We start from the raw sequence: 122500 nt of genomic DNA, 5'->3' as shown, positions 1-122500 counted from the left end.
GGATTGGCTGGCTAGCTAGCTAGCTCAGCAGCACTCATTCTCAGAAAAGCCACAAACTGTCACACAGGAAACTGAACGGAGGCCGCAAAAGAAAATATTGAACAGCCTTTAAAATGCCGTGCACCAATTTCAGAACACGGTCAGGTGAAATCCGGATGTGGACTTAACTTGCGCAAACTACAGCAACACTTCTTTTTGCAAAGTGACCAACTTGGAGCAAAAACAAATGTGCGATAATGCGAGTGCTTGACAGAACTTGACAGAAGGCAAACTGGTCTACGATTTTATTCAAGAATTCGATTTTCGGGGAAAACGCAGGGGGATTCTCACATCCATTCGCCGTAAAACGTACCAAACATAGTGTTCCAACTTGTCTTAAAATGCAGAGGGTTGTTTACTGCGAATGACCACATAATAAACTATTAGGCTATTCACTGCATCCCATACGCAGGGTTGCAATAAAGCCGTATCTCCATAGGCTTTATTGCATGCACATCTTCACAAACTGCTTTTCACGAACGTTGATAAGCGTTATGTCACTACAAACAGTTCAACAAATTAAAACGGAAGCGATACAACACGAAAATGCGCTGTAAGACTCTTCTGTCACGAGCGTGCGTCAAACCTCCCACAGTCCTCAAGTATAATTAACCAGAGAAATTGAAAATATACTGACAGGGAATGGAATACTGTCATTCTGTTCGCAATGGTTTGTAAAATAATATTAGTGAATGTACTTATAAATGTCGCACAGCAAAGTCTCCATTTAGTACTTCAATGCAACCTGACAGACTACAAAATACAACATCTTTGAGTTCATGTTCAAATACCTGAAATAGACTACATGAAAAATTAACGTGCCAATTTCTAACTTCTATACAGCGTGAAAGGTATCAACAGTCAAAATCGTTCTGTCGTATAAAAAAGTACACGCGTAGGCCTACATTAAGACATTATACAAAAACACAAAAAATCAAGCATCTATCAAAGTTCATATGCACACAGAACAACATAGGCTACTTACTTCACTCAGTTAACACTGCCTGTCATTCCGTCACGGTAGCCGACTAACCACGCCGAAAATTTAATTAAAGAAAAAAAAAACACACAATCTGGAAAAAAAATTATAAAGAAAAAAAAACCAAAACAACAACCGCCAGTATTACCGCACAGACTCTATAAATCCCATTATGTCGACGCTACATTGTTCGGAAGCAGCTGAAATTAAAGCCGAACAGTGAAAAGCTGCCTCTTGTGGAAATGGGCGGTGCCTGTCACGCCGCACACATGGCTGTTTCCAGTGAATGGGTCTTTTTTTTAAAGGCGGAGTCAAGTTACTTAATATTAAATTATCTTTCACGCAAGTGTTTGGGCTAAATGCGTCTGAAATGAGTGTTAATTTTTTTTTTTTTTTTTTAAATCCCGTCCCACAATCCCGCTTCGCCGCCAGCGCCACGCCTCTCGCGCCCGCAGCTGGAGCGAGCAGATGGGAATTGGGAGAGATCGCCTGCCACCGTTTCAAATGGATACTGTTGGAAGAGGTAACAATGCCGATAACGCGAATGACACTTTCAGTGGCCGGGGATTAAGTGCGCCGCATGTCGTTTTGTACTCGCTAACAGCCAAGCTTGCCAGTGTCGGTGCAGAGTGCAGTCACTCTCAAACGTCAGCTTATCCACGAAATCAGATTCCAGGCTAGCATTTTATAATTCAGCTGTAAGAGACATTCTTTATAAAAATTTCAGGGAATTGCTGTAAAAGAAAGAAAACAAATAGGCAGCATTTGACCACTTTATGTTAATAATACTTTGATAAAAAGGATTTGAGGTGAACATAGCCAAAATATTTTTCATTTGACACAGTTCCTTGCTCGTTTACAAAAGCGGGTAAAAGCTAGTGAGCTGCTGGGGCCTGGTTGTTTGCAGTTGAAAATGATGACAGCCCATTGTGTGTAGCTGTAGCTGTAGCCTTAGCTGTAGCGGGAGTGGGGAGTGGGGAGTGGGGACAGAGACGGGCCCTCAGACAGGCATGCTGATGAACAGGCACCCAGGGAGGGAGCGCTGAGCTCAGCTGGGTCCTGTTTGTCCAGTGCAGCGTACACAGCCCACCCCCCCACCCCCCACCCCCCATCAAGGCCCTCATAAAATATTAAAGCATCACACAAAGGGCCTGAAACAGAGGGATGAGGGGAGGGAAGGAGAGGGATAGACTGCCTGGGATGAGTGGGAGAGAGGGTGGATGAGGGAGAGAAGGTAAAGGAGAGAGAGAGAGAGAGGGAGGGGGAGTGAGAATGAGAGGGAGAGAGCAAGAGAGGGATATCGAGATGGACGGAGAGAAAGCGAGGGAGAGAAAATGAGAGGAGTGAGAGGAGGGAATGAAAGAGAGAGAGGGAGAGAGCAAGAGAGAGATAGAGAGGGGGAGGGAGAGAAAGAGAGGGAGCGAGAATGAGAGAGGTGGGGGAGAGGGAGAATAGAGAGGAGAGGAGAGGAGGGAGGGAGGGAGAGGGAGTGAGAATGAGAGGGAGAGGGAGATAGCAAGAGAGACACAGAGAGGGGGTAAAGTGAGAGAGGGAGAGAAATGGAAAGAGAGAAACCAAAGGAGAGAAAGAGACAGACACAAGAACTCGTGAGGACCCAAAGAAGAACGAATTTGGTCACAGTGAGACAGGAGAGGTGGAGGCGGAGATGCACTTCCTCCTTAACTGCACAGTAACTGCACAGTGGCAATATGAAAGGCATATTTCCATAAATGCTATAATTACAAAGAGCTCATATATCAACAAAGGATGAAAAATGTGCAATCCTATTAGAAGGACCAATAGCCCCAACTGCAGAAGAATATATATTTAGCCCTGAGGGACACTGAGTGACCATGCACTCCTAACACACACACAGGGATTATTTTTTCATACTTGTGTCGAATTACCATTAACATTGTCATCGTTATTATGTTGTTTATGTTTTGAGAATCTTCATTATCATTATTATTTTACCATACACATGTACTTTAATTGATTTCTGCACGCTTTGGCATATACATATGTATTTCCTGCCAATAAAGAAACGTGATATGAATTTGAATTTCCGGGGGGGGGGGGGGGGGGGAAGCAGTGAATTTAGCAAGGAGGGGGAGGGAAGGGGGGGAGGATTCGCAAGCAGCAATTAAACGGGAATTTCTGTTTGAGAGAGAAATGTAAAGCTAGGCAAAGGAAGAAATGGGGAAATCAACAAACTGTGATGTGACAGTGAGGAACTGAGAGAGAGAGAGAGAGAGAGAGAACGAATAAGAGAGAGAGAGAGAGAGAGTAAGAGAGAGTACACAGACAATTTGATGGGGGTAGAGGGGGGAGGAAGTGCAGTAGAATGTAAACAAAAAAACAAAAAGGAGATACAGGTTTGGCAGGACACTCACACAATAGATATTATGGCCTTGAAAATTCTCACACCAATTTCACGCAGTAAATGCTGCAACACACACCACACACACACCACACACACACCCACACACACACACACACACAGAGGAGCTCAGCAGCCAGTCAGAAGCACACTTACAGTGCCGCTGCTCCCCGAGTTCTGTAAGTGACTGTTAGCGTCTGCGGCTGCGGCGGCTGCAGTGTGTCAGACGGCAGGAGAAGCTCTCGTGGAACAATGTGGGTTTGTGTGTGAAGAGGCATCTCTCTCTCCCTCTCGCTCCCTCTCTCTCTCTCGCTCCTGTCCAAACACACACACGCACGCACGCACGCACGCACACACACTCATACACACACACACACACACGCATGCACACACATACACTCATACACACACACGCACACACACAGGCACCTTCACGCACGCACACACACACTCACACACACACACTCACACACACACTCACACACACATACGCACGCACGCACACACATACACTCATACACACACACGCACGCACGCACGCACACACACTCATACACACACACTGGCACCCAGTACACACGCTCATTTTGCGTAGCTGAAAGCTATGCGCTCACGGCGCACACCCAACACACCACGCACGCACGCCTTAACGCTAGCCTCTCCCCCACGCACGCAGCACACACACACACACACACACACACACACATCCTTGCATGTATTCTCACGCCCCGAGCAGAACTGTGGGGAATCGCGGTAGCCTGTTGCTGTGTGAAAGCTGGCGGCAGAAGCGGTCAAAGAGTGTTTGCTCATCCTGAAGCAGGAGCAGCCCGTGTGCACAACCAGATCACTGCTCTTCTGCCAAACGGCTGGGCAGCTCCACAGCAACAACAACAAAAAAACCCACAGCAGCAGCCATCTAAAGGTACTATACTCTGCAGCAATGCATTCAAATCGATCCGCTATAGTCCCTGCTTGGCCCAAGGTTTGTGCCGCCTCCTCTCCCAGTTAAAATTAATTTAACATTGGATTATAGCCCAGTGGAGATATTTTTGCATTTCATTTTAGTGTCACAATTAAGGCATAGCTAGCCTTATACCAAATTAAAAGTTTCCAACAGATGGATTTGTGTTCTGGCACAAATAGGCAGTTATTCTGTAAAAACTAGCGCCATGCTGAAGTTTGTAAGCAATATGCCATCAGGGGACGAAGTTCCTCATGTTTTCCACCAGGGTCATCAAAGCCAAAGCCATTTTATACCTGCCACTGATAACCTTGAAATCACATGAATATGGAAAGATGACACTGTATACGGCCAAAATATATTCCATAAAAATACATTCTTTTGAGTACAAATATGGTTTTTAATGCACTGAAAAACAAAATTATATAGAAGTGTAGAGGTTCAGAGAATTCTCTCAGTGAGCAAGTAATGTAAAATAAATAACTGATAGTGACCAGTTTGCACACAATCATAATCTAACAGCATTTTTAATGTTCATGTTATATCATCAACTATGAACAGAATTTCAACTTCAAATTGTGTCTGTTCTTCTTGGATTACATCACAAGACTACAAACTTAAAAATATGGCAGGAATGTGCCCAGGCCATTGACGACTCTAACGGTCAAAAAGCTTTTAACTGAGGAGAAACTGCGCGGGACGTCAGTGGTGTGGTACAGGAAGCCTGCGGCTCTCTAAACGGTGTCGCCACGGTTTCCTAAGACCACGCTGCAACCGAATCACATACTGAGGATGAAATTCCAGCTCAAAACGCGAAGCGTTTTACCTTGCATGTTTACCTTATTTTATTTATTTTATGTACTGTTATTTCTCAAATATACCTGTAATCGCTGTGTAGAACAGACTAAACGGAAGTTGTGCTGATTCCTTGTGAACCTGAAAACGTCATGTACTGACTGAATTCGTCTAAGCAGTTCTTTGCAAAGCTAGCTGGCATCTCTTCCTTCGTGTTCTACACAACGTATTTTAAAACCCGACACCGCGAGGTGGACTCTCAGTAAGCAGACTGTGGACGAAGGCTGAAAAAGGGTATAGCAATTTGTTCAAATTACAGCTTAGTATTAACTAATAATGACCATTGTTGTTCTGAATTACAGTCTGTCATTAAATGGTCTCTTAATGAGAGAGCTAGCTGGTTATATGTGAAAGTCTTGGGCTTTTTAAATTTTTATTATTATGAAAATGGGCAAATGCTTTCCTTATCCAGACGTAACGCCCTAAAACACACTTCTTTTGTTCATCTGTACTGACGATGTTGCTCCTGCCTGCTCATTTACCACCCCCCTGCCCCCCCCCCCGCCCCCCCCACCCCCACCCTCCATTCCCCCGTCACCTGTCATCTCTTCTCCCTTCATCATTTCACACCCTTCGCTCTCTCTCTCTCTCTCACACCGTTTCTGTCTCTCACTCTCCCTCTCTTTCTCACTTGCTTGCTCTCTCTCTCTCGCTCTCTCCCAGCTTAGCAACACTTAAGTACAAAATTTAGCAAAAGGAGAAAAAAGAAAGCCAACAGAACAGTGAAGAGATTCTGTGCAACTGCAGTGTTGCCGCGGACATCTCCAGGAAGGAGCCATTCTGAGAATGAAAAGCACGCAGTCCCGCTCACAGCCGAAGCAGGAACTTAAAAAGATTTGGGATATTTCGCTCAGAGAGGAACAGAAAAGCGCATTATGGTCAGACGGCCAGAGCAGAACTTCTCGCTCCACAGCGAAACTGTGATGCACAGTCAGAAATGGAAATTAGGTTCAAGTTCCCATTCAAGGACTGGAAAGAGAGGGCACTTCCTTACACAAAGGACAGTGTGTGTGTGTGTGTGTGTGTGAGAGAGAGAGAGTGTGTGTGTGTCCATGGTTCCTCATGCTTTAGAATGCTGGATATCTGCAAATCAACATCTCATAAAATGCAGACATGTGCTCTCGGGGGGGGAAAGCAGGTTGTGTACATGTACAAGCATATAAGGCCCCAATATGTAGAGTGTGCGTTCTCCGCGTACTCTTCTGCACTTCATAAAGACGCTTGTGTGTGTGTGTGTATTTGCACGTATACGTGTATCTGATCATGCGTATGCTGTACCGCATGGTGTGTGCATGCACGCATGCCCGTCTGAATGGTGTCTGTGGAGTTGGAGTGTGTGTGTGTATGTACAGTGAGCTCCATAATGTTCGCGACAAAGATATTTTTGTCGATTTAGCTCTGTACTCCACAGTTTGATTTGTAATAAAACGATTCCCACGTGGATAAACTGCACCTTCTACAGCCCTTTTCACACACGGCCCCCCTGCCCTGGGCGTGTCGAAGTGTCCTTGAGCAAGACACCTAACCCCTAACTGCTCTGGCGAATGAGAGGCATCAATTGTAAAGAGCTTTGGATAAAAGCGCTGTATAAATGCAGTCCATTTACCATTATGTCAGGGACATATTAACGTTCTGTAAATGAAAGTAGTCATGTTTATTCGCAGTCCTTTTCACGCAATGACTGCTTGAAGTCTGTGGCCCACAGACATCACCAGACACTGATTATCTTCTCTAGCGATGCTCTGCCCGGCCTGTACTGCAGCCATCTTCGCCTCCTGCTTGTTTTTGGGAGCTAGTTGCCTCACGTTTTCTCTTCAGCACATGAAACGCATGCTCAGTTGGATTCAGAATGTGTGAATAACTTGGCCGGTCAAGAATTTTTGGCTACCTTGTTGATTTTGATAGCAGTACGTTTGGGATCGTTGTCTTGCTGTAGGATGAAGCGCCGTCAAATGAGTTTGGAGGCATTTCGTTGAACTCGAGAAAGTGACACGCTTCCGTACGCTTCAGAATCCACTGCTGCGATCAGCAGCTGCATCGTCAATAAGGACAGGTGAGCCAGTGCCTGTGGCAGCCATGCGTGCCCCAAGCCGTAACACTACCTCCACCGCGTTTCACAGATGAGGGCTCTTTGGAACTTGGCCAGTTCTTTTTGGCCTCCGCACTTTGCTTTCGCCATCACTCTGATACAAGTGAATCTTGGTCTTATCTGTGCACAAGACCTTCCGGAACACCGCAGGCTGTTTTAGGTACTTGTTAGCAAACCTGGCACTTTTTGTGATTTGCACCTTGCAGTGTAGCTTTTTTAGTTCTGTTTGTGAATTCTTCTACAGACACTAGGCACTGACAGATCCATGCCTCTGTGTGTGTGTGTGTGTGTGTGTGTGTGCGTGCATGCGTGTGTGTGTGTGTGTGTGTGTGTGTGTGTGCCTGTGTGCGTGAGTGCGGTGTGTGTGTGTGTGTGTGTGTGCCGGTGTGCGTGTGTGTGTGTGCGTGCGTGCGTGCGTGCATGAGTGTGTGTGTGTGTGTATGCGTTCGTGCGTGCGTGCGTGTGCGTGCATGAGTGTGCATGTGTGTGTGTGTGTATGTATGCGTGTGTGCGTGCGTGTATGTATGCGTGTGTGTATGTGTGTGTGCGTGCGTGTATGTATGCGTGTGTGTGTGTGCGTGCATGCGTGTGTGTGTCTGCGTGTGTGTGTATGTATGCGTGTGTGTGTGTGTGCGTGAGTGCGGTGTGTATGTATGCGTGTGTGTGTGCGTGCGTGTGTATGCATGCGTGTGTCCTTGTCCGTGCCCCAGCGTGGCAGTGCCAAGCGAGGCCACGTTCACAAAGCGGGCTGCAGACTCCGCGCCGCATTCTTCCAGCGCTGAGACCGCCGCTTTTCCACCGGCCTCGCCCCTGCGTAAGTAGCCCTGTCCCGTCCGTACGTCATGCACGGGTCCATCAAAATATCAAAGCCGGCCCGGATAGAGATGGCCTCTGTGTGCTAACGGAAGCAGCGCGCCCCCCCCCCCCGCCGCGCTTCAGACGTCCCTCATTGTGTCATCAATGGTGCCACTGTAGGGCCGTGCGACCTTTGACCCCTCGCTGCAGCGGTTTCCCCTTCGTTTTTAAAAAAAAATTTTTTTACACACACCGAGAGCCAAATATGTGGCCGTCAGAAACATCAGCACGGAACGATAATTTCCGAGCGCAAGTTTGAACGCCGATTTGACTCGGTTCGGTTTTTTCCTTTGTCGAACCACCACCCAAGGCTTTTCATAGACGTAATGAATCTGCTTCTGCACACAGCGGGAGGACAACGCGAGGTGCTTTACCCTTAAACAGCGCTCACAATCAGCCTCTCTCACATCTCCATGTCACGTTTGCCTACATTGCCTGGTTTTTTTATTCCCCCCCTCATCTACTCAAACCCCAAACTTTTATCCTGGCAAGCCGTTTCCCTTGCCGTTCCATTTCAAGTTTTGAAACTGCAGAAGGAGCACTTTCATAATGCATTCAATTACAGCGCGTTACCTTCCTTTGTACCCCGCAGTCAGGCCCTGCCACCGTGCCTCTTCAAACACGCTCCTTCTGAGAGGAGGTCGCATTAGCAAACCGCATTAATGCTGCTCTCCGGCGTTTCCAACCCCGAGAGCTGGCGACACATTTTTTCATGCGCTGAACTTGAGCTCTCCGAGCGCCCCCCCACCCCACCCGTCCCCTCCCCTCACTCCCCCCCCACTCCCCTGCCCACACACACGATCTATAGCACTTAGCGCTTCACCGCTTAATTTATATCTTTCAAAGAGAGACAACACAGTAGTGTGAGCTATTTTTTCCCCCGCTGGGATAATAACAGCCGCTACACTCCCGTAAGTAGCAGCGCGCGCGGCTCGGCTACGTAGCCCAACCGCTATCAACCGCTATCCTGGACACGAGGCATCTCGAGTCTCACACACACACGCACTGGGATCATCACACACACACACACACACACACACACTGGGATCGTGTACCACACACACACACGCACTGGGATCGAGTCTCACACACACAGGCACTGGGATCATCACACACACACACACACACTGGGATCATCACACACACACACACACACACACACACTGGGATCGTGTATCACACACACACACACACGCACTGGGATCGAGTCTCACACACACACACACACACACTGGGATCGAGTCACACACACACACACTGGGATTGAGTCTCACACACAGACACACAGGGATCATCTCACACACACGCACTGGGATCGAGTCTCACACACACACACACACGCACTGGGATCGTGTCACACACACACACGCACTGGGATTGTGTCACACACACACACTCCCATTCCAACCTCACAACCTCACGCACATTCCCAGACAAAACCTCAAGACACAACTGCTCAGCATGGAAGTTGCTTGCATTTTACACCCCCGCCCCCCCGGCAGTGTAGTAAAATGGGTAAGGAACTGGTCTGGTAACCTAAAGGTCACAGGTTCGATTCCCGGGTAGGACACTGCCGTTGTACCCTTGAGCAAGGTGCTTAACCTGCATTGCTACAGTATATATCCAGTGTGAATGCTCTGGATAAGACCGTCTGCTAAATGCCAGTAATGTAATGTAACATCCATCTCCACCTCCCCCAGATGGCAGCACTCAATGGCACTTTTGCTGACCTTGGGCTGATTGAGAGATTTACTCACTTCTCCAATTCCACTAAATAACTCCACAGGCAATTTCCCAAAACGAAGCCCGACAATACAATACCTAATATTACCAGTTCTAAACACAATAATTATTTTACAGCGTTTAGATTTTGGTGCCATTTTTTGATTTTGAGAACACGTCCTCACACAAGCAGCCGAGATCATACTTTTTTGTTTTTAAAGCTCATTTACTGGTCTTGTTGAGAGACCTTGTTTACTAGCGCCAGTGCGGTTGGCTCCAGTGTAGGCCGTTTCCATTCCAAGTCAATGGTAACAATGCCGGCAAAACAGGAAGTCCAATTTTTTTCCCCCCCACAAGAACATGTAGTCGCAATAGGTGGTTTTTTTTTCTTCGTCTAATGTCTCCCCATGTGCCAATTTGTCACTGCGTCATTTGGAGCTCCCCCCCCCTTTTCTCGGGCTCCCGTTTGTACAACATGGCGGCACAAAAACTACACTTTCCAGGCTTCAAAAACGCCTTCCACCAAGCCCATGGAGAGTCAGTTGGTGACATCACAGTCACTTTGTCCACATTTTTTTTAAATATACATTCTATGGTCCCACAGCCCTCGCAATGTCTGCCAAGTTTCTTTAACATTCAGCCTTCTTCAACAATCACTGGGTTTTACAGAAATCTTTTTTTTATTTTTTTATTTTTTTATGACTGAGGGTGGTGGGGGTGTTGGTTGGGGGGTGGGGGGTTAAAAATTCCGAACCTCAACAATAGGCAGCCTTGGAAATGCCGAAGCTTTGGGGTCCTTAATGATAATAACACCCTGAGAGAGAGAGGAAGAGCATCGGCAGGAAGGGAAAGCCACCGCTCTTCCTCTGACTCTCACAGTCGCTGACAGAGTCGTCTGGTATCCGGGTAGCATGACAGGTTAGACCAGAGTCCGCAGTCAAGGACAGAGCTGGGGGGCGGGGGGGGGGGGGGGGGGGGGGCTGGGGTGGGGGGCAGAGCAGAAAAAAAAGAATAACAGCAGAAATGGTGCCGGATGTGAACGCGGGAACCAGGAGAACCAGGAAAAGATTACAGGGCCTCCCTGTCAAGCACAACAACAGAATGGCTCACCGCGACGAAAAGGAAGAGACTGCAAAATGATAACAAACAGGGGGAGAAAAAATGGGCCCTTGCCAGGAAAGAAAATGGTGATCTGGGAATAAAAAAAAAAAGTAACTTCAGTTATTAAACTGAGCTGATACACGATCAGAGGACAGAACAATAACGTGAAATGATGACTACCTCTCGCAACATATGGCTGAAGGCGCTCATAGCCCCAGCTCAATACTTATCAATCCCGTTCCACTGGAAATGCACCCGTTTAATCTGAGATTTCCTCACATCAGATTGATCAAATAGGAAATTACAACCCACTACGTGGTCCTCAGCAGCTCTCTGTATGAACAATGTGTCACATTTTGTGTCGTTTGTAAAATAAGGGATGATTAAGTGTTTTGAGTCCTACTTGTTCTCTAAATGTTATTTCAACTCGACTGTTTAAAGAGTGTTTTGTTCTGTGAGAAATGATACTCTCGCAATCATTAACAGCTCTCTGGGGAAAGCTTTAAACTTATTTTAGATCATCTTTTTGTTCAGCCCATCATTAAGAAACATAACCTCGTCTAACTTTTGTTCCAATTAATTATAGGCCCATGTGCGCGATACATTTTTTTATTCATTTTTTTTTCATTCTCAGAATTTAATTTTCAGCCTTTCCTGCTGGAAGTCTTATCTCTCGCAGACAGTTTTCAGTCTCAACTGGTGGCCACATATTCTCCACATGTTCACGCTGCCCACCAAGTCCTCCGGGCTTCTGTGCGAGGTTCCAGCGATGTGTGTTCTCCATTTATATGCAGCCTCCTGGCAACGTTATTCATAAGCGTAGCATAGCGTAGCGTAGCCTAGCGTAGCGTAGCATCTCCTTTCACTTTCATGTAGATGAAACACAGCCGCATTTGTCAGTCAAACTTGGTAATATGCAAAATATATATATATATATTTTTTTTTTTAACCTTCCGCATGAACGGAAGCGCTCCACAAGAACACACAAAAACATTTCACAGCTCCGAAAAATCATCTCAGGCTGATAAAAAAAAGTTTGTTAAGCAGGTTGGATACACTTCGCTTTGATCTGGGCGACTTTATCCCAACTGTCACACCTGAGGTGAAGATTGTCGCTGTTATCTTCATTACTAACTTTGGATTTGGGGGGGGGGGGGGGAGAAAAACACATTGAAACAAATTTATCCCAGACGTGCCCCTGTCTACAACTACAAACCCAGAATTGCATCTTAAAAGTGTCATTTAAGGACGCAGAACAGGTCAGAAACGTGTTCATCTCCTCGTGGCTGGATGACTGTGATGCTCTTCATCTACAAAAATGACCTGCCCACCCTAAGCCGCAGTTAGAATAAAAAAAGAACGTTTCACCATATCATTTTATTCTAATTTTAAAAAATTTTACACTGATTTTGAACTTAAATAATTTATTTCTAATTTCTGGAATAACGATCAAATTAATAAACAACTCATTTCAAAACATCAGCTTGCCAGTCTCTAGCAACACATAATTCGAGGGAAACATCCTGGCACTTGGTTCCGCAAAAAAAAATCCAGCCAAAAAAAAAACCCAGAATGCAGTTTGGCATTTGAGAGAGCTGGCTTCAATTCACAATGCATCCATCATTTTTTGTGACGCTGAGCCATAAGGTATTCCTTTCCATATTGTCTGAATATAAAACCTGCAATTACAGTTTCACAAACATCAGTGCGATCAAAGCTCACTTGGGTTTGTCTCACCACCGTAAACCAGAACACCTGCGACAAAAATCTCATACCAGGACCTCCAAAAATGTGCAAATATGTGCCATTTCTAGATCCATTCATCAGTACAAAAAAACGAAACAGATATGAGCTAAGCGATCGATTTATTTGTTTTGTTTTCTAAAAAAAAAAAAAAAAATTAAATAAATAAATAAAAACACGCTTTGCCTCTTTCCGGTTAAACAAGTGAAATGATAGCGTGCGGGTTTGACTCCGCGCCGGCGGTGAAACAGATGCTGCCGCTATCTGACAGCTGTGTGCGAAAAGGCCCCAATTAAACTGCCACCCCTGCCCCTGACACACATTATTACAACCACTATAATCTGCCCCGCAAATCTCCATCAAACAGACACGCAGGAAGAGACAATGAGCGGGGAGCCAGAGAGGCAGAGAGGCAGAGAGAGAAAAGAGGAGATGGAGATGGAGGGGGGGGGGGAGGGAGAGAAAGAGAGATAAAAGGGGAGGTAGCTGGAAGAAAGGAATAAAAATAAATCTCTCTTTCTCTCTCTCTCTCTCTCTCTCTTTCTTTCTCTCTCTCTCACTGTCCGCTTCACCCTCGCGACGATGCCAGTGATTATCTTGGAACAATCCAGGATCTGCCCACCAGGCGGCCCGACTGAGACGTGCCCTCTGCCCTCACGGGGGGGGAGACTCAGTGTAATCCAGCCAAACACACACGCACATACACAATTACGCACGCACGCATGCACACACAACAACGCAAGCACATGCAGCACACACAGAACACGCACACATACACAAGCACGCAACTCTCGCCTGCCTCTGCCCACTCTCACCACTCCACGCATACACACCTACACACACACATGCATTACACACACCAACCACACACCACCACATGCACACCACGCATACCACACACACACACGCAAAACACACCATTACGCACGCACCACACACACACACACGCACACACCGCACACACACACACACGCATACACAACACACACAACACGCACACACACACACACGCACACACACCAACCATACACCAGCGCAACACACACACACATGCACACACACACACACGCATACACGCCGCAACACAACACACACGCATACACACACGCACACGCACACACATACGCAAACACGCACGCATGTACACACACACACAAGCATACACATACACACACACACAGAACACGTACACATACACGCATATACACACACGCACACACAGAACACGCAAACTCGCATGCATGTACACATACACATACACACACGCAGACACACAAACACTCACATGTGCACACACACACACACAGCAAAATGAACCTAGTCTCAAAAACAAAACGCACGCAACTCACGTTCATGCTCGCACACACACACACACACACACCACCACACACCGCACACAACACGTCTGCACAGAACACTGCCCAGAGAGTAACAGTAGAAAAACAGTGACAGCACTGTGCCGTGGGGGGGGGACCCGGGGGAGGGGGGGGGCACTTCTAGAGAGGACAACAGGGCTCTAATCAGCCACTGTGTTGCTCAAAAAGCCTTTTGTCAACACCACAACTTTGCCAACTCCTGTCATGTCAATAGAGCCCACTTGAGCCGGGAGGACAAAACCAAACACAAGCTAAACTGGCACAGCAACCTGCGCCCCTCTGACCCACCTAATGGGATAAAAAGGCACATTTCATTAGTGGCCTCAAACGGACAGCCGGGCTTTTCAGAGTCTGCGTAACAGAGAGGGAGAGAGAAGGATGAATGAAAAGAGAGGACGGTGAGAGAGAGAGGATGATGAATGAAAAGAGCGGAGGATGAGAGAGAGGATGACAGAAAGAGAGAGAGGAGTTTGACTCCATAAAGAGAAGAGTATGACTGAAGAGAGGAGTATTACTGAAGAGAGAGGAGGATGACTGAATAGAGGTACAGGGTGGGACAGAAAGAGAGAGAGAGGGGAGACGAGAACAGTAGGGTGGGACAGAGAGAGAGTATAGAGAGAGAGGAGAGAGGGGGAGGATGATTGTAGAGTACAGTGACAGTGAGAGAGGAATAAGAGAAAGAGGAGAGATATGAAGAGAGAGGGAGAGAGATTGAAGAGGGGAGGGAGAGAGGGAGGAAGAGAGAGGGGAAGAGAGAGGGGGATAACTGGAGAGAGGTACAGGGTGGGACAGTGAGAGAGAATAAAGAGAAAGGAGGAGAAAAGTATGAAGAGAGAGGAGAGGGAGTAGAGGAGAGGAGGCAGAGAGGGAGGAAGAGAGAGAGGGGAAGAGAGAGGGGGATAACTGGAGAGAGGTACAGGGTGGGACAGTGAGAGAGGAGTATAAGAGAGAGAGGGGGAGAGAGAGAAGAGTATGAGAGAGGGGGAGAGAGAGAGAGAGAGAGAGGGGAAGAGAGCGGGGGATGACTGGAGAGAGGTACAGGGTGGGACAGTGAGAGAGAGAGGAGGGCACCAACCAGCAGACAACACGGAAGGAGGATCTCTGTGCGCTTCCTTAATCCGTCTGGCTAACTCACAGCTGCGAGGAAGCTCAGATCTCCTCAGAAAATGGCGGGAAAAGATTGAAAAACACATCGCGGCGCGCGGCTGGAAGGCCTGAGGGCCGTACAGCACGAGGGCCGAGCAGCGGAGGCAAGCACAGCTTCAGCAAAGGGGATTCGGCTCCAAACAAGGCCAATACCTGGAAGTCAAACCGTCACCACGGAGACAAAGAGTCACAGGAGCACTGCCAAGCGGTAAAGGACCTAGATCAGGTGACATGTAGGATGTGGAAAGGATGGTACACAGTGCGCATAATCCCTCAGGGCACCGCCAACAATTTAGCCTGCGTCAACCGGCAGTCATCTAGAGGACAAAAAAAATACATTTTACACAACGAATAGCTGGACGTGCAGTAAGCAAGTTCAACCTGGACATAAGCTGGTTGTCGAAATGTAGTTTCTGAGCAGAGCAACGAATCCACCTTTTGTTGGAAAGTGAACGATTTTTCGCTGAATGAAATGGTCTCGAGGCAGAGTGCCCTTGAGGTGACATTGAGCGTGTTCTGACAGCCCTCTCAGCGCTCACCTCCGTCTGATACCCCGCTATTACGGCGGCCATCTTGAGACCGCTTTCATCCTCGTCGCGGTTCGAGTGGAAAACAGCATCGTCCAAATTCTTAAAAAGCATTCATTCAAGCCTTTTCAACAAGAGTGTTTTTCATGTGTCAACTTTGTGTGAGCCATCGCAGTGGATAGCTCCCCCCCCCCCCCCCCCACACTACCCTCCCGCCTTGCAGCTGACTGCTATCTCAACAACCAGATCGACAAAGAGAAGAATTTTACCCAGGGTCCAGTCAATGACATGGCCTTTTGTCAACGGATGTGCCCAAAATTCACAGAATCTCTCGCTGCCTGTCCAGTCGCCCCCCCCCCGCACCCCCTCCCCCTCTCTCTATCCCACTGTTCGGGCCTTGGTCAAGGGAATATTTTTTTATTGACTGCACCAAGGCCACCATGGGGGGTCCCCACACTTTCTTTGCCCCAGAATGAATTCGGGATCACTGCAGTGAAATCCCCGACCTCAAGTAGTATCACTCCTCCAGAGAGGAGAGGGATTTGTCAGAAAATAACAGAAACTGTCCATTTCGGAACAACAGTGCAAGAGAAAACCGATAACAGAAACAGACAAAAACTGATCTAGAAATCTCACATGACGAGGCACCAAAATCTCATTAAATGTACACCTGCATTTAGTCTTCCCTGAACCTTTTAAAGGGGAATCTAGCGGTTACGGAGAAGAGTGGAGTGTCTGGGAGAGGTGATGTGTCAATAGTTTGCAGGTATTCCGTATGAAAATTCATGGGGAGAACGCATGCATAAAAAGCAGCATTAATTTTTAATGGCGCCGTGAGCACATCTGAGAGGGGAGCCCCTCGTCCTGTCAGGGCTGCAGTCTGACAGGAGAGCGGGGAGGCAAACACAGCAGTTGGTGCGATCAAGGGATCTGCACGCACACACACACACACACACACGTATGCACGCACACACACACCCACATGCACGCACACACACACACACACACACACACTATGCCACATACACACACACACACACACACACACACGCGCGCGCGCGCGCACACACACACGTATGCACACACACACACACACACACACACACACACAGGCGCCTAATCAGCCTGTGCGTTCTTGGGATTCCTCTCGCTGTCCTAATCTCGTGGGATCAGCCTGGGGGTGGGGGGGGGTGCTGTAGGCCTCTCCACTCTCTTCCTCCCCACTCTTCCTCCCAGCACGATCCCTCCTCTCCCTCCCTGGCGATGTGGAGGAGGGCACCACTGGCCCCAGCCACAGATTTCAGAGCCCCCCCCAGGCTATATACCCGCACGTCCATACATCTGTCACAACAACAGCAGCGAGGAGTCACAGGGGGAGTTCAGACTCATGAGAACACCCCCCCCCCACCACACACACACACACACACACCACACACACACACACACACACACCACGACAACACACACACACGCACACACGACACACACACACACACACACACACACACACACACACACCACACACACACACACACACACACACACACACACACCACACACCACACACCACAGCCTCCACACCACCACACCCAGCACGACCACACACACACGCCAGCACAGACAACACCCACCAGCAACACACCACTCACACACACACACCACAACACACACACACACACACACACACACACACACACACACGCACGCACATACGCACGCACACACATACGCACACACACACACACACACACACACACACACACACACACACCCTACGGCAAGTCAACCGCCAGCACGTCATGGGATAACACATGCTGCTGTTACCTTACACAGCGATGTGTGTGCAAAGTGTAGCCTAAACGTTCACCAGAGTGACCTGTGACATAGGACAGCTGTTCAACTTGGAGGAAAGCAGCCAGGCCACTCACACATTCGAAAAACAGAAAAAAAAAAATACAGCACTTACTGTACAGCTGTCGTCCGTCCTAGTTTCTTAGCAGTAAAATAATCACTGTTTTACTATAATTTAAAATATTGTGAATACTGTTTATAAAAACGTACAACGCCACCTGCTAGAGCCAGCCCGGTGAACCGCGTGAACTTCAGCGCTTTCATGGCGAATAATGGGCAGGGGGCCCTCACACACCTTTACAGCACAGGTACGCCCGCAGGGCACTCGGCTTTACCTGCCGCAATAAGAACCCGGACCGCGTTCTACACAGCCGGGTCAGCGGCCCACCTGGCCAACTTCTGTGAATGTGGAGGAACAACTCGGGCTTTCTGGTCTCGCAAAAAAAAAAAAAAAACCCCCAAGCTTTAAGACCTGCCCAGGATCTTCACCATGGCAACACGCCAAGCAAGCCTCGCGCGGCTTGTCCAGATTCACACCGACCAATCAAATCGCGCATTCTGTGAAACAATGACTTCACCTTGTACTGTCAATCAACGTATGGGATAGCAAGAACAGTAGGCAAAGAAAAATTGCAATGTAAAGCAACAGATGACACATTGCTGTATATTTACAGCTGAAATCAGTGGAGGACCACTGTATTTAAAGATAAACTGGTATTGTCTGCAATGGTGCAATTCCTGCCCGTATCTGTTTTGACACTTTACACAAGATTGACGGTCTCCATAAAACTGTCAGTCATATACAAACAGCGCAGTGAAAATGTAAACATTCTCATTGCACAATTTGAGGAATATGTTTGAACAGTAGTCCCAATCTGTTACACAAGTTATTAAATAACTACACACCACGCACCAGTGCATTTTGATCCAGAAGAAACAAATCAAGCCTATTTTCTTCATGAAATGTTCGTGGCTATTGCCATATATACTCACTGATCTTCATAGTTTGGCAGTTTAGTATTTTCTACCATGCAGTGATATGGACTTCATCGCAAAGGCGTTTTATCACAGAATTGAACCATTAGGATCATTGCATATACACACACACACAACCACACATACATTTTATATACTGTATATGTGTGAGTGTGCCTCAGACCTGGGCCAAATACGTATTTGTTTTGGATTCAAATACTTTTCTACACTTTACTGATCTTGTCCGGTGTATTGGAGCCAATGAAGTGCTCTCAAAAAGTGCAAACCCCGCCTTCTGGTCTTATATTGGCAGGCTCAGTTACACCAGGCAAGCTCAATAGAGCAGAGAAAAGTATTTGAATCCAAAGCAAATACGCATTTGACCCAGGTCTGGTGTGTGTGTCAGTGTGTGTGTGTGTAATTGCACAGTAGCCATCAGTTGATATTAAACAATAAACGTGTTTATTTCCGGACTATTAAAGTAAAGTAGCCCTGTGCACAGGAACACACGCCTGTCAGTGGTTTCAGTGCTAAAGCGCTTGAATGGGACCACTGAGTCGGGGGGGGGGGGGGCTCACACTCTCACCACGGCGACACCCACATCTCTCTGCACTCGGGCGACAGCCGACAAAACCGAGGAGCTGCAGCCAATCGGAGCAGAACAAAGGCGGCGGGGAGACACGCCGCCAGCGTGTCAGACGCGGGGCCAGAGAACATCATTAAGCGCTTCGTTATACGCACACCGCACACTTAGTCACGTCAAGCGATGACACACACATAACATGCAAGGGGGTGTGCATTGGGTATAAAGGATAAATACGCCCCCCCCCCACCCTCCATATCGCTAATTAAATGTACAGTCCTGCCCCCAACCATCCCCCCCCCACCCCCCACCGCCATTCTTTCCCTTTAACTCTCTTTCATCCAATCAGTGATCTGCATCTGTGCCTTTACCGGCTCGAGTTCATCCAATCACATTACTCCTAAATGGGCGTTGTCCCATCCCAGCACCTTTTGGTAATTTGTATTTGTCCTAATACCGTAGCTTATTCTTCTGCCTAGTTGGCTCTGCAGAGGTTAGGTCTGAATAGTGTTCACTGTGTGAACTAAACTGTGTTCTTGGCCAGAAATAGCTGTACAAAATAAGTATTGTATCTTACTGAACCTGTGTTTAGTAGTTGTCTATGACCATGAAATGCACTTTTTGTACGTCGCTTTGAATAAAAGCGTCTGCCAAATAAATGTAATGTAATGTAATGTTGTGAAACGCGGCCAGGCAGCCAATCAGAGTCGGGCTACTTCGAGCCAGACGACTCGAACTAATCCTTGCTTTACTTAAACCACCTCCATGAAATAGGCTCCTGGTGTAATTTCCTGTTAGGCAATCCTATTTATTTTTTTTACTCACACACACTTGTCCTTAACTAGCCCGGGTGACATTAGCCTTTTAGCCTAAATGCACATTTAGCCCTCTCTTTCAATTAAATATCAACAAGTTCCCCATAGTTCCATAAGAACTCACAACATTCTTTAGCTCCCAAAAATCGCTGCACCGATTTGTGAATATTTTTGACACAGCAAACAAACAAACTCTTATCCGTTCCAATGTGTTCTCCCTGTTGATGTTGAAACAGGGCCCATCAGTTGCTGTGGATGGTAGGCTACAGTAAGCAACACAGGCACGGTCTCCAGGGAGATATTTCACAAAGCAGGATTATGGAAGTCAGCTGGATAACTGGCGCCGAGTAAAACCCGAAACGGCTCCTTTTACTTCAGTCAATGTTCCACATTTGGCAGGGTTTCCGGGTTTTGCTCAGTTAGCAGTCACTCTGCTAACTCAGTAAATCCTGTTTGGCGAAACAGGGCCCAGACCAGCACTTGGCACCAGAACAAAACTGGTGTGATCCTCTGTGAACACAGCCAGCTCGTGACCATTTTGTCCCAAACAGGCCGTATCAGTCTCTCTGGAGCTCTCCGGAGAAATGCCTGCGAATGCAAGCCCACGATAAGAGCGATTTTATCTCCCTGGTGTGACAAAGCGGTGAAACACGCTGGCTACAATGCAGAAACTCTGCGGCGTAGACGGCTAGGTCACACCAGACTGACCGTACCAAACAACCGCAATCTCTGACTCACCGTGTCGATAACGGTAAACTGTACGCAAGGGAAATGCCACGGGAAACCAAATAAATTCCCAGTCAAAAAAAAATAATTATATATATATATCTTAAGACTGAAAGAGCAAACTTAATATGCGAAAAATCTGAGAGACACAGAGAGAAACGTTCTCTGAGCTGCCTAGTGCGACACAAGATTACACCTAAATTAAACTCACATAATGACCAATTAAGCCCCATTGGAGAAATTCAAATGAATTCCTGAAATAGAGAACAAAAATCATTTAAAACTAATTGACTGAATTTATGCTGCCGTTTAAAATGCAATCACAAAATAGAAACTACTCAGTATGTGAAGCAATCAAAGCCCTACATTACATTACAATACATTACAGGCATTTAGCAGACACTCCTATCCAGAGCGACTTACACAACTTTTTTAAACATATCATTCACATTGCATCAATTTATACAGCTGGATGTACACTGAAGCAACTCAGGTTAAGCACCTTGCTCAAGGGTACAACGGCAGTGTCCTACCCGGGAATTGAACCTGCGACCTTTAGGTGACAAAACCAGTTCCTTACCCATTGTACTACACTGCCACCCCCAAAAACCAGCCAACCTGGTGGCATACTCCAGCCCTGATAGGCCAGGAGAATTTGGGCCCAGATCCACGTAGGCTCACTTCCTGGCCGCTAGTTGGGTGTGCTAGGTCCAGCAGGGGGTTTCCATTTCCATTTAACACGGTAATCCACAAACACAGGAAAAAACTTTAGGCTAAACACCAAAAATGAAACCCGAATTAGGCAGATGGCGGGACAGATTGTGTTACACAAGCTCTGCCTTTAATCGTCCGTCATACTTGCACTGTCAGACAATAACTCCACAGGCCAGCAGATTCTGCTCTTATCCACCCTACAAAAGGACGGGCCCCAGTAAACAACTGACGTGTTTTTTTTTTTTTTGTTTTTTGTTTTTTTAACTGGTTGATTTACACATTTGAAGTAACTGCATCATTTATATGACTGATACAATAATTGTATAACGGCTCAACACGGAATTCCAAAAACACACACGCACGCGCGCGCACACACACACACACACACGCACGCACGCACTCTCACACACGCACGCACGCACTCTCACACTCTCACACACAGTGAACAAATACGTGCACACACACATTTTAGCCGAACACAGCCTGCTGAAATGAGTGGGCCTTCATGTCTCTTTATAACTGAAATCCAGAAACCCAAAAGCCCACTTTTTTTCAAACTGCCTCCTGTCATTCCTCCTCCAAAAATCCACCCCCCCACTTCCCCTCCCCTCCCCTCAACAGAGAGCAAACTGGACAGACCAGTGTGTCCTCTCTCTCTCTCTCGTGTCTTCCTGTGCACATCTCTCTTCCCTCGGACCGTGCAGAGAGGATTTGCATACCCGCGTGCGGGTGCTTTCGCTTGACTCACGGAAAGGAGACACACACACACACACACACACACACACACACACACACACACACACACACACACACACACACACACACACACACACACACACACACACACACACACACACACACACACACACACACACACACACACACACACACACACACACACACACACACACGCATCGCTTAGACAGAAGATCACAATCCGATTGGGCCAAATCTGAATGAACCATCAGTGCTCCACCACTCCAGCCAAATAACACATACAGTGAGCTGGTACAGCAGTCTAAACCTCGTATGACTGCTGTCCCGCTCTTAGGTCAAGATTTTAACAGCCATTATTCTCAGGGATTGCTTTTAAAAACTAGCCAGTCGGTTACTACGGTCACATCTGCAATAGTGTTGTCTAATGCGCATTACGTCCCAGTGAAAATCACTTCTGGAAGAATGGATCACAAGGGAACCTCAACTTAATTTCATTTGTCCGTTTGTTTGTCCACATCTTTATAAGAACCCCAGATACTTAATTTTTTTTTTTTTTTTTTTTAAATCTGTGATTTAAAACAAAAACCCAGAGATCTGCTGCATGTCCTTGCGTTTCCGTGCGTTTCGTGAGTGCGGAGCGGTGGGGATCAACAGACACGGCAAAAACAAAAGAAGCTCTTAGCGTTGCCATGTGGGGCGCACAACAGGCCCAATCCCCGTCTAATCCTAAAGCAGACCGGACTGGTGGCCATTTAAAACCAACATGTTAAAAACGGCCTAACGGTCTACCCCCTGGGGGAGACGGTCTAAAATATCATTAATACAAGGGGCCAACTGGTAAATGCAATTGCCTTGGGAAGTGCCCAGACTGTTTCCGAATGAGGAGGCTAACCATTTGATCAAAGGGTCCAATATGCAAATTACTTCAAAACTTTGAAGTGACTTCATAAGCAGGGGGGATATTAGGCCCAGATTATCCCCTCTAATGGGATGTCCACAAAAAAATCCCAGAATGGGGCTGTTGATCGCTTTTCCTCACCTGGTTCCGTGGCCAAAAACAGAAAACCATACAAAATGGACGCACTTAAACTTGCAGCCTCAGACAGCCCTTCTGAGATAGAAATAGACGGTGCCATCACGGTCTGTTTAGACTGTGCCAGAGGAGTTAGCGACACGACAGCTGCTGCACACCGAAGGTGTGACTGGGACTTGGGGCTCTATTCTGAACACCCCCCCCCCACCCCCCATAGCCCCCCCAACAAAAAATTACAGCAGCTACAGGGAAGTTATACAGCAGTTTAACTGAAGCACGATGCAGTACAAAAGCATTCTACTTCAAGGAACCTGCAGTTAATACGCCAATTTAAAAAAAAACTCCAAAATATTGTATAATACTGCAGCAATACTACACTAAGTACAACCGTTACAAATTATTTTTCTTTGTACGTCGCTTTGGATAAAAGCGTCTGCCAAATGAATGTAATGTAATGTAATGTAACAAATACAGCTGAACTGCGGTTAATTAATTTATTATAAGGGGCCGTGCCGAAAAAAGAGGGGCCATATTTAAAGTTGTTGCAACTGCACGGCAATCCACTGGGTGGGTACCGGGCGAGGAGGGGGGTGCAGATTAGAGATTATTAACACACAGTAATCGGGGTTGTGGAAATCCCATAATCCTGCAGGCACAGCGGGCAGAGGGAGCGGATTATTTACAGACTATGAAGGAGTAACACTGAGAGAAATCAAACTGCCGGCGGAGACAAAAAGGAAAAGGAAAAGGAAAAAGCGACAAACGGCTAAAACCGTTTGCAAATCAGCAAAAAGTGAATCTGCTATTCATGTGAAGGTAGCAATATTATCTTAAATATATTAAAATCATCTATTGAAAAGCAAATCACTGCAGCACACGCACAAAATTGGTGTTAACGAGCCGTGTACATGTAATATCGAGATGTGCTACATTTAAAGCACATAAGCATTAGTGCAAAGCAGCTACTTTCCAGACCAAATGTCAACACCTAAAAAATCAAGTGTCAATAATTATTAATTTTGAAAAACTTAAGAATAAGTTATTGCTCCGTTACAGTGCAACGATATCACGATGAACAACGATAATAATCTTATAGTCATCCTTATTTACATTTTTCAAGATGCCAATATATATTCTTTAATTCACAGCCCTTGAAATCAGACGTGATAAAATCTAGACGTTTTCTTTCGTTTAACTGGCTCAACGACCTGTGCTTGTCTTACACTCACGATAAGCCAAAAAATTGAATATATCCGTCAAATAAAATGTTTTAGAAAAACCCCAGACCCACTGTCTGAATGCGTGCTTATACGTGGCAGAGAGAGCGCATTGTTTTATACATCTGTTCGCTTTACCTAGTTCTGCTATTCCACTCGCTCCTCTATACATCTCTGAGCGGCTGGATTCGAAACGCACATATAGGCTAGGCCCACTACTTATTCACATTTCAATGGTGGAAATTCAGTAATTGGCAGTTGCGGAAAATTCGTTTTTTTTTAATTAAATTTGTATCTTGTCTGAACGTTCGTTTTCATTCACTAATTGGAGAATAACATAACTGATTCGAGGCCTGCGAACTCAACGTCTGCACTTACACATGACAGCGGCAATTCTGTAGGCTACGACCCTGCGTGATCTGGTATGCCGAACCGATTTGCTTCATTCTCCATTTATGTGACAGCGTTGATGGTTCAGCGGCTATTGTTCAAAAAAAGTTGTTTCACTATTCATTATTCTGAACACGTTTTTGTTTCGAAAATAAACTCATCACACAACCACAACGATGGCTGCTGTACGAATATAGGGGAAACAGTCGAAATACAAGAGCCTGCAAGATACTGAATGGACAACATAAAAGAGGCTTTCGAGTTTTTTTCCCCTCCTCTCGATGCGCCCGTCACAGTCAGTTTTAAATCGAGCAAGTGCAAAACAATGTAGTTATAGTGGTCGCCATAGTTCCGAATGGCGTAACTTGTCAGACAGCCAGCCAACGCTAGCTGCAGGTTTGCGCAGATAGGGATGAACACAGAGACGAAAAGTTAGAACGGCATCTCTATTCTCTTATTATCGTTTCTATCCAGTCACATCGACAAGACGATGTCAAAATATGGCACGCACTGTTTTACTGGAGAAATCTGCATATGTCGCTTCGCGGGTGTGATTTCCACCATAAACAACTCGGACAAAAAATGGGTGAATCGGAGCCTGTTAAAACACTTTAAGCAACCGTGCGTGGAAGAATGCGAAGTATTCCGTGTCTAAGTTAGCTAGCCTGCAGACAGCTAGCAGGCAAGTAGATATAAACCTAGCTACCCGTGAACAATGCCGATATTTGCGCTACAAAAAACGCACGAGAAATAAGAAATTAGCTTCTGAGCAAGCCATATACAAAAATGCAGCAACATAAATAGATAGCAAGCGTTAGCCAACTACAAACCTGTTCGAAGACAGCGAGCGTGTTAGCGACATTGACAGTCGGCGTAGGGTTTGCTAGCCCAGCCAACCCAGCCGACTAAAAAATCATGTAGCCGAGACGAAAACTCCACTCACCTTTCCTTATGAGGATCCTGCACCACGGGATTGCGTGCTTACTGTAACACGACCACAAAAATGGCAATTAAGGACAGTCCAACAGTTACATTGAACCCCCAGGTGATCGAAAGAGAAGGGGGACACCCCCGCCCCCCGTGGAGCTAGTAAAATTTGCTAGGATCACAGCTCAAAACTTTCCTTGAATTAAGGTAGAGAAGCACAAGCGTACTGCCGTAGCTAAGCGGAGTCTGATAGAACACAAAAAGTCTCGACTCGGAGTTCCCTTAGGAGCGTTCAAAGGGAGCGGCGGCGAGCCCAGACGCGGATTTGTAGCGGCACCTGTTGGTCAGTGTTCCGTATTCGTCCAGGCTGATTTTAGAAAATTAACATTAGGCTACAGCGTACGGTCTAAAAATACATTTTAATTTGGCATCGGGTAATCATATGTCATCGTTTCTATAACGGTAAATAATGACTCCCAATGGTTCTTTAAATAGACCTCTTTATCACCAACATTATTTCACAAACAAAACTGAGCATCTATATTTACACGCCACATTGGTAGGCTAACTCACCACTTGGGTCGGGCAGTCCGTGCCGCATATAGTAAGTAGTTTGGCTCAACAGCATGACCATGCTTGATGACCTAAAATTATATATAGCCTATCCATCTATATCTATCGCCAAATAAGACCTTTTGTTATGAAGTGTAGAATCGTATAACAAATTGTTTTTTTTTTAAATTATTTTTTATTTATTTAAACAAGGCACTTTTCAATGTTACCTGCGATCTAACCACTAAGTATTTAAAAGGTATTCTACTGCGTAGACATACGTTTGCCCGACGGGGATCCAGAATTTCCAAATCAATTTCCATGATCACTGCGCGTTTTAAAACGCATTCCTGCGCGCTCGGCGCGGAGAACCCGCGGGCCATTGGAATTCTCAGCAGCTTTGATCTTTTCAGCAAGCGTTCCATCCGCGCGCCTGTAATCACAGTAGGGTTTCCAATTTTATATTGATGAAGGGGACTTCATCGCAGATGGGTTGAGTCAGTGACGTTCACATGAAAGGGGCTTTTATAATGAGAGGAATATTTATTCAAGTATCCAGGATGATGTCGAAAGATTTCATTTTCAGATGCATTCAAGCATTGTGCCGAAAGGTACGGCACGCGAGTAGCGAGCACGTACGCATTCAAGGAGTCAGCAAATTTACAAACAGGAACCACCCAAAGACAATAAAACAAAGCTTATATTTAATAAACATTTTAACATTTTTTTATTTTGGTTAATAACATTTTACAAAGTAGAAACTGAAACGATAGCAGTGATTTAAAAGCACTCGTACATTACAATTTGTGAGTAACAACCACTGAATTGCTATGACAAAACGGACCTGGGAGCGGTGTCTTTTGATTACAGAATAACGAAGGAGTGGGCATTGATTGTGACGTGTACACAGCAAACACGTGATAAAGTCGGTGCTTCAGACAAACCCTACTGAAACTTTTCTTTTTTATTCCTGTGTAAACTAGAATCAAATCAGAAGTAGGCTACTAGCTGTGTTTCTAGTTTACAAGGACACTAACAATTGTGCGGATTGAAGTCAGCTGGTGTTCGCCTGTGAAGGCATTATCGTGTAACAGATTAAAAAAGGTAGCTATGACATTAAGGACATATGTCCTGGTGGGAGCAATTCAGGTCGGCAAACATCAAATTCCTTCTAAATCAACGGAACCGTTTTTGAAGTGCAACAACGGTGGTGACAAGAAAACAATCATAATCCAGTGATGAACACATTACAATGAGGACAGACAGCAGACTCCGTTATTTGCCAAGCCCAAGACCCCTCCCCTCCCCTCCCCCCAATCATGTTCATTAATTCGTCGATTGCTTTTAAATGTAAATTCAAGACAGTCCTAATAAAATATAAAATATTCCATAATATTAAACACATTACAAATAAAATTTTATTTTTTCTAGACACATTATATGTGATTCATATAATATCACAGTAAACTGCACTCATTTTTGCAACAGCTCAACTACTGCACCTGGTTTCAGCAAGACATTAAACTCTGTTCAAACTACACTATCTGCTGTGATACAAAACTTCTGTATCTAACAAGTAAAGCACATATTGATCAACCAAGGAAAAAAAAAAAATCATAAAAGAGTTAATCTGATTCAAGAGTCAACATGAAAATCTACAGAAGGGGTGTCCGATCTAATCTGAAGAGGGCCGGTGTGGGTGCAGGTTTTTGTCTTAGCCCAGCACTGAGACACCTGATTCTATTTATCAAGGTCTTGACTGAAGACCATGATTGGTTAATAGGTTGAATTGGGTCTATTAGTGCGGGGCCAAAACAAAAAACCTGCACCCACACACCGGCCCATTTCGGATAAGACTGGCCCCCCCCGGTCTACAGCTACAGACACCCCGATAGCCATTTAAGCTCCTCTCAGCACGGGACTTTACAAGCAGCTGCAGATCTCGTCAGGAGCGCAAGGGACGAAATCTACAAACGCACGCACACACACACACACACACACACACACACACACAGTAATGCAATACAGTACTGTTAGCCACCCACGCCCTTTCTCTGCAAGGCAAACAAGGTGCGTACTAAAAGGTTTCCTGAAATTCCAAAAGAGAATTGTTCCCTCTAAAGGTGGTGAGTAAAGACTTCAAATACCTCTCACGGGTGGGGAGAAGAAAAAGAACTATATATATATATATATATATTCTTCACGGCTGAACGTGGTCGACTGTGGATGGAATTCCGCTATTATCATTAGTGCACAGAGTAAGCGGAGCCCCGAACACTGCTACAAGGCCGTAGTCTACAGAGCAGGGGTGCCCCCTACAGGCCACAGTGGGGAGTGCAGGGGGTAAATGGCTGCTGTGGTCCCAGTGCTGCTCCCGACCTTGTCTCTGCCGGAGCTGGCTCGTACAGGTGAAGGCCCAAGCAGGTCCATTTTACCTTCTCACAGTGCGCCTGCCGTTACCTGCTGCTGTACAGCCGGGCCAGAGCTGAACCTCTATAACGACCGTCTGACCTGCGACCTCCCCCCAGCCCCCCACGCCCCCCCCCCACCTCCACGTGTGCGTTAGTGCTGCTACTCGGCATCTCGGTTAAGATTATCTATCTGCGACATGACCACATCCCCCGCCCTGTTTCTGTTCCTTCAGCTTCCCGGTTCAGTCCGCGAGTACAGCGTCCCGCCTGTCCCCCGTCACTTCCTGTTTGATCTCCGGCTGCTCCGCCCCTTCCTCCTCCTCCTCCTGCTGCTCCTGCGGCCCTTCGCCCTGGCCCCCGCCCTCGCTCCCACCCCCAACCTCGCCGCCACCCTCGCCCTCGCCGGGGCGGGGCAGGGCGCTGTCCTCCCCCAGGATGGAGCACAGCTCGGCCAGGCGCTGTTGCATCTTGGGAATCCCGGACAGCTGTGTCTCGAGCCGCAGCTTCTCGTCCTGCAGGGAGAGCCGCGTGGAGGCGTCCAGCTTCTCGAACCGCCAGCCGCCCTCGCCGTCGAACTGCAGCAGGTGGGTGTGGTACTTCCTGCCGGAGGAAGAGGAGGAGGGGGAGGAGGAAGAGAAGGGGGGAAAAGTGACACCATTTTCCTGCACAACAGCCTGGAACTGCACCAGACAGCCGGTCCACCCCCCTTACTGAATCTGATCTGCTGGGTGCACAGCACCCCCTTCTGGCAGCTGCAGGTTAAAACTCTGAGGATCGTTTTTGTCTTTGGCTGGACCGCTGCAGCACCGCCCTGCTGAAATACTGGTGCATTGTGGGAATTTAACCCTGCTGAAATACTGGTGCATTGTGGGAATTTAACCCTGCTGAAATACTGGTGCACTGTGGGAATTTAACCCTGCTGAAATACTGGCACATCGTGGGAATTTAACCCTGCTGAAATAGTGGTGCATCATGGGAATTTCCCCCTGCTCAGCTCTGCAGGACACCACAGAATCTCCCACACCCCCGGCTCCATCAATCCCCGATCCCACAAAAAACAGCCTGGGCCTTACACCTGTGCACACCTGTACCCCATTTAAAACATCTGCTTTTGGATTTTAGCTGTGCTCGCTGCAAAAGACCGACTGACTGACGCAGTTAAGCACATCACACAGAAATTACACACTGTCACGGGGGAAACCTCGAGTTTCACGCAGTTGCATCAGTCGGCAAAACCTACGACTTTCACTCGACAAATTAAAAGTAGCAGCTTCAGACGTGTGCAGGGGAGCACGTGCGTACCAGAGCGAGGGCCTGTGGGTGATGGAGAGGAGCGCTATCCCAGCATCCTTTGCAGACTGGAATATCTTGCCTTCCACGTCGATGCTCACGGCACTCGTGCATTCATCGAGGAGGGCGTACTTCGGCCTGCGTGGAGAAATCAGCGGCATCAATTCAGCAAATCAGCAAATCAGCAAATTCAGTCAAACCAGAACACCGGCCACACCTACCACCGACTGCACCTACCATCTCCATCCTTTAACCAGTCATAATATTTTCTCTGTTGGTCAGCGTGTGTGTGTGTGTGTGTGACGCTCCTGCAGCACAGCGTGTGTGTGTGACGCTCCTGCAGCACAGCGTGTGTGTGTGACGCTCCTGCAGCACAGCGTGTGTGTGTGTGTGACGCTCCTGCAGCACAGTGTGTGTGTGTGACGCTCCTGCAGCACAGCGTGTGTGTGACGGTCCTGCAGCACACGTAAGGTTCCTGCTCTGGTTCCCGCTCCTGTACACACGGCCTGTCTCTGGTTCCCGCTCCTGTACACACGGCCTGTCTCTGGTTCCCGCTCCTGTACACACGGCCTGTCTCTGGTTCCCGCTCCTGTACACACGGCCTGTCTCTGGTTCCCGCTCCTGTACACACAGCCTGTCTCTGGTTCCCACTCCTGTACACACGGCCTGTCTCTGGTTCCCGCTCCTGTACACACAGCCTGTCTCTGGTTCCCACTCCTGTACACACGGCCTGTCTCTGGTTCCCGCTCCTGTACACACGGCCTGTCTCTGGTTCCCGCTCCTGTACACACGGCCTGTCTCTGGTTCCCGCTCCTGTACACACGGCCTGTCTCTGGTTCCCGCTCCTGTACACACGGCCTGTCTCTGGTTCCCGCTCCTGTACACACGGCCTGTCTCTGGTTCCCGCTCCTGTACACACGGCCTGTCTCTGGTTCCCGCTCCTGTACACACGGCCTGTCTCTGGTTCCCGCTCCTGTACACACGGCCTGTCTCTGGTTCCCGCTCCTGTACACACGGCCTGTCTCTGGTTCCCGCTCCTGTACACACGGCCTGTCTCTGGTTCCCGCTCCTGTACACACGGCCTGTCTCTGGTTCCCGCTCCTGTACACACGGCCTGTCTCTGGTTCCCGCTCCTGTACACACGGCCTGTCTCTGGTTCCTGCTCCTGTACACACGGCCTGTCTCTGGTTCCTGCTCCTGTACACACGGCCTGCTCCTGTACACACGGCCTGTGTTCCTGCTCTGGTTCCCGCTCCTGTACACACGGCCTGTCTCTGGTTCCCGCTCCTGTACACACGGCCTGTCTCTGGTTCCCGCTCCTGTACACACGGCCTGTCTCTGGTTCCCGCTCCTGTACACACGGCCTGTCTCTCACCTGTGGTAGAACATCCTGGCCATGCCCACTCGCTGCTTCTCCCCTCCTGACAGCACGTCCTTCCAGTCGCTCTCCGCATCCCAGCCTGTGTGTGAGACCAGCACAGCTGCTTCAGACTGCGCTCGTCTAACCCTGTCAATCTGCTGCAGAACACATTAACCCGCTACCACAATAACCCACTACTGACTGCCACATTAACCAACTACCACATTAACCGACTACGGACTACCACATTAACCAACTACTGACTGCCACATCAACCAACTACTGACAACCACATTAACTGACTACCACATTAACCGACTACTGACAACCACATTAACTGACTACCACATTAACCGACTACTGACAGCCACATTAACTAACTATTGACAGTCTGACTGCTATTGTCACAAATACCCTGCTTGAAATTTTGGAACATTAAAATGCCTGCAACACTCAGAAGCAAACACAATGGAAGCAAACTATTTAGACTCTAAATGCATGTGCAAAAGTTCCATAAAATGCTAGATATTTTCCCTCTGAAAAGCAGTGGTGAATGAGAGTAAAAAACCTTGTTTCAAATAGTAAAACATTTTTTTACTGATTTGATAATGATGGGAAAGAGATGATCGCTCCCCACCTTTCAGTGCTGAGCTTCTAGCAAGGAAACAAGGAAAATTACACGAGTCACCATGTAAACAGAGTAACTGTGTAAACAGAGAGCTGACTAATGCAGCCAGGTCCCAGCTAAAGGAAACAGCATCACCTTCCTGTCTGAGGATATTCAGGAACGAGGGGGGGGGGAGCGGAGGGGTCTGGGGGTCTGGGGGTATTGGGGAAGGATGTTCAGCCCAAGCTCATTTCCTCATATTTAATAATCTGTCTTCCCACCTGAGCCTCATCTATTCTACAGAGCTCTCACTGCCTCCTGGCCTGTGCTCTCTCACCCAACCCCTGCCCCCGCTGCCCTGCCCTGCTGTATGGCCCCCCCCTCCACTCCTCTCTCCCCACCCCCACCTCCCTCTCTCACCCACCTCCATCCACTCTCCCACCTCCCCTCCTCCTCCTCCCTCCCACCTCCCACTCCCCTCCCTCTCTTCCTCCCCTCTCCTCCTCCCTTCCCTCCTCCCTTCTTTCACCTCCCCCTCCACCTTCTCCACCCTCTCTCACTCCCCCCCCACCTCTCCCTCCTCTCACCTCCCCCTCTCCCCCCCCATCTCCACCCTCCTCCCTCCCCCTCTCCCCACTCCTCCCTCCCTTCACCCCCCTCCCACTCCCCTCTCTCCTCCCCTCCCCACCCTCTCCTCTCTCACCTCCCTCACTCTCCACCTCCCCCCTCCCCTCCCTCCCTCCCCTCTCCTCCTCCAGGATGTAGCGCAGGTTGACGATGTTCAGGATGTCCTCCAGCTGCTGGTCGGTGAAGCCCCGCCCCCTCATCTCCTGCAGGGTGTGTGGGTAGATCACCTGGTCCCGCAGGGTCCCCACAGACATATAGGGCCTGCGTGGCGCACAGCAGAGGACGGCTCAGTGCGTGAGGGCTCTGCTTCCACCACGCGTGTAACGAGAGCAAGCGTGACCGGTCACATGACTGACTCAACGATCAGCTGCTCGTGATAAATGGGTAACTACATTATTAATAATCTTTTCCTTAATATCAAAACATTAACAAAACAGAAAAGTGCACAAACTCTTCCATGCTGGTTTGGCCTTATGTTGGTCTTATGTAGCCCTTACGTAGGCCTTATATAGCCTTATGTAGCCCTTATACAGGCCTTACGTAACCTTATTTAACCCTTATGTAGCCTTATGTAGCCCTTATGCAGACTGTATGTAGCCCTTATGCAGGTATCATTGGTACCTCTGAGGGATGTAGAACATGTTGTGGGGGGCGGGTTTGCGCAGCACGCCGCGGTACGCAGGCCACAGGCCACTCAGGATGCGGAACAGAGAGCTCTTCCCACAGCCGTTCGGCCCGGTGATCAGGAGGTGCATCCCCTCCTCCACCTGCGGGGAGAGAGAAAGGGAGGGAGGGAGGAGGGAGGGAGAGAGGAAGGGGGGAGGGAGAGAGAAAGAAGAGAAACAGCAGCATGTGATGGTCACCTAAAGTTGCCAATAAGTTTTCTGATAGATTAATTAAATGTAAAGCGCTTTGGATAAAAGCGCTATATAAATGCAGTCCATTAACCATTTACCAGTCCAATTAGTAGTTTTCTGTTGTGAGTAGAAATTAATGCAAATATACTGTTTGCTTTGACAGACAAATGAGTGCACAAACACGCACACACACACACACACACACACAAGCATAATAAGAGTTATCCCACCCTAGTTTCACACATGAAAAAAATCATCCGGTTCAACAAACACAACCAAAACGTTTCCCTGAACAAAGAAAGAGCATTCACAAATATGTGTGATTCCGGTACTGTCCATTAGGGGGCAGCAGTTTCCCCCCTCTTCAAAATCCCTGCATTACAACTCAAACTCACCAAAAATAAAGATGAGTTTATACAAATAGTGTCAAATAAAATTTTTTTAAATCTTATTTGTTCATCACCATTTGCCCTCACTTCACAATAACGCTGATCAAAACTAAAGGACATAAGCTTATTACTTATTACACGGCCAGACAGACCGTCCGTCTCCTTCCGTCTTCAGGCACGGATTAAACTGCATTAATTAATCAAGATTTGCCATTATTAATGCGATCCGCACAGCTGTCGGCTCATTTCAAAGCTGCGCGTCTTCCCCTGCACCTCTCACTGCAGGAACGCCGTAGAGGCATTAACCCAATAATGCACAGCGAGACCAGCTGCCCTGCATCTCAGACAAGTGCAGGGCTCTGCGCTAAGCACTTATCCCAAGAAGCACGTGCGCTTCTCAGCTGAAACATTCTGGGGCACACTAATGCATCCCAATTAGTAGACGTGCTCCGAAATTATTTTTCCAGTTTGCACACATCAAATTTTCAGGAGCAAAATGATCCTAAAAATGGGAGCTTCGTAGAGTTTTGGTCAACTAACTGCCCATAGTGAGAGACTGACCCCGAGAGCTCTTTACCCAAGACTGATGAATTTAGCGCATGATGAAGAGTTTAGCATATGATGAAGAGTTTAGCGTATGATGAAGTGTTTCGCGTATGATGAAGAGTTTAGAGTACGATGAAGATTCTAGTGTATGATGAAGATTCTAGCATATGATGAGTTTAGCATATGATGAAGAGTTTAGCACATGATGAAGAGTTTAGCATATGGTGAAGAGTTTAGCGTATGATGAAGAGTTTAGTGTATGATGAAGAGTTTAGCATATGATGAAGTGTTTCGCGTATGATGATGAGTTTAGCGTATGATGAAGAGTTTAGAGTACGATGAAGATTCTAGCGTATGATGAAGAGTTTAGCATATGATGAAGATTCTAGCGTATGATGAAGAGTTTAGCATATGATGAAGATTCTAGCGTATGATGAAGAGTTTAGCGTATGATGAAGATTCTAGCGTATGATGAAGAGTTTAGCGTATAGAGCTGCCACCATCTGCAACACAGATGTACACTTGGACTGCCCCAGAAACTGTTCTGCTACAGTAGATTCCCCAGGGAGTTAACATACTGTACTTTTATGAACCTTTAGAGAGACCTGAATGAATGAACACATCAGCTTCTGCCACGTGTTGGACATTTATCAATAAGGCCCAGAAAGGTGCAGGATTTCTGGGGCACTGTAAGGTCATTACTAAAGTCACAGAAGGCTTAGTCTCGTGCACATATATTCAACAGGGCACAAACACACAATAGGATTGTACGTTCTTATTTTTCATTTCACTGATGCTTTTCTGGGAATGTGTAACAGTTTAGGTCCATTAAACAAATTATTTAGCCAACACCGGTTTTTGTTAAAGGTATGGCTGTGCTGTGCCACACGTCATTCGCTACAATTCACAAGTCAGCTCATGTCTGTCAGTCCATGTGGTAAACATATTACTTCGGCATTCCAAATATTACTTTTGGACGTGACATGAGGCATTAATATTTGCTCATGGCCCTGCTCGTATTCTCCACCGTAATTTCCTTATTTTTCTCCTCCAAATGAAGCCTTCTCTGATAGGCTAGGCTACGCAGCATAGGTAAATGCACTGCACAGGACACAAGAGTTCACCAGCTGAATGAAGGCCTTTACAGTCCTTGTGTTAGCTCCAGGTGTGCAGTTGTGTTTAAACCAGTGTGTCTACGCTGAATGACAGTTATCGTTGGATTTTTAGCATGCGAGGCAAAATCAACTGCCAAAACGACTAAACCACTGAACACAAGCCGGTAAGCAAAGCATGGAATATCGTTTCAGCATGGAGTATCGAAGAATCATTTAAAACCAAATCCAGGCTTTGCGAACGCACATTCAGTTTAAACTGAGCCTGTGAAACAGTGCTCACAAGCCGGTCATTCCACAGGAACGACGTGCCAAATTAAAGCTCCGGCAAGCGTCGGGATCAGTTTACACGTCCGCACGTGTCCCGAGGCCTATCGGTAAGCGTCCCGGTTACTGGGGCAATGGTCAAGGGCAGCTCTGAGTCCGTATCTGCTCTGTAACTCTGCCAACTCACAGAGCGCCACGCATTTCACGGGGCCTAAACAGGCAGCCGCTGCTACTAAGGGTTAACAGTAAAAAAATAAAAATAAAAAACAGCCAAACAAATACTCTCTCTTAACTTCTCTTAACTAAAGTTGCCGAAGTCTCTACCACTCTTTATCCATCTGTGAATATTTTTTCGGATGACTATAGATGCTTTAAAAACAACTGGCATGCAAGCAGACAACCTTAGGAAGAGCTTTAAACAACTATAGTCATCCAAAAAATCCAAAAAGAGTCGTAGAGACTTCGGCAACCTTAGTTTCCCGCGGGCTTAAATGGGCTAACAAGCGATCAATATTTATGAAAGCGGTGCACTGGTATTGGGCAGAATAATACTGGCGAATACTCGGCTCGTCTAGCGGCTATCTGGCGCACTGAGGCCTTCTGAATGACTGGGAGAACTGCAAAGCCCGCCAGGGCCCTGTTCTGGCAGCGCTGAGTGGACCCATTGTTACGGGCTGTGGGAACAAAGCGGTTCCTGACGGTGACACGTCACGTCACATGACACAGGATAAGAAGGCCCTCGGTGGGGTATTAGAACTCTGATCCTTTTTTTTCGCGCGTAAGCCGAACCTCTCACGCGGTTCCTCGGGGGGGGGGGGGGGTTTTCGTACCGCGTGCCGTGCCACTTTAGCGTGCCCCGCTATGCCGCATAATCAGTGCATTGTTTACCGCTGAGGATCATACCGCCATATTCCCTGACCTCGCTTCCCCCCCCCCCCCCCCATTAATCACATGATGTTCTCACAAACAGTCACTTATCAGGAGGGGGGTGGGGGGCTTTCAACACACATTTTTTCTTTTTCATATTTCAGAAGCACACAAATCTCACGACAGTAGTAACATGAACCCCCCCCCCCTCCTGTACAACACAGACAGTACAGCTGTAGGCTGCAAACCAAACAGGCCCGGACAAGTGAGAGTACACGTGCTGTACATGCGCTCAATTCACATCTGCTGTGCAGAGAGAGAGAGCAAACTCCTGCATTCAGCGTGTTTAAAAGGTAGAGTGCCAAAGGTACAATAAAAATGGCTCAACTAGACACAAAAGCAAAAAAACAACTAAGTACATCCATACGTACATTTGAAAAAACTCTAAGGTCTGCAATCGTCATCTTCAAAGGTTGTAGTTTTCTAACCCAACAGAAATAAGCACTCATTCATGATTATATTGAACAGTGCATCATCACGTCTTCCACTGGCCAGTGTTCGTTCAGTCCTGTATTTGCACAGAACATTCTGGAATACTGCACATTCTCTCTCCCTCTCTGCGTGAGGTCACTGTGCTCATCGGGAGCGGAGTGCATGACTGCGGTCAGGACCGTGTTTGCTAACAGGCAGCTATGACAACAGAACCTCACTGAGCAAATAAAGGTTACGAGCGTCCTATTACAAACACAAGCACATTAATGCATCAAATGCGTATCCCAACAAAAACCAATCGGTCCCTTGCATTTGAAAAACAAAAAAATTATTTCAGTATTCAGCTTAATTTACTGAACATTATTTATTAAATACAAACACTCTGAATTATTTGGGGGCAGGTAAAACAGAATCAGTCTAATTAGCTGCTTCTTACAGCATAACGAACTCCCAATAACTTTCATCTCTTTCATCTTTAAGCCCAGCCAGACAGGTTCAATGTATTTAATTCTGCTTACTGAATTACCCTGTAGACTCTAGAGTATTAGGACGTACAGTGCGATGATACTTTCTGAGCTGCGATCGCGTCTCTATCCGTTACCCTCTCAACCCTCTCAGCTTTCTAACCACAGCAACAGAAAATCTGAAAGGAGGGCAAAACTGCCCACTCTCCTTTAAAATAAATATTCTGAGCCAAGGCCTTGGTGAAGTCTTGCTGTAGCTGTGCCCTTCATTAGTCGATACCCAGCATGCTCGGCTGATTTAAAACCGTTCCGGAATGTTCCGAGGGTGCTGAAGTGAGAACACAAAGACAGGCCAGCCAGCACAAAAAGCTCAGTTCTTGTAAATGTTTACACATTTTATTCTCTGGAAAGCGCTGGGGTATTTATGGAGTTGTTCCTGTGGCAGTTGAGGCCACACTCAGCACTCTGACACCCGGCACCGACCCACATGGCTGGGACAGCAAACAGGTAGGACCTTCAGGTAAACTCCCGACACTCCAACAGAAAGGCCCAGCCATGCGATGCCAAAGAGCGGAACCAATGCAGGCTTCTCATTTGCTTTTTTTCCTGACCTGGAACTGCTAGAAATCTGCATCCTAATTTTCTTACGAGGTCTGGCTCTGCCCTTGGGTTGTACAAACTTGTGGTTGGGTTGCCACCCCTGTGTGTAACTACAGCCTGATCACAAAAAATAATTCCTATAAATTTTATTTATTCACTTATTTCATTTGACCCTTCGAAGAGCAGGGTTTTTTGGAATGTGTTTATCAAAATGATAAGTCAGTGTTCTAGAACTCCACTGCTTTCAGATACCAGTAGTGACTGTGACATCAGCATTAGAATGTTCAGTTAGGAACACTCCAATCGTGTATTTGCGACCTCACATTATGAAGGGTTAACAGTGCCAGACACTACTAGAGTGAGGAGAAGCAGCCAATAAGAGCCTGAACACGGGAAAGAGCAGCAGTGGCTGGACAGAGCGCACCCTCACCTTAATGTTGAGGCTGGTCACCACCACATCTCCTGAGGGGGTGATGATCGGGAGGTTCTCGCAGCTGATCTCCTGCTCCACATCGATCACCTGACCTGCAACCGAAACAACATCCTTCAGAGGTCAGCGCTGATCAGTCACAGTCCGTAAGACATCAGCGCTGATCAGTCACAGTCCTTCAGAGATCAGTGCTGATCAGTCACAGTCCTTCAGAGATCAGCGCTGATCAGTCACAGTCCTTCAGAGATCAGCGCTGATCAGTCACAGTCCTTCAGAGATCAGTGCTGATCAGTCACAGTCCTTCAGAGATCAGTGCGGATCAGTTGCCATCCTTCAGAAATCAGTTCTGATCAGTCAGAATTCTTCAGAGATCAGCATGGATCAGTGCTTCTATAACTGCTTTCTATAACTTTTTATCCTTTTAGCTTCATCTGTCAAGCAGAGCTTTTCTTAATGTAGTTATTTGATCTACGTATTTTACGTTGACAATTTAGGCATTTAGCCAATCCACTGCAACTCACAAATGAAGAACCGGCCAAGATTCGTACGTCACCAACACCCAAAACAGTGATTAGAGAGAAGCGCAATGATTGGGCCGTAACACCCAGCAGAAAGGTAATCCTCTGTCACCATGCACTGCACTTTTAAAACGCAATTTATTATTATTTTAGGCTTAATTAAGAGTGCAATCGGTGCCAATAAAAATCTCAACTCAACTTTTGTTTATTGGCATGAGTTTGGACCTCAGTTAAAACCCTGACTAAAAACTGGGGGTGGTGTCTGACAGCTCCTGAGCACTTTGTGCCTTTGAGGAAAACATGAAAGGCTGAAACAGTGAAGCACTTTGAACTGAAGGAGGTGTATGAGATGCAAGCTGAAAACTTTCTCAGTTGCTCAGGCTGATCTTTGAATAAAAAATTCTGCGCTCTAATCTTTTATGAATGTACCGTAGACCGTTTAATTGCTCTCTCCACTCAAGCCATTAAAAATGCAGGAGCGCTCCATCACCCGTGAAACCCAAGTACACTGAAGCGCTTCGAATCGCATGTCAGCGATGTAAACACGACTGAGGAAAATGCCCACGGGGCAGAAAAAAGCTTAATTTTCATTTATCTCAGATTACGTGCAAGTGAGACAGCTTGTCTAAGGCATCACCATCTTCAGAATTCCAGCAAGACACTTAAGAGACCGGCATACAATGCATTAAAACCAGCTGTCGGCTGTGCAAGGCAGCGCATATGTGGGGGGGGGGGGGGGGAGGGGGGATGAGGACAATGCCAAGGGCCCTGACTGACAGGGGCTCTCAAATCAGGAAGCCAGAGAAACTACATGAGGCACATGTAAAACACATGTAAATTTATAGCCTGAGGCAGCCATCAACCAGACAAGATGCACACCCCCATTCCTCTGTGTAGTGACAGGAATGCACACGATCACTGGATTATAGGGTTTCCTACTGTCCGCACTGACAGAGGTTTTCACCTGAATGTCCTACCAAAACACCCCAGTGGCTGAAATTCAGTGTAGAAACTTTCAGCGTGTTTTTAAAACTGCTATCACACCAGACATCTTCAAAGGCCAAGAGTGTCCAGCAGCTATTTTACAGCTAGCATCTGATAAAAAGCCTGTTACACACACAATGGCTCTTCTGTTCAGATCCCCCCCCCCCCCCATTTTTGTCATTAGGACTGTGAGGGTGGAACACAAATGGGAAAAAAAACAAGCAAATAAAAAAACAAAGAGGGGGAGGAGGTCCGGGAGGAGAACAGGGAGGAGGACCAAGAGGAGGTCCGGGAGGTGGACTGGGAGGATGACCGGGAGGAGGACCAAGAGGAGGTCCGGGAGGTGGACTGGGAGGATGACCGGGAGGAGGAGTGGGAGGAGAAAAGCGAGGAGAACCGGGAGGAGAACCAGAAGGAGGACCGGGAGGAGGACCGGGAGGAGAACTGGGAGGAGGACTATGAGGGGGACTGGGAAGGGGAGCAGAAGGAGGTCCGGGAGGAGGACCAGGAGGGGGAGCAGAAGGAGGTCCGGGAGGAGAACCAGGAAGGGGAGCAGGAGGAGGTCCGGGAGGAGGACCAGGAGGGGGAGCAGAAGGAGGTCCGGGAGGAGAACCAGGAGGGGGAGCAGGAGGAGGTCCGGGAGGAGGACTGGGAGGAGGTTCAGTCCTGCAGGCGGAGCTCACCTCTGATCTCCAGCGGGCCCTCCATCCTCATGCCGTGCTGCACCTCCCGCGAGGTCCCACCCGCCCCCCCGTCCTGCGCCGCGGAGCGCCGGTACACGCCCACGCGCACGTCCTCGAACACGGCGAACATCTCATACACCCGCGCCGTGTAGCCCGCCAGCTCCGTCACCTGGGAGGGGGAGGGGGAGGGGTCAGGGGTTAAAACTGCACACAGCAGGGTTTCTCCTCCACTAAAACACTAGTGTGAGCGGTTTCTCCCTCATGTGTCTCACCTCCTTGTAGGAGCGGTGTCTCCCTCACTCACGGAGAGAGATTCCAGTGTCTCACCTCCTTGTAGGAGCGGTTTCTCACCTCCTTGTAGGAGCGGTGTCTCACCTCCTTGTAGGAGCAGTATCTCACCTCCTTGTAGGAGCGGTTTCTCACCTCCTTGTAGGAGCGGTTTCTCACCTCCTTGTAGGAGCGGTTTCTCACCTCCTTGTAGGAGCGGTGTCTCACCTCCTTGTAGGAGCGGTATCTCACCTCCTCGTAGGAGCGGTTTCTCACCTCCTTGTAGGAGCGGTGTCTCACCTCCTTGTAGGAGCGGTGTCTCACCTCCTTGTAGGAGCTCATGATCCTCTCCACGGCGTCGGCGCCGGCGTTCAGGAGGCTCCGGGCCGTGGTGAAGGCCTGCGTGCGCTCGCTCACAAGCTCCTCCTCCTTCATCACCATGGCAGCCTGCTTCACGTCCTCCGAATCTGCCCGGCACAGAAAGCCATGCGTCAATCATCCAGCGATGGGCAGTTACGGACCCCCAAGCCCCTCCCTCATCTGCAGTCACAGTCACCGTGTTTTACTTACATTTTTTCCAGAGACACGCGGTAATCAGATTTGACTCAACAGCAGAGAGAACATAAAACAAACTCTGTTCACAGCAGCCCTGTGTTAGCACTGTTGAGATTGTGATAATGGACAGTTACAGGCACTAAAAAGAAGACGTTATAGAACAAAGACCCACTATACCAGAAGGCCTTCTCAACTTCAGGTCCCGCGGCCTGCAGTGTCCGTAGGTATTCGCTCCAACCATGCACTACACCACCAGATTTCACTAATCATTTTAACCTGCTTGGTTCAGAAAGTAAGCTAATCAGTGAAATCAGGTGGTGTAGCGCATGGGTCGGAGCAAATAGCTGCAGACACTGCAAGGCCGCAGCACCTGGAGTTGAGTAGGCCCAGCACCATATAAAAACATCTTCAAGCACCGGGGTCCAGGGCCCTCCATACTGAAGCCGTATGACACACCGTATGACACACGCCACGCCAGTTAAACACGGTCCTCCACCTCCTCTGACTCGCAGGGCGGGGCGCAGTCATGGGACGGGCGGATCTCGGGCGAGCCACGGCTCCTGTTTTTCCTGTTACAAAATCGAGCCCTTTTGTGTCCCGCATCCTATTGACCTACAGCGGGGAGCGGGCGGAGTCGCGCGGCCAGCTCGGAGCGCGCCCTCGAACCGCCGTCAGCGGCAGACAACAATGCGGCCGGGGGGGGGGGGGACCAAACGAGCGAGCGGCACAATTACGAATGCGCCGCGGCCTACAGGGCGATGCCGGACCAGTCTTATCACACGTCCTGCCCAACATCAACACATCTGACCAGCCTACTCCCCCAAGAGGAGTATCATATTTATATTTTAACCTTCATTAAACCAGGAAATCCCCACACTGAGGCTGAACTCCCGTTTGCAAAAGGGGGGAGGGGGGGGTGGGCCTGACGTAAACCACAAAGTTACCCAACAATCAAGTTACAAACATCACATGGGGAATGAGACAGTAGAATAACAGTAATTTTTTAAAAAGCAGGGCAGAGGTTAAAAGCAGAAGCATGCTTCAGGCGCTGAGTCATGAATTACATGTTTAAAACGGAAACTAATCTGTCAAGTTTAAGATTTTTTTTTTTGCTGAATGTTCCAACCACAAGATGCAAAGTAACTGAAGCCCAGCTTTCCAAATTCAGTATAGGCACGAGGGGACTTAAAAAAATATCACATCCCTGGAGTGGAGGTGATAATTATGTGAATTTCTAATTAGCAGACAGCTGAGGTATGAAGGAAATAGAGTAGGCCAATCATTATTTTGTGGATTAATACATACCAGTGGATCAATCTGCACAGGCGTAAAGAAGCCGACTCAGACTATTCATATAATAAACAATGATATGATAATGGTTAACACCTGTAATAAAACACAAAGCACTGTGGTATATAGAGTAATATCGCTGCCGAATAATATAATAAACTGTAATATGAAATTACAATACTCTAGACAAAGAGTCTACAAAATAACCAAGAGCAGGCAGATGTAATGTTAGAGAAAGATATGTAGGAGAACTGAAGTGGTAAGAAGACAAATTTAGAATGCAGCGCAGCTACGATCTTTCACCACATTCCCCAGTGCAGCCAGGGGTGAACACAGAGGATAGAGGAGGATCATGGGAAACCTCACACTTCACCCACATGTTCAGACCATTAGACCGAGGGCTGCGGTGTCTGCCGGTTTTTTGTGGTGTTCTTGACACCAGTGGTTTATTTTAATGGCAGGGCTGCCCAACCCTGTTCCTGGAGATCTACAGTCCTGCAGGTTTTCACTCCAACCCTAACAAAGCCACATCTCATTCAGCAGCTAGAGATCTCATTGACCTGCTAAGGTGTGCCAAACTAGGGTTGAAAAAAAAATAAAAACAGGAGGACAGATCTCCAGGAACAGGGTTGGGCAGCCCGGATCTAAGCCGATGATTGGCTCTACACACCTTGTCCTCGAGGCCTTAATTGGAGCTGACTGAAAGGACAGACCCCACGGCCCCCTGTGAGATGTAGTCCAGCAGCCCCGCGGCCCCCTGGGGGCTGGAGTTTGGCACTGCCGCGGCCCCCTGGGGGCTGGAGTTCGGCACTGCCGCGGCCCCCTGGGGGCTGGAGTTCGGCACTGCCGTGTTGTAGTTACCGTGTTTGGAGTATCCCGTGGCCGTGATGATGGGCACAGCCACCATGACCAGGCCCGAGGCGCTCCACACGTACTTCATGAGGAACTGCTCCAGCATGACGTACCACAGCCGCTTGAACAGGATCAGGTTGATCTGGGATGACAGGGCCTGGTAGCACTGCTGCAGCTGGGACATCTCCACCTGAGAGACACACACACATGCATGTATAAGCACACACACATATGTGTAAACACACACACATACACGCACACACGCACATACACAAATACATACTAACACACACAAACATACACACGTGTAAACACACACACATACACAAACACACACACACACGTGTAAACACACACACATACACAAACACATGCACATGCACACCATGCATACACACACATGCACACACACATACATGCACATGCACACATGCACACACACAGGATGCCATGTTCAATAACAAAAGTCTAAATATTGTCCACGCACTTCACAAGAGACACCACATTTCTGAAGGTAAGTATATATAGTTTTCTATTTCCTGTTTCTAGAGCTGGGGTTTCCGGTGTCATGTTTGAAAAGCATGCAAACCAATACTGAAACAAGTCAAAATAAAAGTGGCGCAATATCTTGAGTCAAAAAGCATGAGTTCAAAGTTCAAATTGCTGGCTTGCACAGGCAACCCCCGTGGGGCCCTGCAGATCCCCTTTTACCTTCTTCTACATAACATGACAGCCCTCACATCTGCCCCAATCACACCACAGAGTTCTGACCCAATCACGGCACAGCGTTCTGGCCCAATCACGGTCCAGCGTTCAGGCTCAGAGAGGCCATGTTTCTCAGTGTGTTTCTGCTGCTCTGCCAGGCAGTGCTGGATTCAGTTACTGCTGTATTGTTGCCGCTTTTAAATACGTTAAGCAGTGTCAGGTGCCTCAGTACACTTTTTTTTAAAACTATGCAAATCTGACCCAGATGCAAAATCCACCTTTTATGAGTTAGGCCTACAAGGTAGATTTATAGTGAATTGACATATTTGTTTAACGAACGACCAGATTCAAATAAAAAATCTGGTAAATTACAACCCAAGTGCAAAAAGGACTTTTCCTCAGACATTCTATATGCTTTAACCAAATAAACTTCAAACAAAAGCTCCAAGGCTGCCATGTGTTTTTTTAGCAACTTATATCTGTACCTGCTGATTGATGTATTGTTTGATGTTCTGATGTATTTTTCCCCATTTGCAGTTGCAAAAACTAGCCGCAAGCAGCATTTATGGGGACCAAAAACAACTGGACACAACTAAGACATTTAATATACAAGAGGAAACTGCCACGGTAAGACACCATGCAGTTGATGAAAAGGCAGAATGTGAAATGTTCTGTAGACTGTGAAAATTATAAAAAGTATAATTTCTCATTTCTAACTATTTCACTTTAAAATAAAAGAATCTCAGGACAGACTCAAGTGTTTCTGTGAAAACATAACCATATTTTCCACCACAATTTAAAAAAAATAATTTAAAAAAGAAACAATATATCGAGGATTCCTGTACTGATCATATTACGTACAAGATAATTTGCCTCATGATGGCCATATTGCTCGAGACAAAAAAAAAAACTTTATTTACATTAAATTTAAGCAGCATGGCCAAGATCATGGTGCCATCTAGTGATGAAAAATATGTTTTGGTACTCAAAACCCCGCTTACACCTGCTAATTTCAGGAAGTGGCTCAGGGGATCGGATCTGAATCTGTTCCTAATGCGTCTTGGGTGCATTTACACCAGCATTTTTATGCAGATAATCCTTTTCAGGATATAATCCAGATGCACAAGACAAATGACACCACCAGGTGTAAATGGGGCCAAAGTGAAAGTTGTGTTATTTTAAATATCTCTGACTGTATATATACACAGTAGTAAACATTATTCAAGAAGGTGTAAACATGAAAACATCTCAAAATTAAGAGGATGGAGACAGTTATTCTAATGAACTGTGTGGTCATAATGAACAGGTGGATATAGATTTTTGCGTAAACGTACAAGTAACTTTATACAAATACATTTAAGTAAGTAACATTTTATTGCAGCATCTATGACTGTGCTCCTGTGTGTGTGTGTCTATAAATTGCCTTCAGAGAACCAAATGGAAAAAGGTCAGCCCTTTCCAAGAGTATTAAAATGTCTTAGTACTCAGACGTGCTAGCTCCTCTGTCAGTTTAGCAGTGTGCGTTTACACAACTGTGTTAAAAAATGTGAAATACAGAACGGTCGTTTATTGAGAGCAGGAAAAAGTGTGATGGATTTCTCTCTCATAACGGCCACATTGTTTCAAAGAGAAACAATTAAACCAGCCAATACAAAGGGAGGCCTACAGACCAGCGGCGTGTGACCCACAAAAAACAAAAACAAAAAAAGTGTGTCACGCTCCACAAACTGACCTTTTTCTTTCTGTGATTTATCGCGTCTGAGCAGGTGACAAAAAGAACCCAGGCATTCCTCTCGCATCACGCCTGCGAATAACCTGCAGCTACCAAAGCAGCTCGCCACCCCCCTCTCACACAAACAGAGGAATGCCTTTCCTCTGCTCTCAAAAACTCTCGAAAGAACGTTTTTAAAGAAACAGGCCGTATCTTCGCACACGCTGCCAGTTACGCAGTATCGCGAAAGACACCGTGTGTGGCGTCTAAAGGGTTTTGAGACTTTCTCCCGACGCTCTGTAGACAGAAAGGAATATCTACTGTACAGCAGGGGCGTCAAACTACCTGCCTGGGGGGGCCACAGTGTCTGATGGTTTTCCGTGTGCTTCAGCACAAGTGGCGAACGGAGGTCTTTGATTGGCTAAAGAGTCCACGCACCTTGTTCTCAAGGCCTTAAGTTAAGACTGGAGTTTGACATGCCAGGATCCTGTATCATGAAGCAGTATCACACCACAGACACCGCCGAAGTTGCCAAAAATAACACAGGAGGTGCTCAAGTCAAAATTCCAAGCATCGTGTTAGGTTTGCCCGTGTTTAAACGAATATCTCCTACCACAAAAATGACAAAACTGTGACCAGGACTACCCACCCAGTGTTTTTCAAACAATCTTCCTTCCCTGAGGCTCCAAACACAGTTAATGCAGCACATCGTACAACCTGACACACAACTGCGTCAGACATTCAGACACTCCTGACAGAACGGGTTGTGATCGTTTCGCAGCCGAGGGAACCAACCGCCATCGATGAACCTGCCAGAGCAGCTGCCACAGTCTTATCTGGCCTCCACATTCAGCGTGATCTAGGCCTGGAGGTAAAACGGGTTAAAGAACTGCCGCAGCTCACCTAAACAATGGCTTCTGTCTACTTGATTGAAGTATTTTTTTTATTTTTTTATTTTTTTTTAATAATTGAACAACCGCCAAACATTTCCAGACCCAACTCATTTGTCTGTCAGTTTGTCACTGAGAGCTATCCGGAAACGATACCAGGGTTGGTATCCCCAGGCGGTAATACGGGACGCACTGTACCTCCGCAAACATCGGAGAAAAAAATCAATAAAAGCTCAGACTCGGATCTCCACTGAAGGGAACAAAAGGCACTGGTGGAGCTATTCAACAAAACTGGCCTCGCGCAGTCCTGTTTGCACCTGGCCAGGTGTGGGCTACACTGTGTGAATGCCACGGCTCACCACTACACACCACCACCGGCTCACCCTCCGAGGCACCTCCCCCTCCACTAACTATTCTCCTGAGGGAAACCCTGAATAGATACTTACAAAAGTGAATTTACACTCAGAAAAAAAAAAGAAATACAAAAGTTCCTATAAAAGGTACAAATGCTTGGGGTGGTACCCTATAAGGACATAAAATATCACCCCAAACCAGAAATACATCATACACACCTTTATACTTCAGGTTTGGGGTACTTATTAGTACCCAAATAGAACATAATTGTACTTCCAGGGTACATTTTGCAGATTTGTTCCCTAAAGAACAGAAATGTACCTCCGCTGTGTCTGTGTATTGGGCAGGGTGAAGGCCCAAGTTCCCCCAGCCCGTGCCCTTAGTGTGTCGCTATGGTTACCTTGTGTCCCCCATAGAAGGCGATCTCCTCGGAATTGGCGATGATGCGGGAGTGCATGTAGCGGAGGTCTCCTTTCCTCCTGGCCTCCTCGGCGACCAGCTTGCCGAAGCGCGGGGAAAAGGCGCGAAGCACCTTGGCAGTGAGCGCCACCACGATGCCCGCTATGACCGACGGCCAGGTGGTGTTGGCTCCCTTAGACTCGGCTGTTTTGAGGAGGGTGTAGCAGGTCACCACCACATCCAGGATGGGCTTCGTGAGATTGGAGTAGAGGTGGGCCACGGAGGCGGCGAACATGACCATGTCCTCCGTCAGCGACTGGTCCGGGTTCGCCAGGCGGCTGTCCATGTTGCTGACGCGGTAATAGGTTTGGTCGCTGAAATAAAGGCGGTAGGCGTGGGTGACCAGCCGCGTGCGGAACGCCAGGCTCAGCTGGCCTTCCAGGTAGCGGATAACACTGTTGACAAAGGTAGCGGGGATGGCGATCAGGAGCCATTTGGTCAGCTCCCACACAAACGCCTGCGGGTCCTTCTTCACGATTGTTTTGACGATTCTGCCATCCAGGCTGGCAACGTAGATGGATAAGAAAGTTCGCGATATGAGGGCCAGAGAGTGGACGCCCAAAAGTCCGAGCTCTTTGCAGACGAGCCGAGGGAAGAGGATGCGCAGCAGCCGTATCAGGCGATCAAAAAACTCGCGGTTCACGGCTGGAGAGCTGCTCTTCTTCTTCGCTTTCTCCACATCTGGGGATCCGCCGTTCGATCTTTGAGGAAGCTTACCATCCAACCGCTTATCGACCCCTCCTCTGAGCTTTCCAGAGACAAAGGGGTATAGTTTCTTCACCCCATAGGCAGCAACAAGCAGGAGGACTGCTTTCTTTACGGCCGAGGTTTTCTTCAAATTCTCCGGAAGTTTAGAATATATGACCAAAGACATGGTGGACTTCTGTGGCCTTAAAAGGCACGTGGATTTCTATGTTGAACAGAACCTCTTAAAAAAAATGTTTCTCTACCTACACAAAGCCATTAGGCTAGTCATTTTTGTCCTTTTCTGTTAAAGCTGAAGATGTTTTTTATTGTCATCCATTGTCTCTCTGCAACAACCAATACAAACTATAAAATGTTAAAACTAACGTAAAAATGGCAACCAATTATTTTCAAAACATTATTTACAAGTAAACGTATGCCAGGTTGTGGTGGTCATAATATTATGATTATGTCCATAACAGTCATTCGTGAACGGAAACGCGTCTGCAAATATAATATATGCTGTCGGACACCGCAGTAAACAACTAGTCGCATTAGCCTCAAATGTCAGCAGTTTCCCCCTTGCTCATTGTCTCTCAGGTAGCGAGCGTTAGGTAGCCAACGTTACAAGGAGCAAGCAGACACATTTTTTCGCGACATCCGCATGCCTAAGGGGGCCATCATGTGACTAGCTGACTAATATACCTGAAGGGTAACTTGCGTTCTGATGGTTTTGCCAAAAAATACCTAGCCAAAATATCCAAAATAAAGTTCATCAAAATAACATTATCAAGATATATACCTACAAACTAGCCATTGCGATTATCAAGATATAACATTATCAAGATATATACCTACAAACTAGCCATTGCGACAAAGTAACAGAATAGCCAGTTAAACAAGAGAGTGCGAAAGATCAGCTGTACGTCAACTATTTCAACAAGATTAATTTGTAATTAAAGAACGATCCAACAAGACGAACTGCACGAGTCATTACTGTGCTACAATTGGTTATCTCCAGTGACAGGGGTAAAATAGCAGTTAGCCAACCAACGTCAGTTAATAATCAAATGGCCAGTGAATGTGTAAAAAACGTTGGTAGTCTATGTAATTATTGCAAATGAGAACGGTTCGTTCACCGGTTTACTAAAAGCGTAGAAACGATGTAGCCAGCTAGCTCAGAGGGTTATGGAAGAGCTGTCAACATACAAAGCACACGAAGCAAGCAAGCTAACTACAACTTTGTTTACTGTCCAACTTCATTTCCTCCGATGACCTTTGAAGTTATCCTCGAAGTTAAATGACAGTCCAAAAAAAAGTTTGCCACGAACCAGCAAGTAGCCAACCAGCTGTCGAAAAACTTCTAAATGTTTTCGCTAACTATAGTTCACTGGCCTTAGTGGTTTCATAGCGAATTCGTAGCTTCGGCTTCAGTAGTTTCCAGAGACAAATGCATGATTTCTCGCCGGTAACGCTACCTCCTTTGAACGCTGATTGAACCGTGTAACAAAGGTAACTACCCAACGTCATGCCTTTCTAGAGCGCACCGAAAGGTAGGAAGTCCTCCACATGTCCCACAATTCTCCCAGTACGTACTCTAATAGAACCAAGCCATAGAGATAGAATATACTAGATTATATTACGGGACCACAGAACTAAGTACACTACAGTAAAATGTGTACTCTGGAAAGCGAGCGACCTTCTAGAACGAAAATGCTATATCTACAAAATAATGCGTCATGTTTTTCTCACTGACCACCGGCATGAATCTGTTCAAAGCTTTGTCACTACAACGGCAAAACTCATTTTAAATAACTCGTATTACACCGGTAGCTTTTTGATCAAATCCGTGATTTTCTTTAAATTACATTTTAGCAGCGTAATTTACGTATTTACGTCGCTGTAATAAAATGCAATTAAAGGCACCGCTTTGTGGGAAGGAAGCGCATTCAAGATCACAAGCGATCACCACCATGATGGGTTATATTATTAACAAAAGAAGTATATGTAGAACTAACAACGGCCAGATCTTGGTCAAAGCGTTAATAATCTGTAGAGGTTTGCACTAAGTATAAAGCACAAGCTGTAAAAGTCCATATACAATGCAAGCACAGCTTCTGGAATGGAAACTAGGCCTTTCATGCAAACATGTTGTGAATGATAAAATCCAGCAGGAGTTAAATAAGGTGAATACATGTATTGCGCCAAGAAGGGGAGGAAGACTTAGATAAGAGAAGGAAATGCTTATATTTTAATTAAAGAAAGGAAGGGGCTTGGAAATAATGGTGTCAAGGACAGAACCTAAGAAACCAAAGCGAACAGGTGGGAAGTACCAAAGTTAAGCTCCGCAACAGGAGGAGCTGTCAAAAGTGAATAAAGGGAAGTGGAAAGGCCCAGGGGATTTCAGAGTGTTTGGGGAATGATTGGATATCTTGTCTTTGCGTTCTGAACGATCGTTGTTTGTATTGGTCTGTGCAGATCAGCCCGGGTTCTTGTATGTAATCTTGGATTCACTTACAATAAATCCAGGTGCATCAGACTCTGTGGATTGTGTATAATTTTGAAGAAGTATTCAGCAGTGTGAGGAGAGCGACCCCGGCGCTTCTGGCCCAGGCCAGGGCCTGTTTTTCCCCCGCAGCTTCTTTTTTAGAAATGCGAATTTAGCTAAATAAGGCATTGGTTCAAAACGATTTGCTTACAATCTACACGGTTCCTAACCATATAGGCCTAATATCATTACCTTTTGTAACTATATAGGCTGCAAATTAATGTAAAACTGTGGTAGGCCTAGCTACCGACGTCATATGCACGATTTGGATTGTGGCCTTCAAATGTCACAGGGAACTGATACTTTACTGTCAGATTCACTGATCTTCCTGTCGGGGTGGTAAAATTCGAGTAGCCTATGCGTCAAACGTTTGCACGAGTGACCATGAAGAATTGACATTGAAGCGGTGCGCATTTTACGTGAGGTTCAATATTGGTTTGGTAGACAACTAGCCTACTATGTCACGGTGGTAGGGTATGAGCCGAATGGGCAGTGACGAGTCCGTTTGAATGCAAGACACGACTTTCAAATAACCGCCGCGTAAATAAATTCAACAGACGTTTAGATTTCTGGTAGCTAGCCATAGCCATCTGTCATGATAGAGTAGGATAGATGGAACACTGGAAAACAGAAGTCGGTGCATATGATGCCGACATCCTAGCAGTGGTCCTGTTGTTTCTGGGATTGTAAAGTCATGTTCCTGAACGAATGTTTGACAATTAAATCACAAATCTTCACATCCATCGCATTACAGATACCTATATGAAAAATACAAATGCTGTCTACATTTGAGACATGTACAATATTAGAATGGTTATAATTGCAACTAGCCCTCCTGAGAAGCATATATGAATTAAATGAGCACGTAAACTGCTAAAACCAGGATCCCCTTATGTTATGTACTTACTTTTTTATGTTGATGCATTATTATATTATTCATTTAATTCCTATGACTTAAATCTTTATCACTCATTTAATTTTCAGTCTTTATTACCTGAATTCAACCAGTTACTCTTTTAGTCAAATGGACAATCATTGAGCCCCTGGAAAATGTACATATAATTTTCAATGAATACATACACCCGGAAATCTAAAATTTTAGGAGACATTTTAATAAAAAGAGGATCTGTACAGTCCCTTTCCCACAGATACACTGAGAGTTAATTTTATTTCACATCTTTTCATTCCTCCAAAAGGACACATGTTTTGGAAGGTGGGAGAGACCAAAAAAAAAAAAAGATATACAAACAAAAGACCTCAAGGATGGTGAGAAAATGCATGTTTTTACAGAATATTTCTATGTATACAGCACATTTCAAATAATAATTAATTTTAATCAAAATATTTCAGTCATTTGAATGGTAAACAGCCCACCTCAAAGTCACTTGATGTAGTACAACATTCAAGCCATCCGCAGCTGTGTCCAAGTCCTTTTGTTAAAAAAAAAAAAAAAAATGTATCACTGTACTTATGCTGGTGATAAGTCTGATGTTATTTACAGTCAAAGGTAATCCTTTTCAAAATTAAGAAAAGCAAATGGAATCAAAACCTCGCAGTTGGCAGATGCAACAGAAAGCACAACGTTTTAAATTCAAAATCATATGAAAAAATAGAGCATACAGAATGTGCTGGGCCTTTTTTTCCCTGCTCAGTACCACGTCACTGCAAAAGTATGCAAAATGTAACAAAACGGGCTTAAAATTAAAGATGGCATAGTTCTTGTTTTCATTACATGTATTTAGATGTATTTAAAAATATCAACACGTCATTGCAAAACACTGTTAAGACTCTAAATTCACAGCTGCTTGGTCAAATGTCAGTTTTACCAGCTGGAAGCACATCACAAACTGTAATGATGCAATAAAATTATGCATTAAAATGTAGATAATTGAAAAATTGTACAGATTAAACTCAACTGGGAACAAACATTAACAAGAGCCTAAATTAATTTTTACCTATTTATTATTATTATTGATTTTGCAGCGCTTCAATCTGATATACTCACTCTTATTTGCAAAAATAAAAGATTGCTACATTGTATTACTACTAAAATGAAGCATTTTTTACCCGAAAAATGTATTCAATCCAAGTTACAGTATCAGCAACGTCAGAATGGAAAAGATCCTTTCTGTACTGGTTACCGCACTGGATTCTAGACCTGAGGGTCGTGGGTTCAAGTCCCTGATCGGACATTGATGGAGCAAATCCATCTTTATCTACTCATTTGGTTTGGAGTCACAATGACAGATGAACATGTTCATGATTTAACGGTAAATAAAAGGTTAAAACGGTGAATGTTAAGAAGGGACACTGAGCAGCCGGATAACTGCATGAGGAAACAGACCTGGACAAGCACGGACATGAAAGAAATGTTTCTGTGAGCAAGAATGAGACATGGGACCACACCAGTGGTCTCCAACCCTGGTCCTGGAGAGCTACAGGGTCTGCTGGTCTTCATAGTGACTCTGCACTTCATGAATCAATTAGAGCAGTTGATTACACAGTTAACTCGACTCACCTGGTGTGTTGGGTCTCAATTGGGTGCTGATTTTAAGGTGAAAACAAAAACCAGCAGACCCTGTAGCTCTCCAGGACCAGGGTTGGAGACCACTGGACCACACCATCTAACCTTCATGAGAGAACGTCCCTTCACAGCCACGATGTTGCCTCAGTAATCACCACATATATTCAGTGCCTGTTCTCGAGCAAAATACCTTTAAACAGGTAAATAAGGTGTGCATGTGCCGTAAAATGGTTTGATTAAAACCGGATTTCCTACATAATTTTGGCTTTTCCCATTTTTTCCCCTCATATTCAACAAAATGTTACATAAATCTATCAATAGTTATCTGCATTTGAGTACACTGAAACAGATTAGTGTGAACACACCTTATTACACAGAGAATGTCACCTTACCAACATGAGAAAAATCCAAATAGCAAAGTATGCTTACATGTTCATATGATTTCATAAATAGCAAACATGTATCATACATTTTCTGGGAAAAGAATAGGCAAATAAACAATAGACTGTGACAAATTTTGCAATATGCTCTTAATTGCCTCTATTTAGCAACATTTGTCCTTTATTTGAAGATGTCATTGTGCTAGTTTACAAAGCCAATACAACAAGAAAGCCTCCTGTAAGTGCGCTAATTACTTGCAATAGCAACAACAACACGATAGGAATCTGAGACGATGTATAGTGTGGTTGGCTGTCGGGACAGACATCCCTGTTTGAATCCATCTTTATGAACGGCACTGATGGAAGTTAGTTCTGCTCGCCCCCTAGTGGTCAACGGCAGGTAACAGAATTTCGCTCTCTCTCTGTCGAGTCAGAATTAGATGCCTTTATTTTTTTTGCTCGTTTGGTTAGTGGCGCAGACTTGATTTGACTTCAGCTTAAAGCTGTAATTACAGGAAAGCAGCATGTTTCCTACCGAAAATTTCGTAAGTATTGCAGTCATCATTAAACATGTTCTCACCGATAACTAAGTTGAAACAAAGGGGGAAAACCAGATAGAAAGTCATGCGGCCCCGAATTGTGCTTTAAGCCGAGCGAACAAATGTACACATTCACAGAAAGATGCATGTGATGGTGACATGTAGGGGGGTTTACATTAGAACTTAGCCATTACCGTAAGGTTTTGTCCTAATTACTCTCCATTTTGCTTACTCTAATGTAACTGTATGTTGTCACTAAACCATCCTGATCAATTATAAGGAGTTTTTCTCTATAAAGGTAGAGATCAATGATACCGAACACAAGTGATTCATTTACATGGATTGTTTAGTATGGTGATGTCACTTTAAGGTAAAAAAAAAAACCGACTGATTTCTCACCACTTGCTCTGATGTAAGAAGTGTTACAACCAAACACTGGCTGGATGACAACCATTTCATAGCCATGACTTTATAATAATTTAACACTACAGAAAAACGTACACTAACAGTATTAATGATGGTGGAAGCATTGGAGTGTTTTTAATGGCAGCAAAATGATGTGGAAGTACTTCTCAGATGATGTTACACGTTTTGTTCATTTGTTACTAATCTTTGAAATAAGACCAGTCAGTGGGTTCATATTTAGCTCAGCTCAAAATTTCTTTATATTTGTATGTCCGAGAAAAAAAAAAAGAGAGATATTAAGGGCCATACCATATAAGGACTTTACATTGTTTAAATGTTATCTGGAAACCATCTAGGTTCAGCTGGACTTATATTTAATATTCAGAATAAATGTAAGAAGGTTTTTTTTAAATAAAATGATACAGCAATTTATTTGTAGTAATACTGTTATGTGTTTGGGGGAATGACACTAAAAATACATTTGAAGTTTATAATACTAAACCTAGAGGGAACTAGGAATACCAACATTTACTCATGACGCGATTTGGACCACATGACATATTGCATTTGTTGAGTGAAACGCGCCCGGACAGCAACGTCACTATGCAGCATTACAACGTACGTGCCTCAAGCTCTGCAGTGAGGATCCGTGTTAAATTAACACAGCTCTCTTACACACCTAACTGATTCTTTCCATCTCATCACCCTGCACACTCGTCTTCAACATGCGTCCTGGAAGCCAACAATCCCTCATTTGTTACCTGAAGTTACCTGAAAGCAGGAATGTGTTCACTTGAGGGAATTCCACGATGGTACCTTAAAACACGGTGCCTTTAATTTTACTAATCAGCTCTGTTAAATAAAAATTCTAACTTGGTGCTGTGTAATATTTAGCTGTTGAATTGTGGGTACTGTTTGTGTACGATGTGTGAGCTTTTCTTTTGTCATCACAAAGAACAGGTTTCACTCTTGCAGTTATACATGTTTTTCTCGTTAAAACCCGCACACACAACTGAAGTAAACAGTATTACTTTCTCCTCTTCATTGTAATCCAACTGATTAGTCTAACCTATTTTCTTTCTACAAAAGATGTATGCAGCTCTTAAATATTAAACATAGTTAACATTTTTGAATCAATAGTTATTGAGTGAAAGCTTTTAACAGTGATCCCACTGAAAACATATGTAAAATCATTTTTTTCCAATGACACCAAGGATGAATTTATGGTTTTCAAATATTTTTTTATAGAATTTGTGAAGCAACTGAGTTATACTGCACCTTTTGTGAGGTAAACACACATTACTTCCAGAGTATTCTGTGTGTACCAAGGTAAATACCTCACTCTCCTGAGGACCAATGAGCTGGCACTATCAGAACACATGACTTAAAAGGTGGTGTCATAAAGCTAGCAAAGAATATTGATATATTTTGGTAAATGTTTTGGTACACTTTTCCTAAGTTTTCAAGGACAGTGGAATGTGGGATATTTAACCACTTTCCAGGATTTTTCCTCGACGTTCCAAGATGAAAATATTTTCATGGCTTTTAAGAATTTGCAAGGGCTGTAGGAACCCTGCTTTCATAGATTTGTTTGTTTATTCTGGAATAAAATTATGATTTTAAAATAAATTGCACTCTACCACATATAGTTATCTACAGGCTTACACATACCTGATGGATTGTTGACCTCTTGGACTAAGCTCAATAACCTCAATCAAAATGAGAAGCCCCACGTATACCATTTTTCCTGCACAAAATGCTTTATCATACTAGTGCAAAACTAGTATTACTGTACACCTTATTCCATTTTAAAACGATGATATTCCTCAAGAACGTCGATAAGCATTAAAAAAATACAGCATTTTTTTTTCTTTTCACACTTTTCTCTCCAAAGACCCCGCATTAGCTGCTTTCAGCAAATGTGCCAAATACGAGAAGATTTCACCAAGATCATCAACTGAAAGGATCTTGCGATTAATATGAAGAATTGGTCAAGGTCAGTTTGGATCACGTCAACCTGGTTTTTTCACCAATGTAATGCAACATGAAGGCAAGCAAGGATTCCTTTTATGCACCTATATGTGCACAGATCACACTATTCTGATGTGCTCCATTAATATATATATATGCAGTGTATATATATATCGTTGTTGTTTTGATTCTGGGCACCAGACATACTTCTGCAGCGTACAGGACAAGTGCACAAGACACAGCTGGCGTTTCGCTTGGATTTCAGTGCCCCCGTCTATCACAAGACCCGGGATTTCTGACGCTACGATTCCCAATAGAATACACTGACAAACTGCTAATAAAGAGCACAGATAAACTGGAGAGGGAGGGAAGGGGGGAGAGGAGGAGAGAGAGGAGAGAGAGAGAGAGAGAGAGAGAGAGAGAGAGAGAGAGACAGAGAGGAGTGTTTGTAGCAGGTTGTCGAGACAGAAAAAGCGGGAAGCTTCAGATGCCCTGAGCTCATAGCGGAGGCCAGAGGGTCGGTTCGGTCCATTTGCGTTTCCAGTCCGTCTCTGGTTTTGTTCAGTCAGAGTTCCTGTTTCACAGAGAGACTGAGCAGGGCCCCTGGCCACAGGCCTCAGACTCTTTCTTTTCCTCCTCTGTTTTTCCACCGCTCGGCCTTTCCATCCAGGGAAGAAACCCGACGAAACCAGGGGAATGTTTATGTCGTCTTGTGTGTGTGTGTGTGTGTGTGTGTTGGTCCGGTACATTTACAACTCGATTTGCATCCATGTCTATTTGTGTGTGTACTATGTAAGTGTGTGTGTGTGTGTATATACATGTTTGTTTATGTGCCGGTTCGTCATCTGTCTTTTTCTGAGCAGGTGTATGCGATCTGTGTGTGTGTGTGTGTGTCAGACCAGGGTTCCAGGAGCTGGCAGGTCAGTACTAGGCTCTTTCAGTGTTAGCTCCTGCATCTGTGCTGGGAATGGATCCTGGAACAGCGACAGCTCCATTGACCTGCAAGAGCCAGAAACAGCACATTAATGCACAACTGCACAGGTTCCCTTACTGCAAAACTACACAGGTTCCCTTACTGCACAACTACACAGGTTCCCTTACTGCACAACTGCACAGGTTCCCTTACTGCACAACTACACAGGTTCCCTTACTGCAAAACTACACAGGTTCCCTTACTGCAAAACTACACAGGTTCCCTTTTTGCAAAACTACACAGGTCCCCTTAATACACAACTACACAGGTTCCTTTAATGCCCAACTACACAGGTCCCCCCTTAATGCCCAACTGCACAGGTCCCCTTAATGCCCAACTACACAGGTCCCCTTAATGCACAACTACACAGGTCCCCTTACTGCACAACTGCACAGGTCCCCTTAATGCACAACTACACAGGTCCCCTTAATGCACAACTACACAGGTCCTATTACTGCACAGCTACACAGAACAGCTGTGTAGCACTACAGAAACAAATTTGGCATTCTCACAAAAGAAAAGAAAACTTCTTCTGCTCTAAAACAGCGTTTCCCAAACCGCTGTGCTGGGTGAAAAATCCTTTTTTTTTTTTAAATGTAAGAAGTTCTAATGATTTTTAAAAAAAACTTAAAAGAACAAACCCTTTCAATAAAAAAAAAAAGCGTACGCGGTTCCAGCGAAGTGGCAGGAGCTCACCTGCCGTGCAGCGGGTGCCCGTGGAAGGAGGCGGACTGGGGCAGGTGGCCGTAGGCGGGCTCGCCCTGGAAGGACTGGGGCTGGTGGGGCAGGGGGTGGGCCCCGTGCAGGGACGGGGGGGTGCGGCGGCGGGACAGGCCCGGGTCCTGGAGCTTGGCCGGGGCGGCGGGGTGCCCCAGGGTGTTCCGCAGGTACCAGTCCCGCAGGCCCTCCAGGGCCAGCGCCTTGTGCAGGCTGCGGGTGGAGTCCTCGGGGGTGGTGGCGGGGAACTGGGGGGCGCGGCGGGGCATGGCGGGGGCGGGGCACAGCGGCTCCGGCGGGTAGGGGTACAGGGCGGCGGTGGAGGAGCTGGCCGAGCCGGAGGGGGGGTGCAGGGGGGGCTCGGAGTAGGCGGACAGCAGGATGGACTCCTGCTGGTGCGGCTGCAGCGGGATGAAGGGCCCGCAGGACTTGGTGCGCGTCACCTTGACCCGCCGCGGGTCCCCGGGCTTGCCGCGCAGCAGGGGGCTGTAGGGCGGGGGCCCCGCGCCGAAGTGGGGGGGCTGCGACGGGGGGAAGCCGTTGAAATGGGGGGAGGACACCGAGCCGGCGGGGGGGGGCGGGCAGGGGCCGTCGGGCCAGGGCCTGCCGTTCCCGCCAACCCCCGCCAACTGCTGCTGCTGCCGCTGCTGCTGCTGCGCCTGCTGCTGCATCTTCTGCTGCTTGCCCCAGATGTAGTCCATCAGGATCTCGTTGTAGCCGCCTCCCCCGCCGCCGCCGCCGCCGCCGCCCCCCCGGCCCCCCACGGACGAGCGCATCCTGCCCTGCTCGGCGTGCCCGTTCAGGTGCCTCTCCGGGCTGACCCGGTGCACCTGCCGGAGCCGCCCGTCGGTCAGCGCCTCCGAGCTCTTGTAGGGGCCCCCCCGCGCCGGCATGCCCCCCCGCTGGGCCGCCTCCTCGGGGAAGACGGTGCGGTCCAGCAGGGCCTCAGAGCTGTTGCTGCGGCGTGTTCGGGCGCTGTACGGGCAGCCCCCGCGCTCGAAGGACCCCCCGGAGGAGGACCCCTCCTGAGACTGCAGCGGCAGCACCTGCGTCCCGTCAGGGCCGTCGGTCCAGTGCTTTCCCCCGACTCCGCCCGACACGTCCGACCTAAGGGGGGGGGGCACAGAGAAACGAAGTGCTCAGAGCTGGTCTTTCAACCTAAAGGTCACAGGTCCTATTCCCAGGTAGGACACTGCTGTTGTACCCTTGAGCAAGGTACTTAACCTGCATTGCTTCAGTATATATCCAGCTGTATAAAATGGATGCAATGTAAATGCTGGGTAAAACGTTGTGTAACTCGCTCTGGATAAGAGCGTCTGCTAAATCCCTGTAATGTAATGTCCTGTGAAGGAGGGGGCGGGGTCTGTACCTGACGTGGACGCTGGTGGGGGCGGTCCTGCTCAGGAGGGGCGTGGCTGGAACGCTCCTGCCCTCCACGTTGGAGATGCTCCTGGGGAGGGATCGGCTCGGGCTGCAGGTGCACACGGGGAGAGTCACTACAGGTGTGTTCCGACACCCGACCAATCAGGAAACCCAGCTCACTGGTAAGGGTGGGTATTGTTTATATTTTTCTGATACTGATGCCAAGACTTTCGCAACGGTGCCAATGCCAGAGCACCTGCTAAACCATGCGCCTGGAGGAACTCTCAGTGTACCTGGCGGTACTCATAGGGTAGCGTACCTGGTGGAACTCGCAGCGTAGCGTACCTGGCGGAACTCGCAGCGTAGCGTACCTGGCTGGCGGTACTTGTGACGTACCTGGCGGAGCTGGCCATAGAGTTGCGGCGGGTCCTCATCTCGTAGTACACCTCCACGGGGGACAGCTTCCGGCTGAGCCTGCTGTCGGGGCTCCCCGGGGCCAGCTGGGGCCGAGTGGGGGACAGGCCGTCTGGGGTCACGCCCGAGGAAGACTCCTCTGATGAAGAGAGATGGGGGGGGGCGTCATTACTGCGTGACCCAATGCGAAAATACAGTATGCTGACATATATACTTTAATTATACTTTAAGTACAATTACAGTTTATATCTACTATGCTTTAAGTACAATAACAGTTTATATCCAGTATGCTTCAAGTATAATTGCAGTTTTTATCCAGTATGCTTAGAACACTGTATTTTTCACACAGAGAATCACTGATGGTTTCACTTCACAGAAAAGGTTCAATTTGACCATAAAATAGAACTTATTCTACTGGGATTCTCTATTCAGATAGACATCAGTGTCAAAAATCATACGATGATAGGTGGTAACAGTGGTACTACTTTGTAAACTACTTAGCAAATTAGACACCGAGGGCTAGGTACTGATTCACACACAGGGCTGAAGATTCCTGAAGGGGAAATGAGGGCCAGTGATGGATATCGAAGAGGTAGCTCAAAGAAAATCTGTTTGGTTACAAATATTTACTTTTTTCCCCCTTAACATTACTTCGGTAAAAGCAAAAAGGTGTGTAAAATGGTGGTGAAAAGCATACATTTGCAATTAAAAACATGGGTAAACTTCTTTGTGGTTAAGATTAACTAGGGAAGCACATTTCCCAGAGTTTCTCCGAAATTCTTTTAAGGAGATGAAGATTCAATGGGGTAAGAGGTTTTTTTTTTTTTTTTAGTAATTACAAAATTACAGAGTGAACCAACTTTAATTAAAAGAGGAAGAACCTGAGAGATTAACCAAGCGCTTTAGTATAATTAAAGGAGGCAATTTTGAAACCCGATGCAAGCTCTAGTGTGGAAGTAGAGGTCTGATTCAACGGCTTCAGCGATTCAGTTTTAAGACGACACATTATCCTGTCTCTGAGAACGTGGTGGAGGATCCTCTTTCACATAAACACGCTGTCCTGGTAAGTCCTGGTAAGGATTCCTGCTGAAGCTCAGTTCACTTTGAAAAGGGAGGGAAAGTGTGGCGATTAGAAAGGGAGGGAAAGTGTGGCAGATAGAAAGGGAGGGAAAGTGTGGCAGTTATAAAATGGAGGGAAAGTGTGGCAGTTAGAATGGGAGGGAAAGTGTGGCAGTTAGAATTGGAGGGAAAGTGTGGCGGTTAGAAAGGGAGGGAAAGTGTGGCAGTTTGAAAGGGAGGGAAAGTGTGGCAGTTAGAATGGGAGGGAAAGTGTGGCAGTTAGAATTGGAGGGAAAATGTGGCAGTTTGAAAGGGAGGGAAAGTGTGGCAGTTAGAAAGAGATGGAAAGTGTGGCAGTTTGAAAGGGAGGGAAAGTGTGGCAGTTAGAAAGGGAGGGAAAGTGTGGCGGTTAGAAAGGGAGGGAAAGTGTAGCAGTTTGAAAGGGAGGGAAAGTGTGGCAGTTTGAAAGGGAGGGAAAGTGTGGCAGTTTGAATCGGAGGGAAAGTGTGGCGGTTTGAATGGGAGGGAAAGTGTGGCGGTTAGAATGGGAGGGAAAGTGTGGTGGTTAGAAAGGGAAGGAAAGTGTGGCGGTTAGAAAGGGAGGGAAAGTGTGGCGGTTTGAAAGAGAGGGAAAGTGTGGCAGTTTGAAAGGGAGGGAAAGTGTGGCAGTTTGAAAGGGAGGGAAAGTGTGGCAGTTTGAATGGGAGGGAAAGTGTGGTGGTTAGAATGGGAGGGAAAGTGTGGCAGTTAGAAAGGGAGGGAAAGTGTGGCAGTTTTAAAGGGAGGGAAAGTTTGATTGAGGGGCTGTAGTGAGCCTCCCTCAGCTTCTTCCACTCACCGTTATCCTGGGTGGTGGAGTCCGACATGGAGCTACTTTCTGACTTCACCGTGTCATCTAAGGGAGAAGCACACACGCGCATGAGCACATGCATACACACACACACACACACACATATATTAATACTTTTATTCATGTCCACCTACCAAAATAACATCAGAGGACATGAACAGTACAGACACACAATATATAATAATGACATGGGAACTTGCAGGTTCATTAGGGATATAGATTGCAGTGCCGCCTCCTAATATGGTGGCTACCTATTACTGCTGACACAGAACAGTGTCTTGCCAGCCAACTGCAGACCCCTTCACACTAATCTGTGGACATTGCTTAGACTGATCACACACACACACACACACACACGCACATGTACGCATGCGCACACAAGCACACTCACACAGACACAGACACAGACCGTATTAAGCATCTGTTTGGGTAATGGCAGCTCACACACAAAGCAGTCTGTTTTATGGTTTGTGGTTGGCTGAGCTGCTCTGTGCTGTCAGCGTGTGTTCAGACTGCCTTTCCTCTCTGCCTCTCTCTGAGCTCCACCGCCTCAGTAATAATGGCAGGAAGTGACCCCTCGCTCAGCACTTCCTGTCCAGGACTTTCACAATGTCCTGTTCCTGAAAGGGGCTGGATTTACCGGGGAGGTGCGGAGAACCTCGTTTTCCCAGTGAACTTCATAACCTTCGCACAAACACAGCGAACACTGCAAACATGACATGGCACACACAGCCATCAGGACACACACACACACGCACACACACACACACACTAACGCACGAATGTACACACTCACTTTCTTATTTCTGCTATGGTCCGTCTCTCAGATTCACCCTCACCCTGCTCTGTCTATCTGGCACAGACTGCCCAACAAAATACACTACAAAATTATGTACATGACCTAACCTGATGGATTTACCAGACCCTAGTACATCTAGTTAAGGGAGATAATTCTGTGTTTAGTACAGAGTGTGGCATGCTGGGTAATGTAGTTTCTTGTCACCTGTGTGGCAGCCACGATGCACCGTCCTCTTGCCCTGCGGTGGATGCTGCTCTGAGTCGGTCTGCCTGCGGAGGGCGCCACTGAACAGGGCTTTTTTTGGTTTCCGCTGACACACCTCCTCCTCCTACCAAACACAGGACCGCAGTGACCGTTACTTTTCATGGAGCTACACAACAAATTTCTCAGTTTTATATTATCCACCCCTCTGCAATGATAAATGGTACGCTCGACTTACCTCTCCCTTAGCGCTATGTTTGGGAGCATGGTGGGCCAGTCCACTTCTGCGCCGCACGTGGGGGGGCCTCTCTCCTGCCTCTAGGGGAAACTCTCTGGGAATTTCTCCTGTCAGTTCCTGTAAAGACAAGGAAAAACATGAGGCCCTCCCCAGGGTCTGGTCAGCGAGTAGCAGGTCTATAAATTATGCCTCTCTCTGAGTTTGTCTTGGTTCTGCTGTGCTCAGTTTCCTGGGTGAAACTCACAAGGGACCGAGACTTGTGAATTCATCTCAAAAAAGAAACCGCAGGACGGGGTTGGGTTGGGCTGTGTGAAACTGAATATTTTAAACTCTGCAATTATTTCTCAGCACGCTGGCCAAGCGCTTATTCTCTAAACCAAAGATAAAAAAACACACCCATTTTATTTTCCCTTTTATTTTTGATGGTTTTTTTATTTTTATTTTTTTATAGCACATAAAAACTCAATGAACAATGAGAAGATGCTTTTGTGTTTTGCCAAACACAAATGCCATGCCTGGGGCACCTTGGGGCATCTGTTGCCTGCTCTCCCCCCCCCCACCCCATAGCAGAGCCTTTGGCATGGGGGGGGGGGGGCATATGTATCCCTGTCCCTTAGCCCTGGTACTGAGGGGGGAGGTGTATGTTTCCCTGTCCCCCACCCTGGGGGGGTTAGTATGTATCCCTGTCCCTCAGCCCGGGGGGGTTAGTATGTATCCCTGTCCCTTAGCCCTGGGGGGGTTAGTATGTATCCCTGTCCCCCAGCCCAGGGGGGTTAGTATGTATCCCTGTCCCCCAGCCCAGGGGGGTTAGTATGTATCCCTGTCCCCCAGCCCAGGGGGGTTAGTATGTATCCCTGTCCCCCAGCCCTGGGGGGGTTAGTATGTATCCCTGTCCCCAGCCCGGGGGGGTTAGTATGTATCCCTGTCCCCAGCCCGGGGGGTTAGTATGTATCCCTGTCCCCCAGCCCGGGGGGGTTAGTATGTATCCCTGTCCCCCAGCCCGGGGGGGTTAGTATGTATCCCTGTCCCCCAGCCCGGGGGGGTTAGTATGTATCCCTGTCCCCCAGCCCGGGGGGGTTAGTATGTATCCCTGTCCCCCAGCCCAGGGGGGGGTTAGTATGTATCCCTGTCCCCCAGCCCGGGGGGGTTAGTATGTATCCCTGTCCCCCAGCCCGGGGGGTTAGTATGTTCCCTGTCCCCCAGCCCGGGGGGGTTAGTATGTGTCCCTGTCCCCCAGCCCTGGGGGGGTTAGTATGTATCCCTGTCCCCCAGCCCAGGGGGGGTCAGTATGTATCCCTGTCCCCCAGCCCGGGGGGGGTTAGTATGTGTCCCTGTCCCCGAGCCCGGGGGGGAGGGGGGGGGGGATGTATGTATCCCTGTCCCCCAGCCCTGGGGGGGTTAGTATGTATCCCTGTCCCCCAGCCCTGGGGGGGTTAGTATGTAACCCTGTCCCTCAGCCCGGGGGGTTAGTATGTATCCCTGTCCCTCACGCTGGGGGGGTTAGTATGTATCCCGGGGCTGATGTCACGGCTAACACGGAGTACTGAGCGCCACTGACCGCTTCCAGCAGACAGACGCGTCGGAGCTCCCCCAGCCGAGCGCTGAGCAGCGACTGCAGGCCCCGCCTCCTCTCCTGCAGCTCCGACACACGCTCCGCCCGCTGCTTACCGTCCGCACAGCCCTGGAGATCTGCTCACACACACACACGCACCCACGCACGTACACACACACACACACACACACACACACGCACACGCGCCACACACACACGCGAGCACACACACACACACACACACGTGCACACACACGCACACGCACGTACACAGACACACACACGCGCATGTACACACATGCACGCACACACACACAGACACGCACGCACGCACAAACACATGCATACACACACACACGCACGTGCACACAAGCACACACACACACACACACACACACACACACACACACACACACACACACACACACACACAAGCGCATTCACACACGCACGCACGCACGCACAGACAAAAAAAAACACATTCTTACAGAGCGCTCCTAGGAAATGAGGAATCTGCACACTGCACACAACTCAGGAAATTAACTGTTAATCCTCTGAAAAAAAGGCAGTTTTTTTCCAAAAGGTCAATATTATTTTCCAACGTCATACTGTAGCTGGCATTTAAGTGTATTTTCTACATAGACAAAATGTACATTATTTTAACAAATTATTTACAAGTCTTCACAATGCCACAGCCGGCATAATGCTCTACTGTATCAGACAATAGTGGAAACAGTGCACCAATAATATTTATCATCCGATCAGTTACACATAGAACACTGCAAAACTCAGTGTTCTATGTGTAACTGAGTGTACATTATCAGACCTGTGTCACTGTGCTAGCAGGTTTGTGTGCTGTGAGGTTAAGGACACTACACATGCCCTGGACATGGTTTTGTGCATTAAATGGTGGACACAGCCAACAACTGTAACCTTTCACAGTAATGACTCCAGAGGGGGAAAATTCTGTTAAAAATATGCTAAGAGATAAGAGAATACATATATAGATTTATGACTGCTTGAGAGAGTATTCGGTAAGCTAATGAGAAAACTGAACATTGTAGAGGATTCTGTAATGCTTCCACAAATAAAGTGGAACATTTTAAAAACAAGATACTTGGATTTTCTGTGTATGCTAGCAATAAAAGGCAACAATATAAGTCCAGTTTGAAGGACTGCTCTTTTCCGTCTGCATCCTTGCCTCAGAAAGCTTGCTTCAGTTGTGAAACTGAGATGCGGTACTGAGCCAAAATGGCAGACGGGTCAGGGATGGGGGCTCAGTAATCCCTTCCTGTCAGCCTAGGCGGTAATGTGAGAGTCAGTGCTAATGACCAGAGCCACGACACACACAAATGCATGTAACTGAAGCAAAGGCAAACGCGTGCATTTACACATGTATGCAGGCCAGGGGTGCAGAAAAAGGGTCGATCCGTTTCAGGATTTTGTGCCAACTAAATGATTTAATTAGGTCAATCATGTCTTGATCTGTCATTTTGTATAAGCAGCAGCTACAGCCGCAGACTGTAAGTGTGTCCTAAAGATTTCATTGTTTGCTCAAGTACAAGAATGAACCAGCACAGTTTATAGACCAATCAGAAAATTAAAACTAAGGTAACCAGTTGGAACAAAAACCATTAGGCCTCTGTATGTACAAACAACACGCTTCATGATCATATCCATCCACTGAAGATGAACAAACACAGGGAACACGTGTGTGTCCCCTTCACACACACACACACACACACACACACACACACACCCCTCCCCCCAGTACAGGTGGCCGTTGCTCACCTGGAGCCCCCAGGCCCATAGCAGTGATGGTGGGCCCTTTCACCTCCATGTCATGCGTCTCCCCAGTGGTCCTGCCGCTCACGCTGCCTGCCCAATGAAAACTCACCTACAGAGGAAGGGGGCGGGGTTTAACAAGCACAAACAGTAGGATTCAGAGACAGACCAACAAAGCCAAATAATGCAAACAGACACTACCGGTAGCAGTGGGTAGAGGTGTTAGCACATCTGACAACCGGAACATTCCCTGAAAACCCGAGATCTATGAAGTACAGGTGACTGCCTGTGAGGATTTTCATTGGACGGTTTTTTATAGCATTACCAGGTGGCCAAAATACACCATTCTCTAATGAACTTTAATTCATGCTTACTTACATAACACACCCAAGTGTCCTGATGGCACACTTGAGGAGCTGTAACAGTTTGAGCTCAGTAATAATAACAGGCATGGGCTCCTAACACAGGTCACATGCACACATGCGTCTCACCTTGCAGTTGTACTCATAAGTGCCACAGTGGTTTGGGCCCCTGGCCATTCAGCGCCCTGTGCCAACTGGGCCCCTGTGAGAGAACGCTGCAGTGCCCCCGTGGGCCTGAGGGGGGAGCCACTGTGCTGCCGCAGCTGCTGCTGAGGGCCGGTCTGACGCAGAGCCCTGGAACACACAGAGAGACGCCCCCCCACTGTCAGAAACTCCGCCCCCCTCCTCACAAACATGGTGGACTGCAGGGGAGGAAAAGAACCAGGTTTAAAACCCCTCAAAGAGCAAGTTTTTTTTGGAATCCACCCCCCCCCCAACATTCTAAGTCAGAGTTCTAGAAGCCCATTGTTTTCAGTTACCAGTAGTGATTGTGACATCAGCGTTAGAATGTTCCATTAAGAACATTCTAAATCACAAGGACTCTTAACTTAGAAATGTATGTCCATTTTATTTTTGGCTCACTACTTTTACAGCAGCAACAGAACAGGCAAAAAAAAAAAAAGTACAAAAATTTCAACAGGAAAATGGTTACAAACATACATTAAAATATGCCTTTTTTTCTTTGATTCTTTATTTGGCAGATGTCCTAATCCAGGAGACCGATGCAGCCTTTGTGGATACACAAACAGAGCACTGAAAATATTGATGTAACCTTTGCTAAGCGCGAGGAGGAAGGAGTGACTCAGAGTGACGCTCGAGCGCCTGATGAAATGTGACTGGGGGATCAGACTGTAATGGATCCAACGAGCCAAACAGAATCACACCTGTCTGGGTTTTGGTTCTCAGACCTGTGCGGTCGCACCTGTTCCCCATCCCCATGGTCAGGTTCTTCCCAACCGTCTACTTACATATCCTCACAACCTTAAACAGCTGGTTTCATCTGTAGCCAAAAAAAAACAACCTGAAAATCTTTGATCGGATCGGAGAGATTTGATGGACAAATATGACATAACGTTGCTACGAAATTACTGGAAAGGTAGCTACCAGTGTTTTGCTCTGAAACTTAACGGCAGTTGAAAGTGTGGTTCTTGGATACGATTCAGCTTCAACTTCACTTTGTTATGCCCTCGAAAATATTGCCTTTTTTGTGCAGTGACATCATGCAAACGTGGCTTCACTGAAACACTGGGGCCTGGACGCTACATCCCGAGTCCTGTGTCTTTCAGTGAAGGAGTTTGGCTGGCTGTCTTAGCTGTGTAAAAACACACACACACATGCTGAGGACAATCCAACATGACCACCCCGAAAACCCAACCAGTTTGACCCCAGGTCACTTCTACACCATTTTTATTTTATTTTTTTACAAGCTATGCTCGAGTCGTACAGGAGCTGCAACTTCCTCGCTCTGAGTCTGAGTGCACGGAGGTACAGGACACGGGTCTGGGAACAGGAAGTGCAGGATGGGAGGAGGAAATGGTTCACAGGACAGGAAGTCAGGACCAGAAATGGGAGGCTGACGCTGAGAAGCGTAAACAATGTGCAGAGACACAACCCATCATACGAATAACAAGCGGTGCCATTTAACCACACGCTTGTTATTGTGCTGGTTTGCAGGGCCTGAACAATGAGGCAGGCCCTCAGTGCCCTGTGTGGTGTTTTCAAAGATTTATAATTGAGAGAAAAACATCCCACTGCTTCCAGCAAATATAGCTCTAGGAACACACACACACGCTCACTTGCTCACTCGTGCACACACACACACACGCTCACTTGCTCACTCATGCACACACACACACACGCCCGCTCGCTCGCTGGCTCATGCACACACACACAACACACCCCGCTCGTGCTCATGCACACACACACACACCACCACACTCGCTTCCACATCACTCGATGCACACACACACACTACACACACCGCTCGCTCATGCCCACACACGTGCACACACACACACACACGCTCGCTCTGCCCACACACACGTGCACACACACACACACACGCTCACTTGCTCACTCGTGCACACACACACACACACGCTCGCTCGCTCGCTCATGCACACACAGCTATTCTATTTTTTGCCGTTCCGCCTTTTGTGCTAAACGACGCTCGCGCGGAACGTTCTAAATTATTCACGGTCAAACTTGCTTCAAGCAAACAATAATTATCCTTTTCAGTTTGTGAGTCTGGAGTGTGTGTGTGTGTGTGTGTGTGTTATTGTGGTGACCTGAACACTCCCTGTGCCAACACAGCAGAGTACGAGCCGACCTCTGCTGAACGCGGCGCTGAACTTCTGAGCGAAACGGCCCAACGTGAACTCGCGGGGCGAGGGACCAAAGCCCTTAATAATAAATAAAGACACGGACTGGATAGTGATGTACCCTGCAGGGGCGTGCTACCTTTAACTACAAGCAGAGGGGAAATGCACATGGGGAAAGGACTACAGAGAGAGAGAGAGAGAGCAGACAGCTGGCAAACAGAGCAGAAATGAATATCTAAAGTTTTGCGGAGATAACAGACGAGATCGATGTCGCGCTTTGAGTGCTTTCATTAGTCAGACCGCTACACTGATACGACAACTTCTGAGCAGGGGAGAAAGATCGCTAGCTCTTCTGGCTACGACAGATGCTCGCTCGCTCGCTAGCTCGCAGGGCGAAGCAAACGAAACGACACACGCGTTTCATCTTCTCTCATCGCACAGCGGGACGACTGGGGGGGGGGGGCAGTGCAGATCTGACTTTGTTGAGAGGGATTATAATCCTGAGGACAGTAACGGGGCTAAAAACCCGCCGGGGCTGAGACGGGATCTCTGAGCTCTCGGTCCGGTCCCTCTGCGGTTCGCAGTTGGGAACATCAGAGCGGAATGCGAGGCAAAAGGTGGGCCCGTTCGAAAACAGAAGGCACATCCCAGGGGGGCGGGGGGGGGGCGCTGGAGCTGGGCCCGGCTGGGCTTCACAGCCTTGGTGTCAGAAACCAAAAGAGGAACAGGACAAATGGCCCTCCTTTCGGCACCCTCCCTTCTGTTTCAGAGTCTCTGTGGCTTTAACGTCCAAGGCTTCATCGCCCCTTTTCACAGAGGAACACATTTTTTTCAACTTTCTTTTCTCCCCCCCCCCCCTTTTTTTGTATTTTCTCTGGTGACCGATTCTGTTGCAGATCAGACTGGGTGTCTTGAAAGCTGCTCCTCGCAATTAGAATGTTCTGAACCGAACATTCTAACGGTGATGTCACAGTCACTGCCGGTAATTGAAAGCAACGGAGTTCTAGAACACTGGCTTAGAATGCTGGGGGAAAAAAACAAAGAAAACCTACTCTTCGAAGGGACCAGCAGGGTTCCAGTAAAGGCAGAATGTCTGTCCCTTCTGGGGGGGAAAGAAAAGCCTTTATGGAAACTTTCTCCTTCTCAGAACAACACAACGTAAAGTGAAGGACTCAGCACATTTTCTTCCCGGACCCAAGTCGACCTTCTTGATCTGGCGGGGGTCTGACAGACACGCCGCGCCGCCCGCGATTAATCCCTCGCTAACGAGGTCCTGTCGGACCAGCTGCGCTTCCACATGGCCGCTCGCTACAGAGCGGCAGGTTTCTCACGAGCGGGAAGGGGGAAGGAGGGGGGCGGCGGAGGAACGCGCAAGCCCACTCAGACAAGGCCCAAAAAATGCTGGCTCCTGTCTGGGTAGAGACAGACGCCCGGGCATGGGGGGGGGGGGGGTGTGTGATGGGGGCGTCCTGGTGCTCCTGGCACCACACCCCTGCTGTTTGGGAGAGGCGGATGCCCGGGCATTGGGGGGCGGGGGGGGGGGTGTGATGGGGTGCCCTGGCAGTCTAACCTCACACCCCCACTGTGCGGGGAAAGGCAGGCACATTGCCATAGGGGCGGTGTGGGGGTAACAGTGCCCAGGCTTCACCCCCCCCCCCCCCGCACTGTAATACCACTGCTCAGCATTCCTCCCAATGAGTGGGGGCGTGGCCTAATCTTCACCTCTCGTGCCAGGTCTCCGCTGGTCAGCAGGGGGCGCCGATGGCAGCTGTCCTTACAAACCACCGTGCCGGTCACACACTGGCCAGGCCCACCTGTGCCCGGCTCACGGGCCAAACCCCCGCTGGTCTGGTCTGGTCCGCCGCCAGGTCACCGCTAGGGGGTGCACTGGGGTTAGCGAGCCGGTTTGGGCCCAATGAACACGCGTCTGCAGAAGCTCTACTGGCATTCACACCCCTGCTGTATCCGGTCAACAGGAGGAAGCAGGAGAAAACCATATTTACAGAGTAGCCCTGCTGGGTTAGCCTATCATCAGTACTAAGAGCCAATCAAAAGGCACATTAAAGTGTGAAGGGTAGCTAACAATTCATAACACAACATAAAATGAGGAGAACAGGCCGTTCAGCCCAATAATGCTCGCCAATGTCCTGACTAAATCAGTGCTCTGATTTACCTACAGACTAGATACTATTTAACACTGTATGAAGCCTAGTGTTGAAAATTCCCAGAGTTTCTTTGTTTATTCACACTTTGGCCTGACAGTTCAGGGCAAGAAACTAGAAACAAGAATCTCCAGGCTCAGCCATTTTGTGAAGAAAAACTCAAACCCGAGCTGGGAAGGTGAGGATTGACGGGAAAGACGAGCAACCCAACGTTCGTAGATCAGCAAAGAGACCGTGTTTTCCACCTAGTGAAAAAAATCTTGCGGTCTCATATTTCGGGGTTTCACATTAACATTAGCCCTTGTGAGGTGGCTCTTCAAAAAAACAAACTGCCAGTAAATTATAGTAAATTAATTTAAACTTGATTACAAAAAAAACATTTGGCTGTTGGTTTGGTAATCCATTCTCAACAATGTAGAAGACTGTTTGGCTGAGGCAGCAGAAACCACAGAAGAAGTCAAATAAACACTCCGCTGCAGCTTCCCATCCATATCCTGTACCAACAACGGTGTCCCAGGGTCCTTTGCGTCAAGACACTGGATCCAGGGCATCACAGAGAAGCCAAGTTTCTAGGGCGACACGGCTCCTCACAGGGGAAGTCTTAGATTAATCTTCTACTCTAACACTAAAACACTACGCAAATGACCAGACTCCCGGACTATAGTTCAGTATTAGTCCATGTGAAACAATGAGGGGGAAAAGGCCTGCGTCATCTGAAGCTCTCTCATCCCCAAATAACACTGCCAGTGAGCAGACACACTCAGAATATCACTAAAAGCTCACCCTACAAACCATGCACAGCACCCAACAAACCACGCCACTTTTCCCAGTGTGCACTTATCTGTGCGTGTTACTGCGTCATTTACCCTACGCCACATATCTTAATTATATGGGCATTTACCTCCTATTACATCACCACCATTTACAGCAGCAGAAACTCTCGTACAACAGAATGACTGACACTATTTTTTTTACATAGTATCCATTTATACAGCTGGATATTTTTAACTGAAGCTGTTCTGGCTAAGCACCTTGTGCAAGGGTACAACAGCAGTGTCCCCGACCTGGGAATCGAACCTGCAACCTCTAGATAACAAGGCCAGTTCCTTAATTACCCTGCCCTGCCGACCCAAGTCCCTGTGTGGCGGCTTCAGAACTCAGACGTTATGAAAATAAACGAGCGTTGCCGAGAAACGGGGGGAGGAGAGTGCCGGACAGCGGGGCTCGGACCCCGAATCCGGCCGCGCTGACGGGACGGGACGGGGCGGGAGGCACCCCGCTGAGAGAGGAGGAACAGGTGGGAGCAGATGGTTCCTGAGTGAGGGACAGAGGCACCGGGCAGAGCAGCTGAGAATGAACACACACTGCACGCATACGCACACACACAGAGCAGAGACACAGGGCAGGAGGCAGGGCAGCTGAGAATGAACACACACAATACATACACACACACACTGCATGCGCAAACACACACACACACACACACACACACACACACGCTGCAGAGACACAGGGCAGGGGGCAGGGCAGCTGAGAATGACACACACTGCACACATACACGCACACACACATACTCACTCACACACGCACACACGCGCACACACACACGCTGCAGAGACACAGGCAGGGAGGCACTGAGAATGACTCATTGCCTGCTCCCGACGATGCTCACCCCACAGCAGCTTCCAAACTGCACAAACGGACAAGCTGCAACCACACCTGCACCACACACACTGCACGCATACACCGCACACACACACACACACTGCATTCTACACCGCACACATACACACACACTGCATTCCACACCGCACACACACACACACATACACACACACTGCATTCCACACTGCACACATACACACACACACACACACACCACACACACACTGCATTCCACACCGCACACACACACACTGAACGCACACTGCACGTACACACACTGTACACACACACGGCACGCACAAACACATGCACGCTCGCACACACACACTGCACTCTTTTTCTCTACTGTACTTCTGTTTACATTTGACAGCATCATGAGGGAGCTCTACGGCCATCATGCAAGCAGCAGCAGCAGCAGCAGCTCACTGTAACAGCGCAGTCACACTTTACACTGTGGAAGCCCCGGGGCATGAGGGGTACGTTACTGCCGGAGGCGGGGCTGATGCGGGTGAGACTGCCGTTTGGCAGCTCCCGCGGCGCGGCCACGGTAACCACCTGCACATCTGGCAACCAGATGCTCCTTAACGCCTCCCCCCACAGCCTGGAGGCCAAGGCCTCTACAGCACAGCACAGCCTGGAGACCAGGGCCTCTACAGCACAGCACAGCCTGGAGACCAGGGCCTCTACAGCACAGCACAGCCTGGAGACCAGGGCCTCTACAGCACAGCACATCACAGCCTGGAGACCAGGGCCGCTACAGCACAGCACAGCACAGCACAGCCTGGAGACCAGGGCCTCTACAGCACAGCACAGCCTGGAGACCAGGGCTTCTACAGCACAGCACATCACAGCCTGGAGACCAGGGCCTACAGCACAGCACAGCACAGCCTGGAGACCAGGGCCTCTACAGCACAGCCTGGAGACCAGGGCCGCTACAGCACAGCACAGCACAGCCTGGAGACCAGGGCCTCTACAGCACAGCCTGGAGACCAGGGCCTCTACAGCACAGCCTGGAGACCAGGGCCTCTACAGCACAGCACAGCGTAGCACAGCACAGCGTAGCACAGCACAGCGTAGCGCAGCGCGTGGGAGAGGTGTTCTTACGCACAGCGCCGCCTCCTCTCTGTCCAACACACACACCATACACACAGCGCATACACACAGCACGCACACACAGCGCGCACACACAATGCTCAGGAGAGGCTCTCTTACACACAGCACCGTGTCCTCCCTGCCCAATGCACACACAGCGCACACAGCCTCAGTCAATTCTGCAGCGACTTTGGTGGGGTATACAATGCAGACCAAAATTTACACCCCCGACCCTGACCCCCCGACACCCCACACCCCAATCAGTCAGGAAGCCAGATTCACTGGCTCTCTTCCTCAAAATGATCAAAGCTCACCTGTTTAAAAAAAGAAAAAAGGTGAGTGCCAAAGTTTCCATCTATTAAAGAAAAAACAAACAAACGCTTCTCTCCCTTAACCTCACAGATCTTGATGGTGGCACTTAATGAGTGTAATTATGAGTCTGTCTCGCTCCAGCTCTTGTGGTTGTTTGCTTACCAAGCGAAATGCACTTTCGTGGGCCGATTTGGCTTTAAAAGCGTCTGCCAAATGACTAAACTGTAATTTTAATAGAAAATTTAAATATGTGTGTGTGTGTGTGTGTGGAAATTAATGTGGCTCCTGGCAGTATCGCAGCCGAGGCCCCGGGTGGGACTTTTTACGGCCTTGTTTTAATCCTCAAACGACTGCGGCGTGTGGAAAATCACCACCGCCTCCTGCTCATTTAGGTGAAATAGCCCCTGTCTAGAAGGTGAACAGAAATAAGAACTCCAGACGAGATCAAGGTGATGGGGGTGGGGAGTGGATGGGGGGGAGGGGGGGTACAGGTTGAAACAAAAAAGAAAAAGTGAAAGAAAGAGGGATTAGGGATAAAGGGAAGAAATGAAAAACAAAGTAGGATGAGAAGAGGGGGGGAAAGGATAATGAGAAACAGGCTGACAGTATAAAGAGAAGATAGAGAGAGGGAGTGCAGGAGGACCAAAAAAAGATCTAAAGATACTGACTGAGAGATGAAGGGAGACAGGGAGAGAGAGAGAGAGAGAGAAAAGGGGAGAATGAGGGCAAGAGTGCAGAAAGAGATGCTGGGAGATAGGGAGATAGAGAGATAGAGAGAGGGAGGGGGGAAGAGCGAGAGAGAAAGAGAGTGAGAGAGGGAGAGAGACTTGACTTTGATGCCCCTTTATTAAAACATCAGTCAAATCATGACATTGGGGGGGGAAAAAAAGTAAAATTTAAAATAAAACAAAAAGCCCCAATACACCATGATCGACTAAACATGTCAATACTGAGGGAGACAGGTCAAAGAAAGAGACAGCGACAGAGACTGAGTGAGAGAGAGAGAGACAGAGACGGAGATAGAGACGTTTATTTAAATAGGAGCAGTGTGGAGAGAGAAAGTAGTCCCAGAACATATTGCAAATCTGAGCTTATTTGAATATTCAAAAACTGTGGGCTATCCAGCCAGCACAATTACACCCCCCCCCTCCACCCCCCCCCCCAAAACCAGAGCACTGCAAACTTTCACTTGCAGCATGAGTCAAAGACCTGAGAAAACATACACTAAATCTTCACTGCAGCCAAAACATTACACACAAGCTCCCCAACCCCCCCACCTACTGTAACACTGAAGCAAAAGGTCAAAGGTCGCAGACTGTGACTGGTCAGCTCCCAGCAGGATTTGGTCCCAGCAGGATTTTGAAATGACTGAATCATTTCAAAGGGATGAAGAGATTGTAATAACTTCACCTCCACTGATCGGTCTTCATCCGCACCAGAGATTAAAATTTTTTTATTTTATTTTATTTTTTAAACTCTTGGTAGCATTTAGCTACCAAACCTACATATGAGGTTCAGCTTTGTTCAGTTAATGAAATGCGTGATCTCCGTGAGTGTTACATGACACGTATTTTTATTAGCTTTTTGCTACCTTTAGCTAACCATGGTCTTGCACAGTGTTAAACTCAGGTGCAGAATTCAGTCTGAAAGCATAAAGCCCACAGACAGGGTGGGAGGGTCTTTCCCGGCACTGAACCCAAGAACGGCAGGGTTTGGCACGCGGGTTCTTGGTGAGAACTCGCCCAAACACTCATACAGTTTGGAAATGAGCAAACAGAGGAACACAAGGAGAGTAGACGCTGTTACATATTTAAACAGAAACTCAACACAACACCCTACGGAACAACACAACAGAACACTCCCCCCCTCCCCCCTGAACACAACGGAGCGTTTAGTGGGCAGTTCACACGTTGTTTTTCGGTTGTAAATGTGGGGGGGGGGGGGGGGGGTTAGTGTTGTCCACCTGTCCCTCTGAAATGAGCTCACAGAAAAGGACACCAGCCAAAAAATTAAAATAAAAAAAACCACAAGTGACGACTTGGACAACTTGAATCCAAAAGTCAGCGCGCTTGGCCCAAACTGAGCCTACCTGGTGTCCATGGAAACATCAGTTTGAGCTTCAACGCCTTTACTTGAGCAGACGAGGGGACGGAAGACAGGGGCCCAGCAGCAGCGGAACAGTACTACAGACTCACACCGTCCCACAGAGACGCCGAACACGTTAAAATGGCGGGTTCCGGAACCGTTTGGAGCGTGGAACCGAGCCGTTAGCCAAGGGGGGCAATGCTAAACGCAACAGCTTGGGGCGAGGTGCATTCTGGGACAGCTCGTTAAACTGCCAATGGCGGTGGGATGACAGCCAGCTGACGTCACGTGCTCTGGAGGCGAGCACACGCACACAGCACCCCCCCCCCCCCCCGAACAGACAGCGGGGGTTACGCCAGGGACCACTGACAAATACGAATGGGCGTTCCAACTTCGGAGGAAAAGGGGCAAAAATAAATTTTAAAATAAAAGGTACTAATGTACCCATATGCAATTATCTAGTATGACTCACTATTTCCTCTAGAAAGCAGATCTTGAACACATTTTACATTAGCACATGACTGTTGACAAAACTCGAATGTAATTATATCTCTGTAAGATTTAACAACAATTTTTATCCGACAGCTCAGACAAAGCGCCCATCAGATGTACTACACAGAACCGTGCAGGCAAGCATCAACACGGCCATCTTCCCCTCCGAGCTTTCAGTTTCTCCAGTTTCCAAGGTGTTGTTTTAACAGCTGTTGGGTAGGGGCGGGGTAGGCGGGACGGCGAGGAAGGGGGGGGGCAGCTGATCTTTGACAATGCTGGAATGGATCCCAAGCCAAACACGCTGAAATACGAAACTCATTTCCACGAGCCCTGACCCGTGACGCACACTGCATGTGCCAGGTACACTCACACCTCACCTGTGCAGTCCCATCTACTGCAGCGGAGAGATCCACAGGAGCAACTTTACATCAGTTACTACAGATTAAGCAAACTACATTACCCAGAGTACCCAATGTCTGTAATGTACACAGAAGCGCGCCACCAAATCAGCACTGGAAAATTCTTCCTAGTGACATATTTCAACCAGAGGAAAACACTCACAGTCTGATAACAACAAATTAGACACAGTAATACGGCTCTATAATCTCATTCTTCAAGCAGTATTTGGCTAAACGAGGAACTATGTACCCCACCGTGTGAAACCAGCAGGTTTGGCTGTGTCCCGGTGTACCTGAGACAGGTGTACAGGGACACTGTGGAGACGGCCCAAACTGAGCTACGCAGGCCACAGCGTCACTCTGCTGGAGAGGTGCTGATTGGCTGAGAGCTGAACAGGCTATGGCCCAACAGGCTGTGGCACCAGAGAGAACAATATTGACTTCAAGTACACGGAACAGACCAGATGACACTGCAAATATCTCTGGACAAAGCACCATAAGAAAACTACAGGATTCAGCACTATATTTACTTTATTTCCCCATTTTAGTTACCGTTTAATTTTACTTTTATTACAAGTAAGAATGGGGTTCATCCCATGTCTGAAGTGAGCGCTGTTGCAGAGTGACTACTACAGTGACCAACAGTCTGGCCCCTCCCCTCTGCTGTGGCTCCTCCCCCAGGCTGTCGCCTGTCAATCACAGCAGGCGGGAGAAAGCAGCAGCTGAGTGAAGGGGCGGGGGGTAGAGCTGGAGGAGGTGGAGCCAGAAGCCGGAGACGGGTGGAGTGTGTCAGCGACAGCGGTGCGTATACACAGCTGCTGCTGTCGCAACCTCCGCAACCCCCCCCGACCCCCGACCCCCCCAAACTCACCCCCCCCCCCGACTCTCTCCACCCCTCGCTCTCTCACTCTCACAGACACTCGCACTGCACAGGAGGACAGCAAACCAGGAAGGCCCCCCCCCCTTATGCCAGCTTTTCCCATAATGCTCTCTGGGGTCAGGTCAGCGCACTGTCACCACTCTTCATCCTCAAGAACATAAAAAAATAATAAACCTGTCGCTGGGACATCCTAATTACTGCGCATTCAATCCAACACCTTTCCAGAAGAGAATTCTGTTTGCGCCACTAGCAACAAAAAACTGTAAATACTACGTAGGAATACCAAGATAATTATATCAGAGAATGTAATGCATACTCACAGGCAGGATGTCATTTGCTAAATTATGAGGGTCATTTTTCTTTTTAAGCTTCAGATACTGTATGGCACAGGATCTGCTGTTTTGAAGGGCTGATGTCTTTATAAAGGATACTTCAGGTCATAACAACCAGTTAACAAATGAAGCCACCTTACTTTTTGGAAAAGATTTTTACTCAGTTCAATGCAATGCTTTAACACTGTTGTGTTAAATGAACCTTCGCTTTTGGTATGGAGAAACAGTCACTTGTCCTGTAAGCATGCCCACATGCGCACATGCCACACCGCAGTTGCTGAGCCCATTTTCTGAATTCTTCACATGGCACAGAGCACCAACATTGCTCAAAACTATTCAGAGGTCAGCCCTGCATTCACTAGTCTTAATACTCATATTCATATTCATATCACACAGCTCCAAACTGTGCTCTGCCTTCAACTGATTAAGTTGTGAGGTCACAAAGACACTATTAGAATGTTCCTAACTGAACATTCTAATGCTGATGTCACAATCACTGCTGGAAACTCAAAGCAGTGGAGTTCTAGAACACTGACTCAATGTAAAAAATATTTTTTATATTACTCCAAAAAAAAAGCCTACTCTTCAAAGGGTTAAAATCTGTTTTACTCATTTCAATTCTGTATTCATTATTTATTCAGTTGGGTGTACAAATTTCACCTGTTCACCCAAAACAGCACACTTTTTTTTTTTTTGTTTTTTTTAAACATTTCCCCCGCTCTGCGCACACACAGCACATTCCAGTAAAGACTAAGCCCTGCACAAGAGGGAGGCCTCCAATGCCTCGCTGACACGGTCACGCGTACAGGGCCAGATTAAAGCAAACACGGAACAATTAGGGAGCTAGCAGAGGACTCTCATGCACACGACACACACCACGAGCATTTGGATGCGCTCGGTTTGCTCCCAGAATGCAAATGCTGTATGAATATCAACATACGGGCAATAAGAGCACAAAACAGGGAGCGGAACTCCAGGGCTGGAGGGCCGCGGTCTCTGCTGGTTTTCCCCTCATTTCCTTTCAATCGGCAGGAAAAACGTAGGCCTCAGGAACAAGGGGTGCAGACCCTGCAGCCAATCAAGGGCTTTAAATTAGGCACTTAAGTGCGGGGACGCAACTGAGACCGCCCAGACACAGCGGGCCCTCCAGGGTTTGGGTTTGACACCCCCCTGTCCCAAAATGCCAATCAGAGGACTGCGAATGCCCGCTGCAGGAAGAAAGATTAACGGACACACGAACGTTTGTGGCGAGCGAGCGAGCGCACGCGCGCGTTCGTGTTCTGGGCAGCAGGTGGAAAGGTCCACGCTCCTCCCGGTTCTGGACAGGATGAGTCACTGAAGATAAATCCATCGGAAAACCACCTGCAGCTGCAGAACACTGAAGAATCCTGAAGATCCTGAGGCTTTGCCCAGCGCCAGTGCGTTACTGTCCAAATACTGTGTTCTGTAACCAAGCGCGTACATCTCATTTCAGCAGTTGGGGGGGGGGGGGGGGGTAAACAACAAACAGGAAATTTCCTGTTAAGATTTTTAGGGGGAGGGACACCAACAGTACCACCCTATATGGCATGATAATATTGGGGGGGCATTTGATGTTTCCCAAAGTTGGAAAACAAACCTTGTCTTTTTTTTTTTTTTTTTTTTTGCTGATCTGCTGATTTTGCTGATTTTTTGCCAAAACGCTGGTTTAATAAACGCAGGGCGCGACTTTTATTATTTTCTATTATTTACATAATGTCAGTCTGCACCTCTTTAATTTCTGGATGTGTGCCATTTTTGTGTACAAAAGAATTAGATCATGGCCTTTTTCACTCTTCCTAATCTGCAGAACATCAAAACAGAGACCCCCCCCCCCGTCCGACTCTCCAGGAAACAAGCAAAAAACAAAACAAAAGAACAAACACGGGGTCATGTTTAACCAGCGAGCCGACAAAAGACACTTCGGACCTCTTAAGCAAATCGCGAAATCGCTAAGAGAAGGATTTGGGCCTCTTTGATAAGGCTCCATGGGACCCCATCCTCTCTGACCTTCACGCATGAACTTATTTTCAAAATTTCCTGGTATCGCTTTAAGGGTGCACCATTGAGCTAATTCCAATCGGACCTGGGTCAAATACGTATTTGTTTTGGATTCAAATACTTTTCTGTGCTCCGTTGATCTTGTCTGGTGTAACTGAGACTGCCAATGTGAAGGCAGAAGGCGGGGTTTGCATTTTTTCTGAGAGTATTTTGTTGGTTCCAATACACCAGACAAGATCAGTAAAAGCGTAGAAAAGTATTTGAATAGAAAACAAGTACGTATATGACCCAGGTCTGATTTCAATCTAGGAGACAATCTCTCTCTGGATAATGGAATCAGGAAACAGATGACAGCAACTGCACACTTTCAAGCATCTACCACACAATGGCAGCTGATTAGCTCACCCACTCCTACAAGGCGGCGATGATGATGATGAAGGGGGAGGCAGGTCAACCCAACGGCAGCTGGGGGTTAAGCAGGCCTAGTTACCAGGCACCTGCCCAAACACCTTAGTTACCAGGCACCTGCCCAAACACCTTGGTTACCTCAGACACACAAGGGCCTCTCCACGGAAGGGGCGGCGACGACGCCTCCCTTCCCCCCACTGAGTCCCGCCGTCCAGGCTGCACAGCCACTATCAACTATGACATCACAGATGACAAACGATACGCCGTGGCGACCGTTCGCAACACAAGCGTTCCGAGCGGACAGGTAACCGGGGAATGAAAAGGACAATAAGGACAATAAAGTTTTAGCCACATAGAAACAAGTGACACGGCCGTACTTCACCGATGAGGTAACCCCATTTTAAAGGGTGCTTCTCTCAAACAGAATCTATTTAAAATGTGCAAGAAATGCTGAACACTGCAACCCCACAGAACCAATAATCAAAACTGATTTCTGAACTGATCAAGACATTTTTTCTGAACAGTCAAAGCACACCCCTATTATTTAGAAAGCGTTGTTCTCACGGTAATTGTTTGTGAATTGAACATGCACTTAAGAAAACACACATTTTGAAAACCTGCCATCACAGCACAGTTTTAAATAAAATCACAAAACTTAATACTATGAAAATGTGATTTCAGTGCTAGTTTTGTACTTGGCAGGATTGTTGTTTATTTGCTGAACAGGTTACCCTACAGGGTTGGAGTCCTGATCTATGTGGTCACTTCTGGCACTACGATCTTTACTTCACTCTAGTGTGAAATTATTTATCATGTTAACATTATGGAGGCAAAAAACATTTGAAAAAATCTGAAATTATTTGGAAAACAAGTTATGCAAGCTCTCTATATGTCTTATAACAGCTCACAGATCAAGGCATTTCTCCTAAGTATGCTCGCCAATGTATTATTTTTCTCACAGGGGAATAACAGTCTTCAACTCTTTCTCGTAGTGGCCTTACATCTGTCTTCAACCTGACAATAAGGGAGACCGCAAGGAAGCAATTTAAAACATTCCGACCACAGTATCGGTCCAGCTGGAAGGCTGCAGCAATATGCGCTCAGAAGATAACCCTAATTTCCCTAAACCAATCAGCAATTTCTCCACGGCCCGAGCAGAACATGCTCCAATTGCAGTGCTTACGGGCCCAAGGTTAAGTAGACGTGAAGTCGTCAAGGTTATGCATCTCAGCAAACTCCTCGGAACTTAAGATACCACGACTGCATGCCTTGACCAGACCTCAAGACAAGGAAATGCTTTTAATTTTAGAAAACGACGACACACGCATATTATTCTGGTCTACTGTCCAGTAGGCAAGTGCACTGGCCACAAAATTGCTATGGCTATCTTTCCCTTTGATAATGAACGTCTTCGAATGGGTTGCGCAAAACCCTACTTACTTACGACCTATGTTTAAATGATCAAACCTATCATTAAAAACGTCTTGCTCTTGCACTCGCGCACATCCACCTCAACCGAAAAGACACCGGGTTCCCAGGTTAAAATGTGTGCCTTTCTGGCACATTACCAGAGAAAATTATGGACTGTACACAAATCCATACGTTATGGAATTTCATAATTGCCCAGAACTTCCTGGCACCACATGATACTTCAGGTTTTTTTTTTGTTTTTTTTTTAATGCACTACTTGAAAAAAACACAAAGCCTATATCAAGAAACCGGCATTTTACGGACAGTCAGTCAGCTTTCCAACAATTTGAGACGCTTTCATTTTGAGCAAAAATGCTAAATGCATGGTCCATCTTACACCACCATTCTCTTGACCACTAAACAACATATTTCCAAGCTCCCCCTGTTATCAGTACATGACATTATTAGGCCACTGGTCATTTTTCTAGAAGTCGTGGCAACATTTCACAAAAGTTACGGGCTTCAGAGGACCAAGGTGAAAGATAGTAACAAATACATTTGGCAACGAGCGAAACAAAATTGAGGCCAGATATCAAAATAAAAATAATGCATGTGAGGTTTTCGAGCTATCACACATCCTGTAATAACTTGACAAAAGGGTTGGCGATATTCAAGGAACACTGTGACCAAAAAGCATCAATACAGTATGTCAATCGAGTTGGCAAAATACAGTCGACTTAATGTTTGTCGCTACCAACAGACAATTAAGAGAACGATTTTATTTTTAAAAAAAGAAGTACAGACACTTGTGGCTATACAATTCCCGTTGAGATAAAAGCTTACCTTGGTATCTCTACACCTTCCCTCGGCGTATCGCGACCCTCATTACTACGCTGGAGAGGGGAGGGAGTCCAAACGCAACGCTCCAACCTTTTTTTTTCGCTAGCTTGCAAATACAGGCATCGGTCCCTCGGTCATATTCCAGCAGAATTTTACCATCCCGTGAGTAGAATGTCGGAAGACATGACCAGAATGTGCAAACTCTGGTAATGCATGGAATTGCGATTAATTAAGCGTTAAATAAATACACAACAAACTTCTCGCCCCACGTAACATACCGGACTAATCTCGAACTCCTGTTGCCCCCCCCCCGTTTCTCAGGTTAGAGTCACCCAATACAGCTGGCTTTAAATAGACGAGACCAACTCCAAAAAACACAAAGGGATACTAAGTGTGGAGACAAACTTTATAAACATTACATTCTGTAACCGATATTTGCAAACCTCTCCCAAAGAAAAGACACCAATTTAAGGATAAATATGTAGGCGTTGTTTTGTTCCATTGTTTGTTTTAACTTGGCTCAACCGCAGCGTACTTTTAATTATTCACCCCGGTGAATCGTCTGTACATCACCCTTGTTTTCTTTCGTTGGTTTGGTCCAAAATAGGTGCACAGAGTTGAGATTCCTCTTTCCCCCTTACTTTATACCGTCGAGGGCTTCATTGTAGCATAATTTATGCCCACGGCGATGGAATGTATAATATATTGCGACCCAGGCAAATGTTTTTGCACCGACCACTGAGCGATGCAGTTAATTAAACTGAATCTAGACTTACTGTGCTTAGCAACATGAACGCTTAACCAGCTTTTTAGTTAAGGTGTCCACTGACTGTCGAGGATTTAATTATTTAAAGATACGTACTTAGCTATGATATTTGGAGTTGAAAACGCACTGCTGGACGTGTCTTTCAAGATTACTGTTGTTGTTATAATCATAATTACCATCATTATTTCAAATGTGAAAAATAAAATGAAATGTCACAAAATTAGGTTAATATTCTCAAATAAGTTTGTATCCTTCTACTCATTGATAGTACGTTAAAGATACCCTCTCAGTTTTGTCAGTATTGACAGACTTTTTCAGGTTTAATTAAGAAACCAGAGGTTCATGACATATATGGCCCTTTCCTTGACATAATCTATGATTTACACACAGGGCTCCATATATTGCATGCTGTAATATCAGTTCTGGTGTCCCCCAAGGGTTTATACTGGACCCCAATCTGGTTATTCCGGTTTGAATCCCAGCAGGAGCTCAGTGTCCACCTGGGTTTCCTCCCACAGTCCAAAGAGGGTCTAAATTGCCTGTAGGTGTAGGTATGAGTGTGTGAGTGAATGGGGTGTGTGACCCCCCCCCCCCCCCCAACTAGGAATAAGCGGGTATGATAATGGATAAATGAAAACAACCTGCTAAGCCACATTTCATCTTGATTTTCACTGATTAAACCCCTATAACACTTCCTGTAGTTCCATCCGTGCTTCCTTCTCCCTTCTAATCGTAACAATGGTCTTGTGATTGTCAGTGACGAAACCAACCGAACAACTAGCTGGATGCTCTCAAACTAAAAACAGACCCGCATGCTACCTCTATGTAAATCAAGTAGCCTGGTTATAAGTAAAGCACAACAGAAAACAACAACATGGAAGGGCCAGACTTCTTGTGTTGGAACATCACCTTTCATATCTCGAAACACATATCTGCACCAGCAAAGAGAATCCACGGCCAGCACTTGTCTTTTGGAGACTTTAGGCCATATTTACTTTGTTGGCCACTTTAGAGTTTGTTTCAACTGCAGACAAACAGACAGAGTGGGGGGGGGGGTGAGATGGTCCGTAGGTGGAGGGGGGGGGGTGGCTTTCAGATTGCAGAACAGTAGGGGGATGGGGGGGTTGCAATCGCCTATGCCTAGAACCGGCTGTCAAAGCATCCCAGTGTTGTGGTGACTGGCATTGAGCTCCAAAGGCTGCTCCAACAGTGTACAACCAGAGTCTTATCTGGAGAAGCAATCAGGTACATTTAACTTTCAGAATCCAACAATGAAGGCACATGACCTCGGTTTAACTCATGTGGCCTCCTTGCGTTGCGCAAACAGACGCTACAAATACTACAGATGATGTGGAGCGTCACGTCACTAGCTCCTGCTGTACATAATTTAGCACATTCTCACACGGTCTGCTCCTCCAGGACGGTTTAAAACTCCTCTGTTTTTTCTGGATGAATTTCCTCCTCTCTGGAAATCCCTCCCTTTATTCTTTTACAGGGAGACGTGTTTTCGAATTGCTAAAACTTTTTTTTTTGTTCTTTTCGGTTTTGTACTAGGCACACTCCGAGTGAAAGCAGAGGCTTCCTTTTGATGCACGCATTGAGGTGGTCGGCGGCAGTTCTATAAGACATTTTTCAACTTCACCTCTCTGTCTTTCATCTCGTAAAAAAAAGTGCTCCAAGGGACCGTACGGTATCACATGCCAGAAACGATCATCCTCTTAACAAAGAAAGGGTGTTCAACTCTTTCTTTAAAAAAAAAAAAAATTATTTTACTTTTACCATTTGTGACACGCAAAGTTTCATGTCTTTCCATCTCAGTTCGACTTTTAAAAAAACTTCATATAACTTCTGCACCACAAAGAAACTACCCTATAGTTGAACACACACAGCTGAAATTTAAATGTATTGTCGGTTCAGCAAAGAGGCATTTGTAGAACCTAACTGACAGCAATGGGGACTGATAGACTACAGCGTCTCGCTGTGATTCTTAAGTAGATGCGCCGTACCTGCGCGCGATTGGCTGTGTATCCGCACTGACTCCGGCTTACACTTTATGCATCGTGACAGATTAAGGCCCGCGCCACTTTCCCATCCTGATTAAGACAAAATGCGGCTTTTAGTCCGAGCCTTTTATCGCTGCCACAAATTACAGTTTGTTTTGCTCACTCTGAAGATGCCCCCCCCCCACATTACAGGTCTCTCTGCGCCTCTTAAGTCTCTATTTTTTTATTATAATCTGTCTTTGCTTTTTAACGACTTTGTTGTTAATGGGTTTTTTTTTATTGTCATTGGGAATTTGTAACTGAACCAATACAGCGTGAGGCTCTAGTTGCTGTAGAGAATGGAAAATTACCACATGCACGCATACAAACATTAAAAACCTACGCAAACATTTCTGACCGCACTGCTTTCGATGTGCACAATCACGATGCTCTCTCTGCCATAATGATACCATACCGGTAATGCTGTAATTAGCATGGCCCTCCCGTTATTCCAGCAGCTGTCGGTCATGGCGACCGCGTTCAGGTTTTCACAGCAAAGGGGGTGCGGACGTCTGTGATCTGAATCAGAGGGGGGGGGTGTGGGAGCGGGGCGGGAGCGGGGTGGGGGGGGGGTTTGGCTGAGGAAGGCCCGAGCGTGTGAATTTGAATTGGGGGAAGTTCAGCTGGCGCTCGGGACAAGGTACACCTCCAGGCCCCTTCCTGGAATTTTCTGGGCAGAAATTTTTCTTTTTTTTAGGGAGGGCAGGGTTTTGGGTGGGGGGGTTGGGGGGTTGGGGGGGGGAAGGTTATCCTAGAACACCGCGCTCCGCTGGGACTGCGCTCAACGTGGCTTCCACTGGAAATTCATCAATTACACTCTGAATCGGGAGCCACACAATAGCCACCGACACAATCATACCGCGCTACCAGGCAATATCCTACTGATTCAAATCTGCTGCTGCAATTCTTATTAAATGTCATACTGTCAAAACAGACAACAAAAAAACAAAGATATGAAAATCAAATGGGCTATTTCCACGCTAGCGGTTGTTTATAGTCTTGACCTTACATGCCACAGCAGGACAGCAAAGAAACCAAAATTCCAAGAGCAGTTTTTTTTTGTTTGTTTTGTTTTTTTTGGAATGTTCTATCAAAATTCTATGTCAGTGTACTAGAACTTCACTGATTTAAGTTGCCGGTAGTGATGTTTACATCAGCATTTAGAATGTTCAGTTAAGAACACTGGAATCACATGCACTTGTGATGTCACAAATGAAAGGGTTAAAGAAACAGCAGCATGTGGACATCTGAAACAGCACCAAGGCACCAAGCACGCAAGCGCAGCAGCTTAATCAAATCAATGGGATCACTTCCCCACCCCCCCTTCACACGTGGACCGCTAGGCGTTACTGATGAAAATATTGGGGGAGGGGATTAAGGGGGGGGGGCGTAATGTAAAGGACGTCGCTGAGTTATGACTGAGGATCTGAGATGACAGGGGGGAGAAGGGATACACCCCCTGCTGCATGCGTCTGGCAAAATTTATGAAACCGAAACAGTCATAAATCAGAATCAAGTTCACTGTTAATATAGAACAGTACAGAACAGAATACAAACAGGGGAGAGGCAGACATAGAGAGAGAGAGAGAAAGCTAAACAGAGAGTGAAAGCGACAGAGTGAGAGAGGGGTAGAGAACAGACAGCTTAGAGAGACCCGCCATAATTTAGGAACCAAATGGAGACGTTTGGGCAACGGCCCCATCTGTTCGACACATCAACACCACCTCCGATTCCCACCGCAGCTCAAGATGAGCCGGTCTGAAATGAGGCTCTTTTTTTTTTTTACGGGAGTCCCACGGCCTTGCTTACCTATAGCCATCCTGGACTGCCAGCGTTCGGCAACACTGGTAGGCAAATGGCTAAACCAAATGAGCTGGTAAAAGAGAGGGGTATAAACAACACACCGGAGGGGTGCTCGGTGTACCTACACCAGCCACATTAAATTGTATGTAAGTATATAAGTCTGACCATAACGAATAGTGCACAAATGGTATTTGGACCACATGGGTCTAAAATAGCAGACGTTGAGTTTATCGCCATATTGTACGTGTCCTTGTTGATTCATTTGTCCTAGCATAACAACATTTTGTGCAAAGACGTGTGTCCTTTCAATGAATAATTTTGCCTCAAGGACCTAACATCTGCCAGGCAAGATTTTTCCACCAGTAAAATACTTCAAAACATTTTTGTCGTATGTACCTTGGGTCTAATTGATGTGAAAATTATGACGAAGCATCTTTGGAAAGTTTCAGGGGGAAAAGCTGCAACAATGTATAATGGCAGAATGACACATCAACAAACTGGTGCAGCTTTTCACCTAAAGGTTTATAATTCTAAAATGTTTTGTAATAATATGACATAGCTTGGTAATTATGTTGACATCCCCAAATCAAAACACATGGTCAGGTTAATGCAGCTGAAAATATTATCAAAGTTTGAGTGCTTGGACCCTGTAGTTGCTGCTTGCAGATATGTTTTTTTTATTATTCCATTTTATTTTAATCAATATCTGTTGGCTCCTCTCATCCCTTCAACGACTTAATAAATTTCAGATAGCACAGACAAGAAAGCAGATGTACATCTCCAAAGCATTTTCTGTCATCCGAGGCTGGTGTTTTCTTTACTTTGAAGTCCACCAGCTGAGCTATACATTCACTGCATCAGAGGACTACAGGCCCAGCTGACCAGAGGAGGTTTCTACTGCAGCGATACAGAGACTTCCTTGGAAAAGAAGTACCCTCCTACCCTCGATGGCCTTGACCAATAATTCACCGCCCTACAGACTTACCAACCACAGCTGGCACCTGCACAGTCAAAACTCAATGTCAGTTATTTTTTTCCTCGGGTTCCCAGACAAATATACAGTACAAGGACAATCACTGACTCTCTACTCCACAGATGAAATGAGTAACGGAAAAAAAGTGGGTCACTCTGCTATGCTTGATACATTCATTCATTGTTCATGCCAACTTCGCAAAAAGTAATCGGTCAAAAATAGCTCACTTAGGATAGGGTAGTTCCCCTGAAATATTAACCCTTTGAAGAGTCGGTTTTTTGGAATGTTTTTTGTTTTTTTTCTTTTCTTCAAAATTCTAAGTCAGTGTTCTAGAACTTTGTTGCTCTCAGTCACCAGCGGTGATTGTTACATCAGCACTAGAATGTTCAACTAAGAATTTCGTAGCCATACTTTTGTGATCTCACACATTAAAGGGTTCCTTCTGAACTAAGAACTTCCAAGTACCTTCATATTCATCCCTGTTCGTTTCACAAGCTAAAAGGGCAGATTCCACTGCACTGCTGTTTTTTTTTTTACTCTGTGTTTTTATTTACGGCTTTCAGGTGCGCCAAGCCCCCTCAGAGTCATTCAAAATGGCTCTTTGTGTTTCGGGTTTAACTGGCTGACCCCGGGAGCTGACCCTAGACCCTCTCCAGCAGTGTTAGTAATCAACTGCCCCTCCCACGGTCCAGACATCCTAAATACAGCCCGACAGGGAACTGCTCATGGGAACTGCAGTTCATTTCTGCCACTTGCATGCTGTTTGTAACTGTCCACATGTGTGCTAGTTTGAACCATGGAAAGTGAAGGGACATGACGTTGGTACTGTTTTTGCAAACTCAAATTCTAGAGCATGTTAGTAAAGTCAGCAGCAATTCCAAGTGGTTTTATTTTGCATGTAGTTTTTTACTATAGTTTTTACAACTTTCATGTGGTTTTACAATAGATTTATCTTGAAGAGATTTAAAATTTTATGATTTGGGAGATGAAGGGTTTGGTATTAAACAACATTTTAGGCCTGACACAAAGGCAGCACACCTGCAGAATAAATTACTTTAACGGGCACATCAAAAAGCACTTGGGGTTCTTTGTATTTTAAAGTAGAATGACTAAATGAATTCATAAAAATACAATAAACAGCATTTAATCAGTTAACTGTCCATACCTTCCCTCTATTCTGAACTAAAGCTTCTTGTACTGTTCACTTACTGGGATTTATGGATAGTTAAAGCAACCCTTTAAGGTGCAAAGTATAAGATCACAAATATGTGATTAGGATGTTCTTAACTGAACAATCACAAACACTCCAATGCTGATGTAACAATCACATTGAAAGCAATGGAGTTCTAGAACCTTGACTCTTCAAAGGGTCAAATAAATCAGGCCAACTTCAATTTTGGCCTAAGTTGGCTGGAGAGGGTGTTAGGTATGCCAGCGAGCTACAGAGAGACTGCCCTCCCAGCCCAAGTTGGGCTGTGAGAGCTGTGAGAGGTAATATAAATGCTAAAGCTTTAGCTGTACCCAGACCCAAGATACTGTAAACACGGCATCACAACAAACCCCTCCAGCATTACATACAGTCGTATGGTGCTGTCACTGTTGCAGTGTAGGATATATTATTTTATGTTGTCATGTAAAATAAAGCTAGAACAGTCCCAGGCCATATTTCTAATGCCAACCCTCATGCTACAGTCCATCTGTTGCTGGCATACTGTGAATGGATCAACTGATGCACACGATTAAAAGCAATTATTAAGTATTAAATGTACAACTTGATGATGCCTTTTTTGGACACACCCGATTCTCACACTTTTGTCGCGATTCCAAGATAATGATGCTAAATATGGAAATTAGCTTTACGATGCCTCCCCATTAGACCACAGAAACGACCGATGTTTGCCAAAAATTAGCTGAAAAAGCCCCTTAAACGTTATGTCCCTAAATATTTCGTAATTCAATATTTCTTTTAATTTCGGTGACATTTAGGACATTTCCATTTGCAAATATGAAACAGAAATGCCACTAAAAGGGAAAAAAAATAAAAAGATTTACAATAATTTAATTTAGCTTCTCTACATTTTTTTTTTGCAGAACAAATATCACCGCCCCATCGTACTAGACATACATTCATGCGTACGGCAAGGCTGTCTTACAGAAGCGAGCAGTACAGTGCGTGAGAAGCTCAAGCTGAATCTACTCCATGCTGTCTTCCTGTCTTCTTGGACACCGTAACAGCGTGAATGTAAATGAAAATCAGGAGAGCAAAGCTGTATCACTCCAGCAGCGGGGAGAACATGGGTATGTCGACATGAGGCAGGAAATAAAAAGTATGTGCATTCCTAGTTTAGCATGCAACATTTTAACATTCATATATTCTATTCCATATGGGCATTTAGTGCTAATGCCAGCAGTTCTGTATTTGACAGGAGAAAACCCAATTTCAGACTCCAGAATGCGGTTGCTTTCACGCTGTCTGCGACTGCATGATTTTCAAATGCCCTTCTGTGGGCAGTGCCCCCAGTGGAGGGCTGGCATCTCTACGGCAGCTCCCTGGAGACGGATTGCTCTCTCTCCCGCTCTCTCACTCACACACACACACTCACACGCAAGCACACACACGCACACACACATACACACACGCAAGCGCACACACACGCACACACACATACACACACGCAAGCGCACACACACGCACACATACACACACGCACAGACTCATGCATGTGTGCACAGACACACACTCACACACACACACACACACGCGCGCATGCACACACAGACACACACTCACTCACACATGCATTTGTGCACGCATGCACACACACACACACACACACACGCAAGCACACAGAGGCACACACACATACACACACACAAGCGCACACACATGTACACACACGCACACACACACACATGCACACACACATACACATACGCATGCGCACACACGCACACACACACATACACGCATATGTGCATGCGCACGAACACACATGCATTCACACACACACGCACACACACACACACACACGCACACACACACAAGGGCAGAGAAACAGATGCACTGCCCTTTAAAGCCGGTCTGTTGCGTAACAAACCCAAGATTTACTGAGCAAAAGACAAAAGAGTAGCGGTGGCCAAGTCTTTCTCTTTTTTTAAGACAGGCCCTGGAATAAACTTCTTACACACGCTGGGGTGGGGGACTGGAAATCTCAGCACAACAGCTGATTCTGACAAGTTTAACGCAGTTCCTTTATTCCTGTGCCAGTTGGCAGTGTCTCCCCCTTCCCTAAACCTTATCCCGGAGAAATCCAGTAAAACACGCGTCCCACCCTCCCTCCCTCTTCTCTCTCCCCCTAATCCTCAGCTTGTTCACACTCGCCCCAGGAAAAACGTATACTTTTTCCTGGTTAGATTTCGTACTTAACACTGGACCTGAAATTTCAGAGACTGCAGCCGGGACACTGGCTCCCAGTGCCAATTCCCCCAACAGTCCAAAAAAAAAAAAAAAACCGCAAACAATGTTAAACGCAGGATAAGTGGAATTGCACAGTGCTTATGTGAGATTTAAAGTGAACTCAAGAAGCACCACGAAAGCAAATAGAACTGAAAACCGCTACTGCTATAAAAAATAAAGCAATGCCAACAGGCCCCTGACACAATCGTGGGACACAGCTGACTAAAGAGGTGAGACGACGAGGGTCACTGTGATCCCAGCACACGGGACCGAAAGCCAGGCGGTCATCCGAGGCAGCAGTGTAGTATAATGGGTAAGGAGCTGGACTTGTAACCTAAAGGTCGCAGGTTCGATTCCCTCGTAGGACACCGCTGTTGTACCCTTGAGCAAGGTACTTAACCTGTATTGCTCCAGTATATATTCAGCTGTATAAATTGATGCTATGTAAAAATAAAAAAAATGTTTTTAAATAAAAAACGTTGTGCAAGTTGCTCTGGATAAGAGTGTCTAGTGCCTGTAATGTAATGTGTTTTCATAACCGCTGCGTTAGGGCGTGTATCACAAGTGCAGCATTATGTCATCAGTGTAAAAACACAGCTCAGCTGGAAAAGGGGGGCGGGGGGGAGGGGGACCTCCCCCCAAAAAAAACGCAGCGGTGGTTCTTGCCCACGCTGCTCTTCCTCTGACCGTGACCCGGTTACCCGGGGGATGAATGACTGGCCCACAGTCATCAGAACTCGCCTCCCTCCATTTCCTTAACACGCATCCATCACTTCACACTTCCACCTTACGACTGCTTTCCGACACTCCTCCCCCTCCTTTATCTCATCCTCCTTTCCATACAGTTATTTGTCTGACACTTTGGAAACGACCCCTTGAGAAAAAATAAAATATATATCTGAAAGCAGTGGTAACCAATCCTGTTCCAGGAGATCTACCGACCCGTAGGTTTTCATTTCAAACCCTAATTTGGCACGCCTTATTCCACTGATTAGCAGCTCAAGGAGATCTCTGGCTGTTGAATGAGGTGCGCTTTGTTAAGAGTTGAAATGAAACCAACAGGACTGTAGATCTCCAGGAACAGGGTTGGTTAGCACCGTCTTAAAGCAATACACTCCTATGTAGGGATTTTAATTAGTCAGTACCTATCAACACATGACATATATGCCAGAAATATCAATTATGGATAATATAATAGATACCATACTCATAGAAACTAATAAAATAGATGTAATGCATGTATATGAATACATTCGCACAATAATTCCATATAAAACATGTAATTCCATATAAAAGGGTAACCACAAATATAAACAACAATTTCTGTTAAAGTAATATACCAGTATGGCATATTAAAATAAATACACTATTCGTATATTATTCGTACACTATTCGCCTATGTTTAAATAACGGCTGAAATAACCAGCTATGCCAGTTCTTGTCTGATATCATTTTATGCAAAGACCAACATGCACACTCTGCCACCAGCAAATGTTTTATAGTGCAATTATTACAGAATTATTCCTTTAATTTTGCATCTGAATGTGCGGCGCTACACTGCGCCACACGTTTGACTCTACGCCCGTGACACGAGAGGGTTTTAATCCCGATTTTTTAAAAAAGTGTCACAGCTGATGAGCTACACCACTTCTCTCTTTTTCCCGCCCCGCTTTGTGCGTTCTCCCTCGCCCTCCGGATCCACAGAAGAGAGGCGGCATCATACATATATTTATATTCATGGACGGGGGGGAGATCAAACGCGCAGCGAGAAGATGAAAGCGCCTTTGAGAGGGGGAGAGGGGGAGAGGCGCGTGAGCTCGGGCCCCGGAGAGGGAGACGCGCAAGCCGGGGTCCCCCCCCCCACCTCTATCTCTCTCTCCCCCTCCCTCCCTCTCTCTCCTTCTCTCTCTCTCTCTCTCTCCCCCCTCTCTATCTCTTTCTCTCTCCCCCTCTCTATCTCTTTCTCTCTCTATCTCTCCCTCCCTCTCCCTCTCTCTCTCAGTTCATCCTGCCGCTGAGGGGTGCTTGGTGCCGGTGGGGACCCACACTCCGCGGGACCCCGGTTGTCACCACCGCGGTGCGGAGGACTTTTCTCCCGCGCGCACTCTGTTTGCGTAACACCGTTTCTCAGCTCTCTAACATCCTGCGCGGTTTTTTATTTCTTCTCAGCGGCGCGTGTTTATCTTAGCCGGCCGTCCTCCTTATTATTTCATGCGCTGTCTGTCTGTCTGTCTGTCTGTCTGTCTGTCTGTCTGTCTGTCTGTCTGTCTGTCTGTCTGTCTGTCTGTCTGTCTGTCTGTCTGACTGTCTGTCTGTGTGTCTGTCTGTCTGCCTGTCTGTATGCTAAAGCTGCTGGTGCATCTGCAGCTGAAGACTGTCAACGCGCGCTGTCGTGAGTGCGTCTGCCTGTCTGCTGCGTCTGTCTGTGCGCCGTGTCTGTCTGTCTGCCTGCCTGCCTGCCTGTCTGTCTGCCTGCCTGCCTGCCTGACTGTCTGTCTGTCTGTCTGTCTGTCTGTCTGTCTGTCTGCCTGCCTGCCTGCCTGACTGTCTGTCTGTCTGTCTGTCTGCCTGCCTGCCTGCCTGCCTGTCTGTCTGTCTGTCTGGCTGCCTGCCTGTCTGCCTGCCTGCCTGCCTGTCTGTCTGTCTGCCTGTCTGTGATTGGCTGAAAGACTCGGGCTGAATGGGACGGCGAGTCTGAGGCAGGCCTCGGAAAGAGACTTCAAACGGCAGCGCTCGCCTCGCTGAGACGAGCCATCGCGATAGCGGGCTGCGGGTGCGGGGGGGGGGGGCGTGGGCGCGGGGGGGGGGCCCGTGTACAGTGCGGAAACCCAAACACAGCTGTCTCCCCACCCCCCTCACCGCCACAAGTGTCGTCTCGCAACAGCCGAGCCGTTCCACGAAGATAACTCTCGCGCACAAGGCCTGGTTTCCCTCTCTCGGGTACAGTGCCTCGCGAAAAGGCTGCCAGGCCGGGACAGGACCGGAGGGTGTCCAAAAAAAAAACGGCAACGCTCTTTTAATGCTCTCCATAGAATGTTCATTCCTCTCATGAATACCTGCACTTTAAACATTTCCCATCTCATCTCCACATTTAACAACTTGCTGGAAACCCTCAGCCAATGAATGGGTGAGACAAGCCATAAATGGTTACCGTAGGAACTGCAGCTACATTCACGTGTTTCCCGCACTCTGCCATGTCCTAAACGTGTTATTACACAACATGTGATCAACAGTAAGCCTGACTGCATTGCACAGCGTCGGGTATAGACCACTCCCCCTTTTTCCAGAGCCAATGGGTCCCTTCATTTTCTGCAGGCCACTTTAAATGACCAAATGATTAAACCAGGAAAAGATCATAAGACTCTTATCAACCCATTAACGTGTTAAAGATTTGGAGTAAAATATGAGTAAAATAACTTGTGTGAAAATATGTAATTAGAATGCTCTTAAGTGAACATTGCACTAATGTTCATGTAACAATCACTACTGGCAAATTTAAAAGCCGTGGAGTTTGAGAACACTGACTTTGAACGTTGGGAAAAACAAAACAAAAAACAAAACAAAAAAATAATCTACTCTTGGCAGATGGGTTCAGTGATAAATGACTGGACGGAATCATGCACAGGAACCCCCTCGCGGATCTATGAAAGATGAGCAGAGGACCGGGCCCTCGCTGTAATGGTAGCACGTGCTCTGCCTGTGTGGAAGCGTGGAAGCTTCGCAGTCCGAGGAGTGGGGGCTGGGACGGGCAGAATAACCCAGAGTACCGCCAGCTGGATTCGCAGGCTTGTTGGGACCTGCTCCTCTTATTTGTGACAGCGTCTGAGGAGGCTTTTTCTGGGCTCCTGGGGGGTTGGGGGGGGGTGGGTGTGTGCAGGGGGGGGGTTGTCTGATGTTATCAAGTGACCAGCACAGATACAAGAAGAGGAGGGGGGGGGAAAAATGCTACATCGTTTAAAAAGCCTTTCATGCGAAGACGGCTAAAAAAAAAAAAACGATAATAATAATAAGAGGCCGTTTCTCCGCCGCTCGCCTCTCCCGCGGTGATGACTCAGCACGCGCCGACGGGGCGCTACGCGCAGACGCGGGAGAGATTCCTCGCCCGGGGTAACGGCGAGGCCCCGCGGCGTGTGTCCGCACGCCCGCGACGGGGGAGCTCGTCCAGCCAATCATCCGCCTTCGCACATAACATTCCCCGGCAATAACACCTCGTCGGAGTTACCGCAACTCTTCTTTTTTTTTTTTTCTTTTCCTCCCCCCCCCCACCCGCGTTTTACCTTTTCCCGACAACAACGCCAACGTCTTCGGAACGGAGCAGACGCGTGAGCTGACGCGTAGTAGCGGTCTGCCGTTTGTTCATTTAGAAGAGAAAAGATTGACGGTTGACATCATGGGTCCACAGTCATATCTGTTTTAGTCTCGGTGGTTCGCAGAGCTCTACGCCAACATTTGTTTCCCCCAAAGGAGCGCATGTGCTCCTAACTAGAAAATTTTAGGAGCACACTAATGCATCCCAATTAGTAGACGTGCTCCTTAATTATTTTTTTCCCCCAGTTAGCACACATCGATTTTCAGGAGCAAATGCTCCTAAAATGGCAGCTCAGTAGACACCCTGATTTGTGTGAACAGCGAGAGGACGGGCAGCACCGGGGGTAAGTGGTGGTATGTGCAAACAGAAGAGTGCACCAGATTTACAATCGGATCAATAGGGGGTTCAGGCCCAAGGTCCACCGGCTTTTGTCTCAAGTTTATCGAGCTAAACCCAACGCCCGCACGGCGCTGAGTCACTCCTCTGCTCGCTGAGGTCAAGAAGAGAAAATCAGGCCACAGAAAACTAGAAAAATAATCAAACAAGAGTGCTGTGGTGGGCGTCTCTTCTGCGGTGACCCCACTGTGTAAACAACCTCCAGGTGCGATAGGAGAATTGGTAAAAAAAAAAAGAAAAAAAAAGTAAAAATGTAAAAAACATAGGTGTCCATTATGCATACAGACTTTTAAACTGCAAAGAAGCCCAGTCATCCATGCACTGTGCTGTGGAAACGGTATGATCTGTTTTTGAAAAGAAGTACGCGATGTCTTTAGCAAAACACCTTCCTCCTCCAAACTCATCGAAAGACTCACATACTTCCTTCCCATCCTTCACTCTTCCCTGCAACACCAAGGCATTATGGGTCCACCGAGTGGCCATGCTTTGAACACGTGGACGTTCAGAAACCGAGAGTAGAAATGCTTGATCAGATTTAGAGCTATCGTGATGTAAAGGAAGAAAAACAACATGTAAAAAAAAAAGGCCTAAAGAATCAGATCTGAAGTTAGTAATCAAATAACTGGGCTTCAGTGGGCCCAGACAGCTTTGCGAAAGAAGTGTGTTTTATCTCCACTTCTGGCTTTATGGTCTTTGGACATTCACACACACCAAAAAAACTGTTTAAAATGCAGCTAAAATGCCCAAATTAGACACTACAGTTTGGGTACAGGAAGGCAACGTAAGCCCTTGAATGAGAGATCACTAAATGCGCAATCTGTGAGTCCAGCCCGATTGCCCATCCTCTGGCTGTTCCTGGAATTGTTCATGCAAACGCGCTGGATGCACGAAAGGGGCGTGTCTACTGCACTCTTCTCCGCTGTCCATAGGTGGAGGGAGTACAGCAGGAAAGGACAGGGGTCGCAACGCTCCAACTCCGAAAAAAACAGGATCGGATTTCACCACGGCGACCTTCTGTCATCCCCCCCCGGCAACCATCCACCTGTTCCTCCGCCGTCCCGCTCCAGCGCGTTCGACGAGCGTGAAATTCCCGCTTCCCGGCGGAAGAATCCGACGGGATTCCCAAACCACGGGCCCGGAATTTGGGTGGAATTTCATTTAAGTGAAAATCCGCGGAATGCGAGAGAGCAAGCAGCGTACACACCTCCACAGAAAACTACTGTAGAACAAGCCTAAATAGATGTATTTCTACCTCAAACAAATATTTTTTGGAAAATTCTGAGTTAAACAGCTGCTGTCCTGCCAACTCAATCCCCGCACCTGCTGCTGTCCGTCTTAAGCATCAGACCACAGACACAAGGTCATAAAGGTTTTCCTGTTCTTCTGAGTGTTTTTTCCAGATGTCGCATCTTGTTTTGTTTACAGAGGAACGGTGTCTCCCTTCTTGACAGTGGTAATGAATGCAGTTAAACGAAATCATTTTAAAATCGATATGAAATGAGCCAAACATTAGACACTTAACCCTCCTGTTATGTTGCGGGTCAAATTGACCCTTTTTAAAGTTTGAAAATCTAGGAAAAATACTTAAAATTATTTTTTCAGTATGAAACTTCTTCTACTGGCCTTAATTAGTGTAATCAACATTCTAAATGAAAATGGTTCATTTCATGTATTTGCAAACCCCCTCTGTATGTTTATATCACCCAGGAACACCTAAAAAATGAACAGAACAGGAGGGTTAAGACATAATTTTAATCATTGTTTTTAAGTCCCCACCCCCCATTACCAGCACAAATCCATAATATCAGCTGATAAACCACTGAGCACTGAGCATTGAGCAAGAGAGGCCAACTGTGATCGCATAACACAATGAGAAATGGCTTGACAAATTAGGGGCGAAATCATTTTAATATCACATCCCATTAGCATATCTGCAGTAGGGTCTGCAGAATAATGGGGACTTTAATGGTGTTAATTTGTGAACCCATCATATCCTATAGAAATAAGATGTTATGATATAAAAGGAGAGACAAACTATTAATATATCAACAGTATAATCCAGATAGGCAGAAATATATATTATGCAGTAAATATGGTCTCATTTGGCCCTTATCCACAGAGCTAATTTTCAGTAACTGAAATTTAGTCTTTTACTTGCTTTTATATATGCAGTCACTTAAAAAAAATATGTTTGAACTTCAGGATGAACTCAGTGAGCTCACAGAATATGGCTTAATCTTCTTTGAAAACTTATAATTAATTGGTATTTTCCAACCAAACTGCAAGTGTTGAATTTCAGCAATTTAAAGTCAATGACTAAAAACAGCCAGTACATTAATGATTCATTTCAACACCACACACAGCTGCCATTTTGCCCGACCTGGGAAGTTTTCTGTTCCAACAGAACTTAGCTGAAATAGTTGCAACCTGGTTGCTGGCAACGTTGTTCATTTCCATGCCACAGATCCTAAGTTTTCACTAAAAGTCAAAAGGCAGTACCATGGTAGTGGAGACGAAAAGTATGCGCGCATGGAAATGGCAGACGGAGGTAAACAGCGCCCTCACTGGTGACAAACAGGAACTGACTGAAATCCCTTGGTAACAGACTGCACTAGGAGCAAACTGCTGGATAAAACAGAAAGGAAAATCATAGTGAAAAAGGTTCACACAATCTTTCCCTTTAAAGCCACTATTTGTCTTCTCTTTCACCCTGCCTGACTGCGTCACATTTTTAAAAAACTTGTAAATAAACTGATTTCTAAACGTGGATTCTAAACGACCATCTTCATTTCCCTTACACACAACCATAATATGTAAAATCAACAGCAACCTTTCACCCTGCATAAAGGTGACCTTTATAAAATAAAGCACAATCATTATTATTGACAAAGATATTACCATAGGCTGTCTGGCTTATATCGCTAACATAATTACCGCAGCTTGTTTGGCGGATGTCACCATTGAACATGACGGATAAACAGCACTTTCCGGAGATTAGATAAGAGGAGCTGTGTTTTCCCAAAAGAAACCGGTCGCACGTGTTTGTCCGTGATGACTGGATTTGTCCTGTGTGTGTGTGTGTGTAGAAAAGCAAGACACGTCAGCCTTTAACTCACGCAAGATAAGTCTGTGTGGTAAGCACTGGACTGAGAGGAAGCCATTTTGGCTAGGGGTCAGGGCCGGGTCATTCGACCGGGCTTTTACTCCGTCACCCTCGGCAGACGGGGTGATGAGCGCAGTATTCACCGCGTGCTCAGCTCACCGCTCACAGCTCACCGCTCGCAGCTCACCGCTCACAGACGTCTAGACCGAGCAGAAACTAAAATAGGCTCCGTTTAAAACTGGCTTGGGGCTTCTGCGCTTGGTCCTCAGTGGCAGGTAGCACATTCCCAGCCAAACGCGTAATGTTTTCGCAATGTTACTGGAATGTTCTGTCAACGTTATGACGCTGCCACTACATTGCAGCAACACTGTGAGAACGTCTGGCGCTAGCTGGCACTAGCTCATTCAGTGTGAGTCAGTAGGATAAGGCCATACCTTTTCCATCTATATCCAAGCTATGCTAGATGTGAAAATAAGCATCCTACTGGTAATAGCTAAATCTCACCTTAGCATGTCAATACACAAACATCGAATAAAATGCTTTAAAGCATGGTGGAATGATGCTTCATTGCACAGGTAAGGATCTAGCCACAGTCTTTTGTGGCTCACCATAACCCTTCAACCAGCCTCCTCTCTTGATCATCCCCACTGTCTCACCAGATCGCTTTCACTGGTGCGATATACACATCTCATCATAGCTCCACACGAACGAAAGAACAATAACAACCAACAAATCTACTCCGGAATGTTCTGACTCCAGGCTTTCTGACTGTCTCGCTCTCTCTCTCTCTCTCCCTCTCTCTCTGTCTGTCTCTCGCTCTCTCTCTCACTCTCCCATTCTCTAGGTGTTTGCTTCAAAACATGACCTAATTTTTTCTGCCTGAGCGAAGCGGCGAGATCTGTCACGGTTCGAGTTCTCTCTCTCTCTCTCTCTCTCTCTCTACGCTAACGCCAAAGCTCCCGATTGCGCTCGACGGCTCACAAAGAGGAGAAACAACACTAGGGGAGGAGGAGGAGGAGGAGGAGGAGGAGGAGGAAAAAAAACTGACAAGACAGTGAAAAGCAGAGGCAACCATCGCATGGCAACAATGTGGAAAATCCCCTGCTAAAAATAGTGGCATATCGCAGGGCAGGCAGCGCTGATAGAACAGCCAATAACCTTTCACCCCTGGGGCACTGTCGGATGGGGGGTGTGGGGGGTTAGTGGAGTGGCGGGGGGGGGGTCGGTCCATCCGTACGTAATTTGGATGAGTGACTCGGATCCAGATGTCTCGACCGAGCCGCCAAGGTCAAGCCCGTGTTAACAAATGGCGTTGGGGAGCTGGGCGCATGAATGCATAAATATCCAACCGCCACTCACTCTTATGCATTGTGTGTGTTCACTCACACTGAGGAGGGGGGCTCGACGAAGGCACTAGAACCTTCCGGAAGGTTCAATCTCCACCTTCCCTTCCACAGCGTTTGCCAAGGAAGCTCAAACCTCTCGACAAGAGACGCGCCCACCCTTCGGCGACGCATTGGAACCATTTTGTGACTCTCTGGTCCAATCAGTTGGTTGCACTCAACAGGTTCCTCTGGAGATCTCGATACCGTTTCTTCAGTCATTTCCCACTAACCGCATTTAATGATATGAATCTGTCAGCACACGAGAAATCTTTTGCTCGAAAGGATTATTTTTGCAGGGTTTTTAATGAGTGAACCAATCAAATCAAAGAGAGCAGAATACAGAAGGCATACATCGTATTATGGAATCATGAGTCTACATGCAGTCCAAAAATAAACATGTTTGCGTATCTGTCATTACTACACTCCCAAAACTGCATGGAGGTGATAACAAAAAATTCACAATTCCTCCATACAAGTCGATGTATTTGCCAACATATTCATAGAATAACGTTCATAGAATAAGAATGCACAATTTTGAGCATACAAGGCAATGGCATTTAAAATTAAAACCACTCGAGATAACCAAGCAACTGCGGCTCCCAAAAACGCAATCTGTTGAAGAGTATCACCGTAAACAGCTGACTCATCACAGTACTCATCACTGAAAAGCAATTCATTGCATTTAAAATCACACAGACCTGCACACTGCTTGAGCCTCTTCCAAAACGGCAAACTCAGCACGTGACAAACTCTGAACACAATGCAAAGAAGGAAGCACTCCGCGTGCCTCTCCCAGACAGAAACGCTCACTAATAACAGCCTCGGGTCAGGGCGTCGCGGCGGCCTGACCTGTGAGAACCGGGTCCGTTAAAAAAGCACAACAGCGGCGCGTCTTTAAGCGCTCAGCAAGGCTGTAATTACGGCTGATCGCCCGGCAGAGCTCAGCGCCGGGCTACAATTACGCTGTCCCGTGATCGCCATGGCGACGTTCACTTCCCGTCCTGTCCTTCGACGGTGGAAAGGAAAAGGCCAACCGCACGCGGGACCAGGTGCGGAGTTCAGATAGGAAAAGAGCGGGAAACTGCTCTGCCCGACAGCTTAGCCTCGGCTCACGGAGTAGCGGCATCCATCTCACATCCATCTATTCTGACACATAAAAGGTTTCCAATGTTTACTCGGAAAAGATCTGTATTCAACGTTTCTATCAAAGATCAGACCATGCGAGCTGCCCTTGGTCAAGGCACTTTACCCAAATTGCTTCAGTTAAAAATATCCTGCTGTATAAATGTCTAATATGCAGAAATATAGTCTGTGTAAGTCGCTTTGGATAAGAGCATCTGCTAAATGCCATCACGCAATGTATCATAAAGAGAGCACCTCACCATATCACAACAGACATTAAGCATCCACTTGAGTGAAGCATGACAGCCATTAGGACCCACATCCTTCAACACAATGGGCAGGTTAGACAGTTAAAGTGGAGAATTAAATGAGCGATTTTGTAATGTTGTCAGAAGTTAGTTTTCTACAAAAAGTGGCAGTCTCTCGTGGCAGAACCTCAGTGCTTCTAAATTTAGGCTACGGTACACGCCTCCCATCGCACAGTGTCCCCCTCGCCGCACTTGAGGGAATTGAGGAAAGAGTGCCCTCTACTGGTCAGTCAGCGCTATGTCCAGCTGCAAGCAGTGCTTTGTGACGGTGTCCTTTCCAAGAACTGAAGAGGTCCGACTATTCTGGGCCAGAAATGGTCTGGAAGCAGTTATGATGCCACGTCAACAAACAGCAGACTGTGATTCACCAGAGCAAGTTACGCTTTCCTGAGAGCAAATTGCTTTCAAAAGGAATGCGTCAAGTATCAGGGAAAATAAAATCAATAATTCAAACAAAGATCATTAAATAAATAGGTGCTCATAACAAAGACCAAAGGCTTAGCCTGTCACATAAAGATCAGGTTCAATTTGTTCTATCTATTATCGGTTTCAAAGGAACGTTCAGTTTGAAGCGGTTTAATTTCACATCGGGAGCTTGACAAGTATTTCAACGGAAAACCAGATCAAATTGTGTTAGCCTGGTTCACACCCCCCAAATCAGGGTTGAAAACACTGAGTTTTCTATTTGCAGTGCAAAGGCATACCTGCCTGCTCTCAGTCCAAAAGTATACTAGGGAGATCATTCAGAATGTCTTATTCACACATAACACCACAGGACCATAAATCACTTCCTGATGTTGTTCTGTGCCATGTTGAGTCAGTATTACTTTATACTTTACATCAAAACATTTTTTGGAGTCACACAGGCACATTTAATCAACTAGAACAACACATTTTAAGTCTGGCTTTCCCTTTCTTTCCTGAGTTATAAACTAGCTTTTTCCTACTTTCTGGGAACAACCTGTTTCAAAACAGTTGAGACCTGGTTCTTATTAACATACCTCTACCAAACCAGGTCATAGGTATATTTACTGGTCTTTAGAAAGCATGGGAACTATTTGCTTTTCAGTTTTCAATATTTCACAGGGTCCATGTGTTTTTATTTTAGCATTGTGTAGTTAAAAGATTTTGTATTTCATCTACTGTATGAAAGGCAAATCCTACTGTACAAAGATACATAAATTTGTGTAAAAGTGCACTCATTTGCAAACTATAAATACAGAGAAGTCCTTATATTACATATAGCCCACTGTAAGTACTCTATATAATGGTGTACAACAGCCAGAGTCAAACATTCATTGGAAAATGGTAGGCAGCTAACCACTGGCAGCAATGCTGCATGGGGGGGGGGGGGGGGTGGGTGATAATAAGAGCCTGACTGAAAAGGGGTCCTCAAATAATTGTGCAGGGATGGGGTGACCTGGGATGATGGGGCCCAATACGAGATCTTTTCATGGGGCCCCGAAATCGCTGGCGCCGCCCATGACCACAGGCACACCTGAGTTACCTGTTACCTCTCTCAGAGTGCACCTCCCTTACGCCCAGCTCAACCATTCTAACGGAGGAGCTGAAGGCGCCATTGGATGTTCCAGATCGTCCTCTCCAGCCAATGCCTCAGTCAACTATCAGCCAAGACAACTGAATCATTTAAAATAAATTTCTTTTAACTGACAGATTTAAAAAAAACAGCTTTAATATTTATAGCATTGAGGATAGTTTGGTAGAACAATGAATTTTCTTGTTATCTTTTACATTTTTCATAACCAAAATCACCTGAATAATACATGATTTCAGACAGTAAATGTCAGGCTTGTTACTTTATAAGTGTCCTTCATAGACTCTTTCCAACTTTAACCCTTTAAGGTTTAAGATCACAAATATGAGATTAGACTGTTCTTAACTGAACATTCCATTGCTGAAGACACAAAGGCAGCACACCTGCAGAATAAATTATTTTGACTGGCACATCAAAAAGCAGTTGAAGTTCTTTGTATTGTAAAGCAGAAATTAATTCATAAAAATACAATAAACAGCATTTAGCCAGTTAACTGTCCATACCTTCTCACTATTCAGCAACTAAACCTTCTTGAACTGTTCACTTATTTGGATATACGGCTAGATAAATTAACCCTTTAAGGTGTAAGGTGTAAGACCACAGATGAGTGATTAGAATGTTCTTAACCGAACATTCTAACATTCTATTGTTAACATAATAATACTGGTAATTGAGAGCAATGGAGTTCTAGAACACTGGACTAATGCTGAAAAAAAAAACATTCCAAAAAACCTGCTCTTCAAAGGGTTAATCATCAACCAGCTTAAGACCATCAGCAAATCTAGACAAATATCAGAAGGCAAAATGATAAAGAGGTTCTGAACGCGCTTATTGTTTCAGTGTGATGTCACAATGCACTGGCGCCAGTGTTCTGGTGAGTTTCCCTGAGAAAGAGACTAGTGGAGAGGGGGACTGCGAGTTCTATAAGTGGAAGCTTGTGTTGTCAGCACTACGAGATACACACACAGCGCCTCACAGTCACCGCAGAGAGAGAGGAAAAAAAACCTGTGTTTGACACCTTGACTGCGCTACGTTAAAAAGAGGGAGAGACTGCGCTATGCGCACAGCGTCCCACATTCTCTCAAATGCACACCCTGTCCCACATGCCTGAGAAAGAGAGAGAGAGAGCAAGACAGGGGAGGGGGTAGTAAAAAAAAAAAAAAAAAAGACTTTGATTTAGGCTCTGATTAAAATATTCACACCAAGCCTCTAGTGGCAGTGCGTGCACTGCCCTGAATGTCTAATTAGAAACTGGAAGCAGAGGCTGTCCTAATTATACTCAGAACTGCACACTTTCTCCCTCTCTCTCTCTCTCATCCACTTTCCTTTTTCCCATCCCTCCATATCTCCAGCTGACTGCGCCCGCCACCAACTACTAAATCATCTTCCCCCCGTTTCCCCTCTCAACTTGCTTGTTTCATCACTTTCGCTCTTTATATTTCTTTTTCTTCTTCTTCTTCTTCTTCTTTTTTTATATAACTGTGGCTTTGTGCACATCTTTAATTTGAGAGTGAAAGTGCCTTTAGGACTCCTGGGTGAGCCCCGCCCACCCCAACACCGCTGTCCTATAAAAAGACAAGAAGGGTCATGGCTGCAATAAAAAAAAAAAAGGCTGAAGGAGATTTTCCCAGCATTCTCTGTGGTGCTCAACTGGTCCCCCCCACCCCACCCCACCCCACCCCACCCTGAGCCAACGTGTGAACAGCACCCTAAATAGACCCTCTGCATTCGCTCCACATCCTCATACATCTACTCTGTGTGCCACTGAACACTTTTTTCCCCACTGAACACACTTTCCAATGTTGCACTGACACTATTTCCTGTAGTAGCTGTGTCGTGTTGCAACAACACTCTAATACAGTATGTTACTGATGATTGACGGTATAGTAAATGACAATACACAACATCATAGATATGACTGAAAAGAGAAATGTCTAGTTAAAATTTTTCTCAATGTACGTAGTATAGTTTTCAGAGTTAAGTTAAATAAGAAGGTAATATGGCATTTCCCATTCTGTACGATTGCAAATTTAAAGTAGTGTTTCAGTTTTTAATGCAACATTCTGAATGGTAATGATAGTTAAAAGATTTATGTAAATGTATGGTAATATGTTGTGTATATTTCGTATAATAACAAAAAACAGGGTTGGCAGATTTGGCAAAAATCTAAATAGGTTTATACTAGTTAACAGCATTGACATGAAGTAGTTAAATAAGACAAGCAAGGTAAGGTGAATAGAGTAAGACGTTGGACATGGCATCCATCCATCCATCCATTATCTATACCCGCTTATCCTGGGCAGGGCAATGGGGGTGCTGGAGCCTATCCCAGCATGCATTGGGGCGAGAGGCAGGAATACACCCTGGACAGGCCACCAATCTATCGCAGTGGACATGGCATTAGAATGAAAAATAAAATCAAACGCCATTTTGTCCTGGGGGAGAAAACGATGACCCCGAACACTTTGGTAGGCAGCCACACGTTCAGACACACAAACACAAGCCTACATGAGAGAGCATGAGAGGGGAAGTACTGCTGGGGAAATCTGAAGCCTCTTCCACACCAGTCCACCCTGAATGATTCACACTGCTCTACTGTAGGTACGGGACATTTTTTTTTTTTTTTTTTTTTACCCGAAACTTCTCAACCAGTTTCAGTCCTCCCTGGCACTTCAGCGGTGGGGCCGATCACCAAACATAATGCAGGAAGTCCACATCTAAGCACAGGAACTCCACACACAAAAAAATGGGCTGTATCCTTGGCAACAGACACAATTAAAATGTTAGAAGCCACGGGGAGACGGGAAGGTGCAAGATACCGCAGGTGCCAGCACAGGCCACGTAGAGAGTCTATCACGGGCGTCGCACGGCCTCGCTCACTCGGACGAAATTCAGGAGGCGGAACAGCGCTGTTCGGAGTGACTGTTTTTCCGAGAGGGAGCCGATTCAGGAACTTTGGTCGATTCCTTTTTTTTTTTTTTTTTTTTTAATATTTAATTTTGACGTCAGTCACTGATGGACTTGCATTGTTAATGAAACGTGTAAAATCAAAACGTTCAACCGGTTCAGTTCAAACTCATCAATTAAATAGCGTGCTATTAAGTGCCCCAGAGGTTTATGTTTTCATTATTTATACACAGACAGAATTGTTATACCTGCTCTATTAACCATACATTATTTAACTTCACTGTCTATTCCATGGGCAGGACGGTGGTGCATTGTAATTGTAAACTGTCCAAGGGTATAAGTGTGTGACTGGATGGTGAGTGAATGGTGTGTGTGTGCCCTGCGATAAATTGGCGGCCTGTCCGGGGTGTATTCCTGCCTCTCGCCCAGTGCATGCTGGGATAGGCTCCAGCACCCTCTGTGACCCTGGCCAGGATATGCGTGTATAGATAATGGATAATGGCTGGACGGATGGATATTACCAAATTACATTAGAATTACAGTTTCAATAAGGAGTCGGAGAAGGAAAATGAACGAAGGAGTCAAGAGGAAGAAGTAAGGAGGAGAAGAGCGAGCCCAAGTATAACCGCAAATGCCTGTATTTGCCGAAAAGCCGCGAAGCGCTAAGGCATAGCCAGCAGATAGCTTTTAATACTGAAGGAGAGCGAGGCCTAACACGGAAAGAGGTGTACAAAATGAGCTAGAATGAGTTTTTATTTTTTAAGAAAATACACACTATGTGGCCCAAAGTATGTGGACACCTGACATCCAACATCTCATCCAGAATTATGGGCATTAATATGGAGTTGAGCCACCCGTTGCTGCTATAACAACCTCCACTCTTATGGGAAGGCTTTAAACTAGATGGTGGAGCATTGCTGCAGGGATTTGGGTCCATTCAGCCAGAAGAGCATTAGTGAGGTTGGGTACTGGATTGGGGCGATTAGGCCTGGCTCGCAGTTGGCTTTCCAATTGATCCCACAAGTTTCGCATGTGGTTGAGGGTCAAAGCTCTGTGCAGGCCAGTCAAGTTCGTCCACACCGATATCAACAAAACCATTTCCATATGGACCTCCCTGTGTGCCCGAGGGCACTGTCATGCTGAAACAGGAAAGGGCCTTCCCCAAAACTGTTGGGGAAGCAGAGAATCATCTAGAATGTGATCGGATGCTGTAGAATAAAAAATTCGCCTTCACTGGAACTAAGGGGCTTAGCCCAAACCATGAAAAACAGCCCCAGACCAAATGGTGTCCATATACGTTCGGTCATATACTGTGTGCGAGAAGGACAGGGAACAGTCCAGAGACATGTGAGGACATAAAGCGCCACACCGAGTAATGTGTTCAGCATTAAATCAACTCTTACGGAGTATACGGTCCCCATTTAACATATGTACTCTGTCAGAGTTAAATTAACACTGGACATTTTACTGAGTATTTCCCGTCAGGTAAGGTGCACCTCGTGCCATGAGACCAAAGGTTGTAGCTCTACAGCATCTGAATACGACACGTGCAAAATAATTTGCTTATAATAGGAAAAATAAATAAAAACCTGGCAGTCACCAACTAGATATGAAATGCACATTTGTGGGGGTCCTCCTAACTTGAAACACTGCCACAGACAATCAACGAGGGCACCCTTGCTACAAAAATAGGCTTGCCACTATGGAGTCAAAATATAGCACAACCACATTAGCTACCGCAGATGAATCTGCCACTTGCACCATAATTGCACGCGCACGATACGACCACTAAACAACTTGCACACAACCGTGACCGATGCCTACACATTGATTAAGTGTTTGGAACCACCGCCTACCCACCCACCCCAAAAAAAACAACAAAAAAAAAACAAGACGACACAAATTCAGATTCCTGCAGTCAACACTCACATAGCCTACACGTCCATACTGTCGGAGGTAAGAAAATACACCGTCACACCTCACACCCTCTCCCCGTCTCGTTCACAGGCATGCACACCAATACGCGGACAAATATATGGCACACGACGGGGAGGGACTGGAGTGTATGCCATATTTTGAACTATACCTGTTTGTGCCTGCACCGTCTCTGTACGCAGCCCTTGCGTGGTGAGAATGTGAAAACCTTCAGTGCTGACCCAGCGACCAGCCTCCAAGCACAAGGTAGCAGCAAACTCCGGATAATTTCGCCAGGATTCTCCTGTTTACACGAAATGATAAATGTCCGATTCCCGCAGCAGAGCGTCTCCAAGTTTCAAAAGCCTCTTCAAATGGATGTCAAATGGAAGCGTAAAAAAATTCAAATAAAAAAAAACCTTGGGCCAAAAACGAATGTTGCACCAGGGTCAAAGAAAAATAAAATTTGCTCTTGAAAAAAAAACCTCTTAAAACAGCCAGTGATGCAGTATTGCCGATCTTGCGTTAAACATAGATTGGGGATGTGCTATAACCACATAAACATTTTGATGGCACGTTGATTAAAATGCACAAAGGCGGAAAGAGCGCATGAAATTCTGACTGTTTTCATTCATGCAAAACCCGGTCAGTTTAACAGCAGCTTCGATAATTAAGTCACAAACTGGGAAGCCCGTGTCTGTATGCGAGAGCAAAGCACGCACTCAGAATACCAGACTGAAACGCGAAGGAAAATAGCTGCGCCCTTTTCTTAGCTCCAGAGCCGAGTCCGAGAGAACGGAAGAAACCTGAAAAAAGATCATTTATTGCGTCTTGTGTCTCAAGACGGAATTCCACATCCTTATTTAAGACATCTGAGGGGGGAAATCGTGCAAGGATTTGTCTTATTTAAAGGCATCCGGAGGCCCTTATCGGAGCACGCGTGTATTCCTCGGGTACATAGAGATCACATATACATCAATATATAGCTATATTCTCTGCTTCCAGCACCATGTCCAGTTGATAGATCAAGTAGCTCGATTTTGAAAATCCGCTCTCATTCCTAAAAAATAAAAAAATAAAAATCAACTTGTGAATTAGAATTTCCGTTATTTAAAGACCTTCATCAAAAGTCTTGCTCTGCGACATCGGATCCCAACCGTTTTCGAAGCACAAATTTCAATTAGGAGTGCGTAGCCCGTTTTAGGTAGCAGCATTTATCTACTTCTCTGTGAAGGGCTGGGGTTTCCATTCGGTTTGACCTGCAGTCTCGTTTCTCGTGCACGTTGGTCCAGAAGTCCTCAGCATCCTCAGCGCAGAAGCCTCGAGCTCAACGAAAATATGAAATCAACATATGTGTTCAGCATATACACGGTGATATTTTAACCCAGTAAGCCGGGTAAAGCTTGATTGTCTGCTCTTTTAATTAATAAAAAAAAAAACATACACACGCATACACGCTACACACACACAGCCGCCGCAAATGCGCACGCTTTTACAATCCCCACCCCCGTCACATATCTCACAAACATACTTAGGCGCGTACAGTAGCAGTGCCTGGCTTTGCACTCGGAGGACCAAACCAATCCCGTCCCCTCAACCCGCTCAGTATTCCGCTGCCATGCCCTCGACTGTTAACCCTTCCGTGGCTGAACACTTGTTTATTTCCCCTTTAGGAAATAATACGCCTCACGATGATGGTCATCGTTACGCAAAAAAGATCCCCCACGACCCGTAAAAGTAGACTCAGGACCGCATTTTTTAAAAACTTAAGGTAACATTTCCAGTTCCGAGATTTTTATTTTTTTTTTAAATCATGGTGCCAATTGCAATTTGGTATCATTTTGATATTGGCGACGCTCGCGACAAATGCTGTGAGCGCAATTTGACAGTACGGTAGCCTATCTTGTAGTTTCTCATTTTTCTCAAGATTTGAGGTTTCTTACTGATGCCAGTAGTATGAATATTTCATAGGATTTAATTAAGTAGATAAAAAGTAGCATAAAATAAGTAACTAAAAGCGAACACTGTTACTGTAAACCAGTGCAAAGTTCTGCAGGGAAAAACGAACATGTAAACAGCTTGGTACTGTATTAAAACCAATACAGAATATGTAATTGTGATGTCATGATTGAATATGTGGTTTGAAAAAAACTACGGGAATAAAAAGAAAGACAATCACGAAATGGGCCATGAACGCGCAATTCCATATAGTGGGCTACAGAACAAGGGGACGCAATCAGGCAAATTCGTTTTTGAAAGCATTTCTATCCAACGTGCTGAACTGATGGCTTTGTTGTCTAAGGGCAGACACGCTGAGCATAATGCGTAATGAGTCCGTGGGCTCCTGATCTTCCACTGGTTTACGATGGGCATTGGCCTTACAAGCTCAGTCTGTGCTTCCCTTCCCATCGACGGTGCGCAGAGCGAAATTTCCGTTCGAGCAGAGAAACGGTTAAAATACCAGGACTATAATCCACAGATGGCGCCGGTAGAGATTATAAACTGGGAAATGGGGGTGGGAACGGAGTGTATGTGGCGATTACATTGATCTGGGACGGGTGATGTGAATGTGTTAAATGTGTGCAATATGTCGTTTGGCATACTGTGTCAAACACATACAGTTGCAGGAAAACGTTGTGAACCCTTTGGAATTACTTGGATTTCTGCATTAAGTACTCATTAGATGTCGTCTGATCTTCATCAAAATCAAAGGTAGTCAATCTTCAGCAATAGACAAACACAATCTGCATATACTAATGACAAATAATTGTACTTCTTGTCAATACTGAATGCATCGTTTAAACAGTCACTGTCTAGGTTGGAGAAAGTATTTGAACCTCGAGGCTAATGACTTCTCCAAAAGCTAATTGGAATCAGGTGTTCCAATCAATGAGATGAGATTGGAGGTGTGGGTTGGAGTTCCCCTGCCCAATAAAAAAAAGCCACAGTCTGGTTACTGATAGTCTTCTCAAGAAACATCTGTTCATCTGAACCACGCCCTTACCAAACCAATTTGGTTTGTTTGTCAATAACAATAAAGAGCAGGGTGTTCATCAATCCACAATAAGACTAGTTGTCTACAAATGGAGGAAATTCTGTAGGCATACTGTTGCTACTCTCCCTAGAAGTGGGCTTCTTGCAAAGATCATGGCAAAGAGCGCAGTGTGCAATTCTGAAGCAGGTCAAAAAGAATCCCTTAGGTAACAACAAAGGACCAGCAAAAATCCCTTGAACTTGCTGAAGTCTCTGTTCATGTGTCCATTATAAGAAAAACACTAAAGAGGAATGGTATCCGTGGGAGGACACAATGGAGGAAACCACTGCTCTCCAAAAAAACACTGCTGCACTGTCTAAAGTTTGCAAAAGACCACTTTGATGTTCCACAACGCTTCTGGGACAATGTCCAATGGACGACTGAGACGAAAGTTTAACTATTTTGAGGAAATGCACGACGCTATGTTTGGAGGGGAAATAACCTGCTGACCAACACCAAGACCTCATCCCAGCTGTGAAGCCTGGTGGAAGGAGCACCATGGTTTGGGGCTGCTCTGCTGCCTCAGGGGCCTGAATAGCTTGCGATCATTTAGGGAACAAAGAATTCAAAAGTGCACAGAGAAATTTTGCAGAAGAATGTCAGGGTAGCGACATTCAACAACATAATGCTTTAAGCAGAAGAAAATCTTGTGTTTTGGGAATGGCCAAGTCAGAGTCCAGACCTTAACCCAATTGAGACGTTGTGGCATGACCTGAAGAGGGCTGTTCACACAAGAAATCCAAGAAATATCGATGAACTGAAGTAGTTTAGCAAGGAAGACTGGTCTAAAATTCCTCCTGACTGTTGCGAAAGTCTGATTGGCAGCTATAGGGAACATTTGGTGGAGATCATTGCTGCTAAAGAGGTCCTACCAGTTACTAGGTACAAGGGTTCGCATACTTTTGACAGCCTGAACGGTGAATATTTAGACAATGTGTTCAATAGAGACATGAAAAGTGCAATATATTGTGTGTTATTTGTTTGAGCAGACTGTGTTTTGTCTATTATCGTGACTTAAATGGAGATCAGACCACATTTAATGAATTAATTAATGCAGAAATCCAGGTAGTTCCAAAGGGTTCACAAACTTTTTCTCGCAGCTGTATTTTGAGATTGACTTGGAGTCAAGTCCATGAATACGTCAGGTCTGTGCATCCTGTAGTATTAGATTACAATGTCCCCATTGGACCTTTTGGTCAATAGATGGTTATAGTCAAACCATAGATCCAGCCAAGGCAGTTGGTCATGAAGTTCAAAGAGAAGGCTGCCTGAAAATTCTCTATTCAAGATTTTCACCAATTGGATCAACCTCCTGGTTACACCATAAAGCAGGGTTGGCCAACCCAGGTTCTGAAGAGCCGCAGGATCTGCTGGTTTTTGTCCCTGTGACCCTGTGGCTCCCCAGGACCAGGGTTGACCACCCCTGTGTTGAAGGGTATTCACAATGACCATGTAAAATTGGTCCAACTTCGGCTAGCTGCCTATAGCCTTTGCTTCTGCTTTCTGTTTCCACTAGTCCTTTCTGTCATATCAATTGCTTTCTAAAGAAACTCTAGTCTTCTTGAACCAATGCCTGCTTTTTCTTCTCCCATAGCTTAAAATTAATTAGCAATTGGTGCTTCTCTCCAAGAGAGTGATCTACATGATCCTAAGCAATTTGTCTTTTTAGATAGTAACTCCAATGATGTCACATCCCTGCTTCAGTTAACTGTTGCTTTCCAGTGGTCATTAGCAGCCTTAACATTAAAATTGCACGAAGAACAGGTCACATAAAACAGGTCCTTTGTATTGGGATTGTACGACTCAATATTTACACGTGCAAGTAACCTCTGAACACTGCAATAACAATATAAATATCAAAAAAGAGGTTACTTGCACCTACGATTTCTCATTATTGAGAAGCCATTATAGCATTGTTTTTTGTCAGTAATTCCAATTGTTATCTTCTTCCAGTAATGTTAATACCTTTTATAGTCAAATGTATGGGTTAAAAAAAACTTGCTGTATAGAGGCTGAAGCCCATACTAGCTATGAACAAGATGATGAAATTGGATTGAATCAGCATGATTATTAGTCAATAAACCATAAGTCTTGACTCAACAGTACGAACCTGGCTCTTGTGAAAGTGAGGATGATGATGGTGCCGGACAGCTGCCGAAGCACGAGGGAACCTAAGATCTGTAGACAAAAGTTGCGGTATTTGTGAGACAGAAAAGCCCAAGGCATCATCAAACTTTCTCAAAAAGTCAGCGGTTCAATATTAAGGTCTCACCTGAAGGGAAGGTATCTGTTTCTAGTACTGTGAGAGACGATTTTTAAAATTTTCTCGGTAAAATAACTCCTTGCAAAAACTCCATGGTAGCAATAAGTATAATTCAAATGACAGCATCAAATAAGTGGTACTGCTGAGCTAATCAACAGTCACAGGGAATATGAGATAAACAGTTCTTAACTGCTCATGTAACCAGAGACAGGGGTGTCCATATAATTATCATGTAGGTAAGCATCTACACCTTTCTGTGACAAGTATATCTGCTGGGGGGGAAAAAAGAAACAAATGTCAAAATAAGATAAGTGAACAATTGATGCAGTATGTAGCTCGGTGTTTTCCAGCCCTGTTCCTGGAGATCTATCATCCTGTAGGTTTTCCCTCCAACCCTCACAAAGTGCACCTCATTCAATAGCTAGAGATCTCGTTGACATTCTAATTAGCAGAATAAGGTGTGCCAAATTAGGGCTGAAATGGAAACCTACAGGACAGTAGCCTATATCTCCAGGAACAGGATTGGGAACCACTTGGGTAGATTTACACTGCGGCCTGTAACGCTGTCAGTTGCATCCGGTTTCTAGGCCCGGATGAGGCAGCGTACTGGTTCTGTAATAAGCGGATGGAGGAGCACGCATGAAAGGCTTCGTTTCATGGCAGTACTTCTTCCTTCTCGCGGAGACAAAGCAGCCCTTTCTGCTCAGGGTAGATTTACTCACTGCCGCACACACTCGCTCAGAGAATGACCCCTCTCTCTCTCTCTATGCTTTCAGCAAGGCGAGCTGAACGACTGCAGGTGTCTCCGAGTCAGGGGCCGCATCGTGCACTTCCTCCAACGGCAAAGAAGAGAACGCGAGAAAAAAAAAAAGAACGTTTTCGACTCTCGCGCCCAAACAAAAACTTTTCAAAAACAAGCTCGCGCACAGGGGGGGCGGGTTCCTCGGAAATACGCCCCGTGTCACCTGCTACAAACGGATTGCAGAGAAATGGATCCTCCCCGGTTAAGATCCGTAGGCCTCTGCACTCTTAAATCCTGCGCTCAAGCTGCTTTTCACATCTGTTTTCCATTTAAATCCCTCACATCTTCACCGGCGCTTCCTAACACAATTCACGCAGTTATGTGCTGCCCGGGTTTTTGATGATAATATAGGCCTACACGGTATTTACTCAACTGCAAAGCCGCTTAATTTTATTTGGCCCATGGAACCAACAGATAAGCACTTTATAGTTATGTTAAAATTACCGTCTGTACATCTTGGCTACGACATTTAAGTCGTTGTCTATTATTAAGGTGGAAAAAACAGCAATTTACTTTGGCTTAGAATCTTCGACCACATTCAGTGTGGATTTGTTCTGTAGTTATTTTTTTTAACGTTGTATACATGCTTAAAAGCTGCCAAATACCTGTATTTACTATCCAAAGACTTCAAAAAGAATATTTGTGGAATATTCTAAAATGACCTTCCAGCGAGTGAGCGACCTCTTGTGGACACGATCTAAAATTACAGGTAATACGAGCCAAAATGAAACACTAACCATTATTGATATCGGCGGCTTGGACATATTTGGCATTGTGTGTCATACGTTGGTATAAACTGAACAAATTGCGATAATTACTTCTGGGTGTTGGTGGGACAAATGATACCAAGCCAACAGCTGCAGATCGAAATCTTGGAGTCAAAACCTGGGACTGCAGCCGATCACCGCGCAATATCACTGCAGTGAACGGTGAAATGCCTTGCACTGAAAGCTCCAGATCAGATCTCCAACCCCATGAGCATAACACGAACCTATCAGTCTCAGTATTCAACCTTCACCATATCCATGCTCTCACATTGTAAGGGCCAAATCTTTTTTAAACAGAATTCTAAATTCCATAAATGGGGCGTCAACCGGCAACAACGTACTTTTACTTCGGTAGATAAAGTTCGCACATACAAACCCACAGCCTGATGTTGAAATTGTGTTTATAATTTTGTTTACAATTTTTGTCTTAGGTGATTTTTCTTCTTTTTTTTTTGACTATTAAAGGAACGTATTTCAGTTGTTTTGGGAATTTAAAACCAATAGAAACAAACCTTCAGCCTAAAACCAGCTAATCGTATTGTGGCTAGCTTCATGCAGACATACGTAGCCTACCTGAGAGTAAAAATTGTTGGTCTCAAATTCCATTATTTGTTAATCGCTGTTTACAATTCGACTGAATCTTTGCTCGTTCTCTTTTTGCACGAACCTAAATGTGTGTTACAGAAAACTGTTGAATTATCAGAACTGAATGAAACAATGAAACTGGACAATTGACGTGCTCCCCCCCCCCCCCCCCAAACATATTAACGTGCATATTAACATCACATCTGGCAAACAGCAGCACAAACACATCAAAGAAAAAGCCAGATTCTTATTTTCAAAACATATGGTTTAATATAATTAGAAAAAATAAACCATTAACCATGAATTCTAGAATGCGTCAGGGACAGCCAACAGCATTCCCAACACTAACTGACAATCTCTACTAATCCTTTATGTGGACTTAGTTTTTAAGTATAAAACTGAAAGCTTCAACAGACACAGGAATGATAAGTCCAAATGCAGTGATCATCCTTTAAAGAACCGTCAATGAAAAAGCATCCCAGAGAAATTAGGAACATATTAATATCAAAACTGAGAAATTGGGGGTGGGTGGGGGGGAGGGGAGGAAATCAAATTGAAACAAAGAAAAATCACTGAGAATACCCCACCCCCACACCAATCTGGAATAAAACAAACTTGGTCATGGTGAAGTGGAACTGCATTTCGGCATGATTCATCATCGATCGATAATCCAAATTCACCTCTCTGCCAAGTGTACTACTTAAAGGCTTCATCCAAGTGTGTAAATATAATCTTATTCCAATTTTTTAAATAGTCCTGTTCATATTTACAAGAGCATAATTTCGCACAATATGAATAAAAAATACTAGCCACACTTGGTTAAGAAAAACACCTTTGGATAAGTTTGTGTTTCTTTAGGAACTCTAAAGATGAGCTTGCAAAGGTATGGGCTTTGCTGCATAAAGTGGTTTTTTGAACAACTTGGCACTATTTTTTTTTTTTAGATCTGTGTGCTTTTTGACAAACCTCCCCCCCTCCCTTGCTTTACCCAATACCCAATAGCAAAGGATATTTATGCTTCACACGTCACTCGAGTGTCATTTACCAGACTGGGGACGCAATTTAGAAACTTAAAACACATTCGTTCAGAAACAGGAGACTGAGTCCTGGACTCGATTATTCGGGGAAAGATGGTCCAGTTTGTACCACAGGTGGAAGGCAAACAAACGTTAAAAAAAAAAACGAACAAACTAAAAAGTGGTGAGTGCTCTCACTCTACCTGGGGAGGAATGGTAATGAAACAGGCTTGGGTGCTGGAAGCAGTTTTGCTAACATGCAGCGAAGTTCACCCGCCTATTAAGAGTGAGCGAGCCAGCATGGAAAGAGGCCAAAGTGCTCTCCCCCATGATGGAGGCTGTGGCTGTGGATTGTTTACTTGTGCAGACGGACACAACCTTACCTGAAGGAAGCGAGCAACAGGAAACCAGCACCCACCTGAACTACCGTTAGGGTGATGACACCACACATTGTCACCGCTCGACCGGGGTGAAAGCGGTCAACATGAAACAGGTTTGAATTTAAACCGACAAAAGAGACCGGTCGGCTAGCTGAACGGCGGCTAAGCACTAGCTATAAGGCAGTTTCCAGCAAACAGCAGAACAAGCGTTCCAGCAACGGACGAACGTGTGCCTGTGCCGTACACCTGTCTCCATTACCACACCTCCATTTTGATGACAAAACCCAGGAAGCAGCAAGAAAAACTAAAAAAATAAAAGAAAAGAAATCGGGGAGAGAAACATGGAGCCAAGTGGGAAAACCACTGAGAGGTAGTCGAGTGGATGAGTTCACCTCCCTCTCCCTAAATGCGATAAGCATCGAGTCAGAGGCAGAATACAAAAAGAAAACAAACAAACAAACAAACAAAAGAACAGCAGTTAAAACAGCAGCAGTCTCATCGTGCTCTTTTCACAACCAGAAACGGCCGTTGAGAAGTGGGAGGCCGTTGGCTGTCCTTGACGAGCTTTAAATGTGATTCCACACTGAGCACCATAGAAACAGAGCTGGGGGGTTGGGGTGGGTGTGGGCAGCTCTGATCCTCTTGAGGGTGGGGGGGTGGGGGAGTTGTACGAATCCCGGTGGGGGGGGTGTGGGCAGCTCTGATTGGGAGGGGTTGAAATCCCCAGTTCTCATACATTTTACCAGTCTTTATTCTCCAGCAGTGCTGAACAGCGGTTAAGTGAAATACACCTCCGCACCTTAGGGGGGACCTGCCGGTCCCGAGTTGCATGGAGGAGGGGCAGCCCCTTGTGATCGAGTACACTCTTTGGTCCCGTCCCTGCACCACCACCCCCCCGCCCCCTCACACCACCAGCTGGGTGATGTCGCACTTGTCGCAGCGCTCCTCGGACTGCAGCACCAGCAGGCCGCAGGCGGCGGCGCGCACGTACAGCACGGGCTGGCGGTCGGGCCGCGGCACGCAGGACGGGTAGCCCTGGCACACGGTGTAGCGCTCCAGGTCCAGCAGCACGGACACCACCAGCTCGGCGCGGGCCAGGCGGGGCGGGTGCGCCTCGTACAGCGGGTGCGTGAGCAGCAGCGGCTGGCCCTGCACGCTCACGCGGTAGAAGAAGCCCGGCTCCACCTGCAGCACGGTGTCGGCCATGGTGGACAGCTTGGAGCACTGCAGCAGCTGCAGCCGCGGGCCCTCCACCATCAGCCCCACCCAGTGCGCCGGCAGCACCGTCCGCCGCAGCGCCTCCAGCAGCCGCAGCAGCTCCCGCTCCGCCTCGCTCACCGCCGGCGCCCCCGCCGCCAGGCTGAAGATCTGCGTGATCTGCAGGGGCATCGTGGGAGAGTGAGTCTTTTTTCCCGACGGGCCGCTAATGGCCTACAACAGGGCTATTGCCCAACCCTGCTCCCGGAGATATACCGTCCTGTAGGGTCTCACTCCCACTGTAATTGGGCACACCCGATTCACCTACTGATCAGCAGCTGAAGGAGATCTCTGGCTGATGAATGAGGTGTAACTTTGTCAGGGTTGGCGTGAAAACCTACAAGACGATAGATCTCCAGGAACAAGATTGGACAGCCCTGCCCCATAACCTTAACTACCCAGCTATCACCCATGGTGCTAACATGACTTTTAAAAATTGTATTTATAAATTTGGTGCCCAACGTGGGGTTGAACATATTCAATTCCCACCCTAATTTTTGGAATCTCCAATTACATACACACCACTGCACACAGCTTGTCCAATATTAATATTATAATAGCAAAGTCAGCAGATGATATTAGTTTACAGCAAAATCAATAGCAATTATTTTTGTAATTATAATAGCATTCACGTTATAAATTTGGTGCCCAATGTGGGGCTGAACATGTCCAATTCCCACCCTAATCTGAATTTCCATTTATGTGCAATCGCAGTCACATTAATGTGCGATCACCACTGCCGATTTGGCAGTGTAGACACCTGCTGTTCTCCGCTGAAACACAAGGTGTCACCAGAAGCTTCTTTTCACACCGCAGACTACAGCTAAGCTTGCACAGAGCTAAGTTGGAGGAAGAGCTTATACTTTCACATGCAGCTTCTGCATGCAGTCTGCCAGCCCCCCCCCGAATGACCAGCAGGGGTCACTAGATAGCAATGAACGTGGATCTCAGACGTGTCTGAACAGTCCTGTCGCCTGGGCAACGCAATGGGCAGTTGCAGGTCGCGCTATAGAGCTACCGACCACAGTCGGCACAGGCACGGTCCAGATCAGACACAACGTGACGTCTTTTTCAAACAGTCCCTCTAATGAGTGTTCTCTTTATTCCTTACTAATATTGTACCATACATTTTAACTACTAAACTGCCTATGCGCGTGAAGTGAAACTGTGTAAAGTGCATGGAGTGAAACTGCTGCTAAATTTTAAAAAGATTGAAGCCAAATTGGGCACTTTAGCTGTCAGGAGGTGCTGGTGTGTACCCACGCCGGTGCGCCTGATGTCCGGGCCCGTGCTGGGGTAGAGAAGAGGACCCGTGCTGACGAAGCCCTCACTCTGAAACAGCTCAAAACAGAGAAGACGACTCTGTTCACTCACCACAGGGGTGGACTCAGGTTCCCCGCGCTCCCCAGAATCCACCTCCACGATCTCCACGTCCCCCCTCAGGACCAGCGCGGCGTTGACGCCGCCCGTCCCTGGACTGCTCAGGAGCTCCGGAATGTTCCTGTACTGGCCCGGCAGGCCGGCCTGGCTGTACAGAACCTCCGGGTCCTGCTGAACGAGGGGTGAATCAGACGAGAGGAAGCTCAGTTTTTTAACACCTGCAGGTACACGTTTCACTTACAGCAGCGTGGACCAGGGATGTCACCAGAAACATTTTTTTTTTTTAAGTGTTGGAAGTTTGGGCACCCAAACGTGGTACTACTATGGCACTGGTTCCCATAATGACCGGTACCAAACCGGACCGGATCTGAACACAGATTTCAGGACTAATTTTGGTGCCACACTCCCCGTTACACTCGCTCTGTCTACTCAGTCAGAGACAGCAAGTACCGTTAGCAAGCCTGCTAACATTAAACATGTATAAATTATAAATAAGTATAAAATACAATATAAACAATTAAAACAATTAAATAGTTCAATTTACTTGCATTTGCAATGGAAAAAGACGTCCTATAATTTTGTCGTTTTGCCTTTGATTTATCGGCAAACGATAGTCTAAATGATGCCCGTCGCCGGTTGGCAGCGAGCGGAGAAACGGAGGGCGGTGCTTACCGGAGGAGGGAGGGGCAAGCCCGTGTCATAGACGGCCGGCGAGCGGCCCGCGTTCGCCATCTTGAGTTTGGTCCGTTCCGTTTGAAACTGGTCCTGGCGCAGGGAGGGAAGAGGAGAGGTAAGCGGCCAGGGGCGGGACCCCACATTCAGTCCTCGACACCAAACGGGTGCGAACGCGCATCCCGGCGTGCGGATTTACGAACGAATGCAGTGACCACAGAACGGAAGCTCCCAGTGGACAGTGACAAAAGGAGATTCCCCAGCACCACCGGCTGCCTGTGCCAGACATTAGCAGGGGCTGCTCAGCCCTGCTACCTGAGACCTACCATCCAGTGCAGTTTCACGTCAACCCTAACAAAACACATCTCAAATTATGGTTGAAATGAAAGCCCACAGGACGGTAGATCTCCAGGAACAGGGTCAGACAGCCCATGGCCAACAAGGCCCTGGTGCAATTCCACATTCACTGGGCAACATGGACGATTCCAGGCAACACAGACGATGGCGGAAGCGTGCACAACATCCATGAGAAGATCGGACTTATGGAATGATCACTATGGGAATGACTTTCCTCCCGTCTCTCCTGACCTGGATGGCGAGGGGGTAGCTGCTGACGTAGAGCTCCTCGGAGACCAGCGCGCCATTGCTGGGGTCACAGTGCAGCA

At 46.5% G+C, this 122500-nt stretch overlaps 4 protein-coding genes across 7 annotated transcripts in view; all 4 read right to left on the bottom strand.

Annotated features, from left to right (window-relative positions):
- The window catches only part of plxnb3 (plexin B3), a 78840-nt gene extending 52814 nt beyond the window's left edge, over positions 1 to 26026 (bottom strand). For 2 of the 3 annotated variants that reach the window (XM_064300563.1, XM_064300565.1), the window contains exon 1: positions 25738 to 26026. The gene's annotated coding sequence lies outside the window, so the exon portion shown is untranslated. Of the gene's footprint in view, positions 1 to 1024; positions 1279 to 25737 lie in introns of those variants that run through there. The other variant, XM_064300564.1, reaches the window with a different exon arrangement.
- Positions 26027 to 26962: 936 nt separating this feature from the next.
- Positions 26963 to 50128, bottom strand: abcd1 (ATP-binding cassette, sub-family D (ALD), member 1). Its single transcript, XM_064300566.1, has 10 exons — positions 47802 to 50128; positions 43751 to 43931; positions 41369 to 41511; positions 40778 to 40946; positions 38593 to 38687; positions 33190 to 33335; positions 32645 to 32829; positions 31350 to 31434; positions 29987 to 30112; positions 26963 to 29284 (listed from the first exon to the last, which is right to left on the bottom strand). The coding sequence occupies exons 1-10, from the start codon at positions 48732 to 48734 to the stop codon at positions 28927 to 28929; spliced, it is 2421 nt and encodes an 806-aa protein (XP_064156636.1). The 5' UTR covers positions 48735 to 50128; the 3' UTR covers positions 26963 to 28926.
- A 2055-nt stretch (positions 50129 to 52183) lies between these two features.
- On the bottom strand, positions 52184 to 111005 carry ccdc120a (coiled-coil domain containing 120a). 2 transcript variants are annotated; one of them, XM_064300573.1, is made up of 12 exons: positions 110902 to 111005; positions 109852 to 110739; positions 67353 to 67517; positions 66868 to 66973; positions 65083 to 65213; positions 63525 to 63641; positions 63290 to 63413; positions 62275 to 62331; positions 60360 to 60516; positions 59971 to 60072; positions 58581 to 59708; positions 52184 to 57910 (listed from the first exon to the last, which is right to left on the bottom strand). In XM_064300573.1, the coding sequence occupies exons 3-12, from the start codon at positions 67398 to 67400 to the stop codon at positions 57805 to 57807; spliced, it is 2076 nt and encodes a 691-aa protein (XP_064156643.1). In that variant the 5' UTR covers positions 67401 to 67517; positions 109852 to 110739; positions 110902 to 111005; the 3' UTR covers positions 52184 to 57804. The 2 variants fall into 2 exon arrangements, with proteins under 2 accessions (XP_064156643.1, XP_064156642.1); XM_064300572.1 differs by lacking the exons at positions 109852 to 110739; positions 110902 to 111005 and adding an exon at positions 83643 to 83983.
- A 6369-nt stretch (positions 111006 to 117374) lies between these two features.
- mbd1a (methyl-CpG binding domain protein 1a) overlaps positions 117375 to 122500 on the bottom strand; it is a 17759-nt gene continuing 12633 nt past the window's right edge. Inside the window, exons 12-15 of the mRNA XM_064300575.1 lie at positions 122424 to 122500; positions 121836 to 121928; positions 121158 to 121331; positions 117375 to 119903 (exon numbers count right to left, since the gene is read on the bottom strand). The exon at positions 122424 to 122500 is cut by the window's right edge and continues 10 nt beyond it. Of these exons, the coding sequence (XP_064156645.1) occupies positions 119430 to 119903; positions 121158 to 121331; positions 121836 to 121928; positions 122424 to 122500 (818 nt within the window). The 3' untranslated portion in view covers positions 117375 to 119429. The remainder of the gene's footprint in view (positions 119904 to 121157; positions 121332 to 121835; positions 121929 to 122423) is intronic.

Source organism: Anguilla rostrata, chromosome 11 (genome assembly GCF_018555375.3).
Source record: "Anguilla rostrata isolate EN2019 chromosome 11, ASM1855537v3, whole genome shotgun sequence".
NCBI classification, from domain to species: domain Eukaryota; kingdom Metazoa; phylum Chordata; class Actinopteri; order Anguilliformes; family Anguillidae; genus Anguilla; species Anguilla rostrata.
The sequence above is the reverse complement of the archived record's forward strand: the minus strand, read 5'-3'. Positions and strand labels throughout refer to the sequence as shown.

Coding starts and splice junctions, on each gene's coding strand:
- ccdc120a (XM_064300573.1), bottom strand. CDS start 67,400: ATGGCCAGGGGCCCAAACCACTGTGGCACTTATGAGTACAACTGCAAG. Junction 65,214..66,867: donor TATGGGCCTGGGGGCTCCAG/GTGAGCAACGGC, acceptor GTGTGTGAGCAG/ATCTCCAGGGCTGTGCGGAC. Junction 60,073..60,359: donor TCTATGGCCAGCTCCGCCAG/GTACGTCACAAG, acceptor GTGCACCTGCAG/CCCGAGCCGATCCCTCCCCA.
- abcd1 (XM_064300566.1), bottom strand. CDS start 48,734: ATGTCTTTGGTCATATATTCTAAACTTCCGGAGAATTTGAAGAAAACC. Junction 38,688..40,777: donor GGGCCCGCTGGAGATCAGAG/GTGAGCTCCGCC, acceptor TTTCGGTTGCAG/GTCAGGTGATCGATGTGGAG. Junction 30,113..31,349: donor GCCAGGATGTTCTACCACAG/GTGAGAGACAGG, acceptor TTCTCCACGCAG/GCCGAAGTACGCCCTCCTCG.